The sequence below is a fragment of the Leptidea sinapis genome, chromosome 13, assembly GCF_905404315.1.
Source record: "Leptidea sinapis chromosome 13, ilLepSina1.1, whole genome shotgun sequence".
Classification (NCBI taxonomy): domain Eukaryota; kingdom Metazoa; phylum Arthropoda; class Insecta; order Lepidoptera; family Pieridae; genus Leptidea; species Leptidea sinapis.
Window position 1 is genome coordinate 10,611,719 of NC_066277.1, and position 134,038 is coordinate 10,745,756.

General features: G+C 37.1%; 8 protein-coding genes across 11 annotated transcripts; 3 read left to right on the plus strand and 5 right to left on the minus strand.

The window, feature by feature from the left end:
• Positions 1–9,771: 9,771 nt before the first annotated feature.
• On the minus strand, positions 9,772–18,060 carry LOC126967748 (complex I intermediate-associated protein 30, mitochondrial). Its single transcript, XM_050812409.1, has 5 exons — positions 17,627–18,060; positions 15,683–15,900; positions 12,839–13,024; positions 11,824–11,968; positions 9,772–10,012 (listed from the first exon to the last, which is right to left on the minus strand). The coding sequence occupies exons 1-5, from the start codon at positions 17,922–17,924 to the stop codon at positions 9,933–9,935; spliced, it is 927 nt and encodes a 308-aa protein (XP_050668366.1). The 5' UTR covers positions 17,925–18,060; the 3' UTR covers positions 9,772–9,932.
• A 2,479-nt stretch (positions 18,061–20,539) lies between these two features.
• LOC126967506 (probable glucosamine 6-phosphate N-acetyltransferase) lies at positions 20,540–31,340 on the plus strand. 4 transcript variants are annotated; one of them, XM_050811994.1, is made up of 7 exons: positions 20,540–20,653; positions 20,915–21,008; positions 21,259–21,475; positions 25,292–25,419; positions 26,236–26,297; positions 28,671–28,811; positions 30,086–31,340. In XM_050811994.1, the coding sequence occupies exons 2-7, from the start codon at positions 20,979–20,981 to the stop codon at positions 30,102–30,104; spliced, it is 597 nt and encodes a 198-aa protein (XP_050667951.1). In that variant the 5' UTR covers positions 20,540–20,653; positions 20,915–20,978; the 3' UTR covers positions 30,105–31,340. The 4 variants fall into 4 exon arrangements, with proteins under 4 accessions (XP_050667951.1, XP_050667953.1, XP_050667952.1 ...); XM_050811995.1 differs by having other exon boundaries at positions 20,597–20,839; XM_050811993.1 differs by having other exon boundaries at positions 20,597–21,008.
• A 1,475-nt stretch (positions 31,341–32,815) lies between these two features.
• LOC126967505 (N-terminal kinase-like protein) lies at positions 32,816–57,188 on the minus strand. Its single transcript, XM_050811992.1, has 13 exons — positions 56,570–57,188; positions 55,588–55,817; positions 51,951–52,127; positions 50,777–51,005; positions 49,182–49,325; positions 47,968–48,149; positions 46,930–47,158; positions 46,757–46,844; positions 45,907–46,068; positions 41,455–41,595; positions 39,907–40,007; positions 39,177–39,396; positions 32,816–34,284 (listed from the first exon to the last, which is right to left on the minus strand). Exons 1-13 carry the CDS (start codon positions 56,945–56,947, stop codon positions 34,139–34,141), a joined length of 2,427 nt encoding a protein of 808 aa, XP_050667949.1. The 5' UTR covers positions 56,948–57,188; the 3' UTR covers positions 32,816–34,138.
• A 230-nt stretch (positions 57,189–57,418) lies between these two features.
• Positions 57,419–59,335, plus strand: LOC126967510 (39S ribosomal protein L11, mitochondrial). The gene is made up of 4 exons (XM_050812002.1): positions 57,419–57,861; positions 57,944–58,133; positions 58,213–58,379; positions 59,154–59,335. The coding sequence occupies exons 1-4, from the start codon at positions 57,727–57,729 to the stop codon at positions 59,250–59,252; spliced, it is 591 nt and encodes a 196-aa protein (XP_050667959.1). The 5' UTR covers positions 57,419–57,726; the 3' UTR covers positions 59,253–59,335.
• A 2,015-nt stretch (positions 59,336–61,350) lies between these two features.
• Positions 61,351–80,730, minus strand: LOC126967472 (N-acylneuraminate-9-phosphatase). Its single transcript, XM_050811963.1, has 5 exons — positions 80,444–80,730; positions 76,889–77,063; positions 69,180–69,264; positions 67,707–67,929; positions 61,351–66,083 (listed from the first exon to the last, which is right to left on the minus strand). The coding sequence occupies exons 1-5, from the start codon at positions 80,546–80,548 to the stop codon at positions 65,910–65,912; spliced, it is 762 nt and encodes a 253-aa protein (XP_050667920.1). The 5' UTR covers positions 80,549–80,730; the 3' UTR covers positions 61,351–65,909.
• Positions 77,689–80,253, minus strand: LOC126967469 (neurochondrin homolog). Its single transcript, XM_050811961.1, has one exon. It carries the CDS (start codon positions 80,063–80,065, stop codon positions 77,852–77,854), a length of 2,214 nt encoding a protein of 737 aa, XP_050667918.1. The 5' UTR covers positions 80,066–80,253; the 3' UTR covers positions 77,689–77,851.
• Positions 80,731–112,273: 31,543 nt separating the features above from the next.
• On the plus strand, positions 112,274–115,203 carry LOC126967470 (phytanoyl-CoA dioxygenase, peroxisomal-like). The gene is made up of 4 exons (XM_050811962.1): positions 112,274–112,501; positions 113,248–113,421; positions 113,935–114,105; positions 114,880–115,203. Exons 1-4 carry the CDS (start codon positions 112,304–112,306, stop codon positions 115,129–115,131), a joined length of 795 nt encoding a protein of 264 aa, XP_050667919.1. The 5' UTR covers positions 112,274–112,303; the 3' UTR covers positions 115,132–115,203.
• Positions 115,204–118,933: 3,730 nt separating this feature from the next.
• LOC126967610 (NLR family CARD domain-containing protein 3-like) lies at positions 118,934–120,771 on the minus strand. Its single transcript, XM_050812137.1, has 2 exons — positions 120,726–120,771; positions 118,934–120,619 (listed from the first exon to the last, which is right to left on the minus strand). The coding sequence occupies exon 2, from the start codon at positions 120,133–120,135 to the stop codon at positions 119,041–119,043; it is 1,095 nt and encodes a 364-aa protein (XP_050668094.1). The 5' UTR covers positions 120,136–120,619; positions 120,726–120,771; the 3' UTR covers positions 118,934–119,040.
• Between the last annotated feature and the right edge of the window lie 13,267 nt (positions 120,772–134,038).

The window sequence follows — 134,038 nt, forward strand, 5'->3', positions numbered from 1 at the left end:
AAAAATTTCGTTCACTTGTTTTTTAAATAAAATATCGTCTACATCACGGCAATTTACATAATGATTTTAAAAAATCACGGTTGCCATTGTGCACCTGGCCGCACCTCTTCGCAGCCAGGTGTAAACAGGTATGATTTCGATACATTTATACGTTCATAACGTATATTTATTAATTATATATCAAATTGAAGCAATTTTTTTTCTATTGATTATCATATATAGTTACCTAATTAAATCTGGCCGCAAATAAGGGTTGCTGGCTGTTAAGGATGATAAATATTTAAGGTAGAGTGACAGTTAAAAACCAAAATATTATGATAACAGTTGTATTTTTTTTTACACCCCAACTCACAAAATTTGAAATTAATCACAAAGCATTAGTTAAAGATCGTGGCCAACTGTAACAGCAAAAAGAGCTATTGTTTTAATAGTACGAGATCCGACTGCAGGATTAGTGCGCTCATCGGTTATTTGCTAAAAAACAAATTTTTAAATATATTTATAATTAGTAGAATATATATCTACTAAGTTGCATTATCAACCACATCTAATAATGCAGTAGTCGTGCTCCTATGTTTTCTAGCCAGATTGTAATTGTGGAAGTAGGTCATTTTTTTCTAAGAAACCTCTGAGCTGTTCATAGATTACTTTTTCTAGGACTTTCGACATACATGGCAACATACTAATTGGGCTGAGGTCCTTAAAGGAAGAAGGATTTGTAATTTTTGGCAGCGGAGTTATAAGGGATTTACGCCAAGCAGATGGAAAAGTTGAAGATGCAATGGAGAGATTCATTATAGCTGTAATAATCTTACTTATGTATGGTAGAGATAACTTCAACATGTCTAATGAAATTCCATCACACCCAATGCATTTGAATGTAAACTTCAAAGATGTTTAAGAATATCAGTTTCTAACACAGATGTAATGGAGAATGTGATTTATTTATTTATTTATTAAAGTAATCAACAGCGTACACAACAATTATTTTTACAAAATTAACTTAGGTTTTACATAAAGCCACAAAGGATTACATAAATTTAAATTATAAAAAGACATCATACATTAACAGAATAGACTTAAAAATGTACTATATATACTAACAAATAAAAGATTACAATAGCGCGCGCGTGTCTGTGTGATTGTATGTGCGTGTGTGGTGTGTGTGCGTGTGTGGTGTGTGTGCGTGTGCGTGTGGTGTGTGTGCGTGTGGTGTGTGTGTGTGTTTGTGTGTGTTGCGTTACCTATTATCATTATTTTTTACCATGATGTTTTATTATTTCTGTTTTTAACTTAATTTTTGATAAGTGAAATACGTCAAACTCAGCGTACTGTTTATTATAAATTCGTGACAGACGCGGAATTATGGAATTTTGGGCATAGTTTGTATTAGGTTTGGGAACATGTAAAATTGATATTGATATTTCTCGTCCATGCTCTGTACTACGTTATCCGTAAAAATAGCTAAATTTGTAACGGTAGAACGGTTCTTCTTAAATCCGTGCTGCTCGTAGGGAATAGATCTAGTTATAATGGGGCATATGTATCTATAGACAACTGTTTCGAATAACTTACTCATTGCATTCAGAATCGATATGGGCCGGTAATTCTCTATTTGGGCTCTTGATCCGCTTTTATGTATCGGTATAAGTGCTTCTTTCCACACATCAGGGAAACTACTGAAGACGTTAATGGAGAGATTAAATATTATGGATAGTGGTAAGGCTAAATTGTTAGCACACTTTTAAAAAAAAATCGGTGGGATTCCATCACTGCCTTTCCCTTATTAGTTTTTAAAGCGTTAAGCAATTTACGAACCTCATCTACACTTATAGTAATTTTGCAAATGGTTTCATTATGATTCAAGTTTAGAGAACTTGGTTCATCGTACGAGTTTGCTGGTTTTACAAAGATGCTCTCAAAGTATTGACTGAATCCATTACAAACTGAAGTTTCACCTGTGTAAGTACTATTACCAAGTGTAAGCTTAGTGGGGTATCCTTGTTGGCTGTTTCTAAGGGATTTAGTATAAGAGAAGAGAAGTTTAGGATCTTTACGAATGAAGCATTGCATACGCTCAGTGTAGTTTTTGTAACACCGGCTCTGTACGAGTTTTTGGCGAGCCCTGAGCATAACAAACTCGTCGTAATTACGAGGATTTTTATCTTTTTCCATTGTCTATGCTTTTGAAGCTTCTCTTGCACTATATGAATTAGAGACTTAGAATACCACACAGGGAAATTAGTTTTACGGTTAACTTTAACTGGTATAAATTTATTTATTGTTTCGTTTAGAATGGAATAAAAAAAAAAAAATTGAATCAGCTACTAGTAATTCGTGCCAATTGATTTGTGATAAGTATTCATTAATTTTGATATAGATTATAGAAATTGGGCCTACTGTCGGGTTTCTGACGAATATTACGAATTTGTGAGTTCGAGAGATTAAATTCTAGACATGGATGATATACATCTTCTGTAACGAGGGGAGTAAGGCAGTGGTGAACTTCAAAGTCAATGTTGCTAAATAATAGATCTAAAGTGTTTCGCTTACTGTTCGAGATCGTGTTTTGTTGTTTCAAACCAGAGAGGTTACATATATCTAAAATATTTACAAAAGCATTTTGCAATTCCACTGGGCCACGTTTTTGCAGTGTAGGTCCGGAGTCAGTCCACGTGACATTTGGTAAGTTAAAATCGCCACATAAAATGAAATAGGCATTGGGATGGGTTGCCAAAACTTCTGCGAGTCGAAAATAGATTGATTCGAGTCTTATAGGTAACTGTGAGTCAGGTGAGTCAGTCAACAGGTCATATACTAATCTAATATGGATGTTGCGGTTCCCCGAAATTTTGAGAGTTTCAGCTGGTATAGTTGCCCACAAGGATTCGACGCCACGACAGGCCCACTCGCGTTGATGTTGGACATGTAGCTTCTTAGAAGCACATGGTAGGACTCCGCCTCCCATTTTTTTAGTAGATGTTCCCTCGTTTCGGTCACAACGTAAAATGTCATATCTATTGTCACAGATCTCACTATCATAGATACCGTTAGTCAGCCATGATTCTGTTATTAAAATTATGTCATAATCGTGGTTAAGTATGTTTTGTCTAAATTCATTTGTTTTAGTGCGTAAGCCACGCACATTTTCGTATAGTATTTCTATTGTATTAGCGCCCTTGCGTGTGCAATAAGTACCAAAATATAGAAAAATAATATATGTATAATATGGACAGTAATGTAAGTAAGTTAAGATAAGCTAAATTGTACGGATACTTAAGGTAACATTTGCTTGATGTTCGAAACGAAATAATTTTGATGTTTCTTTTAAAAGTAGAATGGGTGTGGTAACATTATTGTTTAATGTCTGATTTCTGAAGTTGGGTGCGAGTTAAAAAAGAAATATATTTTGTGTAAGACTTAATAAAGTGAGTATGTGTTAATTTATGAATGTAAGTGTTAGTGTATTGAGTGTGATTAAGAAGGTGTTTATTATGTTGTGGAATTTTACATAAACGCGAGTAATCTTGAGCAACAAGAAAATACAAATAACCAAATTAACTGAAAAAAGATAACTCAAAAATAGTTTAACGCACAGAGTCACTTTATCTTGGCTAAATCCTTTTCGAGACGAATGTAAAGGGCCGGCGATTCTTCGTTTTTTCTTAAAAAAATGTGACAGTTCCTAACCCAAACAAACTTGTACGCTTTTTCCTTTGCTAATTTTTTTGTTGTTTTTAATAACTGTTTGTTTTCAGGGGTTAGGTGCTCGTTTACGAAAAAATTTTTCTCAGTTCCACCGATGCAGATGGCCTTTTTGTTTTTCAGGCCAGAGAGTATTTTATCTTTGTATAGACGGTCCGCTAGCTTGGCTACAATGGGTTTAGGTCTACTAGCTATGGCTTTCTGAGGCTGGACGCGATGTGTCGATTAAGTTCTGAGCGATATTGCGTGACAGCATTAGGAGATTATTTGATAGGTACCCACATTTATTTATTAATGCTACCAAATTCGTCGTGAAGTTTTTACACTGATTTTAGTACTTTTTCAAGATACTTTGATTAAAAAACACTGATCACCACACTATTTAAATGGTTAACTTTGAGCACTTAACACTTTTAATGTAATTATAGCAGTAAGTTCGTTGATTTACAATTTAAATACAGGAGCTATCGATATACGTCTACTCTGTTAAATGTCAGATGACAACACTGTGATGTCCCCTCTCTTATGATTTAGGTAATAATCAATTTCAGAAGCAGGCGCTATTTTATTTCCAGGTACATCCAGGAAATGATTGTTAATTTCATCCGCCATACACAGGTGGTCTGGAAGTACATATTCCCCTTAGCATGTATGTTAATATTTTTTTTAATTGTCTTCCATAGAGTGCGCGAGTTGTTCCTATTTGAATTAACGTAGGTACTGAAATAGCATTTTATTCACGTTCAATGGCATCAAAAACAATTCTTTTTAATTCCTTATAGTATATTTTATGTGCATTGTTCTTTGATATTTTAGATCTTAGGTAAGCTTCATCCCTAAGTTTCATCATTTGCTTTATATTGTCATGATTTTTTACTTTAATGATTTTTACTGGAGCAAGTATAATATAGAAAGCAAGATGTTATTAAAATTGGAAACATAGCTGTCTAAGTTTTCAACATGTGAAAAAGACTCCCAGTCAATTTGAGATATAAAGTCACCGAATAGGATTGGATCAATGTCTTTGATAGGTCTATAAATTATGTGTTTAGGAATGAACCTTTCCTTCGCTAAATTAACTTCGCACGAAATAAAAGAGTGATCGCTTAGGTTACTAATGTGTTCCACTGAAACACTCCTTAATGACATATCGGTGCAAACTAAATCCAATAAGGTTTCTCCATGGACTGAAAAGTGTGTCGGCTTGTTTACATGTTGTGACAGATTCGTGATGGCTAAAAGTCCATCAGCTTCTTGTATCCTAAAGATTTTTTGTCTACGATGTTGATATTAAAATCTCGTACTAGGATTATCTTGACAGACCAAGAGAAACTAATAAGTGACTCGTGCAACGCTCCAGTAAAAACATCAGTGTTCTGCCAAGGTGCACGGTAGCCAGTGCCAATTACAAGCTTTTTTCCGCCAATGCTTAAGCTTATCCACATTTTTTCGATATCATTGCAGCTGGGATGTTTTAATACTCTAGTCTTAAGATTATTTTTTATATAGAACCCGACTCCACCTCCGCGGCTGCGGATATGCCGAGAACGTGGAATGTGGGCCAGACGATAATTCGAAAAAATAGGCGCGCGACCCTCTTCTCCGTCTTTAAGCCACGTTTCATTTAGTCCTAATACATCAATATTATGACGATTAACAGCAACATGAAGTTCTTCTTGTCCAGTGCCAAGAGAACATATATTTATGAAACCAACTATAACACATTTTTTTCTAGAAATCATCATTTATGTTATCATTGAGAAAAGGATCCAATTTAATGCAGTAAAGTAATTGTCTGGTAGTACTGTCAACACGCCGCTTAATATAGGATGGTTTCCAATAATAATATTTAATTAATAAAATTAAAAATATACTTAATTGTCTAATAGACAGAAAACAGTTAATATCTACTATGTGATGGGTAATCCTACTAATAAGTAATAATATAGTTACATTAGCGAGACTCGAAGGGGCTATATTACATAGATCCAAAGGTATACTATAGGGTATAGTCGAGGTATTAGTCGAGTATGTTTATTATATATATATATATAATAAACATACTCGACTAATACACAAAAAATAGTTAAAATCTACTAAATGATGAGGTAATAATACAGTAACATTAGCGAGACAAGAAAAGGCTATATTACATAGATCAGTAACAAGTTTTAACTTGTTTACATACAAAAAACCTTATCGATATCGTTTTCACAACGAATGTTTATTACTTTACTACCATTTTCGCGCCTAGCATATATTCGTCCACCCCGGGTCCATATGAAACGCCAGTTTTTATTTCTTCCAAGCTTTTCCCGCGCTAAATAAAAAAGATTTCGGTTCATGTGTGACAGGTGTTCATTTATGTAGAAACGTGACTCCCCTCCCACTCCGGTACCACTGGTGTCCGCACCACGTCGAACCCGAGCAGCATGCAATAGTTCGTCTCGTAGATGTCTGCGAGTGAGACGCACTACGATCGGCCGCGCTCGCCAGTGGTTGACTCAGTCAGGCGTCGCGCTCCTCGACGATAGACGTTCACAATATCGCGTTCGTCTATAGTAATTCCGACCTTCTGAGCGAGTGTAATAGTTACGTGAAACAAGTGTTCTGCACTGCTTTCGTTTACACCGGTGATCTCAACGTCATTTAAAAGATTCTCCTGGTCGCATACATTTATTTGTTGTTGCAAAACCTCAATGCTTTTTCTATTTTGCAAGACTTGCTCGTTAGCCGCCTGTATTGAACACGAAGCGTCTTCCAGCTGTGACACTCGCTCCTCTACGCTATCCAACCGTGTGCTCAAGGTTGATACAAGGGTTGACAGGCGGGACATTTCTAATCTAAAATTAGAAAGTTCGGATCGAAGCATCTTCATTTCGTGCACAAGAGAATGTTCCGGCTTTTGTTCAACGTTCTGATATATTGTGTTCATCATGCGTTTGCGCCGGCTTATCTTTGGCAGGGGAGGATTTTGCGTGTTTGGCTTTGCATGCTTTGCACATCCACTTAGGATTATTACGTGCATCAGGGCTGCTGCATAATTTATTCAAAACGACATTGCACTTGTTACATTTTATGCCATCTATTGACGACACAAACTTTCCGTATAGGAATTGATATGACTAATTAAAAGATACTCACAATTAGGTGTTCTTTGTTTGAGTTAAACCAAAATAGTCAGAGGTATGAATTATGAAATTTGAATCAGCTGTTTAATATGGCTGCGCACAAATCAGCTGTTCGTTAGCGTCAAAGGTAAATCATAAATTATCTAGTTCGATATCACAATTCATTAAGAGAACACTGTACTGTTTGATTTTTATGTTTTATTTTTCTAACTTTACACTTTTACGATGAGAATTTTCCACTACTAATTATTATAAATTTTATAAAAAACCGGACCGCGTGTTGTCACTACAACTGTCAACGGTCGAATTAAAAAAAACATATGGATATTGCTGTCATCTCTGAACTAGCCCACCCCAGTACTCTGTGAATGGCTTGATTACCTGGTATTGCGTAGATACGTCGCTTCATTGTGTGTTTTCTATTGCATTTATCTCAGGGAGTGCTCCGAAAAGTTGTTTCATCTGATTCCTGCCGCCGAATTCTACCTTCGCATGACACGCCTCAAATTAGGAAATCATCCCCACCATCTGGATGTGTGGCGTTCCTCCACAGTGCGGTTTTTATGAAACTTTCTTCGGCGTACTACAAAGCTATGGAATGAGCTTCCTTGTGCAGTGTTTCCGGTACAACATGGGTACCTTCCAAAAAAGCGCTTCCACCTTATCCGACCCAAGCCGTGATTGTTCCGTCGTGATAGGGATAAACTTCCTGAGGACGACGCAGCCATTGATGGCATCCAAAAGCTCGCCACAATTGTATTCTTTACATGTCAGGGTGAAAACCAAACTGGATTCATCCTAAACTAAGACACGAGCCCATTGTATGTGAATGCGTGCGGACTGCATTCGACTGTATACGGACCGAGCACAATTGCGACTCCAACGCGCCCGCAATATCCTGAGAATATAAGCAAACCTCGTGAAGTCTCCTCAGCACTCCAGCAGTTTGAGTGCTGTCACTCGCCTGGTGTTGCGATCGAAGCCGCTCCACCAGTTGGCGCACAGTCATTGTTGGCTCCGATAATAGACTGGTTGGACTGGACGGTAACTGCACCTTTATGCTGTGTACGGCTTGGGTTAAATCTGTATCCACGAGCTGTGTAATAGGTTAGTTAGGGTTAAGGGCTCCTTCATACGTTTTGGTGTTTAACCTTACAATAAAATACAAAACAGTAGTAGGTATTCTAGTTAGTTCTAGTAGTTATATTACAGGTTGTTTAACAAAGAAGTCTAACAATAAAGTATTGCCGATTATATTATACACGGTTATAATGCATATTTTTTATCTGGTTCTCCGCAGGCGAACTAATTTGTAGTAATTTGGTCACTTGTTGTAATGCGCAGGACGCGCCATGTTGTGGTCGTGTAGATATATCCACGCGCTAAGTATTAAGTATTTATTATTCGTTTCAGTACAATCACTTCTATTTATATGTAATTACAAATTATGAGTAATAAACACTCAATCTCAGTGAATATCAATCAGAATGCGTGATATAAGTTCCAGTGAATTAAGTGTATATAATTGGTTATTTGTACTAACTTATTAAATTAGTAATTAGTAACTTTGTGGAACAGTGAGCAGTAGACCTATTCTCGCAACAAAACGAGAATAGGATCGAAGCGACCTTATGTCAAAAAGTTAAATTTCGTAATATTGTGATACTCATTGACGGTTCAGTTACGACTGTGATGAAGTTAGGTTCCGATTTAGGGAATTGCACGATGCGATTCTCTAACAAGATAGAACGTCAATTGTTGAACGTTAGATGCTTATTTTGGAAAAATTTTGACCTTTGGTTGGGTTAACACCTTACATTATCTAATAGAACATAGATAACCCTTTTCATAGTAGGAGAAATATTTTAGTTTTCTTAGAACAATATTGGTAACTTAGAGCGAGCTTGTTGTTCAAATGTCGTTGACGCGCGGCTCCGATCTAGTTTTAGTTCAGTTAACGTTCTAGGGAAATGATAGGAGAGCAAAATCTGGATAGGATCGAAACTTAACTTCAACGATTTTAAAATTACGAGAATAGCACCGCAGCTGTACCTACGTGTCGCGTTGGCACGCCCAATCCAGTCTAATCTGATGATTTGAATCTGTATGGGGTTTGGAACGTGAACTTTCTGTATGCACAGCGCGTGAAATATTACTCGCACTTGGGTCCAGTATATTTTTGGACTAGCTAGCCTTAGCTTTTATACAGACTTATTCAAAAAAACGGGCACCTAGTTAAATAACTTTATGCTCCCAAAGCAAGCCCACAAATGATTCTATACAAGCCAAAAGAATATAGTATTCATGTTACATTCATAAAATAATACAATGTTGATTTGAACAATTATTATTAGCTTGGCCAGGAACATTTACTTTCCATTCTTCTTTATCCTCTATATTTAATTTTTAACCGTATAGTAGGCTTTTTAAATGTGATCCCTAATAATTTTAGTCATCCATTTAGCACAGTGGGCGATAACACCCCCTTGTTAGAGAACTAGAGTGGGGCGTTAAAGGGCCCAGTAAAAAATTTCTAGTCAGTCAACATCAATAAGTCAAAGTCATTTAGATACTTTATAATTAAAATTGTGAATAAGGGTGTTTGTGCACTCATCTGTGATTTTACGGATCCATGAAAAAAATACGATCTGAATGTACGTTTTTGTATGACAGCCTGTTTGAAAAATCACGGATACGAATTTAAATCGTATGAGTGCAGGGCGCCCTAATTAGTTTATAATTCTGCCCTGTATGATAGTATAAAACTAGGAATACTGGTACTAGGAGTGTATAAAAATTGGGGGCGAAGAAAAATAAATGATTTTCAAAAGGGGCGGTAAAAGATAATCTCCGATTTAGCGGGTGGCTGGCAAAATCCATAATTATAATGATCATAAAAATCGCGAGCTTGCTTTTATTCAAATTAAACAATTAGTTTTCCTTGTAAGCTTTTTAATTCAACATTTCACAACAGGTTGTGTCAATAATAATAAATTTCGACTCGCTACAAGACACAAGCCCAACACAAACCTTCTTCATATGTTAGCGTTGGTTCGTCATCATGTACTTCAGCGTGAGTCACTGAACAACTATCAGCTACACTCCGACAATATGTTTTTCAGTTTGATACATTTCGTAAGCAAAATCTTCTTCGTGTGTTGGATCGAACTCTAAGCCTGTCAAGAAGTAACTTACATTATATTTAAGTAATTTTATAACTTTCAAGGTAGGTCAAGTTTATTTTATGTACCTACTAGATTCATATTGCTAAAAGGTACTTTAATTTTGGTCTGTAATTGTTATATACTTCGATCATTTATACGTCTAGATAAGAGCTGACAGCTGTGAAAACGTCAAAAAATAGACTTTAGCACTAAACTTTATTTTGAGCAATTCACTCACACTAACACAAAGTGTCATACAAATCGCGAGTGTAAGACGTAGCTAGTTACGCATACTAAGCTAATATTCCTGGCCTGTTTTCATCGGTTGTCTAACAGAAAGAGACTCTATCTAGACATATGAATTATGTCAGGTTATATATTTCGAGGTAACACACCTCGCTCCTGAGATTGGACTTTGGTGTTGAAAGAGAACATGGTTGAAAGACCGTGTATGTCACGTCCACTTTTTTCCAAATCTATAAGAACTATAACTGTTTAAACTTCGTAAGTAGACGTATTCTGTGAACCGCATTAACATTTTCACACAAAAATAGAAAAAAAAAGAATAAATTTTGAGGGATCCCCATACTTAGAACTGAAACTCAAAAATTCAAACCCATACGTGTGGATTTATGGATAGTTCTTCAAAATGATATTGAAATATTTCAATTTTTTTTTCTAAACTGAATAGTTTGCGCGAGAGACAATTCCAAAGTGCGTCTACTAATGCTGCAAACTTCTAAAATAAGAAAATGATAAAACTAAAAAAATACACGATGTAAATTACCATACAAACTACGACCAAAAATTCATTTTACGATTCAAGTAAGTAGTTTATTTTAATGCGTATAAATGATGAGATTGTACTGTATGATTTTGAGCAAAGATTTTGTGCCTTTTTCATTTAAATAATTGAATATAATTTTCCTTTCTATATAACTTTTATATTATGTTACTTACTGCTACGGAACCCTTCAAGGGCGAGTCCGCTTTTCTTAACTAGATCAAGACAGGATAATTATTTTATTACTGAATACAGTTGGAGGATGTGCCGATTATATAATTAAGTATCTTATAAAGTGAAAGCCTCTCCTCAAACTACTATTCGTGGGAATGAAAAAGCTCAGACCTTAACCTTATTTTTTTACGGTAATTATTCAAGTATCATCCACACCATCTGGATGTGTGTCGTTCCTCCACAGTGCGTTTTTCACGGAACCTTCTTCCACTTACGATCAAGCTGTGAAGGCTTCCTTGTGCGGTGTTTCCAGGACGATACGACATGTGTGCCTTCAAACAAAGAGCGTATAAATTTCTTAAACCGCGGTAACGCGACCTGTGACTCCTGATGCTGCAAGAGAATGTCGGCGGCGGTGATTACTTAACATCAGTGTAGTGTCGGTAAATGCCAATATTGATGTTAGTTGGTAGCTAGACATATGTAGTTGTAGGTAGATCGCCTTACGGCCGTTCTCAGTATTCAGTCTATCTCTTACTTGAGATAAAACTATCATTGACTTTTTGTCCCAATAAACTTTCCGACGGTAACTCACCTTATCTGTACACGCTGTCTGTATATACGTATAGTTTATACGTCGTCCCATTGACCAGCGATAGAAGTTTGTATGGAAATTGCAATTGACGCGTCCCAATATAAGGCGATAAAAATGACTTATCGGGTATATTGGGACAACTTAAGATTATTGACAGCTAATTAGTGACAGTAGGAGGTAGTAATTTATCTCTATCTGTAGATAGTATATTGGGAAGGGCCCTAAAAAATATTTGTACATTTACAAAATACAATATGAAAATTGCCTTACCAACATATTCAATTTCCAAATTAAAATTGCCATTTACTTTATCCCCGCATGAGATACCAAAGTGTGTCACCCTGTCTAACTTTATTCTTGTCTGCTTGTCCTGCAGCCTTCCTTTTGATCCAAGAACAAACTTTGAGAATGGAATCTGGAATACGGACATCACAACATTTTATACCAAACATGTAATCTCAGTGAAATATGCTCACACTTGTAACGCTGCAAATGAATTGAGCCATCACTTATTTTTGTATTATCTTAATAAATATAAATCAAGTGTCCTGAAGTTTGTTTCCAGTGAACTTCTAAGCTAATGAGCGCATTTTAATGGGGATTACTTCATGGAGTGCAGTTTAGTCGAACTTGAGAGATAGGATAGTTTTTATTTCGACTTGGGACCCATAATTATTATTTTCCAATATTTAATTTGTCTTGACATATTTTCTATGAGAGAATTTATTAACGGTTTGACAGTTCTGTTGTGAAACAATTTCATTATATACAGGGCCGTCTAGGGACGCCTTAAAGAAGCGAAGTCCTAAAAACGGTATTCAACAGTATGGTACAAAACTAGGTATTTTAAACAAAATTATTGATTTTTCCGAAACAACCCGATGCTCTCCTTTTTCGAGTTTTTGTGTACTTACCCACTACCGAGTATAGTTATTGCACGATTATTATTTTTACAGTATCTACATATCTAATTACGAGATAAATACAAACAAATCGAAGATAACAAAATATAATCTACTCTTATATTGCTATATGTGTTTCTGTGATATCTATGTTATTCGAGTCCTGTGTAGTCTTAGAGTGACGGGTGTAGTGTGAACATCACATCGGTTCGGTACAAAACTGATATTAATAATATATAATCGTTTTATTATGGCATAAGTTCATCTTTTCATGTGTTTTCTATTCAAAATGTTATTGTAATCCAAACCTAACAGCTGGCTGACTCAATATTTTAAAGCTGACCTGATTTTCTCAAGTTTAATACAAAGTATGATGCACAAACCTTTGCAACTTGCCAGTACGGCCCACCTCTAGTAAACAGTACATAATGATAGATATCATTCCATGTTACATCATAGTAGCCCTCGCAAGAGATATTCAACAAATATGATCTCCCATCTCCCCTCACTTTGATAACCATTGTGTTGTAGATATGCCAATTGTAAGTGGATTCCCTTTTAAATGATTTCTGGAAAATAAGGAATTCTTTAGGTTTTTGTACATATTGTAATTAATTCACACTTCACAGCTCTTTGTTAAGAAGATTAAGCAGCATCTGACTGCAAACAACAGCCACATCGAAGCTGGGTTGTGGCGCTGGGCAGAATTCGAACTGCAAAGTTCTAAAGAGTAAATATAACCATGCATGTCGTCAAAATCGGTGAGCAGCTTTCTAGTTACCCGACTGGAACACGTTAGTTTCTAAGTGTTGTCGAAAGCTGCTCTTGGTTACTTCAACCAGCCGTCCCTGCCGCCGCTGCACATGAGTAATGACAACCTGGCCCATATGGCAAAAGAGAAAACCGATGTTCTATGCAGTCTTATTCCCTCCATCTCGACTCTTAATGACAATGAAAAAATACCGCTGTGTCAGAGCTCTATGCCTGAAGTGCAGTTCAGACAGAAAGCTGGTCGGCGCGCTGTTTTCGTTGGACGTCGAGTAGCCTGGGTGGCATTACTCCCATAGTGCTTACATGTGCCTCTGAGTTGACGCAAGGCGTATAGAAGTCAGCCCTTGTCAGTTCGGATCCGGCAAACTACATGCCTATAGCTATTACCTCTCTGCTCTGCAAAATTATGGAGAGCATAATTAACCACCAGCTCTTTTTATACCTACAGGGTCACCAGTTGATAAACAACAAGCAGTACGAGTATCGCCATGGTTCGTTTGCAGGCGTTGATCGCCTGCCAACGAACGGGAGAAGGCCTGGATATAGAGAAGGCCTATGATTGTGTACGGCACAAGGCCCTTCTCTCAAAACTTCCACCATTTGGGCTTCCCGAGAGTTATGCAAGTGGACCTTTCTCACTGGGTGCAGCATACATGATCGAGTCCTCTCTTGTGAATGTCGCGGAATAGGGTAAATTGTACCTTTTTTTTTTTTTTTTTTTTATGGAATAGGAGGACAAACGAGCGTACGGGTCACCTGGTGTTAAGTGATCAACGCCGCCCACACTCTCCTGCAACACCAGAGGAATCACAAGAGCGTTGCCGGCCTTTAAGGAAGGTGTACGCGCTTTTCTTGAAGGTACCCATGTCGTATCGTCCCGGAAACACCGCACAAGGAAGCTCATTCCACAGCTTCGTGGTACGAGGAAGAAAGCTCCTTGAAAACCGCACTGTGGAGGACCGCCACACATCCAGATGGTGGGGATGATATCGTAACTTGTGGCGTGTCGTGCGAAGGTGAATTTCGGCGGCAGGAATCAGGTTGAACAGCTCTTCGGAACACTCCCCGTGATAAATGCGGTAGAAGACACACAATGAAGCGACGTCTCTACGCAACGCTAAGTGATCCAGCCGTTCACAGAGTACTGGGTCCCCGACAATTCGAGCTGCTCTGCGTTGCACGCGGTCAAATGGATCGAGCTGATACTGGGGTGCGCCAGACCAGAGATGACAGCAATACTCCATGTGAGGCCGGACCTGCGCTTTGTAGAGCGCTAGAATGTGGGCCGGCTTGAAGTATTGCCGTGCTCTATTTATGACGCCCAGTTTCTTTGAAGCCAGTTTGGCTTTGCCCTCCAGATGGCCACGGAATTGGCAATTGCTCGAGATTTCGAGACCCAGTATTCCGATACTAGGCGAGGCTTTAAGGGAAGTGTTCTTTAAGTACCTTGTGAAATTTAACCCCCACAAGACTCAAATTGCGCATTCACTCCAAAAAAAAACCCCATTTATCGTATAATCTCGAGCGATTGCCGATTCCTCGGTCATGTGAAGGGCGGAGCCAATTTGTCATCGAAAAAGCTGGGCGTCATAAATAGAGCACGGCAATAATTCAAGCCGACCCATATTCTAGCGTTTTAGAAAGCGCAGGTCCGGCCACATATGGAATATTGTGTAATATATTTTACCTCGTGCAACACAGAACTGCACGAATTGCCGGGGCCCTAGTTCTGTGAACGGCTAGACCACTTGGTATTGCGTAGAGATGTCGCTTTTTTGTGCGCCTTTTACAGCATTTATCATGAGGAGTGTGCGGAAGAAATGTTTGACCTCCTGTTTCCTGCCACCAAATTCCATCTTCACACAACATCCCACAAATTAGTATATTATCCCCACCATTTGAATGTTTGGTGTTCCTCCACTGGGCAGTTTTCAAGGAACTTTCTTCAGTGTCCATCCAAATTATGGAATGAGCTTCCTTGTTTCCCAGATTTCCAGGGAAAGGTGTTTTCGGATATGACATGGGTAGCTTCCAAAAAAGCTCATACACCTTTAGACATGTGTGTGTTTTGTCAATATCACAACATAGATTAGCATAAATCTATATTACTACAGAAATTGGTCTCATATCACAGTAACCTAACCTCTTAATAAAATTCTTGTATCCAAATAAATACCCAAGGAGGCTCATTCTAAACAACTAGTTTCTATCTCTCAATTAATATGGATTATTGATATTAATAATAGTGTTATAACTATAACTAACTAAGGAAGTTGTGAGATATTCCCAATACAAGTGTCCTAAGACAACTTACTGGGAAGTCTCAACCACTAAAAAATGTATATGTAATCTTTGAAATAAACGAAATTTATTATTATTTATTCTCCCATTCAAATAAGTTTTATGATCTTCCTGCTTATAATTAAACATAACAATATTATAGCATATATACCTACTCTGACCCGTTTTGATCTCATAGAACAGTAACCTGCCCTTTTATTACGGCCATCTTTGGGAACCTTGGTATCCAGATAACCATGAAATAAAGCACGCCCCGAGGGACTCATTTCTAACTTGCAATTACTATAACCTTCATTGTGGTCACTATCACTAGTTGTTACAAACTTGTCTAATACACCCGGTTCATTAAAAAGCCATACAAGATCAGTTTCACCTGAAAATTAAAATTAATTACAGGTTAATTACACTTCTACATTATATCACTTTGCCTTGTATAAACTTATGTAACTTTATGATATACTAGCTGACCCGGCAAATGTTGATTTACCATATTGAGATGGTTGAAGGTTAATTTAAATTGTGAAGAAAAAATATAATTAAATGAAAAATAAAATGTAAATATTTGATTGCCACCTTGCAACTTATTGCGAATCTCTGGATGGAACAGAATAATATAAAAATGGTGATTAAAAAACAGGGGTTCATCTTAAGTTGAAAATTTAAAGTTGTATGTATTTTTTAATGCTAAATCACAATAAAACAAAAATTTACACCCTTATAATTTAGGAATATGAAAAATAGATGCTGGCCGATCCTCAGTCTTACCCAATATGCACACAAAATTTCATAGAAATCGGTTCAGCCGTTTCAGAGGAGTTTGGTAACAAACCAACACAAGAATTTTATATATTAGGTAACTCATAAATATAAAATTTATGAACTCTATTGCTTACTATTCTATTCTTTCTAGTGGCTTCTACATAATTAGTGCAAAATTTTATTCCTTATCTTATAAATAATGTTGTTAATGACAACAGCCAACTGTTTGGTTGCATGAAATGATAAATAGTATATTGAATAAATATTAATAAACCAATTTTCGAGATAATACCATTATAAATAGTAAGTCTGCCACATATGGAGTATTCTTCTGTTTTCTGGCCTGACACACCCTAAAAAGCTCATGGTCTGGCGCACTATAGTATCAGCTCCAATCCATTTATCCGTGTGCAACGCAGAGTAGCTCGAATTGTCGGGGACCCAGTGCTCTGTGAACGGCTGGATCACTTGGCATTGCATAGAGACGTTGCTTCATTGTGTGTCTTCTACCGCATTTATCACGGGGAGTGTTCCGAAGAGCTGTTTAACCTGATTCCTGCCACCGAATTCCACCTTCGCACGACACGCCACAAGTTAGGATATCATCCCCACCATCTGGATGTGTGGCGGTCCTCCACAGTGCGGTTTTTAAGGAGCTTTCTTCCACATACTACAAAGCTGTGGAATGAGCTTCCTTGTGTGGTGTTTCCGGGACGATACAACATGGGTACCTTCAAAAAAGCGCATACACCTTCATTAAAGGCCAGCAACACTCTTGTGATTCCTCTGGTGTTGCAAGATAATGTGGGTGGCGGTGATCACTTAACACCAGGTGACCTGTACACTTGTTTGTCCTCCTATTCCATAAAAAAAAAACAAAATCACCTCAAACTATTTGACCGCATGTAACACAGAGCTAGTTGAATTGTTGGAGATCTATATCCCTCTGTGAATAGATCATATGGTGTTGCATAGAGACTTCAAAGTGTGTCTTCTACTACTTTTACCACAGCCAGTGTTCCAAAGAGATGTTTGACCTAATTCCTGCTGCCTGCCATCTAGATTTCTAGTATTTCTTTACAGTGCCCGTTTCAAAGAGCTTTCTTCCACATACAAGCAAAATATGGAATGAGCTTCCTTGTGAAGTGTTTCCAGGATGATATGGTATGGGTACCTTGCAACACAAGCATGTACACTTTTCTAAGAGGCCAGATATACTTCTGTAATTCCTCTGGTGTTGCAGAATAATGTGGCAGGTGGCAGTGATCACTTAACATGAAGTGACACATATAATTATTCATCAGCTGATAACAACTACATGAATTTTTCAAACTGCTAACCTGGTCTGGCTATGAGAAGCGGATCAACTTCTAAATATTCTTTTATTTCACTACCCAATAGCTTGAATTCAGTTTTAAGTTCTTGAAATCCTTCTTTAATCATCAGAATTTTAGAATGTTTTTCTTTGGAGTTGTAACCTGCTTTTCTATTACTTTCCCAAAAGAGTTCTCGTCGTGGTATAATATTCAGGTTAGGCTGATTCAGTAAACTGATTCGATAGTCTAAATTATTGCATGAAAATGCATAGCGGTAGCAACTTTTAAGTTTTAGATTATTGAATTTTATACATAGCGACATATTTAATACGTATTTCTCACTATCTAATCTTATTACATTAAATGCCTCACATAAATTACTTCATATTTTTCTTCTATTTGAAATAACTTATAGTTAAATTTTATTTTATTTACGTTTTGCAAAAGCAAGGTGGAAGACATATAAATATAATATAACTTTTAATTTATTTAGTGGCACGGGATGTAAGTCCATAGGCCAAATTTAAATTAGTTATTAGAGCATCATTATTCATTTTAGTCTGTGTTTACTTGATAGTTGAATGTTTGTTTTATTTATTTGGAGCATTGGTAAATGGTAACAAGACTATCAGCTCAAACCAGAAAATAATAAAAGAAGATTATAAATAATTTTTCTTTATAACAAGAAAAACCCCGTTAGGTTTAAGGATTGGCAATTTTTTTTTCTGTAGGTTCGAAGTTATACCTCAAGATTGTATGAAATATGCACGAAATATAGGTACTTTAATAGATTGACAGATGACGGCTATAATATTATAAGAAACAGAGATAGCCGAAACCCACTACGTTTTTAGCCAGTGTTCGCTTTCAAACTAAGCCGGATTATACTTCGCCATAAAATTACTTTTTCTAACATAGTTCAAATCACTGCCCGTTTCATGCTGAATTAAATTTAAATTTTTTCTTAGGCAGTCGCGTCTATTAATTCTTACTATTTACATCCTGTTTGGTTGTTACTTACGACTTACCTTACAGGTACAACTACGGTAGATATTAAGCTCAAGACATACTATCAAAACGCGACGCCACTCCACGCCATCCGACGCGTGTCAGTACTAATCAATCCCATAATATATTTAATACATTAAGAAACATATATGCAACACGCCATGTGATCACACGCCCCCACACGCTGTAAAATCCAGTCGAGCTAGATTGGCGTGTTGCAAGGAGTGGGGGAACACACGCTACCCGATGCGTGTTAAGCAGTGCGTTTCTAGCCTTTTCGAAGAAAGCTATTGAAACAAGCTATAAGACCATGTATAAATTATTCATACTGTGTTTCTATTTTATTTCACACAGGTTTTCATTGGACAATAAGTGTAAAAATAGGCATATTTAAAAATAAATTTTGATTTTCAATGTTAATTACTTGTTTTATTTATTTCCTTTTATGTTTTTGTAATGAACATTATATGTTCATTATAAAATAAAACCAAAATCTCCACAAACAACAATCTCCGTGCAAAGTCTTGATAACGACCGCTCGCTGTGCCGCCCGGGAACAAGTGAACACAAAAATGCCATGTCCGTAAAGCTATGACGTTGCCTGCGGGCACGTCCGATGCGGAAAGGCTAGTTAACATCTGACGCCACGCGTCAGTTGTACGAAAATTTTCGTGGTGTATGAACGCTATTTATAAAAATGACTGATGAACAATTAATAAAACTAGTCAAAAGATACCCGGTGCTATATGACATGAGTTCGGTCCAATATCGGGATCATAATATTCGATTACGACGGGTGTCTTCATTTTTATAGGGTTTTGCACGAAAATAGTAAAAATAAAACACTTGGTGCGACTTTTTCTATCCGTCTATCTGTCTGTTCCAGTCGATTAATTCAGTAAGTAAAACGACATGAAAAGAATAGTATTGTATTTAAAAATTACCCAACATCATTGGAATAAAAAAATGAAAATAAAATTGTATAAAAAAGGGGGAATTTCAAGGGTTTTAAATGTCAAAGTCAGTTAACGTAGGGACCAATTTATTTGTATGTTTAATAGTTTTTGTTTTAATTATGGTCATTAGAAGTTTACCTATATTTTAAATTTAAAGGAAAAATAAAACCAACGCTCGCTTTTATATATTTAATAGCATAGTTTATTTGATAATTTTAAAAAACCCCACATTTGGCCGGTTTTTTTTATTTTGTATTACTCATTCAGGAATATCTACCTATTGTGCAACAAGTGCGACAAGTTGTCGATCACCTACGAAAGCGAAGTTGAACGCACGAGCGAAGCGAGTGCGGTCATTCTTTGTGAAAATGAAATTCATTTATTTCATGAATCCAATATCTTCTTCGTCTAATACGTTTTTTTATTCAAGTTTTTCTGTATTGTATCTAAACCTAAAATCTGCAATAAATCGTCCCCGAAATCTTCATCTAGCTCGTCTTGTAATAGTAAATCCATGGCTACGTCGCTACACTCTCGCCTTTCACATGATACTGGCAAAGTATGTAGATATAAATATATATATATATATATATATATATATACACACATTATTTATATATATATATATATATATATAAATAATGTAGATTATAGCGTCGGGTGTGGTGTTGTCTATGTGCGCACGTTAGGTGTCGCCACACCGTGTCGGATCGCGTGTTGATAGTATGTATTCACCTTTACCTAATTTAGAACTCTTGTAGTTTGTGTTTCTTGTGTTTTTCAGCCAAGCTGACACAACTTACACGTGCCAACATAGTGAACAATTCATATTATCAAAGATTGTGAGAAATGGACAAAGATGACATTACACATAGTTTAAAGGTGTCAATATTCTAAGGAGGTGGTAGCAGGTAGCCCGTAGTGACATAGCCGACTAGTATTACTATTATCAACAATAATAGTTGGCTGTGGTACCTAGTGGACGTGGTAGACGTTGCACTTGCACGTTAACGTCAGTTTACGTTGTCACTTAACTTGTCATTAAGTTTTGAACAAGTACCTACAAATTTAAATTTAATACAATAAAGTAAATATTGAATTATTATGCTTTTTAATCATTAATCAACACTCAAGTCTCATTTACTCATGTGCTCACCGGCTCAAGTGTTCTGTTCTGTGCTCAATCCTCAAGAGCTATAGTGTGTTTAGTATTTTGAGAAGACTAGCTAAATATCACAGTATAATAATACTGTTAAAAATTATTTATTTATATGTAATCAATATCACTATCATAACTTTTTATGTTAATAAAAAAAATAAGTATATCTAAAATAGACAATCTTTACAGTAACAAAATGTGCTCCATTTAAAATAAATTAAGATATAGCAGCATTAAGAATCAGTATTTAAGAATGGGTATTGAAAAGCAGAATGGTTTTAAGGTGAGTATATATATCTTGTAAACTTAAATATTTTTAGCACTATACTACATACATGTACATACTTAAAAGTATAATAAGTATACTATACCGAATACCAAATTCCTATACATACATAAATATAAATTGTCTAATGGTACAAATTTAATTATTATGAACTTTTTATGCCCATAATTCTAATAAGCTTTTAATATAAAATTCTTATAGTCTTACACATAATGATTTGTAACATAATTGTTGTTTATAATTTCAGGAGGAAGAATCAGAATTTCTTTTTCCACCGGATATATTAAACAAATTAGATTTCAACAAAAGCCCAGCAGTTTTTCGCCCTAAGATAAGTGCATCAAACCCTGGAGAAGAATGGATGGTTGTAAGACCACTACAAAGAGCAGACTATGACAAAGGATTTTTGCAATTGCTTAGTCAGTTAACTAGCACCGGAAACATAAGTAGGAAGTTATTTGATGGTAAGTGATAAAACTTTGCTACTACCTATGTCAGTATGCTATTTCTGTATTTTTATGATATTGCTTTTACATAATCATTATATTACTTAAAATTTTCTAATCAAGGATAAAATTTGTTTTTGCAAATTCAAACTATTATTTCTATAAGTTTCTGTCTAGTCAGATAATTAGAAAAACATTCATTAAATACTTAATGCAATTTATTTAAAACCTTTAGCAAAATTACTTTTATCATAATTAAAAATTATAAATATTTTATATTTCATCAGTTAATAAGGTCATTAATAAACTCCATTAAAGTATCTGTGTCATTATATTATTGAAACTGGTTTTGCAAGAATGTTGGCCTTTCAAGAACTTGTTATAAATGATGTGACCTTGCCACACCTTCCACAGACTGACATTCACTCAAGTCTTCCTGATAATTGATACTAAAGAAATTGATTGGCTAATACATTAAAATGTTTAGGTGTATGCCTCTTTCATTTATTGTTTTTTCATATATCTGTTGAGATTGTATTGTTTACTCTTGGGGCTTAATAAGTCCAATGAAGGCCAGCATTTGACATCTTTATACAACATGAACAGCTTTTCTTATTGCTTTTATATAATAACTGTCTGTAAATCTATTTAATAATTTTTGAAACATAATAAATTTCTAATAAATTCAATTAATATATCGAACAAAAATATGTGTGGCTGAACTAACTTGTCACGAACTTCTCGAGATTTTGCCATTTAATGTTCCTGACAGGTCTTTGAATTCTCACATTATTGTCGACTTGTTTTCACACTCCTCTACTGTGTCATTTAAGAATAATTTAAAACAACTATTGCTCTCCTTGCTGGTCTTGAAACCTTGAGTCTTTATTCATTATTTAATCCACTACTATGTTGTTGTCTTGATTTATATAATATTGTGTTTTCGCCTAAAAATTCTATTGTTTACTTATCTTAATATTCTGTTGTCATGTCTGAATAATTGTATTATTTTGTGTTCTCAGTGAAACTATTCTAGGATATATCCAATATTGTAATTTATATACTGTATATAACTTCATTTTTTACTATAGTTAAAGATTTTATTTTTTTTAAATGTTACAAATTTATATAAATAAAACAGCAAACCAAAAATCACGAAGATTTGTCCGGATTGCTAACATGAGTTGAGTTCGTAATGATAATTAAAATAAGAACAGAAAAAAACTTAAGTAAGTACATACACAAGGTTTACAAACAAAGCATCATTAGATCAGGTTTGCATTCAACCGGTCATCGCTGATTCATATCTCTATATGAAAACAGGACACCGCTATCTTTCGATCGCGCTATTCCGTCGCACACGCACAGCAATATGTCTATTCGCTCGGCCGGTGGGCGGTGACAAAGAACCCGATGTTTGACCCACTTAGAATGTAAATTTATCTGAATGTAATGGAAATATTTTTACTGAGGCAGTTCTCCATTAAGTTTGTGTACACTAGTTTACTGTCATGACTATTTCTTTTAGTCAGTTGCCAATGAATAAGCCCAAGCTCATTTGATAGTAGGTGATCACCCATTACGTCAGTAAGTGATTATGTGCCACTGATAAAGTTTAATCTGAAAAAATTTATCATAACAATAATGTAATCATTATATACTGAGACTGTATGTTATAATAATCTTTTATGATAATAATTAATATTGTTATCTTTAGTATATCTTGATTTTATAGCATAAATATAACTTGAATCATTTCAAAAGTGACTCAATATAGTCTTCTTTTCTCAAAATAGAATTATGCATGTCCAACATATTAAGTTCATTTTCCAAGTCAATTATTTTGCTTATGATGTGTATAAGTACATGGACTCATCTAAATGTGTATAAATGGTTTCTATAGAGGTTTTTAAATATGTATTGTTACTAGCTGACCCAGCAAATGTTCTATTGTGAAACAAATCAATAAAAAAAATGAAATAAAAATTTTGAGCTATAAAAAATAGACAGCACACAAATTTGTTGCACCATTTTGGAGGAGTTTGGTAACAAACACCACAACATTTTGTATATTAGATGATTTATCACCTATGTAGCTAAATGTTTCTCAACTCAGATTATTAAGAATTATTTTTTCATGTATATTATTACCACACAACTGATATACAAATATTTGATTTTTGTTTGCTGGAACTCTTGTGAAAAGTAGATTTCCTTTATAATAGCTTCATCTGAACCTTTTCATAATGCTTTGTAAGTTGGTATTTAATTTTTTATTTTATAAAATAAGGCAAAATTGCATGTTCGTCATCAGTTTTACATTTAAATCACAATACTCTTCCTGTTGCAAACAATGGAGAACACAAAATGTTCAAAATATTACTATGAAATACAACTAACATCGGAGCTTAGATCGAACGTGCAGTTTTTCCGATGTTATAACGACGAGAATTTTAAGCCCTTTGAATTTCTGAGATTACGAGTGCTCATACTATGACGTTCATCCCGCGACCGCGACACGGCGCGGCGCTCGGTCCGGTGATTACGCGGGTCTCGTTTCATTTTGTTTCGATCATCTTCGTTTTCCTATTACCTATAGTGTGCTTGTATTTAAAAGAAATAATATAGATTGTCTTTTATATCAGACTACACTAAAGTGAAACTGTAGAGTGGAAGATGGATATCTATAAGGTCCCGGACAATCTGCCAAAAGTGGATAGTTTGGTGGCTGCACAATATATTTCTTATTGGTTATTTATTAACGCCTACCGCAAAACGTGGGGTGTTATAAGTTTGACCGCTATGTGTGTGTGTGTCTGTAGTGCTGTAGCTCATAAGCTGGGGAACCGATTTCGATGCGTTTTGTAAATTGATAGTTGATGTTTTAACAGTTGTTCATAGACATGTTTTATCAAAATTGGTTATCCGTTCTAATAGTACATTAAAACGTACGTTTTGCAGGTTCTTACATCGAAATGGTCTTTACAACAGTGCACTTTAGTTTGAGAGTATCAACTCTTTTTACAGATGTTATCAACTTTTTATTTATTTTTGGATATTCAGGCAGATAAAAAAGTGTTTATCAGGTGTTTTAGCTGTTGAATCTAAATACTGAAGCATAATACAGTATTTATTTCTATTTTTAACACAAATAACTTCATTTTTTTTTTCGCAGCAGCGTGCGAACGAGAGCGCGACTGTTGAATGACCGGGGGTGTGACGTCATCGCCTTGTGAGCGCCCGGGGTATAAAACCTTCGGCCGGAAATACGCCTCTGGCATTTTTATTTCGAGATGCGTTTAATACGGTATTCCAAGTAGGTCACAGAGAGCAACCCTTGTCTCTATTAAAATTAGGTCGCCACTTGATTTCGATGGCTTCCAAAAGCTTGTTTTCTTGTCCCGGGGAGTTGAGCGCTTGGTCTGCTACCGTTGAGATCCTGCCACCTATTTTGCGTTCACTTCGGATGTGCTCTGTGATTCTAATCTTTATATTGCGTCCCGTTTCTCCAATGTGGAGGAAGATTTCCATTTTTAGAAGTATCGGTGAAACGCGAATTTTGTGGTAGCCTGGTGCATATGGTGTTTAGAAAACCCACACATCCAATGCGGGCTGGTCACAGCCTGCGATCCTTTGGTGATATCACGGATACGGTCACGCAACATTAATAAGAAAAAATTTAACTAAAAAAAACCTTAAAACTAGTGCTGTACTTGTTTAGGTTCTTAACGAGGTAGGCACTGCCTTATTGCCTATATAGTATGTACACCACACGACCCACCAACCAACACACTACACAACAATATGTAATTATTTGTGGATTGTATATTTCAGAACGCTTTACTCAGATGAAGATGTCGGGAGGTTACTACGTGACAGTCATCGAGGACAAGCGAATTTCCAAATTGATTGGTGCAGCCACTCTGACAGTTGAACAAAAGTTTATACATAATTGCTCATTGGTATGTACCTATGCCATTTTTTTAGTAATAACTAGTTATTAGACTAAGGAACTAGACAATAAGGGACGAGACGAGCAGGACGTTCAGCTGATGGTAATTGATACGCCCTTTCCATTACAATGCAGTGCCACTAAGGATTCTTGAAAGACACAAAATACAGAATCATCTCAATTCTAAAGCATATAAGCGTGACGTGTCCCAACGTTGAGGTACAAACGAAATGTTCTCACACATCTGCTGTTCACAAAACACTCCTTCTGCCCGCGACTTCCTTTCAGTCGCGCTCATTCGGGATTTATTAAAAAATTTGGAACAAATTAGTGTACCTGATGTTTTCTCTGTAGCGGCTCAGTGTGTGCAACATGTCTGTCTAATGTTATATTTCTGTGGGTCAAAGCTGCCGATAATTATACAATATTTGTGCTGCAGAAGAGGGCTATTCGCGCTATTTATAACCTAGGTCCTAAAGAATCATAAAAAGCAAAATTTAAAGAAATTAACATTATTAATGATAAACATCACCCGCCTTATTCGTTGGAGTTGCCGCGCAGCTGATGCTATCTATACGCCATTGGACCGATGTTAGGGCGATGACCTTGGTTTACTGGTAGAATAAATAAGTCAGGGGTTCTCAACATTTTTGAAAAAATTTAATATGAAATGTTCTTTTTATCGTAGCATTTAATCTAAGAGGTTTTGATTTTATTTTATTGATGTCTCCGAAGTCAACTTCATATCCGTGCCAATTATCCTACAGGTTTTAACCTTAGTGTATATAATATATGGTATAGTTTAATGGATTATCTTTATTTTTAGAGAGGCCGCCTTGAAGATGTGGTGGTGAACGACACATACAGAGGGAAGCAGCTCGGAAAGTTGTAAGTATTACCAGGCTTACTATTACATTTATTATTTGTAATACAATAAAATAAAACAACGAAAGGAAATCAACCGAAAATAGTTTAATCCTTGGAAATGTAATAATTAAAGATTGAAAAATTGTTGAGAAAAAAGTTGATAACACCAGTGAAACAAAAACCCGCTCCATACTTAACGTGGAAAATATAGCTTTTGAGAAAAGATTATTATTTTTATTATTCAGATGTTAAACATGGCGTACTTTCATTTTATACCAAAGGAAATCTTTGTTTGACGCGGTCGTGACTTTATTTTTTTTAATTTTTTGATGACAGTAAGGGGCGAGACGAGTAGCACGTTCAGTTGATGGTAATTGATACGCCCGGCCCCAATTGATGGGATTCTTGAAAAACCCAATAATTCTGAGCGGCACTACGATTGCGCTCGTCACCTTGAGACATAAGATTAAGAGTTAAGTCTCATTTGCCCAGTAATTTCACTAATTTTATTTACGAGCTCGATCATTACTTTGACAGTTTACTTTTAAATAATTCAGAAAGTTAGTTTAAAAGTTAAGTAGCAAGGAGTTTCCCACATAAAATAAAACCGGATAGATTTTATAAGAACAATTTAATTGTTAACACATTATTTGGTTGTTTATTGTAATTAAATACCAATTTTAATTTAATTATTTTGACATCAACATTTGTCATAATCAAATATACTCTACGCGTTCGTTATAAAAAAAAGTATATATGCAAAAAGCGTCATTTACTGAAAGTAGCTCTTTTGTGTGATATTCGTGTATGTAGGTTATTGTAACTCGTGACATTAAAAACCCTCGCCTTCGGTTCGGGTATGTATTAACATATGTCATTAGACAGCTCATTTATATAAATTATTAACCTACTTCCCTTATATCACAATGTACTGTTACAATAATTACTTATAGTACTTTCGCTTTAATGTCACTGCTTGTGGCGGCGACATGGGATGGGTCGTCCCCTTCCCTACGGTTGTATGGTACGCCTCACTCAACCACATGGTCGATGGCTGGCTCATGCGTCATGCTCGTGAACGGGCGCAGCTTGTGGTGGCAGGATGATCCTGTTGCCGGAGGTTCGGCTTCAGATTCTTAAAAGTTATTATATATATCTTTTATATAAAATCTCACAGAAAATACTCACCGAATACCTTTATTGGTGGATGATGCAGCTACTCTACTCAATAACTTTTGTTTTGTATTAGCTTACATTTACTTTTTGACTTACTCGCGGAAGGCATTGACTTTCGACGTTTGAATATGTTTGTTGCATCACTTTACATATTATATTGTAATTGAAATGATTTGTAAAACAATGAAAATGTAATATTGAATTAAAAGAGTGGCTCATTAGTTCATCCCTTTACGAAGTAGCGGTAGATTCAATAAGAAAAAAAAATTTTTTTAATATTCATAAGTGTAATTTCCGTGACCTACATGATAAAGTGATTTTGATTTGATTTGTACATATATCAAAAGAATATATAATAGTACAAGTACGGAAGTCTCACTCCGCAAAATCAATTAAAGAAATAGAGACTCTTGCGGTCATACAATAAGGTGTAATTCAAATCGCACGGCGCTACTAAGCCACATTTTTATTTACATAGAAGTTGCCTCTCTTTCTTTTTTGTGACTCTTACTTCTTCTGACGACATTAGAGTTGACTTCTTTACCTAAAACTGGACTTACCTAGTTTAAGATCTTTTTATAAAAATAGCTTAGTTTTTTCTATAAGTAATATAAAATATAATATTTCGTTGTCAAACCTACTTAGTGTATAGGAAATAAATAAGTAGGAACGCGCTACGCACAAAACTAATATTCGTGGCCTGTTTTTATCGGTTGCCTAACAACAAGAGACTCTATCGACGTATTCATTATATACGGATGGGAGCTGGCACGAAAGTGTAAGTGTAAGTGAAAGTATTAGTAGGACACCGGCCTCACTGGCAGGAGCGTGCATTGGTTTTCTAGCAAGGTAGGCACCGTAGATCTAACTAGTCTCGTAGATGCGTTTTAGTCGGACAGCGCTAGTTTTTGAGGTCAAAATATTGAAGTTTTTTATCCTTCGTTAGTTTCCGGACCATTTGGTTAATCTTATACTTTCATTGCACGCATAACCCGAAGAGGTTGACGTTACCTCGCCAGGCAATGGTTTTTACTAGGTATTTAGCGTACGTAAAACTTACTGAACACCCAGTTCAATAGAAGTTTGATTATAGATACGAAACTAAGTGAACTTTAATACTAGTGGTATATATTAATTTAGGTTCGTATTAGGGAAGTATTGCACAATTGCCTATATAGAATGCACGCCCCTGCTCACTGGATGTATGTTTACTTTCAGAATCGTTGTGACAGTGTCACTGTTGGCACAAGAGCTCGGCTGTTACAAGATGTCGCTGGACTGCAAGGATAAACTGATCAAGTTCTACGAAACACTGGGCTATAAGCTGGAGCCGGGCAATTCGAACGCCATGAACATGCGGTAAGACTTACAGAGTATTGTTAAACTTTTGGAAGACATTTATTTTCGTGACAACAAATATTTTACAGTACTACAAGTAGAATCAAGTACTCTTACTTAAACGAGTTTTATTGTATGTCAAAATGTTATTATTTCTTACTCCAACACTTTTTCGATGTAATGTAATCTTCTGTGGGTTTAGGAACCCTAGCTGCTGTTTAGTTCTGACAACATTTCTTCCAACTGTTTTGATGTCTTAGCTCAGATAAGATATCGTCCGCGAACCTAACGTTGCTGAGGTATTTTTCATCTAAAACTATTCCTTCTCCATCCTAGTCTTCATTATGTTTTGTAGAACAACAGCTGCCAAATCACTGACGACAGTGGGTCTCCTTGTTTCACGCCTCTACGGAGCTTAAATTCAGAGCCCATTCTATCTACCTTCCTTGATAATGACGGTGTATATATTTTTGATGTGCTAATACATCCCACATACTTTTTTGCGATATATTTTTTTTTTAGATTTTCGATCGCTTGTCAGTCGGATAAGGAATTTTGTTAAGTATTTCTATATTGATGAAGAGTAAACATTGTAGATTTATTTTTTGTGTTGGGTATTTGCTATCTTGTATCTTGTACTGAGGTGAAATGTCTTATTGATATGAATTATGTAATCCATGGAATGACCAATTAGAGCATGGCATATACCTCGAGCAGAATCGAGTCGCAATCTGTTATCGTCAGAGAGATGCGGCGTTGACTAGTTGCAACACATTACTATTGAAGATTGAAAGGAATTGATCGAATTTAATCATTGTTCTGTTCTAATCCTGTTCCATCTGCCATTTGCAAAAACTAACCTTAAGCAATATTCTCCAATACCAACCACGTCTATCAAAACTTTATAACTCCATCTGTGGTGAGGTAGATATTTTTAAAGTTTAGTTACCTGCGTTTAAACAAAACTATTACGAGATTGTAAGCTCTAAATGACTTATGTTCTTCTTCTTTATTTTTCCTTTTTCTAATTCGCATATATCTTGATTTTATAATTTTTCTTTTATTTTATATAATTGTGTTCTTGGTGTCACGGAAGTAAAGACTGTGCATGTTGTGACACCTTAATTTGTTGTACATTGAACTCATGTTTTGTTAATATTTGATATATTTTAAGTGTATTAGAACGTAACAAGTACTGGCTGTCCTATAAATATATAAATTGTTGAGATTATATTATTACCACGCCTAGATCAGTGACCTTTAAATATTGTTTGAATGTATGTTATTGTTTTCAGTTTTGAAGATTCATCCTGACAATTAGCCGCTGGGACTGCCGACCTGCGCTCCAAACTGTAAATACGACATCTACCGACGAAGCTCAACTCGCAACGATCTGGAACCACTCAACAGAACAGACACTCCATCACTTGTATAATTATATTCTCCATCACTTGTTTTATATACACCCGAGTTCGAATATCTCATGTTTCATATCATCAAACAAATTAGATTTCAATATGAACCTTTTACGCAAATAAATTACTGTTTTGTTTTATCGAATTTTGTTTTAAATTTTAATTACGTTGTTGTGACTTTAGCTCGTTTGTTTGTTTTATATTTACAGATGCAGGGTTAATTTAATTATCCATCAAAAGTTTTACAACTTAGTAAATCATTTTTTGATGGGGTGTTAAATTAATTTTGGTTGTCCCAGCACATAAAAGTGTGCTTAAAATGTTCTTAATGTTCATTTATTCCTTAATATGTAGGTATGTATATTATAATATGTATATTATTGAAGTGAAACTTCTTTGCGCGCTATAATTATAATATTAACGTCATGAAGATGTTGGACGTTTTTGTCCAAGAAGAGGGAGAGAGTGAGAAAGGGCGAAAAGATGAAGAACTTAGCCATGGAGCGAGTGAGAAAGGGAGATCTAGAAAATATACACGGTATTGGTTGATGTATTCGTTTAGTAGTTAAATATTAGAACTTTAGATGGCAATTCCGTCGCATAACGTCTTGAACTACAGTAAACAAAGATCTTTTTTATTAATTCACATTATCATGAGTACCTATGTAAACAGTGAGTTATATTTATAAATATTTTTTTTGTGATAAATTTGTAAATTATCCTATACTAAGCATTTGTTCAGAGTAAATAATATATTTATCTTTTTTTTAATTTACAATTTACAAATAACATGTGGCATAATAGTTTGCCATTCGTCATTTGAGAATTGAATATACTTATTTTTATGAAAATAAAAAATTCATTCATAAATTCTCTTTTAAAAATTTTAATTAAAAAAAATTCTGTATGAAAATAAATTAGATTTAGAGATCAGATTAAGTAATATAAATATAAATGAGATGTAAAAATTCGTTTGTCAAAAAAGTTTCACTTCTGACATGTGTACTTTATACGCATGCAATTTTTTATATGTATGTTATTATATTAGTTACTAACAAGCTTCTGTCTGCTTTGCATCTAACATAAGTTCATGTCTTTGTTAACATTCAGATTATTAAATGTTGCTTTCATCTAATTGTGTTTTTATTATACACGGGACGATGCGTGTCACGATGAGCGTAGTTCAGTGTGCGTGAGTCGTTAGTTACGTTACGACTTAAGCGAAATATTAATCGCTCGCGCTACCTCCAGCTCTCGTCCACACCAGTGACAGTGACGGCGGGTGAACCTGTTGTACCCGGCGGAGCGTCTGAAATGAACATATACTTTAAAAAAAACACGGGCATCTAGGTAAATAATCTGTTTCACAGGCATTTTCAGATTATCTCATAATTTTAAGTAGCTTGTATTTTCATAATACTTTAAATAAAAAAGCAAAAAGTAGTTCTTGTCAATTTCGTCATTACATTTCAATGGATTTAAGGAAAAATGATACGAGTCTAAACAGCTCGTTTTTTATCTGTTCATTAGATAAAAAAGCAGATTAAAAACTTAAGTTTTTTAACAAGTAAAATTTAAATATAGTGTGGTCCCCTTGCACAATATTCACAAGCACTTTATATTTAAATTGTAGGTCTCAACAGGTTTCTGTCGTAATAAAAATTAAAGCATATCCATCATTACCTTGTTCGTGTTGTGCAACAGCAGCTGGATGCGACACTTTCAAGTTTACTCAATTCGTCTCGAACAACTAGCTAAGTAAAATATCCATTAAGAATCCGCTCCAAGCTACACTAAGTATTAAAATGATTTTTACTATGGAAGATGAGGACTAACGAGCGTACGAGTCACCTGGTGTTAAGTGATCACCGCCGCACACATTCTCTAGCATCAGGGGAATCACAGGAGCGTTGCCAACCTTTAAAGAAGGTATACGCGCTTTTTTTTTAAGTACCCATGCATATTAGCTACGGCACCTTTCGCCTGCCGTGAAGCAGTAATGTGTAAACATGACTGTGTTTCGGTCTGAAGAGCGCCTAAGAATGTAATGACGTTTTATAAAAGTTATTTATGTAACTGTTCTGTAATAAGGGGTACTAAAACACGAATGTGGATTTATGTTAATAGTATCAAATGTGTATTTTAATATCTAATTATGAACAGTTGCATACAAGACTTTATCTAAACCCATAATATGAATCCTCTATAAAATATTCTGAAATAGCTTACTGCTAACATTAAAAAAGCCAGTCCTAGTAACCATAATATAATCCAAATGAGTGTTATTATGAAAACGGGTGAAATAATGTTGTACTGAATTTCATTACAACACTCGTTTGGATGATGCAATGGTTATTACTTATTAGGACATTGGGTGTTTTAATGTTTGCAATAAGCTAACTGTTTTAGAATCTTTAATAGAGGAATTAAAACGGGTGTAAATAAAGATAATAGCGGGTGTCTATGGCGTGTGGTATAAAGTAACCAAGTGGATGCTATTTAGGCGTGAATTGCTATTGCACGAGACCTTTACATCTTGCTACCGCATCGCAGTTCCCTCTGAGATCATTGTTCTGTGCTCGGTTCGTCACTTCAATTAAAAAACACACATTTTAAAAATATTTTATTTACACCACGTGTGAATACACGCATCACAAGGTTAGTTACAATTTTATTAAAAAAAATAATACAATTTACCGAGATGCGATTGATTTGATTACAAATGTTTCATTCAAATAACTTGGAATTAGGCTGAGTTCAGATGTCGGCGCGGATACTTTATAGACTCGCGCTGTTGCCATTTGTACTTAGGGACCTATATTATGAAACGATGATAACCTACAAATATTTAATTAATATCTCTTAACATTTATTGGCAGAATTTTAATGACGCAATTTGGAGTATGTTGACTAAGTTTTAATAATAAATGAAGGTAAAAAGATTTAGATTTTTATTCATTCACTCATTCATATCTCCTATTTCAAAATCAGCACATTCCATCAAGAAGTATCAATTGTACAAAGACGGGCGGCTTACTTTAATTTCTATTATCAAATTCTAATTAAAATACCCAATTACATTTATTAGTCTTTATCATTTTAAGTATAAAGTGTACGTTGGGCTCTAAAGACGCGAAGTTTAATACACCTGCCATACAAATTGGGAGTTTAGAATTTCTAACAAATAAAATATGTTGTGTTAAAATTCTGGAGTAACTGGCATCACTGAACATCATGCGACACACGTCCACGTGCCATATGTGACACTCACGTTTTTTCGTATGTTGTATGTATTTCCCGCGTATGCTGATTAGACTTTATATATGTATTATAAAATAATTATATATGAATAAAATTAAATAAATTCGTTTTATATTATTTCGTTTAACAAATAAGGAATATGCATAATATAGATCACGCCTGCTTTTTATTTGATAGAAGACGACGCCAACAACCAATGACGTCACAGTATATCACAACAAACCATAAAGCGAAGAGGATTCCCGGAAAATAAACTGTGTTGCCATTGTTTTACTTCGATAATCTCTGACCAAGCTGCTAAAATATTTGAATTCTTCAGAAATAATATAAACTTTTAAAAATTAACTTATTGGTCAAAATAATGAATCGAAAATATTGATTTACATGATATTAAAGTAATATTTTTTTAATATATATAAGTGTTATTTAAGTCATATGCGTAGTGCGTACACCACGTCAGCATTACAGCCCGCACGCGTTGAATTCTGTTCTAAAGTATTTCATTCAAGACAAGCATGTAAAAAATTCATGAAGCTTCGCTCACGTGGAATGGTTAAACTAATTATCAAACGCCTTCCAGACAAGTCTTCATCGTCACCAGTAATTCAAGACCTGCTCACTGATCTGTTCCTGTATGTTCTCTGTGGCGTCCGTCACAACTGACGGACCACATCAGAACTGTGGCGGCGTCACCTTAGTGCCCAGCTTCATTGGTCCCTGCCCTCGAGCGGTCCTCCTTGCTTCCATCTCTCTTTGTCGTTGCAACTTTCGCTCTTCTCGTTTTCGCCGAATCTCGTCCATTTTCGACGCATTATTTTCTGTAACAGCAGAATCATAACATTTGATTATATACAGTAGAAATACCTCGTAGACAGTGTCGGATTAACCGCATAGCAAGAGTAGCAATTGGTACGAGCCCCGCACGAAAGGGATCCCCGTATATATAAACCCACTCATCTCTAACTGAGCGTAATTTTTTTTATGAATTTTTTTAAGATTTTGGTATATTGAATTTACTTGATATCACAAAAACGTCAAACTTTACAACTTTTCCTACCAAGACAATCGTCAAACACTCGGTAACGGACTATTTCCAATATAGATTAAGGGCTCTTTCCAAGAATTTGCTACGGGCCCCGCGCTTGCTTAATCCGGCACTGCTCGTAGATTAGATAAGTGAAGCTAATATTAACAGTTTGTGTTGCCCTGTGCTTTCCCGCGGGTGTCGTAAGAGGCGACTATGGACTTTTTAGAAGTGGGAAAGGCACGCTGCCGTCTTATGACTTCAGCACAAATGGGCCAGACTTGTCCGAGTTAACTTACTACACTCACACAGAACACCGGCGTGAAGTAGTGGCCTAGTGCCACTATGTTTCGCATAGGTTAATACGAGGGCTACACTAAAAGTATCGGGAATGGAATGTTTCCACTGTTTCTGTCACATTAAAATCTTTTTAATTGAAAACTGCTTGGTTTTAAAAATCAAATACCATTTATTTATTTAAAAAAAAGATTTTCACAAGGTCTTTTTAAAACTTGTTTACTCGTTGAGAAACTAGAATTGATTCGAGAAAATGATTAGAGCGATTATTTATTATGACTTTCGAAGTGGTTTAACACAAAAACAGTGTGTTGACCGGATGATTTCTGCATTTGGTGATGAAACCCCTTCCAAAACCACAACTTATCGCTGGTTTGCTGAATTTCAACGTGGACGTGTCAAGCTCAGTGGTGATCCCCGTCAAGGTCGTCCAAAAACTGCAGTCACCAAAGAAAACGTTGATGCTGTGCGTAAGCTGATTGAGGAAGATCGACATGTGACATACCGCAAAATTCAGGCAACTTTAGAAATTGGCATGAGTCAAATTCTTGCATGAACAATTAGGTGTAAAAAAGTTGTTTTCCCGATGGATACGCTAGTCAGAAATCGCAGACCACCACCTACTACCCTCAGGGCACTAAAGCAGGCCCTGGTAGAAGAATGGGAGAATTCAGTATGCCAAACCGACTCGAAGCTGTAATCAGAGCTCGAGGAGGCAATACCAGTTATTAAAAATTAAATAACATGTAATACATTTTTGTTGAATTTTTTTACACTAAACTAAAAATGTCTATTGTTTTATCTTTTTTAAGTTAAAAATGTTACTAATGTATAATTTTAGTTTCTAAGAATTAAAGCCTATAAAATTTACAACAAAACGTTTTTAATCTTAAATCTCTACCTTGTATAGTTAAGAAAAAAAAAAAAATTTGAAAAGTGTGATACTTACTTTTGCAGGCCAGTGTATTTGCTTGCCCAATAGAGGCAATATATAAGATAATTTGGCAATCATTAGTTGGACAATTTTCCATACATGTCTGTAAACTACAACTAGTATGTTGGCCAAAAGAGGCAGTCAGGCTAACCAAATTTTTGGTTGAGTTATTTATATAGTATGATAATGCAACAGCTATTCTGTTTTTGTGAAATTTGGAAATACGATTGTACTTTTCTATAAAATAGTTACTATTTATATAATTATTGATGTCAATTACATGTAATTTGCTATTATATTGGGTCATCATATGCAGTTATAAATTTAATGCATATTTTGAATAATTTTGTTCATAGGACAAGTTTCTACTATATGGAAAAGTGAACAATACTAATTGCCTAACATTTAATAAACTCAGTTTTTGTACATTTTGTAGTTCTTTTTTGTTCATATTACTTGTCTGTCCTATAAATACAATTACAATGCTGTTAGGAGAAAATTTAAAACTACAAATATTCTTAACAATGCCCTGGTAAGAACAGGCAGGCATACAGTAGTTAGTTATCTGATAATTCAAATTTATTCAAATATATTTTATTCAGTGGATAACACATATGTCTTCCAACTTCGTCACTAAACATTACAACTATTATTTTGTTGAGAATATTTATTAATTGTATTATGCTTTTTGACTTGGTCCTTACATCTAATAGGTTTACATATGGATGATTCATCGTTAGTAATGGGTGACGCATTCACCTGCTGTCTGGATACCGACGAGCTGTCAACAGGCTGCATAGGCTGTGTAGTAGAGGAATTCTTAGTTACATATGTAGTTATTTGTCAAGGATTCCAACCTATCGTAGTTATATTTACTGAGATCGCAAAGTTCAGTCATTTTAAGAATATGTTCTTTGGTCTCCAATAAATTGCTTTCTTGGTCCATCTTATTTAACAGCTTCTGTAAATTATCTCTTTGTTCTTCAATTTCAACAATTCATTTGTCGTATCACCGCTCTGCGATAATACCTCTCTTAAGGCCTGAGCCTCGCATAGTAACGGAATACTGCGTCTCAAAAACTCGAGTTAGTTAGTTAGGCAAAGCTAAATTGGCTTCGAAGAAGTGCGTCATAAATATAGCACGGCAATACTTCAAGCCGGCCCACATTCTAGCGCTCGCATATATGAGGTTTTGTTATCACGGCAAGTGTTTCGAAGAGCTGTTTCATCTGATTCTTGCCGTCGAGTTCACCCTTTGCACGACACGCACGTTCTGTGGCGTTGCTCCATAGTGCATATTTTAAGGAACTTTCCTCCACGAACAACAAAGCTGTGGAATGAGCGTCCTTGTGCGTTATTTCCGGGACCATACGATAATTGTTCATAAAATTTTTACTTTATTAGACAAGCAAACAAAAACAATTACGTTTCAGGATAAAAAAGTAGAGGGAGAGGAGACATTATAACAAATTTATTATAACAAATTTTGTTGTAACAGTGTTAATTATTGTTATTTAAAAATATTTATGTATAATAGAGTTTTGGTTTGAGCTGATGTTCAAGTTGCCAATGCTATGGATACATAACAAAATGTCTTGACACATGGTTACAATAACCACCGCACATTATGTAGCTCAGGATTAGCGACTTATAGAGTAACAGTAAACTATTTGGTGACTTGAATTCTTTAGTAGCTCTACATATGAAGCCAGATAGCTTATTACATTTCTTGGCTATTGCTTCATAGTGATATTTAAAAGATAGTTTCGAGTCAAAAGCAACACCTAGATCCCGTAAAACAAACTTCCGCTCAAGTGAAAGATATAATGGAGCATTTTTTTATACTCAAACTCATACTATTAGCACTACACCAATCGAGTAGAGTATCAACATCCAATTGTAGGTCAATAGTGTCACTAACAGTTTTAATTCATCATGGATCAGATCATTTACATATATAATAAACATCAATGGGCCGAGATGGGATCCCTGAGGGACGCCGGATATGATAGAGACTCGTCGTGAGTAGCATCCCTTTTGAGCTACTAATTGACTACGACTGGATATATAAGATTTTATCCAACGTAAGAGGCAACCATGCAGACCCATAGTCTCCAATTTACAGGCCAATATTCTATGATTTACTTTATCAAAAGCCTTTTGGAAGTCAGTATAGATAGAGTCAACTTGACCATGATCGTTGAAAGCTCTACAAATAAAGTCTGTATACTCCATCAAGTTACTGGCGGTTGATCTTCCTTTTAAGAAACCGTGTTGCTTCTGAGTGATATGCGGGATAAAGTGGTGGTATAGGTGGTCGTAAACTAAGGACTCTAATATTTTGGCAAAACTGGATAAGATGCTTATAGGCCTATAATTGGTACAGTCGCTAGGGTCACCCGATTTGTGTATTGGTATGATGTGTGCTTCTTTCCAAACATGAGGAAAAACACCAGTTTGTAAAGATTTGTTAAAAATCAAGTAAAGAGGGTCTATCAGAGCCTCTGAGCAATGCTTAATAAAGTAGGGAGGAATGCCATCTGGCCCAGCTCCTTTGTTGGGATCCAATGCATTGAGTTTCTTTAAAATGTCCTATTTAGATATGTGCACTGAAAATAGGGGATAATTAATAGTAGGCTGACTTGATAAAGAATCGTTCATGTGCCTATCTGGTTCAAAAACGGATGAAAAATACTCGGAGAAGAGTTCGGCTGCGGCTTCACCATCAGTTGCAATTTTGTCACCAAACTTAATAGCCTCGGGATTGAAGGTCCAAGTCTTTTACTTTTAATATTAGAAAATAATAGTTTGGTTGAATTATTAAGCGACTCTTCCACACTTAAAAGGAATGAGTTATAACAAGTCTTAATCAGAGCCTTGGACCTAGAGCGTAATAATCGAAACTCGTCGAAGTCCCTCGGATTATTGTTTTTTTTTTTTTTATATTTTTATTAAGAATACGATTTTTCTCTTCTATACAGGCTTTCAAAGATTCTGAAAACCAGATAGGATAGTTCAATCGACCAATTCGCTTATATTTTGTGTTTCTTTTCATTGTGTCGTTAAGTATTTCATGAAAACATTTAACACTCAAGTTGACATCACTGTGGCTTAAAATACTCTCTCATGTGTTATTATTAAGTTGTAGTATACAACTTTTTGTGTTACATTTACGAAACTTAGGCATCATAATAGATTTGTTGTGTATATTTTTAATATTGGATTCAATAGACACATCGATCTCAATGGCTGGGTGGTGTCAGTCGGGCACACATAATAACTCTCAGATAAAGTTACGTCTGTCAGATCTGTCATAAAAAGGTCAAGAGTACGATTATTTGAGTTGCGTTTAATTGAATATAATATTATATAACTTACTTTTACTTTATAAAGTTAAGTTTTTTTTATTTTTATTTAAAATGAATAAATAAATTGAGCCGCAGTGTGTAACTCACCGTCCGCGTTCTCCTCGATGGGCTCGAACTCGCCGTCGTCCCAGCCGCCCAGAGAGTCGCCGCTGTTCTGGTGCGCGGCATGAGGGTGCACGGCGTGCGGACCGTGCGGGGGACCGTGCGGGGGAGCAGCCCGCGGCCGCACGACCGTGGCTCGCGCCGCCTCCGTCCAGGCCGCACTGTTCCACGTCTCGGACGGAGACACCAGCTCGGCCACTGCAGTCTATGACACAGACAATAATATCGATAGAAATAGAAAAAGACGTAGAAAACAATCTTTTAAATCGAAATTGTCGGCAGCAGTACACATCTCTTCTTCCACAAGTTAATCGTAACTATTGCAGAAATAAATTTCTCCAATAGTCAAGCGATAGGTATAGTAAGAAAGTAAGGGACGAGACGAGCAGGACGTTGGTAATTGATACGCCTTGCCTATTACAATGCAGTGCCGCTCAGAACTATTGAAAAATTCTAATCAAAACTACAACTGCGCTCGTCACCTTGAGACATAAGATGTAAAGTCTCGTTTGCCCAGTAATTTCACTAGCTACGGCGCCCTTCAGACGGAAACACAGTAATGCTTACACATTACTGCTTCACGGCAGAAATAGGCGCCGTTGTGGTACCCATAATCTAGCCGGCATCCGGTGCAATGGAGCCTCCCATTGGCTCGAGTTCTCCTGTCGTTTTTAATGCCCTTCATCTATAAATATCAACCAGCAAGGTCTCTCACCGGCTGTTCCTGCAGCTCGCCCCACTCCTCGTTGTCCCAGTCATCCTCGCACAACGCCCCCAGAGTACCACCTCCCGACCTGCCGCTGTCTCCCGTCGTTCCTGCACATTTCACATTCAACCAACGAACACACTCATTGCTGTGCAGAAGTTATAAAACACAGGAGTCACTGACGTATTGCCCTAGTGTGCGTTGTAGCAATAGTTAAATGTGTTAACATCTATTGCACAAAACATAATTCCGACGAAGGTATGAAAGGTTGGGTCGTATAGTATAGTGGAAACAAAATGAAGATAGACGAAACATTTATTTTGTGGCATGATCAATATATATCAGCTTTGTTCTTATATATACGACGTGATGTGTGAACATTTAACGAAAACCTAAGTCTAAATTGTTCTCGCCGGGGCGGAAAGTGGGCATCGGAATGCCGTTTTGCGACGTTGAATGTTAAAGGAGGAATGAATGAGAAACTGGATGAAATTTACGAGTTAATGAATGAGAGAAAATTAGATGTGCAGTGTGTGAATGAGACAAAACGTAAAGGGAAAGAGATACTGACGCGCGGCCCGTTCACAGAAATATGGTCGGGAGTTCCAGATGAAGAACATGGCAGTAAAGGCGTCGGTATACTTCTTCCAGAGCGAATGTCAGAATGCATGCGAGAGTATGAGAGCGTAAGTCCCCGCCTTATCTGGGTCCGATTGAAAGTAGGTCTGACACCTCTATTTTTGGTAGGTGTATACGCTCCGGCCTCTTCCCATAGTAAGGCGGTAAGAGAAGAATTTTGGGAACAAACTTGAGAGGTTTTGTTATTGCGTAAGTTAAATGAACGTATTGTCATGCTTGGAGATTTCAATGCAAGGGTTTTAGTGAAGCGTGATGGGTATGAAAATGTGCTTGGGACGTTGTCACTGAAATGGGCGTCCGTCGCCCACGACGCAGGGAACGACCCGTCCACGTCGCCGCCACTGCTAGTGGCGGCGAAGTGGGACGGGTCGTTCCCTTCCCTAAAATATGGTCGAGGGAGGCGATGGCTGGCCCATACGTCATGCTCGTGAACGGGCGCTGCTTGCGGTGGCGATTGATCCTGTAGCCGGAAACTCTGCTTCATTGTTTTAAAATCAAAAATTATATTTTCTTTATAATTGGTAATAAAATGGTCGCTAAATACCTTTATTTATTTATTTACGGTGTGTGTGGATTGGATGTATCTACTGTACCATGGCCTACTATTATTGTTAATACAGTAGTCGGCCATGACTGTACTCAATAACTCTTGTTTTTAAGTATCGATTTACATTTTTTTTGAGTATTTAGTAGTTAGAGTATTATTGCTGCAACACTTTACATACATTGTAACTGTTGTGTAATCATTTCGATGTGTGAGTGAGTAATTGTCACAATGAGTTTCTTGCCACTACTTATTAAAGCTCAACCCTCAAAGGCGGTGGATATAAAAAAAAGTCATTTGCGTGACCTGCATAAATAAAGTGATTTTGATTTGATTTGTCTGACACCATAAAGGTAATTAAACAAGTACAGTACCCGCACTAGAGTCGATCTCGCCCCAGGCCGACATGTCCCAGTGCTCGGGATCGTAGTCCGAGGCTGACTCGCTGTGCTCCAGTGACGTCATCGATGTCACCGACGACGTCGTCGTCGACATGCTGCTCGACGACGGTTGTTCTGGAACAGAGACATTCAATGACAGGCACTTTTTAAAACTTTTTTATTTAATTAACAGTTACTTGGTTGACTTTGAAGAGAGACTTATACGTGTTTGAGAAGATCTGGAACTAGTTGATATAGTTTCATTACCATTATCATCATCAACAGCCGTCAAAGATTTCCACGACGATCGGTCCTGCACTGCCCTCAACCAACTTATTCGGGCGATCTTGACCTGATCGTCGGTCCATCTTGTGTGTGTCGTTCGGGTTTAGACGAAACGATCCTGCCGTCACCGGTCTGCAGCTTCGTCAGTTGGCTCTGTCCAATAGACAAATCTCGTGCGAATACTGTGCAGCCTTTGTTATGCTTTATGGCCGCCTTCACACAATCTGTATTGTGGCGGCGTATATCGCGAGTCAGTGACTTGGAAATCCGTCTATTTAGCTGCCTATACTTGGAAGCTGCCTATGCTTGGACTGAAGGGAGCATTTGGTGTCTTACATCCATCAATTTTAGGGTATTGTCTGGGATTTTTCCGGTTCTTATTGAACGGCTGGCCTTGATGAACTTAGACCCAGCCGTTTGAACAGCTGCCACGAATCTGTTATTATACTGGTCTACGTTTACGCAGTCACCGTGGCATTCGAAGCTGTTTTGCTTTTGGCAGTTTTCGAGGTTTTGGGTCTGGATGGACGCTTTCGGAGCGTAGACTTCGAAAGTCGAGACCGCTCCAGTTTTGGATTGATATTCAATGTGCCTCTTACTATGCGGGGCCGCCGGGGACTGGGGGCCGGGGCCTTGTAGTGTCTGTCATGTTTGAGGGGTTTTTGCCATAATCACCACGCTTGGCAGGCGGGTTGGCGATCGCAGTAGATAGTGTGCTCTAAACAAAGATGCTGCTGCCCATCCTCCGTTGTTTGTATCCCTAAGTCACCTCTTACGACACTCACGGGAGGAGATGGGTGGTGCTATTCTGGTCCGACACCACACACACCAATATATTGACCATTATTTCGATCACCGAGTGAACAAAGACACAATTTGTATTCGGCGCCAACACGAATGTGCCATTACATAAAGAGCTGAACGTTTCTACTAGCAGGAAGTATACAACTACATTAACTAATAAGTGTTATCTAACTTGGCGGTGACAACAATAACAATATATAATATATAATATATAGTGGTACCCAGCGAGCCCGGCTTGGACAGCGCGGAGCGGGCGGGCAGCTGCGCGCGCGCCGTGTCCGAGTGCGAGCGGTAGAACTTGGCGGTGACAACAATAACAATATATAATATATAATATATAGTGGTACCCAGCGAGCCCGGCTTGGACAGCGCGGAGCGGGCGGGCAGCTGCGCGCGCGCCGTGTCCGAGTGCGAGCGGTAGAACTTGGCGGTGACAACAATAACAATATATAATATATAATATATAGTGGTACCCAGCGAGCCCGGCTTGGACAGCGCGGAGCGGGCGGGCAGCTGCGCGCGCGCCGTGTCCGAGTGCGAGCGGTAGAACTTGGCGGTGACAACAATAACAATATATAATATATAATATATAGTGGTACCCAGCGAGCCCGGCTTGGACAGCGCGGAGCGGGCGGGCAGCTGCGCGCGCGCCGTGTCCGAGTGCGAGCGGTAGAACTTGGCGGTGACAACAATAACAATATATAATATATAATATATAGTGGTACCCAGCGAGCCCGGCTTGGACAGCGCGGAGCGGGCGGGCAGCTGCGCGCGCGCCGTGTCCGAGTGCGAGCGGTAGAACTTGGCGGTGACAACAATAACAATATATAATATATAATATATAGTGGTACCCAGCGAGCCCGGCTTGGACAGCGCGGAGCGGGCGGGCAGCTGCGCGCGCGCCGTGTCCGAGTGCGAGCGGTAGAACTTGGCGGTGACAACAATAACAATATATAATATATAATATATAGTGGTACCCAGCGAGCCCGGCTTGGACAGCGCGGAGCGGGCGGGCAGCTGCGCGCGCGCCGTGTCCGAGTGCGAGCGGTAGAACTTGGCGGTGACAACAATAACAATATATAATATATAATATATAGTGGTACCCAGCGAGCCCGGCTTGGACAGCGCGGAGCGGGCGGGCAGCTGCGCGCGCGCCGTGTCCGAGTGCGAGCGGTAGAACTTGGCGGTGACAACAATAACAATATATAATATATAATATATAGTGGTACCCAGCGAGCCCGGCTTGGACAGCGCGGAGCGGGCGGGCAGCTGCGCGCGCGCCGTGTCCGAGTGCGAGCGGTAGAACTTGGCGGTGACAACAATAACAATATATAATATATAATATATAGTGGTACCCAGCGAGCCCGGCTTGGACAGCGCGGAGCGGGCGGGCAGCTGCGCGCGCGCCGTGTCCGAGTGCGAGCGGTAGAACTTGGCGGTGACAACAATAACAATATATAATATATAATATATAGTGGTACCCAGCGAGCCCGGCTTGGACAGCGCGGAGCGGGCGGGCAGCTGCGCGCGCGCCGTGTCCGAGTGCGAGCGGTAGAACTTGGCGGTGACAACAATAACAATATATAATATATAATATATAGTGGTACCCAGCGAGCCCGGCTTGGACAGCGCGGAGCGGGCGGGCAGCTGCGCGCGCGCCGTGTCCGAGTGCGAGCGGTAGAACTTGGCGGTGACAACAATAACAATATATAATATATAGTGGTACCCAGCGAGCCCGGCTTGGACAGCGCGGAGCGGGCGGGCAGCTGCGCGCGCGCCGTGTCCGAGTGCGAGCGGTAGAACTTGGCGGTGACAACAATAACAATATATAATATATAATATATAGTGGTACCCAGCGAGCCCGGCTTGGACAGCGCGGAGCGGGCGGGCAGCTGCGCGCGCGCCGTGTCCGAGTGCGAGCGGTAGAACTTGGCGGTGACAACAATAACAATATATAATATATAATATATAGTGGTACCCAGCGAGCCCGGCTTGGACAGCGCGGAGCGGGCGGGCAGCTGCGCGCGCGCCGTGTCCGAGTGCGAGCGGTAGAACTTGGCGGTGACAACAATAACAATATATAATATATAATATATAGTGGTACCCAGCGAGCCCGGCTTGGACAGCGCGGAGCGGGCGGGCAGCTGCGCGCGCGCCGTGTCCGAGTGCGAGCGGTAGAACTTGGCGGTGACAACAATAACAATATATAATATATAATATATAGTGGTACCCAGCGAGCCCGGCTTGGACAGCGCGGAGCGGGCGGGCAGCTGCGCGCGCGCCGTGTCCGAGTGCGAGCGGTAGAACTTGGCGGTGACAACAATAACAATATATAATATATAATATATAGTGGTACCCAGCGAGCCCGGCTTGGACAGCGCGGAGCGGGCGGGCAGCTGCGCGCGCGCCGTGTCCGAGTGCGAGCGGTAGAACTTGGCGGTGACAACAATAACAATATATAATATATAATATATAGTGGTACCCAGCGAGCCCGGCTTGGACAGCGCGGAGCGGGCGGGCAGCTGCGCGCGCGCCGTGTCCGAGTGCGAGCGGTAGAACTTGGCGGTGACAACAATAACAATATATAATATATAATATATAGTGGTACCCAGCGAGCCCGGCTTGGACAGCGCGGAGCGGGCGGGCAGCTGCGCGCGCGCCGTGTCCGAGTGCGAGCGGTAGAACTTGGCGGTGACAACAATAACAATATATAATATATAGTGGTACCCAGCGAGCCCGGCTTGGACAGCGCGGAGCGGGCGGGCAGCTGCGCGCGCGCCGTGTCCGAGTGCGAGCGGTAGAACTTGGCGGTGACAACAATAACAATATATAATATATAATATATAGTGGTACCCAGCGAGCCCGGCTTGGACAGCGCGGAGCGGGCGGGCAGCTGCGCGCGCGCCGTGTCCGAGTGCGAGCGGTAGAACTTGGCGGTGACAACAATAACAATATATAATATATAATATATAGTGGTACCCAGCGAGCCCGGCTTGGACAGCGCGGAGCGGGCGGGCAGCTGCGCGCGCGCCGTGTCCGAGTGCGAGCGGTAGAACTTGGCGGTGACAACAATAACAATATATAATATATAATATATAGTGGTACCCAGCGAGCCCGGCTTGGACAGCGCGGAGCGGGCGGGCAGCTGCGCGCGCGCCGTGTCCGAGTGCGAGCGGTAGAACTTGGCGGTGACAACAATAACAATATATAATATATAATATATAGTGGTACCCAGCGAGCCCGGCTTGGACAGCGCGGAGCGGGCGGGCAGCTGCGCGCGCGCCGTGTCCGAGTGCGAGCGGTAGAACTTGGCGGTGACAACAATAACAATATATAATATATAATATATAGTGGTACCCAGCGAGCCCGGCTTGGACAGCGCGGAGCGGGCGGGCAGCTGCGCGCGCGCCGTGTCCGAGTGCGAGCGGTAGAACTTGGCGGTGACGGCCGTCACGGCCCAGCCCGCCCACGTGGCGGCCGCGTTGCTCAGCGAGGGCGTGGCCGTGTGCACGTCCGCCTCTGAAACACAAATTACCCAATGATTGATAATTGTAATTTATTTATTTATTTGTTAGTAAGGAGCCCCCGGTCCGATCCTCAGCCACTACGTACCAATGTGTTTTCCGTTTTTGAATACGTAAGTTTGTCTGTCGCTTGGCAGGTCGGCAACACTCCTGTCATTCATCTGGTGTTACATACCACATGGCCATTAACCATTTACCATTAAGTTTAACACTGAACCTCATATGAACATCTCTAGCCATTCACAACCAGTGTTGGTGACCAGGTCTGCATTGAACGTGGAAGGTGCGAGTAGCGTGTGATATTGACGACAGAAGTCATTGAAAATTGCGATAAAAAAATTTTGCCCACGGATTATTGTTAATTGATCTATACTGAAGGCGCCTGAACTTTTTCATTTTTTAATTTTCAATTTTCATATTACAAAGTTTAAATAATATTTATTCATTATAGGTCCGAAGGAGGCGTGGCTTGCGCAAGCACACGTTTTCGGGCGTATTTTCAAACCTCTATCAATAATTATAAATATTGTTCCTACAGTTCCGAGAGATGGGACTTTATTTGGCAAATTTCCTTTTTTGAATATTTTTTCAATTTTGAATAGAGACACAGCTAGTCGGTAATAACTCGAGGTGATGTATCATTTTGAAAAATAATTAATTTTATATTTTGTATGAGCATTTACCCATTCCTTCTTTCAGGCTGGGGTCTTCAGATACTTTCTCTAACTTGCCGAGAAAACCCTTTATAGTCCTGAATGCTGCATCTCGAACCTGAAATAAATATTTGTTTTTTTGAAAATGAAAAATATGATTAGAGAACGCTATCAAAATACGACGAATGTGTGTAAGTAGTGACCTGTTTTTCGGGGTCGACGGTCAGCGGGCACAGAGCGGGCAGGACCCGGCCGGCCACCTCAGCCAGGAGGAAATACTGCTGCGTGGCCGCTAGCGCCAGCACGCCCGCTTGCCGCGCCGGCGGGAACGCGTCCCGCGTGGCACGCACGAAAGCAGATACCAACACCTTCTGCCGGATCTGCGGGTGAAGGTGCGCCGCGATCTTACCCAGGCATACCGTCGTGTTGGTCCTGAAATAATATGCATCGCTTACAACAAGTCCCGCGCAACTCACAGTTATAACAAAGGCGCGAATAGTTATATATTATATATCAATAAATTAAAAAAGGTAAAACTAAGCATAAAAATCAAGCCTCATTCTCAAAAATTTTGGAAAAACTAGTACACACGCGATTGACAAGTTTCCTTGACGTACACAAAATAATATCTGACAGACAATTCGGGTTTCGCACTAAAAATTCAACAGAAAACGCTGCAGACTTAGTAACTAAAATTTTTTCGTCCCAACTAGATAAGCAGCAAGCATGTATCGGTATATTTTTAGACCTCGCCAAGGCTTTTGATACAGTCGGTATTCCAATACTTTTACGAAAACTTGAGCTCTTAGGTAATCGGAGTAATTGCCTGAACTGGTTCAAAAGCTAGTGCTGTGCCCAACTTAGTGTGTTATATATAGTTGATAAGAAAAGCAATCCAAGTACAATAGATTTTGGCATCCCCCAAGGAAGTATATTAGGCCCCACGTTATTCCTTTTGTATATAAATGACATCAAAATTCTAGTTGTGACTTCATTTGTTATGTTTGAAATCGGGAAGTGACTTAAATTTAACTTGCAAGATTTATTTATTGATTACAGACAGACAGACATACACTGGAAGAAGTGAAAAAACAACTTAAATAAAGCATGTAGCAAAAGGTACTTAAATTAAGCATCTTAATTAGGGTCACATTTATTTATTCCAAAAATGTTAATTGATTTTCAGCTGCATAAAACCTCTTTGGTGTTACAAAAAACCTGTCACCAATAAACCATGTTACCTGATGCATCCTTGGTCGTCTTTCGACTGCAGTCTTGCAAAATGCTTCAGCACTTCCACATTTATATTGTTATAATTCAGTTTTGGCGCCAGATGTATAATTGACTTGACTGTTTGTTCCCGGATCACAGGGTTGGTATCTAAGAAGCCCTGTACTACTTTCGGAAATATTTGGTCGTTCACCTGGAAAAAGCAAGATTTACGGACATCAGGTCTACTGGTCGAATGATCTTTTAAAAACATAAACATTTTGTGATTGTAGCCAAAGATTTCTATGTATACTACTAGATAAGAAATTTGGAATAACAATTGTGTTGCAATTTTGGATTACGTAGGGGGCAGGGTAGCAGGTATGGTGAATATGCCTTGCATACGCAAAAGTAATATTAATGACAATGTTTTATTGGGCACTTTAAAAAAAATCGGTGTTAGTCTGTTGAAAACAACGTTCACGGCGTACAAAACAGTGCACTTGTCTTCTCGCTTGCTCTCAGTGGACTAAACGAGTTGCGGCGTCGTAACCGAAACTCAGTGAGCAATTATTTACGACTCTGTGATCTAGTAATATACATAGAAGTCTTTGATAATAGGGCTAATGTTTGTGACAGAACTGATTGGCCGCACTTGGTATATGACATCAGTGTGCGTGTTGTCACGTGTTATATAAATACGACACGTCTCATATAATTCGCTCTCATCATTAAGGAATAATACAAAACAAAATATTATACGATATCATCTTGACTAAAACAGCTACAATTATAATAATAGGAGTGTTCGATATTGGATAAAAATAGTGTGTGTGTACTTATGTATGCACGCAAGAAGTTATACTTCTTTGGCCTAACAAAGCTAAAATCGTTAAAATTGTTTATTCCTCGTGCTATTCTACGTTTGTAGAAAGAACAATATTGAAAAAATCTTGCAACGATGGCTTTGACAGTTAATTATTAAATAACGAATACAGCTGTACGGGCTTGAACCCTTTGCCTATCCTAATAATGGACGAAGAAACAAAAAAAAATAACGAATGTCGCAAACGTCAGAAAATTTAAGGAACTAACTTCACCCTGTTACTTTTGTGTTACAGTGATGCGCGAAAATATTAAAATTTCAAACTAATAGCTGTTTCCTAACGCATCTAAAGAAGTATAACTTCAAAAAGAAAGTAAAGATTTCGCTTGACCACACCACAACACAATAATTATAACTCACAGTAGCGCTCTGAAGATGTAAGATGAATTGATCCAGCTGCTGCAGCAGTCGGGACCGCGTCGTCCTATCGTTGGACCCGAACAGCTTCACCACACACGGTACTATCTGTTTCTGGTACTCCTCTTCATCTAGCAATTTACCTAACTGTAAAATAAAGCAATAATTACATTTATAATAAAACCAATCTCATCATCATGAGCCGGAAGACGTCCACTGCTGAACAAAGGCCTCCCCCAAAGATTGCCACGACGATCGGTCCTGCGCTGCCCTCATCCAACGTATTCCGGCGATCTTGACCAGATCGGTCGGTCTATCTTGTGGGGGGCCTATCAACTCTGCGTCTATCGGTACGTGTTCGCCATTCGAGGACTTTACTGCCCCAACGGCCATCTGTCCGTAGAACTATGTGCCCTGCCCACTGCCACTTCAGTTTCGCAATCATTTGGACTATGTCAGTAACTTTGTTTCTTCTACGGATCTCCTCTTTTCTGATTCGATCTAGCAGGGAAACTCCGAGCAAAGGCCTCTCCATTGCCCTCTGAGTAACCATGAGCTTTCTCTTAATTTCTCATTTCTTATGAAAACCTAGTCATGGCCAATTGCGCTCAATTGTGTTAATATGGAGTGTTAACCTCTACTCTGCCCATGCCCTCATTAAAGCTCGCATATCGTGACAGTTCTGTCGTCGTTGTGTCATGTTAAACAGAATGAGTCACTATTACCTAGGACAGGAGTCATCCTGTCTCGTACGTCACTACGAGGAACTTTTGTGTGAAAGTGTGAAAAACGTTGCCAACAAGTAGGCTTGTCTAACATATAGACTATACTGACAGACTATATAGGTTGATCGAGACAGTCATTTTATTGAATGAAAATTTCAACGGGTTCCAGATCTCAAGATTCGGGTATAAGACATGGCCTCCAAGATACTGTTATACAACACCCCTTGATAATTTTTTGTTGGGTTATGTGAAATCATTGGTATATTCCAACAAGCCAAGAACTAGTGGGAGGCGCCTTTGCACGTGATGCCGCCTAGTTTATGTGTATCACAACGGCGCCTATTTCTGCCGTGAACCAGTAATGTGTAAGCATTATTGTGTTTCGTTCTGAAGAGCGCCGTAGCTACTGAAATTACTGGGCAAATGAGACTTAACATCTTGTCTCAAGGTGACGAGTGTGAAGAATTTTTGTGTTTTTCAAGAATCCTGAGCGGCACTGCATTTTAATGAGCAGAAAATTACCATCAACTGAACGTCCTGCTCGTCTCGTCCCTTATTTTGATAAAAAAAAAACCGTCGAAGACCTAAAGAATAACATAGCACACATTATCAGTGATATAAAGGTGCCGATATGTCAAAAAGTGATGGGAAATTGGGTCTCTCGTATTCATAAAAGCCTTTAAAGAAAAAGTATTCAATGTGACTTTATTTCATTTCAAATATACCCAGTCCTTACTGGAAAACCGCAAATAATAGTGATGTCCCATATGAGGAGATTCAATTAACGGCTGTGGTCCTTATAGAAGTCTGGCCACCACAACAACTTAATAAGCTGATCGCAGTTATTCAAGAGAAAGGAAAGATGAAATATACCTTAAACAAAGGAGCTAGCACAGCAGAACCAGCATCTCCGTAGTGAAAAGCAGTCATCAACTGTGGTAGTATTTTATTAATACACACGGCCTCCGGGAAGCTGTCCAGGTGACTGCTAAGAGTTGAGAAGAATTTTCCTTTCTCCGATTTCTCTTTGATTTGCATTTCTTCCAAGAATAACATTGTGTCTATTAAATCATTCTTGAAAAATCCTCCGAGTTTACGACACCTGTCAAATTATACATTTATAATACCTAATTATGGAGAGTAGAGGTAAGCAGTATCATCTCATATGGGAGAAAAGTTGAAAAAGTGCCCAGCTGTATGTTGTAAATAACGGTTCAAAAAAAAATCACAAAGTTCAAACAGTTCAAAACATTTGTTAGATTAACATAGTTAATTATTAAAAATTTCAACAAGTCGTACAAAACAATGTAGTACATATAACCTTAAAGAGTTATTATAGGGAAATGTGCACCTAACAGATTCTTATGAATTCATCATCATGGCTGGGATGAAAGGGCGTGAGGGATATGATCACATCGTTAGGGGCCTCAACCTGACACCTGAGTTACAAGTTTCACAACGGATTAATAATTTCATGTGACAACTACCACCACCAGTCTATAGTGGGAAGCTAATTTGCACAGGATGCCGGCTAGATTATGGGTACCACGAAGGCGCCTATTTCTGCCGTGAAGCAGTAATGTGTAAACATTACTGTGTTTTGGTCAGAAAGGCGCCGTAGCTAGTGAAATTACTGGGCAAATGAGACTTACTTAACATCTTATGTCTCAAGGTCAGAAGCGCAGTTGTAGTGCCATTCAGAATTTTTGGGGTTTTCAAGAATCCTGTGCGGCACTGCATTGTAATGGGCAGGGCGTATCATTACCATCAGCTGAACGTCCTACTCGTCTTGTCCCTTATTCCATAAAAAAAACTATTAGTTATGACTTTCTTGTATTTCATTAGGTATATGGAGGGTAGAGGTAAGGAGAATCATCTGTGTATATGAAAAAGTGTCCGTCAAAATGCATTAAATTAGGGTGGCGCCACAGTAGCATCAGGGTAAATGTTAAAAGAAGCGCCATATATAATATCTTATAAGTTCATAAGAATCTCTCATGTTGTATATGAAAGAAAAGGTTTTGAAATGACATAAAAATATACAAACCGGGTAATAATATCTGCAGGGTTTGGCCTAGATGCCGGGTTAGCACTAACTAGCTCACAATATAATGTACAAAGCTGCTTAGGTATGGCATCAATTGTTTTGAGGGCTGGCTGGTTCTTTAGTGGACCGTTATATGTCTCCCAAATTAAACAACCTAAACCCCACATGTCTGAAGAGCTGCACAAAAATATAATAATTAATCAAATTGAAATGGTTTAACTTTTTTTATATATCAGGCAGACTATGTATTTCGGCCATAATTTGTTAATCATAATGAGGCATTTATTTCTCAAAATTGATTCCTTTAGAATTCTTTTTGATGTCATTTCTAATATACGACTACTGCTTCGGAAAAAAATGGTGCTCTGAGAGAGAAGAAGCGGCGCAAGAACCTCTCCCAGCATTCCTCTTTTTTTGCACTCTTTTTAATAAAAATATACAATATTGTACTGTCATTGCTGATACTCAAAATCTAGACCCAGGCTGTCCGATCACTTAGATATTCAGCTGTGGAGTGATAGGATTTACGACAGAGCTATTTTTTAATAAAACATTTAAATTTATTTATAGGTAATGCCTGAACAGTGGCTGGGACTTTATTACAAAAGTGTATACATTTACCCTTAAAGCCATTATGTATCTTATGAAGCCTACTAGAACTAGTTACAAGCAATCCCTTATTTCTAGTGTTATAATAATGAAAATCACTATTAAGAGCAAAAAGGTGACGATTTTTGTGAACATATATTAAATTTTCATAAATGTACTGACAATGAACAGTCATAATATCTATTTCTTTAAATTTTTCTTTGAGAGACTGTCTATAACCAAGCTGATATATAGCACGAACAGCTCTCTTTTGCAGAGCAAACACTATATCAATGTCAGCAGCATGACCCCATAGTAATATACCGTACGTCATGATGCTGTGAAAATAACTGAAGTACACTAATCTAGCGGTCGCAACATTCGTGTACTCTAATCTTTCTAACTGCATATGCCGCAGAGCAGAGTCTATCTGCTAGATGGGCAATATGTGGACCCCACTGAAGCTTTTTATCTAATGTGATACCCAAGAAGACCGTAGTGTCCACAAGTTCCAATCTCTGGTCATTTCTAAGTACGTTGGTTTGTACCTCCGCTGTGTTTGGTGTAATGAACCATAAACACTTTATTTTTTTACTGTTTAAGTGTAGATTATTCGTCTCAAACCAACGCACTATCTATGAGAGTGCATTGTTTACCTCGTTATCAATATCCGCACGTCGCTTCACTTTAAAAATAAGTGAAGTATCATCAGCAAACAATACAATCTCATGGCTATCATCTACCACAAACGGTAGATCGTTAATATATATAAGAAACAAGAAAGGACCGAGAATAGAACCCTGTGGAACACCTATTCCCACAGGTTTACCCGAAGACCGTTTGCCATTTACATCGACTATCTGAACTCTTTCGCTTAAATATGATTTTAACAGATGTAGGGCTCTATTTTTCACTCCATAATGTTTTAGTTTTAGGAGTAAAGTTTCATGGTGGACGCAGTCAAATGCTTTCGACAAATCACAAAAAATGCCCAATGCATCCTGTGACTCTTCCCAGGCGTCAAAGATGTGCTCAATGAGTCTAGTATCCGCATTAATTGTTGATAAGCCCCTAGTGAAACCAAACTGATTTTTGTTCATTAATTTACAAAAATGCATTTGTAGCTGTTGAAGCAAAAGTTTTTCAAAAATTTTACTAAAAACAGGCAGCACTGAAATAGGTCTGAAATTAGCAGGGTTAAAAGAACTGCCCGATTTAAACAAAGGTATAACTTTGCTGTATTTCATGAGGTCAGGGAACACACCCTCATCTATGCATTCATTAAATATTATTGCTAATTCAGGTGCTATAATGTCAAGTATGTATTTTACAATATTATTCGAATGACCCCATAGGTTTTTTGTATTTTTTAGGTTAATTAATTTGAAGATTTTTATTATATCGCTATCTGTAACATACTTAAATTTCAAATCAGTGGAAGATACTGGTACGTGTAATTTAAGCATATCATATGCTGGTTTTGGCGAAGAGTTAAGGTCTTTGGTCGTGACAATCGGGATTTCGGAGAAGTATTTAACAGACACATCAAAGTCAAATAATATTTATTAAAATTGGCTGAATCTCAAAATAGGATTTAAGATCACTTATTCAATGCCAAATATTACCACCCGTTCGAAATAGTGTGCCTCAAACCTGAGAAAAATGAACACGAGAAACACAGTTGGCTTTTGTTTTTCATAAAAATATGGCAACAATGTAATATCATACAATAAACATTCATAACCTTTAGCATACAAATTTAATTTATTAACAATTCTTTTAAATTTCGTAACACATTTGTTTTGTACATTTTCTGGGATCATGTTGGATAAGCATGTACATCACCCTTAAAAGACTTACTACCTCGACTTAACAGAGTAGTAGGCATAACAAGTTTTGTGTTTGTTCCTCGTGACACCACCACTTTGAAAGAACTGAAGCACACCTCTGCTTGCTGCAGTATGCTCTCGACACTGATATAAATATTGCCCATCTCCAAAATATGGGCTTGTATGTCCGACTCATTAACATCTTTGCTTGTTCTCGACACATAAATTGTTCTCTGAGTCGGCAACCTAGATTTTAATTCGTCGCATCGACAACTTTTTACGTAGAAATACCAAGATGATGGCCCTTCATCGGAAAGTAACAATGCTTTCGTTATCTCAGAGATTGAGGGTAATTCAATACATTCGATGAGTGAATCATGCGACTTTGATTTACTCTGACATATAGTCGTCTTGTGACGGTTGAGTTTCGCTTGACACTGTAGTCCGAAATTGTTTATAATGGGGTCACAATACGATGGCGTGAACTCGGACTCCGTATTGGTGTATGGACCAAGTGGAAGTGTTTGTGGAGATCTCGGTTTAGGTTAACCTGTCCATACACTGCAGGCAGGGATTGTTATACTAAAAGTGTTCCATAATTCTTCCATGTCAGTGTCATATTTTATTTGGTGTCACATCAATATAGTCAAATGACACCGGTTTAAGATCTTTCGCACAAATTATGGCTGCACTGCTGGTTCAATTTCTTTAAGGACCCTTTTGACATCCTTGATGTTTTTCCTCTTTTTAACATCAGTTTTTTATTTGAATGTTCTTGAGCCCGTTTCCACATTTGTTGAAAAGCATGTTTTTTCCCATTTCTATCTTAATTTCACTAAAATTTTATGCACTAATTTGTACAATACTTCATTCATCTAACACATCAATTTTATTTTGTACAAAAGAAAAAACCTTAGTTATTAATACACAAGCTATAGTGTCTTAGCTTGTACCATAGGCAAACACAGTAGGGTGCCACATTGATACAACCAAGAGAACCGAAAGCCCTTGGCTTAATGAATATTCTGTGAACACAACTGCTCATAGTTACTCAACTCATCTCACACTTAAAAAACTTCTAATGACCAGTAATAATAAGATATGTGGAAATATATGCTGACCTGCAACTTGTTCCTCAAGAGGCACTTAGCCTTAACTTAGATAGTATACATGTAAAATAATAAGTTAATAAACCATTTCCTCCATAATAAATTACTTACCACTTAGTTACTGCCTTTAATTTAGATGGATCTTTTTTTTCTGGGGGGTCATAAATCTCCAGAGCTGGCAATATTTTAATTGGAATCGGACTAGAACCTTCCTGAGCATGGCTTGTTATAAACTCAAAACCCCCCAGTTTCCATTCCCCAGCTGTGGTTACAAAAACAGAGTATAAACAAACATTATTGTGTTTCATATTGCCATCATTGTTGAAGAATGACAATGCCCTCTGCAATAATAAAACAATAATTAATTTTTTCACTTCTCATGCTCTGAAATTGCTTATTTGTGCACAATATAGGCTGCAATCGATTTTTGTGCACAAGTGCACAAATGGATCTACTCATAAATGTATCTATATTAAGGCAAAGAAAATGAGCCATACAGCCAAACACAATAAAAGTTCAGATAGAATTTCTTATTTTTTAATATTTACTTTAATTTATTTGCCTCATGTGTTTTTTTAACACATAAAAGATATTAAAATTAAAATATGGTAGGTTATTTAATTAATTAAAAAAATATACATATTACCAAATTAATTCAATAGTGGGCTGTATAGGTCTGGAGCCCAAGCCTAATATCAATGTAAGATTTAAAAAAAAGGTGTCAGAAAAACGGTCTTGTTTTTTTGTGTGTTTATTAATTTCTTCAAATTTGCTAAAATTGTTAAAAATGTCCATGTTAAATGTCTGTTTTATTTCCTTGCAATCGAAATGAACCCAAACACACACCAAAATCCCCATGATCTGAGGCATACTGCATACAATCAGTTTCCCGGAACTGAAAGATTGAGTACATTTTTTTTGTCAAAGTATTTATTGTAATTGCAAACCATACCAAACCCAACAGAGTGACTTCACAATATGAGCTCCACACTTGACTCACTGTACTAATAATTATTAATAAAACTTGTTGTTTAGTTATCAACATGTTTAAATTAACTTATTTATGTTTAAATTAAGTTATAATTTCACTTACAGTTATTTGAAATAATCCCCATGCCAAAAATAAGTCTCTCTGCTGCCCATCTATCTTCATATCCATCAAATGAGTAGCTAGAGGGTCAACATACTCTGTCGCAACATACAAAAATTTTTCAGTTTCACAGCTTTCTAAATAATGTAAAAGGCTTGGATGCCTTATAGTTTTTAATTTCTTTAACGAAGCCTTAGCTATATCGAATAAAGTCTCTGAATGCTTTTGCACATCAAATAAAAATATAGACACCTCATCTTGCGTTCCTCTCTTCTTTCCTTTGTGTAATGTCCAAACACTTTTGTCTTCAATGCCAGAGACCGGATCACCTACTTCAAAAGGAAAATCCTTAGTGGGATCTCGTGAAAAAAATGACCACATTCTGTATGATGAATTACGTGGAGTTACAGAAGGCAATAAACATTGTAATGATCTAATTTGTCGAATGGTTTTACACTGAGAATAAGGAATAAATTGGATGCAATTGATGCAGTATGTACAATGACGTTAAAGTAAATAATAATACAAATTCTTAACACTATTGAATTAATACATCATATTATTATTGTTTAACTTATTAAAATTCACCACCACGAATGACGAAAGTACTTCTGTTTACCAGATTTATCTACACAATAAGTCAATAATTGACATTTGACAATTTATGTCATACTAGTGCTAAGGCACGATAGGTACCTACCAATCAGTAGGATTTGAAGAATAGTACCTACACTTGTTGACACTGACAGTTCTATACTATAGTAATTACTATGAAAGGCAGCCATATTTCGTTTCCAAAATACACGATACTTTTATCGTTACACCATATCCATCGACGATTTAATAATATCATTTTAGCCAACTATTATAGGTTTCATTCAGTCATTCACTGTTCAATACCACATAATATAATACTTGTACTTACTTGTTTCAGTACGGTGTACCTACCTATAATAGTAATCGAGTCCGTAGCCGACTATTATTGTTAACAATAATAGTAGGCTATGCCATAACTCTACACAAAAAAAAACAACTGTCAAATATGAATTACTATCCTTAAAATCGAGGTTAAGTTTCGTTAATGTATAAACACATAATAATAAGTTTAATTTATGATCAAATATTCCTTTGTTAAAGTCTAAGAAATCTATTATCCTAAAATGTCTAAATCTGTTTCTCGGTTAAAATCAATGAAAAAAGTAGCGGATAAAATTGATCATTCGTCAAAACTCCGCACTAATGTTCCTGCTGGAATGGCTGCGGCTGGACCTCCACTCGGTCCAATGCTTGGGCAAGTAAGAATGACGTACGTTTATTGGTATCACTTTACTTAATACCAGACTATCACCACATTACCAAAACATTCCTGTGTTGCAGCGTAATATAAACATACCAGCATTCTGTAAGGATTTCAATGAGCGTACTGCAAATATAAAACCTGGTATACCTGTCCCAGTCAGAGTAAAAGTGAATCCAGATCGATCTTATCAACTGGTCATCCATCAACCACCAGCATCCTATTTTATAAAACAAGCAGCTGGAACGAATCGTGGAGCTATGGAACCTGGTATGTGCAATAATATTTTTTTTTAATTTGTATATTGTATTTTAGTGAACAATTTTCTTTACTATCTAACCTGTTTTAGTGAAAGAGATATGTGGTAAAATAACACTCAAACACTTATATGAAATAGCTAAAATAAAATCACAAGATCCACCATTAGAATGGAGATCAATGAAAGAAATTTGTACTATGCTTATTGCAACAGCAAGAACATGTGGTGTAGAAGTTGTGAAGACTTTAGATGCTAAAGTAAGTTGTAATATTTAAATATCTATTATGTAAACTTTTATTTATAAGACACACTATTTATCACAGCATTATGTGGTTACAATATTCTTAACTAGGGCCCTGTTACATCTCCATTTCATTATTTATTTTTATTCAAAACAGCATTGTAGATCATATGTGTCTGTTACATTCAAAAACTTCCACATTTAGACACTCCATTCCCAAGGAATGGTATCATTTAGAAAGACATTTATTTTACAATTAACCTCTTCCACATAAACAATTTTTCCAACCATTATTTAGTTGAACTCACTAAAATGGGATTGCTTGTGGCGGCATCATGTGCGGGGCTGTCTCCTTTCCTCAAATATGTGCAAGGGGAACATTGGCTGGTCCATGTGTCAACTTGTGAATGGGTGCTGCTGCACCACATGCTTGTGGTGTGAGGTCTACCTGTTATATATAGTATAAAATCATTGTATTTGTGGGATTAAGTAATTTAAAAGAAATATTTATAGTGACAATTCAAAAGCACTTAATTAAGCCTAATAAAATAAAGTTTATTTGACTTTATCTTTGACTTTGAATATCCTTGTAACATGTTGGAGTATTCTACTCTTGACATGCTGATAAGTGGCAATTTTCCAATATAAAGTTTTCTCTTAGTTTAGACACTTAATAAAAAAAATTATATGAAATAGTTTTTATTCCTCTTTTGATGTTAAACCTCAAGCTACCGTATGTTGCGAGAGGCGTTGTATGATGAGAATTGTAATGTTTTTTTTTTACAAACAGGAGTATGGAGAATTTTTAGAAGAAAGGAAATCAATAGTAGAAGAACAAAAGAAGTTATTACAAGAAAAACGAGAAGCAAAGATGTTAAGAACAGCATAAATAATTATTAAAATTCAACATAGAACATTAATTAATATTTATGAGGTAACTAGTGTAAAATAAAATTAGTATTAGAGTAATAATTGTTTTTTTATTTCCTAAGAGCTTTTCTAAACTGCAAAATACCGCTTTAAGCAATTTGCGACATACTCTATAACAACCTCATTATCCCAAACAATGCCATGTGCGTGTTAAGCCACCTCAATTTTTTTATTAACACAACACTTGTGTAAACAAAGCACCACACTGTTGGTCGATAAACCACAGCTGCTGTGTTTCAGCACCCAATGTGTTATCAAGAATTTATGAGAAACAAAAATGCATTTTAAAAGCAAAATTTATTAATCCTACAGGTTTTTGTCTTTTCTTTGAATACTTATGTGAAGAATAACTATAATTTATAAGTATGTTAGTAATAGTAATTAGGACAAAAATAAAATAAATTAATAAAATAAAAAACATTTATGAAAAAAATGCAGCCCATCGAGTTTGTTGCGCCCATTCGTCTCAGGTCTGAGGCATACTTTTTCGAGTGGGTGGTAGTTTTTGTCTTTCAACAAGTATTTCATATCCAATTTTGAATTAAATATTTGAATTTGAACTCACCTTAACTGTTCATGTTGGTCTCTCTGCCTAGCTCAATTTGGCATCCCCTCCATTCCGCGCCATTTCATTGCATTGCAGATCTGCTCTCGTATTTCTGCGTGTCATGAATATCACCTCATCATCATCGGCCGGAAGACGTCAACTGCTGGACAAAGGTCTCCCCCAACGATTTCCACGACGATCGATCCTGCGCTGCCCACATCCAACGTATTCCGGCGATCTTGACCAGATCATCGGTCCATCTTGTGGGGGTCCTACCAACACTGCGTCTTCCGGTACGTGGTCGCCATTCGAGGAATTTACTGCCCCAACGGCCATCTGTCCGTCGAACTATGTGCCCTGCCCAATTTCACTTCAGTTTCGCAATTAATAGGGCTATGTCGATGGCTTTGGTTCTCCTACGGATCTCCTCATTTCTCAGTCGATCTCGCAGGGAAATTCCGAGCATAGCCCTCCCTATGGCCATGAGCTTTCTCATCAGGGCCATAGTTAGCGACTACGTCTGCGTACCGTAAGTCATCACTGACAAAACACACTGGTTGAAAACCTTCGTCTTCAAACACTGGTATTTGGGACGATAATATTTTAGGGAGCTTCCCGAACGTTGCCCATCCGAGTGACCTCTTTTGCGAAGTTGGACCTGCCTAATTGGATTGTTTGTCCGAGGTAGAAGTAGGTACGACATGGACATTTGACATGATAATCTTGTCCATGTTCATTTTGAGACCTACTCCGCCCAGGTCTCGATCAAATCAGGCTTTCTCATAGTCCACGAACGCCAAGCATAGTGGCTGGTTAAAATCCTCTGTCTTCTGTATAACCTGCCGCAGCGTATGTATGTGGTCTATGGTACTTTAGCAGAATAGGCTTTAGCCTATTCGGAATCCCGCTTGTTCTGGATTTCGAAGGCTGGAAGTCGTCAAGCCTGCGCACGAGACGATTGGTGAAAACGCTAGAAAACAGCTTATATACATGGCTCTGAAGTGATATGAGCCTATAGTTCTTCAAAAGCATTTTATCGCCGTATATCACCTACGTACACGAATTTAGTTACACGGTGTCGCCAAACATCGACCGATACTTAGAAATTTCTACTTTCTTACTTTAAGTATGCTTACAACCAGCTGTACTGGTAACTGAGTGCGTCAAGATGTTTAGGCAAGTTTTTGTGACAACCTAGCAGTTTTAAAGTGGGTATAACGGAGTTGACAAAGTATGTTTTTATTACACATGTGATATGGTATATGGCCTGTTGTTTCGTAATATATCAATATTATGGAATTTTGTTCTTGGCAAGAACTTATTATAGATCCCGACAGGCAGAGCGGGTGAGCTCTACACGACATATTATATATTTTTTCTTCTTTTGAGTAGGTAAAGGAATATGTACAGATTTGGATGAAGAAATATATTGTAATCTGAAAGGTCTGGACTGATATTCATGGAAGGTTTATTAGCATACATACACTACAGGTTGAACAATGAAACTTCAAATGAAAAATATTTTGTATTCGACATCAAAATAATGATTGTTTAACATTGTAACACTTTTATTTACATGCATTTTTCTAAGTTTTCCAGATATGAATTTTTCTTTTGTTTAAGTTAACAAAATGTTAGATAACTTAAAATATATTTTTTTCTTTTTTTGGAATAGGTACATATAGTATACCATACACTAGCAACTTATCTGCTACCTAAAGCTGTTGTAAACAACTAAACAGTAACTAACAGTCATCAGCGTGTAAATACAAATATAATACTATGCAATATTAATTTATTGCAAAATAAAACAGTGAAGGTGAATAATATTGTTCGTATACAAACCAACTATTTCCTTTTTTGCCAACATAGAGTAGGTATCACACCCGTAGAATTTTGTAAAATCCTATAAATTAAAGTGGCAACACACAAATACGAAAACCAAAAAAACTGTCAGAGCCATTTAATAAAAAAAAAACATTCGGTATAACATTTTTGAAATTAAATACAGATCCATAAAATAAAACATATCACATATTTCAGTGATCCCGTCAAGTAATATTTTATATTAGGCCGGATCTACATATTAGAAGGAGGAGTAGTGAGGCGATTGGAAGAGAATTACTTTTTCTTGCTTTAGTTCGCTGTTGTTCTTGGTATGTGGTTGCGGCATTAGAGGAAGCAGCAAATGGTATGCTTTATAGGAATTTCATTTACATTCTAACCTGCGATCGGAATAGGGTAGAGGATTGACATTTTTCTACCAGGCGTAAGCGAAGAATTTCTAAATAACTATAAAAAAATATCAAAACCGCCAGGTGATTGATACAGTTACAGACTTGGGCGGTCACGTGTCTGCAATAAAATTCAATGTTTGCTACCTGGGCACACCCACCCGCTCACTGCCATACAAAAGTAGCAGACATTCCTACTTACTACATTGATATCACATTTACAGTCTATACAGATCTAGAATATCTATTAACTTTAAGAATATTAACAGAGTAAACATATTTAAGTAGTTGGTATTGTCTAGAATTACCTTTCTATAGGGACTAGTGAAGGATTAATTCGTTGAAGTTGAAGTTAATGTTTATTCGAAATCATCATCTCGGAGATCGCGTGACATGGGCGTCAACACACAATCAAAACCTTCGGAGGCATACAACTGTAGTATTAATTTTTATTATAAAAAAAAAGAAACTTATATAGGGGACCCAAACACATAGTTCAATCAAACCAAACACATTCATGGCACCGCGAGCAGCAAGTGTTTTGACATTGAGTTGTGGTGTAGGTAACTACTACCTACCTACTCTATTTCAAACACGAAGTATCATGTATAACACATGCGAATCACTTCTAATATTCCCAAATATTTTACAATAACATGACAAAAAATATAACCTTTTTTATTAATTGTTGTCCAAATATTTAACAGCGAGAACCGCTAACTACGCCCATCCGAAAACTTTACCTGAAGAAACCGACATCTGTCAGATGTCACTTCATACTGGGAATAGAGTAAGGAGTTTAGTTTTATTACTTACGAGCATTGGTAACAAGACCATCAGAAACAAAATACAAAAAAAGAATAATATTTAAACAATTACACAAAAAAGATCCCCGTTAGGTTTATGGGCAAAAAAAATCTTGATATAGATTAGATCTCCATTTTATGACTTTCAAGTAAATAAGACGGATACTGATAAGACAGAGTAACGACTATTATTTTTTAAATGGGTCTAGGGGTAATCAGAGACCTACATTAATATCTATTTATCCTCGAAGAAGAAGCACCTTCATTTTGGCTGACTAAAACATTGAAGCACCTTACTTTAAAATAAAACTCAAATTCTGTACAAACAACAAAACATTAAAAAACAAAGAAAGCCTCTTTTTACATAATTATCTTTTGTACTGCGACTTTGTACTTTGAATGCTGCATTTATAAGTTGATTAAGTAGTATCTATTTACTGACTGTATCTAATTTTATGACCTAACGCATAATTCGTTATTTTTTTAAAGACAATATTTTATAATAGTCTTTTTGATTAACGCGAGTATTACACATTTATTTAAATAAAATACTTTTTAAAGGATTCAGTGGCGTGTACTTGTATTTTCAAATTAGGTTTTTGCGTCCAGCTACAGGTCAAACCTGTCTATGGCAAATATCACCTCTGAGGCAATAAATGGCTCTGAACTTTGAAACAACTTGAAAACTTCTATTACTACTATTGCCTACCTCAATCCCCTGAAACATAAGTCTAGTAAAAAACGTAAGCCTGCAAGGTCATCAACATTAAATAATAAAAAATGTAACTTTAAAAAAAATGTTACAAACAGCTAAAATTACACGCGTTTTAATCATTTAAAGAGTATTTTATAATTTGTATTTTCTCTCTCCTGAACTCTCGCGATTAAAATGTACAAGTTTTATGATCAGATGAGTAGTTCACGCGTATCAAACATTTAAGGTTATACAATATTATAGATTGGATACATAAGTAGAACAATCACTAGGAATAGACAACAGGAACTGTCAGGGTAACTGCTGATTTTTTGATAAAATTCAGTTTTAACAAAAGTGTTATAGACCGTTTGGGCTAGCATGCGCAGTGCGCACCACGTCAACTTATCTCGACCCATTCTGTCTTCTTGCATACTTTTTTTTATAATATATAATTATACCGTTACAAATTTAGATTAATATAACAGCAAACCAAAAATCACGAAGATTTGTCCGGATTCCTATCACGAGTTGAGTTCGTAATGATAAATAAAATTAAGAATAGAAAGCTAGCGAAAAACTTACTTTTATTGGAAGCCTCTGTCCATATTTTTTTAAGTGTCATGTGGGGTAATTATGCGCAGCGGGTACGTGTTCGGGTACCCTTTAATGAATGGAGAGGGGGAAGTTTGTTGGTGGATAGCTTATGCAAGAAAAACCCAAGTAGTATCATTAGTTTGCTGCAAAAAAATAATATTAATTGGTGGATTAAATTAATTTTTTCGTCATGGCAAAATTGTCACACTGTTGGATAGTAATTAAAGTAAATGCATATAATTCTTTTATCAGTTAATAATGTATCCGAGCTTTTTATTTAGCATAACATTCGAAGTTATAGCTTCAATAAAGTTATGTAAGTATTTTTAAAATCAGTTAGCTTGTTAGGGCTTTAAAAATCCACTTAATTCTCTTAGCTATTTAGTTATTATTTAGCGCAAATTTACCCCGCACGAGTGCGCACACTTGCCCTTATTACGTGGAAAGTGTGCTCATTTAGAATAATTCGGATTAATCCATTTTTATTAGGAAGTGTTAAGGTTTCTAAAACCTTTATAGATTTAATTATTACCTAACTAAATACTCTATCAGAAACATAGTTTTATTTTCCTGTCATGCTTATCGTTTAAATCTTGACACTAGTTTTAATGCTCAAGTGCGCAAACTTGCCCCAAATTGTCTCTAACTAATCTTTTTCGATTGCTGCCAATAAAATGTTAAATTACAGCACCTGCCTACTTAACGTCCACTTTGATGAGAGAGCGCATGATGAATTCATTTTAATGATTAATAGAATGCTGAGAAATTTCATTTTGTGTTTAATGTTCGATAATCTAGTGAAAAGGCAATATTTTTTTGACAAAGACAATCTTAACAGTCGTAATGTGCATGTTAGGGTAAACGAGAAATTAGACGACGCAACGTAAAGAAGTTTCTCTCTCCCGTCGCGAGATATCTCGAGTTGCGCATGCTAGCCCAGCTTGGGAAGCGAGCGTTTCCCGCGGCTTGTAACTTTTTGAGTATATGAAAACATTTCCTATTAATCGTGATATATATCTACTATATCTCTTTAAAATACCAACAAAAAAATGGATAATAGCTTAAACGTACATTATCTAGCACACCCTAAAATTAAAATAGAAATCAAACTGATTTTAAAAGTGAAAACAGTGTTACAGCATCACAACCCATTTAAGTCATTAAAATAATGTAATACTTAACCTAATCTCGAGTTTCAAAATATGCAGTAAATTAGAGTTTATCTACACCCATGCTTTAAATCCTCCATTAAAGATTCTATAACAGTCAGCTTATTGCCAACATTAAAACATCCAATATCCTAATAACCATTACATCATCCAAACGAGTGTTGTAATAAAATTCAGTACAACATTACATCATCCGTTTTCATCACAACACTCGTTTGGATAATGTAATGGTTACTAGGACTGGCCCTTTTAATGTTAGCAGCGAGCTAACTGTTTCAGAATCTTTTATAGAGGATTCATATTATGGATGTAGATAAAGTCTTGTATGCAACTGTTGATAATTAGGTATTAAAACACTAATGTCATTCTATTATCACCCACATTCGTGTTTTAATACCACTTATTACACAAGAGTTGCATAAATAACTATTACGTCATAGCGTGAGCCAACACGGGTGAAGTATACTTTACAAGTCATAAGAGAATTTAGCAGGGCGCGTCATTATAGAAAAATAGACAGAACTTTTTTTTACACTTTCAACTACAAAGTACTGATCTAAGCATCAACTTCATAAAACCGTTGCTCGTGCTTTTTGAATTTGACGCTTGAGTTTTGGTGAATTTGGCAACACTTCAGGCAACTCTGTGACCTTGTGTATAGTGACGTCCGGCAGACTTGATTGTGACTCTTCTTTATGCAGTGGAATCCATACAGTACCACCCAACTCTGCTTCTATGCCACCCTGAAATATATACAGATACCATATTATTATTTACTCTACTGTGGCATAACCCGGACTAACTCGCAATAAGGAGATATTTTATTTTTAGTTATTACACTTTTTTGACACCACACTACAAAATATAATTTATAGTGATCTCTTCCAGGCAACCATTTGTAATGCAATAAAAGAGAAAGACAGTACATTAAAAGAGTAAGAAAAGTGTCAAAAATATACACACACATAATATATACTATACTAAAATATAAAGAAGTGAAATAATACGTTAGTAAAAAGTAGAAACAATAATTGATATTTCTGAATTGTTAAATTAAATCAAATAGAGGACAGATAATGTTTTTTTAGAGATACTGTGTGTATGGTAGGATTGAAATGGTATGGCATATGAGAAGGCATATGATATATAAGAAGGGGCAAACGCGCAATAGGCTCACGGGATGGGGAGGAGTGAGGCAACCGCCCATGGACATCCGCAACATCAGGTGTCAAGAGATGCGTTGCCGGCCTTAGGTGGGAGTATGCTTTTTTCTTAAGGGTCCCTAAGTCGTATCTGTTCGGAAAACCGCAGCCGGTAATTGATTCCACAAAGTTGCTGTGCGAGGCAAGAAATTTCTTGCAAAACGCGCGGTTGTGGAATGCCAGACGTCAACGTGATGCGAGTGGTACTTTGCAGGTTATGTCTGGTGGTGGGATTCGGCCGCTGGAATCAACCCGAACAGCTCCTCTGAGCACTCCCCGTGACAAATGCGGTAGAAGATGTAGAGAGAACCCACATCTCTACGCAATGCCAAAGAATCAAGCTGATTTGATCGTCGATGATTCGAGCCGCTCTTCGTTGTATGCGGTCAAATGGAAGAAGCTGGCTGCCAACAGCTAATGAGAAAAAAGCAAGAATTTGAGAGGAAGTTGCCGGAATCGACCAATACTAAGGATATCAGCCACTCAGCAAAAATTATGAGTTCCTCTGGAAGGTGTTAATGCATCCGGCACGTAGCTCTTGACCTTGCACCATATTTCCACTTGTTCCGTTCTCTTCATAGTTTTCTAGGCAGCGTCAAGTTAATATTCGGAGAAAAGTGGCAAAACGACTAGTCGTTTTTTTTTATTTCTATAGAAAATAGCATATAAGTCGTTGTGACGGTTATTGCTCGAACCCGAAGCCCGTGAATGCTGGAGTTTCCCAAGGCTGTGTTGTATCTCCTAAACTGTTTCTTTTGCATGTCAATGATAATTGTTTTGGAGGCCTCCATCATGTATATGGAAATCAGGCGTACTGGATACCTTTAAAAAAGCTAAAGGCCGGCAAGGCTCAAATGTTTCCTCTGGTGTTGCAGGTCAATGTGTGTTGACAATGGACATGTCTGCGCGCACTTAACATGCAGTCGTCACTTGTCGTGTGGTGTGAACGTCACACACCGTATATATATTAAGCTCATGTCACCCCTGTTATTGGCAGACGATGCTGTTTATCATCAGAAAGGCCGTTTACTCCCATAAGAGTATCTATACTAATAGTAAAAAAAAGCTAGTACTTATTAATCATTTTGTTTTGTTGATTATTCAAAAGAGTGATTCTAGTTTTAAGAAAGCAGCATAAACCAAAAATATCTAAAATAACAATACCTGAATATCAGTTTCAAGTTTGTCTCCAACCATTATGCAAGTCCTGGCCTCGACATTGAGCAGCTTGCAGGCTTCCAGAAAGATGTTCTGGTCGGGCTTCTCCCACGGCAGATCACCGGACACCAGCACGCAATCGAAGTATTTGCGAAGGCCGAGTCTCTCGATCTTCTGCCACTGGGCCCTCGACGGCCCGTTTGTGATCAGACCGAGAAGATAATCCTCCCTGTGCCATTCACCGACCACTCTTTCGTTATTACGCGGTACACGACGCTGAAACTCAGCACACAGTACACCGAAGAACACACGCCCGCACACACTCGTACCTCTCAGACCGCCATGGTCTTTGAGATAAAGCCGTGCAACAATTGTGTACACAGACCGCCTTTCACACATAATTTATTTGCGTTCACTTTGTATAAATTATATGTAAAAGTTAATCATTGTGATATGTTGACTTACGCCTTCTTTATATTAATTTATTACATCACAATATGATACCTCGTAATATATTAAGTACTTTATACGATAATTATTGCACGGTGTGGTCAACATTTCACTCCTTAAAATAATAAATAACAGTGAAGATATTTTAAAACGTAAGTAACGTAGTATTCAAATGAAATTAATAAAAGTTATATATGAAATGTTTATAAACATTAATCTATGACAGAAATATCTCCAAAGTTAAGTAATACTTTTGAGGTTATGTTTCATTACCTTCTGGGAGTCCTCACAATTTTTACAAATAAATTGAAACCTAAGTGTTGGGCACGCGGCGCCCAGAGTTATGTCACTCCTTGAGCAACAACCGAACTGTTGAAAAACAAGTTATTAATTAGCAATATGCGCCCAAAGCCAACCCAACGTTTGCAGAGGTAACTAAATTATAAACATTGCCACGTAGGCAATAAACATTAAAGTTCACGGATATTGATACAACACATTATGTACCTCTACAAAATTGGTGTTGACTTCAAATGACATTTCACATATAAAAGTAACTATTTCTTTTTCTCACACAGCATTATGTGGTACAGAATGTAGATGTGGTGCTAATAATTTTAGTGCCAATAATGAACAACTATGTAACCACACTGATGGAAGTATTAAGCCAATGAAATCATTCTCCACATAACACCATGCAATATTATTCCAAAGTAACATTAAGATTGATAAAACATGTTAAAACTTGGCACTTATGAAATGATTTTTGCGCGAGAAGCTCATTTCCATATTATTAAAGGCCTAATTGAGATTATACATGTAATTTTGGAATAATTTATTATTTACTACACTCATCAATTCCCTTGAAAAAATGTTTGACCTGTAAACATTTGCAAAGAAATTGTTACCATTGACATTGAAAGACATCATGAAGAAATATTTTAACGATTAACTTAACAAGTTGATTCTCTTATATTCGTGAATATTTCTGCATAATATAAACAACAAACATTCATACAGTATACATACCTCAATGTTTCTAATAGATGTATAACATCTGATGTCAAAGCTAAACATTTAAATCTTAGATTCAACCACTCGGCCGACACATTATCTGAAAGGCAAAGTTTTATGTTATTATAAATGTAGGTGAGGCGGACGCTCTTGTCGGACCTCAAAGAGTATATTAATATATAGGGAAAAGACGAGCCCTCTCTACGCATTACGAGCTGTCTATTTGAAAACTAGCGCCATCTGGAGATTGGCTCCGAAAATAACTATATATAAGCTCCAAATTATAAAATTCATTTTTAATGTTGTGACGCAATTAAATAACTAACTCTACATTTTAATGTAGGTATTGCAATTTTTTACCATGTTGAAGTTGCGTGTAGAGTTAGTTATTTAATTTTGTCACAACATAGAACATAAAGGATAGATTTAGTGTAGTAAATATGCAAATGGAACACGAGAGCAACATACATGCGCAAACGCTAGAAGTAGCCGCCATTTTATGACCGTGGGCAGTGACACAAATAAAGAAAAGTTGAAAGGTTTCAAAGCGAGTGACACCTGACAAAGCTTTCATTTTCGGGCCAACTAACAGAGGCACTACAGTCTTCTGAAAACGTCACTTTAAGGCGTCTGCCCCACCCCCGTCGGGCATGCTGATGTCTAGTTGAGGTATTTGGTTTAGTAGGGAGGCTGGATAAAGGAAAGTCGCTTGTAGACAAACCAATGTCGGTTTTTTTTATTATAGGCTGAGAATGAAATGCCAACTTTGCTCAAAAGATTTTATAGTAAGCGTTTAACAATGCTCCTAGCTCTTCAGGAATACGTGAGTGCTTATTGTTATATATGATATATTTATGTATCTGTTAATAACTTATTCCTAAAGCTGATTATTATTACGTTTTACTTCAATAGAGCGTAAAGATTACACGCACTTTTTTTCTAAATAATAAAGGTATAAATGACGACACTTTCCAAATACCAATAAATTTTTGGTTTCCTGGAATTCTTCTGATACAAATTAATAAGATCACACGATAAATTTTATTATTTTGTTTATTATATTATTTTTCGTTGTTATGAATTAGTATTACGACTCTTTGAGTATAACATATTAGATAATTTCACAATGTGGGTCATAACGTTCGTGGTCTAGCGGTATCGACGATAGAATCGTGAAGCGATATACCGTCGTCCATCTTGGGTTCGAATCCTGGCTTCATTTTCGTTTTTTTTGTTTCTTTCTCGATTACTGATTCATAACGAATGTCACGGTCGGTCATTGACATTAGCGATCAGCTGTGCAATGAAGTAGCACGTACCTTTGTAAGCGTCAATGTGACCTATATTATATTATGTCGTCATGGAGATCATCCCACAAGAATCTAATAGTTTTAATATGGTAATACAATAGTTTGTGCCATCAAAAATATTTATTAAAACACAAGGAAAGGGGTAAGTTGCACAGAATTTATATCTAATTGGGATAGAAGTTAGGCATTGGTATTTGTATCTGAAAATAATATTACTATTTTGTATTGTTATAGCCTATGGAAATGCCCTTTTAATGAATACATAAGTACCCTGAGAGGTTGAGCAGCCGAGAGTTTGGGTTTTGGTAGAATTCCCTCTAACGTTTAATAAAATTCTCCTGGCGTCCAAAGTAGTCTTAGTTAGTACTTAGCTTTAGTTTAGTTTAAATATAATTAGGTGTAATTAGGCTACAGTTGGTTTAGTAAAAGAAATATAAGTTCTTATATACCAAAGGTGTGTCATTTACATAACAAAACCCGTAACAACGTTAGCAAACAACGACGGTTATTAAATTTATTTGCCAGCGGCGACATTGGTAATTTACTGGCCAATTGAAGTAAGTAATCAACAGCCTAACAAAAATAAATAAAAACCACTTGAGAAATAAGTAGATTTTCAGATTTTTTTTTCGAAAAAGGTTTTTCTGCATATTTTTTCGAAATAAATGACGCAGTACCAGCCCAGTTGTCAGACACCACTGCAGAACACTTATAATATATCTATCGCATCACAAGCCTAACAATCTCAATCAAGCTCTCGTTGTTATGATATGAACCGTATTACACTTTCCGTTCCGGGAAACACTGATCGCGTGGTATGCCTTAGAACAGCGTGATTCTGGCGCTCGCGCAGCGTTCTGTCAATACGTATTATTTTACGTGTATTAATAGATTGCTTTTAATTCGAATGGTTTAGTGAATGTGAAAGCTATTGAAACAAGCTATAGGACCATGCAAAATAAACCATCTTATAAACAAAATAAGGGTCAGAACTTGGTGATGTAATAGTGTGCCGTACGGCACTTTCGGTTTTGGTGTATGTGAAAAATCTAGCGCCCTGAGGTACTGTCGATTTCGGAAGGTTACCCCCCTTACATCCCCTATTTGATCATGATAATCTTTCCTAACACTTCCTTCCATTCACTTATGCTTTTATTTTAAAGAATTACTTCTTTAAGCAATGGAATGAAGTTATAAGTACTAGAACGTTTGGAGAGAAAAGGAAGAACGTTGGTGAGACCTTAGATAATTCACACGTCTAAACAGTATCTTGTTGTTAGACAACTGATTAAAACACGCCAGGAATATTAGTTTAGTGTGCGTGACAAGCTACGTCTTAGCAACTTACTTGCTAACTCAAGTTGTGCGTGCACTGCGTAGGAATCGGTGCGTACGGAGCGGAAGGATTTGTTGATTTGTATTGATTTCTATGGTACTGCGTGAACTGGATCGGCATTTCTGCGCCTGAGACCTATATTTGTGCCGATGACGTCATCCTCAAGGAACGACGCATCATTTTAAATTAGTATCCTGTTCCTATTATGCGGTTGTAGAATATAATGAAGTTCAAAAAACATTTTTCGAGTCATATGAATGTACCCAAAAAATCGATTTTCATCTTCTAATAAATCTGAATATATTGTATGAAATTCTCCGAAAATTAATCTTTTTGAGTTTATATTATGAACCCATATCTTTCGTTTCCTCTTGTTTCTCTCTTCCTCTACTGATAAAATACAGCAAATTACAACAATATCCTCGTCACTATCCTGCATAATGCAAATGCATGTTAACAGGTTATGACGGCTGCTAAATAACTAAATTTCCAATGATGAATCCGAATCCGAAATATGTTTAAAGAACTTTATTCTCATTAAGAACAGAACATATTCACTTACATGAGAAAACAATATAAACATTAGGTATCTTATTCGTAGTACTGCGAGTCTATACAAAACAAAGTGGGTAGAAATGAAAAAACCGCGTAAACATTATGATCAACACATGCATTAAGAGCTACTAGATACGGCATGGCACGTCGGGGTAAGTATAGTTTGATATTTTTTTTTTTTGAATGACACTAATTATGTGTATGTATTTTATGTTAATTAAAGCATTTAAAGTAGATATGTATAGTAAATATATATGTATATTTCGGTAAGTTTTGAATTTATTTTTATAGTTGCGTATGTTATTAGTATTAAATTATAATGTTATTAGTATTATAGTATTGTACAAATATTAATTAATAATATATGTAGGTTTACATCTAATATAGTGGAATATAGGATTATTATTTATTATTTTGATAAGTGTTCAATATGTAATGTTTCAGGAGTTTTTTATAGGTTTGTAAAGATTGTGTATTTTTTATGTTACTGGGGAGCTTATTATATAATTGTAGGCCTTCGTACATAATATTTTTCTTACCGTAATTAGTTCTTGGTGCTCGACATATTAAATTATTTGCATTTCTTAAAATAATTTTTTGAACTTGTACTTTTTTAGTGAAACTTATTTGTGTATGTACATTTTTCGTTAAAATTTTTCTTACTAATAAACAAGTATTATAAATATATGTTTGAGTAACCATAGTTCTACCCAGAGTTCTACCATATAATCAATGTGGGGCTAAACAAGTGTGTTATAGATAAGGTAACGCACTTTTTGTGGAAGACATCGTCTTATACTCCGTAATAGTCCAGTGAGAGAGGCAAGCTTGTTTCTGGCTTTGTCAATATGTGATGTCCTAGATATTTTTCCTTATCACTCCTTTTTATTTCTACATTATTTATCTTAAGAGGTTGATAGTTAGGGATTTTTTTATTTTTGGATTTAAATATAATGTAGTTTGTTTTTAAGGTATCTATAGTAAGTAAATTATATTGAAACCATTTATTGAGTAAAATCAAATCATTTTGTGCATCTGTAATAATTGTGTGTATTGAGCTGCCATAGTAAAATAAACATGTATCGTCAGCGTATAAAGTTATGTTTCCTGTTAAACCTATTTCATTTATGCTATTAATATAGATCAGAAATAGCATTGGACCTAATATTGATCCTTGAGGAACGCCAAAATTAACAGGTTTCGGCTTACTCTTATATTCTCCGATTTTCACTTTCTGACTACGGTTTGACAAATAGGATCTAAACATGCTATGTGCATAGCCCGTTATTCCTAGATTTGCTAGTTTTTCCAAGAGTATTTCATGACTTACAGTGTCGAACGCCTTTTTTAGGTCTATAAATATCCCTAGAGCCATTTTGTTTTGGTCTATATTTACTTTAAGTTTTGTTAAAAGGTCTATTGTAGCTGATTGTGTGATATAATATTGTTAGAGTTTAGGTATATTTCTAAGCGATTATATATAATTTTTTCAAAAATTTTTGAGATAATAGGGAGAACAGATATCGGGCGGTAGATGCCTGGATCACTTTTACTGCCTGACTTAAAAATGGGAGTAACTTTGGCAAGTTTTAAACTGTCGGGGAAAATGCCTCGTTTGAGACATTTATTTATACAGTTTGTGAGATCGGAGATGATTAATGTCTTGATGCATTTGATAACTTTAGTGTTTATGCCATCAATGCCAGCAGCCGTATTACTATTAAGATTGTCTACTATGTTGCTGACTTCATTGGTAGATGTGAGTGATAATTGAGAAAGTTGTGTCGACACTGTCTTAGTACCAATAAACACATTAGACTTATGGTATGTAGGAGATATTGCATTAGCCAGAGTCTCACCAATAGTAGAAAAGAAATAATTAAAATATTCACAAATTTCGACTGGATCACAAATAGAATCTTCTTCGGTTTCTAGCTTAGCTGGAGCAGTAATATCCTTCGGTTTTTTGCAGCATAGGGTATTTATTAGGGACCACATTTTGGAAGGCTTATTTTGACAATTTCTAAAAGATTTACAATAATATTTAGTTTTACAGTCTTGTATGATTTTCGCCACATTTTTTTTATCTGTCATAAACTCTTGACCTATTTTAGTATCATGAGGATTCTTTCTATATTTTTGCCATAGTGCATTTCTTCTATCTATACCCTCTATGATATTTTTATTTACCCAATCTTGTTTAACTGTGTTGCATATCTTTTTTTTGTTTATTCTACTCTGATTTATGCTTTTTATTATGTTCTCTTCTAAAATACAATATTCTGATTGTTTACTATCCTTGGTGCAGCTTTCAATGTTTTTATAGAGTATTTGATAGTCAATCGCTTGATATGTATGTGTCTTCAAGGGTTCTGGTTTATAGTTGTGAATTTCAAAATAAATTTGTTTATGGTCTGACATACTAGATTCTATTATGGCCAAGTGGAATTTATTCTGTTTTAAATTTGAGGAAACGTGATCTAAAATAGTTTTAGTTTTATCAGTTTCACGGGTACAATAGTCTTGGTGAATTTTATTTATTATTTCAAAGCCACTTTCTTTTACTGTAAGTTTGTAATTCTGAACAGTTTTGTCGGTGCTTAGTAGGTCATAATTAAAATCTCCAAGTATTAAAGCCCTTTTCCTTTTTTCCAGCTGCGTTGAGTAAAAGTCTAAGAAATCTGTGTGGTTAGTACGTCCGGGTTTATATATTGCACCTACATCTAAGCAAAATTTGCTTATATGAATCCAAAGGTAATGATTTGCATCAACAGAGTGTTTTTCAATAAAATTATGTTTGAGACTGTTATGGGCAAAAATTGAGACACCACCCCACCACCCCTGACCTCTTGTCTGTAGTTGTAGTAATGAGTATAACCTGGAAGCTGAATTGTATTTGCCTCATCCTCTGAGTTGATCCATGTTTCTGTTATAACTATTAAATGGATGATGGTATTTTCGAAAGACTGAACAATGCATCTTAATTCGTCTAATTTTCCTCGCTTAGTAATACTGCGAACATTTGCGTACAGGCATTTTAAAGACTTCTTGGTAGTTGTAATATCGGAACACTTCTTGCCAATTTGAAAAGAGGTTGTGTCCCAGTTTTCCTTTTTTGAATCATTTATCAGTTTTTTGGCGGAGCAGAAATTATTTTCGGCACACCCCTAACGTATTTTATGACAAGATTTGTTTCGCCACTTTTTGTTCGACGCTCTAGCTCTTCTCTGAGATATTTCATAAATGATTGCTCTACCCTGATCAAACACCCCAGGTGTTTGATCAGGGTAGAGCTTATTCACTTCATTCATCACACTTGATTTGTTTCGAAGTATATGCAGAGCTGTTTCTGAAGACTCAAAACAAACTTTGATTAAACGGTGTTTTTCTGGGTTATATTTTCCTAAGCGTAATACTTTTTCAGGTCGAGGACAATCTGTGTACATAGTTTTTAGGATACTCCAGGACGCATTCTTATCATAGTCCTGTCTCTCTTTCGGGTCTGTAGATGTTGATTCGAATCCGATCGAAATCCGAATGCAGTGGACGCACCCCATCGGCATTTCGTAAATGACGATGCCTCGTACGCTGCGTACGCACTGATTCCGACGCAGTGCACGCACAGCTTTACTCGCAATTTGTATGACACTTTGTGTTAGTGTGCGTGAATTGCTCTAAATAGAGGATAGTTCCAAATTTTATTTTTTTCGACGATTTCACAGCTATCATAGACTATCTAGACGTATAAATGATCTACGGGTGACTGGTGAGTCGTCTAGCAACGTCAACACACAGTGACACAACACAAAATGGCGTCTGCAAATTACGGTTGCACGTGCGGATCATTAAACTGCTTTATAAGCTGAAATTCTGGGAACATCGCCAGATGACGGCGACGTCGACCCGCCGCGCCGCTAAAATGAGTTCCTTGTAACAAAGAAACTATCCACCGTCTACTTTAATAAACAGAAGGAGCTAGTTTATCGTAGCATGATATTAATTATTGTAAGCCACAGTGTTCGCTAAAATATTGTAGAAATATTTAGAATCAGATTTGCTCGCCGCCAAACATGTAGTTCGCCATGAAGCTGCCATATGCATCTATTTGGACAGGTCATACAGATACCGCCTTCTTTTTTAATGCTTTTTTTTGCTGATGGTAATTGATACGCCCTGCCCATTACGATGCAGTGCCGCTCAGGATTTTTGAAAAACCCAAAAATCCTGAGAGTCACTACAATTGCACTAGTCCCTTTGAGACATAAGATGTTAAGTCTCATTTACCCAGTAATTTCACTAGCTACGGCGCCGTTCTGACTGAAACACAAAAAATACAACTGCTTCACGGCAGAAATAGACTCATAATCAAGCCGGAATTCTGTGCAAAGGAGCCTCCCACTGATCTTCGTCCCTCAGAGATTGTATTATCCATTAGTGCACAAGTATTTACAGCAATGTTGGGGCCAATCAAGTTTGGCGATAGCTTCCAGTTAAATAAAACAATAAACATAATATCAACTTACTAGCAATGTGCCTATAATTCTTAGGTAAACAGTTGCGCCACAAATTGGCAGGCCATTCATTAATCCCATATGATTCATTATCCGGACAATCCCGGAAAACACGCAGGAACTTTGTGGCACTCTCATTGGCAACATCATCAGAAATCCCATACTCATTCATTAAGATCTGCACCATCTGTAGAAATCAAATTTAATTGAAGCTGTTTTTAAATTCCCACATTAATTTAAATTCAAATTTGGTGTACTATGATATAATATCACAAGCTGACCCGACAGATGTTGTTCTGTACATATGAAATAAAATACTGTTTTTTATAAATTTGTCAATAATATTTTGTAAATTATGCTCCCTGTGACAATATTTCATTATAACAATTATGGATCGCAAATCGAAATAAAAACTATTCTGTCGCACGAGTTGGACAAAACTGCACTCCATGAAGCAATTCCTATTAAAAACTGTTCATTAGAGTAGGAGTTGACTGTAAGCAAACATCAGGATACTGGATATATATATATATATATACATATATTATGGTAGGTATTTCAAGTGACCCTATTTGCAGAATGCATGCAATATTATATTAATATGCCGGGAAACTGATACTACTCCCTTAATTGTTAGAGTACATAATCCAATGTTACTATAAAAACTACAAATAGAAAGGGTTCAATGTACTATTTGGTTCATTCACCTGTCTTGGCACAGAGATTTAGTTGTAAGTTGATCCCAGTAGAGGTTATGTTATATATTTAACACATTGTTATGTTTTTTTATCAATGGGTAATAAACAAACAGAAAGCATTTATACTCTTTATTGGATAAATATTATAAAAACGAAAATGTGCTAGCTAAATTTAACAAATCAAATCATATTTACAAAAGTACAACAGTCATGTTATATGTCCACATATGTAATTATTTTTAAGTACAAAAAATTAAAAAAATAAGTGTCAGAAAATTTAGTCTCCAAAGAGCTTCTTTCCTAAGTCCATCATTCTGTGGTTTCTACACATTTTCAATGCACCACCTTTCTTAAGGACTGCAATGGAGTTCTCATTTGAGTCAACCAATTTGCATAAGAAGTCTTCAAATGCTGATTTGACATTAGGAGGCAATGTACCAACTTTCACTTTAACTAGCATCTCTGCAATGCCTCCAGCCCAACCACTCTCAATAGCAAACTCAGATATCCAAGGAATACTTGTCAGAACACCACTTAGTGTTTGCATTCCTAAAAACCAGAGATCTGCAATTTCATTCCAATCTTGTTTATATGTCATGGACACCACAAGTGCGCTTGGATCATTAGACTCATCTACAATGTAGGCATCCCACAAGAATCTAATAGTTGACTGAATATAGCGACATATAGAAAAATCATTTTTCTTGACTTTACTAGCCTGTTGCTTCAGTAGTAGCAATCCCAAAACTGCTAGATGTCCATGTAGTACAAGATTCTCAGCTGTATTTTTCAATTCAGGTAAGTTATTGAAAATGAATTTCAATAAGGTGTTGAATAAGAGGCTATTTTCTACAACTTTTGGAGCCAACACTGTCAAGTTCATAAAAATATTACAAAGGCTGACCATAGCTGCTCTTGAATCTTTCATGTCTTCAACAACTTTGGGGTCAAGCTCTGGCTCTGGTTGAGTCTTGACTTTACCTCTTTCCGATTTAGGCACAGGTGGCTTTTTATAATGTACAATAGACCAATGAAAATTCATTGCCTCATACAATATATCCTCTTCTTTTAAATTGAGGACAATATCTCGTGCTTTGTCTTCAACAACAAGATGACAAAGTGCTGGTAGCATAAGTCGTAATAAATCTATTTGACCCATTAAAGATGTTTCGCTACCCAAAGATTCTCCATCAGACTTATTTTTTTCTGACAATTTTCGTGCTCTATAAGCATGAAAAGAATCATTGGCAAGAGAAAACATGAAAGGGAGGAGATTATATATTTGATCTCTCATTGCAGTGGTTTCTTGGGCAAGCCAAGATACTAGAACTCTTACCATGGCACATACAAATACTTTTTCTATATCAGGAAGTTTATCTCGGTTTTTGTCATTAGACACTTTAGTTAATAGAGATACAACAGCATTAAATGCACCCTTCAGACTAGTGTAAACAGACTGTTTTTCTTTTTGTTCCAAATCAAGTTGGTCAGTTGCCATATAATTGATTGAAGACTCTAGAACAATGAAACATGCAGTGACTAGGTCTGCATTAGCAAATGCTTGTTTAAAACTTCTATCTTCCAGCTGCATTCTTATCTCAATGGCACAGAGCTGTAGGAGTAATAGGAAAAATTTCTTAGGATTTTCTTCATCATTGAATGTCCATTCAACTCCAAGCAGGTCAATTATATTTGCAGCCAACTTTAAAGCTGGATCTCTTTGATTTTTCCCAATTTTACTGGTTAATATATCATTCAGAGCCTTGTAAATACTCTGGGGCCAAGTTTCATCAGAAGATCCTGGTAAGACTGTTATTTTATTACAACTGTACAATAGAGCACTTAGGATTGAGGCGAGTTCAAATTTTCTTTCAGACTGATCAGTTGCAAAGTCCAGTGCAATCTTATTAACCAAGGCATGGAATGGTTTCGGGTCATTTCCCCAAGCATCAGGTCCATATCTACTAACAAGTTTCACAAGGATATTCAGAGCTTCATCAGTTTGAAAACTTTGGTGTGAATATATCTCAGACATTTTCTTAATGGCACCCACTTCAATCAGAGCCTTTTGTCCTGCTTCTTGTTCAGCAATACATTGAAGACATGTGTAGGCTTCACTTATAATGATCAGATTATCATCATAGTCATCATTATCTGATGTTTGTACTATTTCTAGAAATACTGGTACATTTGCAAGCATTTCTGGATGTGTTGCAAGTTCTGGCTCATTACAGAAGCATGTGAGGACAGACAGAGCCACTGATTTATACACTGATGTAGGGCAGTCATCTTGATTATTGGTTCCTGTTAATAATTTCTTGAGAAACTTAAAACCGATTGCTTCAAACAGAGCCTTCTTTGCTGCGGTATTGCAGTCTTTTCCTTTGACTAATTTGGTGACCATAAAAAGGGCCGCAAATTTTTCCGTATCACTTTTAGCCGCTTTGAGAATGGCAATGCACTTTTTAATAGGCTCTGATATATCTCCCATGTTTGATGCTACACTTTAGCGTCGACAAAATATAATACCACTCGCCACTGTGAGGATCAATCCGCTGATTCGGGCGCACACTGTTCGCATCACATTTATAATTAGATCGTATTCACTTCCAAAATAACTACTAAATCTGAGCGTTGAGCTCACTCCTTCTCCAACTTGAAGAAACTATTTATATCACACTGGAAGGGAACACACGCGTGCCACAAAAGAAACGATCATCATATCAACTACGAAGTACTAGTAGGTACGGAATCGCGACGCATTGACAGCGCGCGCAGCTTGCTCAATGCTCTTGTAAATTGGAATGATATAACCGTGACCGTGGCAATGTCAAAAAATATTTGTTTCCAATGTAATTTATTTTCATACCTTATTGCAAGCTTTTGAGTCTCCTTTTCTTGTTTGTATTAATGTATTGTCTAAATCGAAAAATATTGCTGAAACGTCATTTTTTCCTTCAAAAACACCATCCATATTTTTGCACAAATATAAGTTGAGAACCACAAAATCAAAAATGGTCGACTGTATTTTGAAATGTCTAATGATGAATTGCGTTTTAACTTTTAGCTTTGCGAAAATGCGAATTGAACTCTGAAGACTGAAGATAAAATTTGAAGTTGAGGCACCAATTGGCCCGAACCAATCACAATTCAGTATCCATAATATCTCACGAGTCACGACTTACAGTCATTGTCAATAAAATTGACGTATGTCAAAAATATGTGTATACCGTAGACTGAGTAAACAATAGACAACTGGTTGCCGTGCCGCATGTGAGATAGAATGATAGGTGGGTAGTATTGCCGTATCAAAGCTTCACCCTGATTTTTAACAATTCCGCATTGTCTAAAAGTCCAATAATCTGTAATTTAGTAGTAGGTCTGCTAGATTTTATACGTTACATTAATTTGGTTGGGATCACAGGATTATTGAATAATGAGATGAGCCTGATGCGAATATTTTCATATATACGCATTAAGATTTTATGAAACAACTAAATAACATTCAACCTAAGTGGCATTGTATTAACCGTAACATACTAATACTTACTACTTATATATTAACATATAGCACATACTTAATACATAGCGGTTAACTCAATATATTTCGGACGTGATTTCATGCCTTTGCTAGTACGTGAACATGGCGTTGCAACAACGATTTTTGGAGTTTACTCCTTAAGAATCAAATTCAAATTCAAATATTTTTATTCAAAATAGGATGTGACATCACTTATTGAAAGTTAAAAAACTACCACCCATTCCAAAATGAATGCCTCAGACCTGAGAAGAATGGGCGCAACAAAGTCAGCGGGCTTTTTTTTTCATCGAATAAATATGTTTACAAAGTAATATTGTACAATTAAACTTATTATTTAATAGCCTGAGGGCGGTTACTCCATCCCCAATCTGTGGTATCATTAAGAAAGTCATTTATGTTATAGTTACCTTTACCACACAAACATTTTTTAACAATTCTTTTGAATACCGTAATACTTTTGTTTTGAACATTTTCTGGGATCTTGTTCTACAAGCATATATATCGCCCCACAAAAGACTTACTAACTCGACTTAGCCGAGTAGTAGGCATCATAAGTTTATGTCTGTTCCTGGTGTTAACATTATGGTTATGATAGTTTCTGGCAAATTCACTTATGTGTCTATGAACATACATTACATTATCAAGAATATATTGAGAAGCAACAGTCAAGATGTTAATTTCTTTGAATTTAGCTCTCAATGATTCTTTAGGACCTAGGTTATAAATAACGCAAATAGCCCTCTTCTGCAGCACAATAATACTGTATTAATATCGGCAGCGTTGCCCCATAGCAATATACCAGAGGACATAATACCTACTCAAACGTCCGGGCAACTAGAGCGGCTTTTTTCTTTAGACAGTCAAACGTCCAGGCAACCAGAGTGGCCCAGTCGACTTGCGTATTTATTTTGTGTTATAATCTGTAGTATGAGTGAATTAGCTTGTCAAATACGATTTTTAAGACTCTATGGTAAGTAATTGTAATAGGCTTATCTTTAAATATCAAGTATCCGAGCAAAAATTAAAAGAAATAATTAATTGAAAATCGGTTTGCGGGGGGTATTGTCATTTGTTTATTTTTGTAGTGTCAAGTGTTTTGTTATTGTTTTGTTTATCATGTAAGTGTAATATTTTAATTACGTATTATATTTGTTTTATATATGAAATTAATCCTCATAATATCTAGTTTCCGATTTTATCTACAAATTACATATAAAATTCTTCTTACGACATTAAATCGACAAGTTATAACAGTATGATCGATACTACTTTATCGATTTGGTTTAAATATCAAATTTTTATTGTAATCCAATTAATTAACAGTATATCATTTCTTGTAATAGGGACTAAATATCATAAATATAATGTTTATAATATTCAACAATCTGGATGTATTGAGACAACCAAGTATTTCACGTTTTACTTGTGCATTCCGCAGATAAATTGTAGGTATATACTAAGAATGGGTGCTTTATTTTAGTTTAATGCAACAATCCCGTAAGTCGAAGTAATGACATATTAATATCAAAAAATAGGTTATATAGTCTATTTCAATAATAATCAAGTTGTATTAATGTGTGCGCTAATATTTTACATAAAAACTTAATATAATGAAAATGTTATCACATTTCTACCTATAATCTCGAGCTTTAACCTTTTATTTATATATAACTTGGGTTCAAAAACATAATTTATGATTTTACACGTTGATTTTCTATACTTTTAACTACGTGAATGTATTTTTTATATAGCCATAGGTGGAGTCGTTATGTAATTATATCGCTTTTAATAATGATGAATCTCGCGCTCGCCGTCGGATAATCTTAATCGCGTCATCGGACGTTTCGCTACCTGCCAGCTGTCATTAATCGGACGTTGCAATAGATACTATGGAAATAAATAAAGTATACCAGTCGTGCCGTATCTATGTCAGTTAATTATCTAATCTTTTTAACCGCGTATGCTGCAGAACTAAGTCTGTTCGCCAATCCTTGAATATGGTGCCCCATTGTAATTTGGAATCTAGAGTTATGCTAAGAAATATAGCAGATTCCATCGGTTCTATCACCTCTCCGTTTAACAAAACATTTGCATTTACATTTTTGACATTTGGTACGGTAAATTTAGTGTATTTAGTTTTCCTGCTATTTAACAATTGGTTATTAGCGCTAAACCAGTACACGATGTCAGATAGAATATCGTTCACTTCGTCATACATAGCTTGGTTTCTTTTAACTTTGAAAATCAGTGAAGTGTCGTCCGCAAACAATACTTACCCTATGTTTTTTCTCTGTAAGATTAGGAAGATCATTTATAATTTTTATAGATAAGGAAGAGGAACGGTCCAAGAATAGACCCTTGTGGTACCCCCATACTGAGAGGAGTCTCAGGAGATCTCCTACCATTCACGTCAACCCTCTGAATTCTATTGTTTAGATACGAAGTCAGAAGATCGAGCGCAGTTCCTTTTATGCCATAGTGGTATAGCTTCCTGACCAGCGTTAAATGTTGAACACAATCAAAAGCCTTAGATAAATCACAAAAGATGCAAAGTGCATTCTGCGATTACTCCCAGGCATCAAAAATATTCTTGATTAGCTCAACACCTGCATCCGTTGTTGAACGTCCCCTAGTAAAGCCACATTGTTTCAAATGAAGTAACTTATGAGAGTTAAAGTAAGTAAGGATTTGGCTTAAAATTATTTTTTCTTCTGATATACTTCTTTATGATATACTTCTATCTTTTCTTTATGATATACTTCTTCGACTTACATAATTTTAATAAAACCTCCTCCAATACATTTTCAAATAATTCATAAACTGCATCTGGGGGTCTGTATATACTAACAACAATGGCGCGATCAAGCTCTGCACACGCTATTTCAATGGTACGTTCAACAGAGAGGCCTACAATATCTTCACGTTCTTTGAATTAAAATAATTTACTTACAAGTATAAGAGAACCGCCACGTGTAGCCTTTTCTCTGCAAAACGCACTTGCCACCTGATGACCACTGAAATTAAAGATGAGCTGAACATAAAATATGTATATCTTTATGATTAACAGAGCACTGGCTCAGAAAAAAAATCCTTGCATGTTTTGGTGCATCATGTTTGCAATTTACAATTATTACTTATTCTTGTACATGTTAAATTACTTGTTCTTACATTGCTAGAGGAGTCTCCTATTGTCTTATTGTTTAATTTTTTTGGAAAATATTCCAAATCTTTACTTAAATTAGTACACTGCTCAATAGAAGCAGTGGTTATTAAATTAATACTCTGCTCAATAGAAGCAGTGCTTATCAACTTACAACTAACCTGCTCAAAAGAAGCTGTTCACGACAGATCGCTTGATCGTTGTGATTAGTTCTGTAAGTTCAACATAAGTGGCGGTATGTAAAATTAGTTAGTTGTAAAAACGCACTATTAATAATTTTCGCAAAATGTCTAGTATGTAAAATAATTATTTTAATAATTTTGATAGTACAAGGCTGGTTTCATTAGCTAAACCACTCAGTACTTATACCGCGAATCGGGAGTGGTAGTAAAGTGTACCCCTAAAGGGTCACTTTTCGTTTATTGGTCCAATTCGTGCCGGATCAGACGGTATATCGTACTAGCTAGGGGCAGTGGATCGCTGTCGAAAGCAGGGGGGTGCAACTTCTCTACATTGGCACATGAAAAAAATTTGCATTGAAAGTGCTGCCACCTATTCTACTAGGTACGCTGCAACTTCACCACGATAGCAATAATTTAACAATTTAACATACATGATAGATGGATAGATGGAGCTCGTGATAGCAAAAAACTCACTTAACTTACTTATTAAAGACTTGACTATGGTGTTGTAATCATTGAATGTCTCTCCTTACTTAAAGGTGCTGAACTTAATAAATGAATAATAATATCCACTCACACAAAACAAACATCAATATGCATCCAATACGGTCTACAAGAATAGTAAAAACTATAAACATAATTAGCGCCATCTAGCGACGGTACGCTAAGAGCGTATAAATAACGCAGCGCCGTCTCTTGGCCTGAGTACACTGATTTTACAAAATAAAAACATGAGTTGCACATCTATCTCTAGTATATCTATGGTCGAAAGTACGCGCGCAGTGAATAGTGCAAGTGTGCAGTATATCCATTGGGCGTAGGAAAGTAGACCAGTCAAGGGCGGAGGAGCAGTCAAGCAATTTTGAACTTTATTTATATGAACACTTACTTTGAAACTATAGACTTGTGCCTTTCAAAATTATTTGGTTTTTAATAATGAAGATATAACAAATAAGATTATATTTGGACTTATTAAATTTCTGTAGATAAAAGTTCAACATAGAATTTAAAGTGATTAACTTGTGTGCATGTTAGATTTAGAACTTTTTATGCACAATTTATTTTAGTACTACTTTATTTAGAAACACTTGCAGAATTTTAAAGTTTAATAGGACCAAAGACTTTGTATTTTAGTGACTTTGATCATAAAATATTGAACTTAATTTTATAAAGTTAAGATTTTGTAACTGAATTAAAGGTTGAGTGTGATTTTTAAAGAGTATAGTTATACCTAATTTAGAGTAGTTATACAATATACTCTACTACTATTGGTCATAAATTTAAAGTTTTTATATTAAATATATTTATTCGTATTAGTTATTTAGTTTTAAAATGGAGGGTTTCGTAAATATATTAAAAAATTTGCAAATGTCATTAACAAAGGGTTAGTTAATTTCAAAAAAAGTCCAAAGGATAACCAGAGAGTATATTGAAACAAAACAAGAATTGCTTGAAAAAGATTGGGAAAGGTTTTCGGAGACTAGTTCTAAGTTATATGAAAGTTTCGAATTTGATTGTAGAAAAAAAGGTACGTGAAATATACGATACTACAGAGCATATTTATGTCACTTATAAAAGTTTATTGAAGTCTACGTTTTGTAAATTTAATGTAGTAAAAGAATCTAAAGTTAAGTTACCAAAAATTTGTATTTCCACCTATTCCGGAAAGTATTCCGAATGGACAACGTTTTCTGATCTTTTTAAGTCTTTGGTGCATAAAAATGACACCTTGGACAATGTTCAAAAATTGCACTATTTAAAAGTCACTTGACTGGTGAAGTAGAGCAATTGATAAGACATATTTTATTTATTTTATTTTATTTTATTTGGAAAACTTACAGTGTTACAATAACTTAATTACTAAATAATAGTGTGAACATTTTACACCATTTAATAGTTTTCGCATTTTGTTTCTAATAACACATAGTGTAATATAGGTACATCTTTTTTATTTATTTTTTCTTATACAAGTATTATATATAATATGTTAATAATTACATAGGTATTACATTTATTATGTTCAGAGAGAATTTAAACACTACGTTCAATTATGTTTATAGTAACAGTTAGGGAAACACATTAAACCAGTTTTTAGTAATTTTTGATCTGATAGAATTTGTGGATGAATTAAACAGGTCAAAATCAGGAAAGCCTTTAAGATTATTTATGCAGTGAGATGCTCTTGAGAAGAATGAGTTTTGTTTGTAATTTGACGCACAGTGGGGTATATGTAAATATTTAGGATGTCTTGCAGAGATTCTGGGAATATTTAAATTTATATTCGAGAGAAGATGGGAAGCGTCAATGTGACATTGTGCTATTTTTGTTAAGAATAGAATATCAGCTATTTTGCGTCTCTCGTGGAGTGGTAATATATGATATCTCCTGCATCTTGAATCATAATCATTGTCGTATGTCTTGCACTTATATTCAAGGTATTTAACAAATCTGCGTTGGATTGATTCTAATCTGTTAATATATATATCATACTGAGGGTTCCAAATTTGTGTACAATACTCGAGTATGCTACGAACATATGTACAATACAACGTTTTTATAACCTTGATACTTGAGAATTGGGAACAGGATCTCTTGATAAATCCTATACACTGGTTGGCCCTATTAGCGATGTTTTCAATGTGTTTATCATATGAAAGCTTAGAGTCGTGAATTACGTCTAAATCACGTATCTCATTTACAATTTTGAGTGGATGACCATTAAGTGAATATTGAAATTTAATAAAATTAGGCTTACGGGTAAATGTTATAGCGCGTAACATTTCGGAACGTTCAGGTCTAGTTTGTTGATGCTACAGTATTTTTCAAACCTGTGCATGTCTTGTTGTAATAAAAGACAGTCATCTACGTCACGAATTTGTTTAAATATTTTCATATCATCTGCGTATAGTAGGAATTTGGAATGTTGAAAACAAGCAGCGATATCGTTAATGAAGATATTAAACAACAATGGAGCCAACAAGGATCCTTGAGGGACCCCAGAGGGCACGAAGTTCCATTCTGATGAGTATCCGTTGAGAACCACAGCCTGTGATCTGTTCTCAATGTACGAGGTAAACCACCTATATAAATTACCATGAATTCCTGCCGAAAGAATTTTCTGGAGTAGTATTTTATGGTCAATTCGATCGAATGCCTTGCGAAAATCTGTGAATATAGAGTCTACTTGACCCCCAGAATCCATGTTAAATGTTGTGTAATTTAGGAATGATAGTAGATTAGACGTAGTTGAGCGATTTCTAATAAATCCATGCTGTTCGGGGATAAATAAGGTTGATACACTAATATAGACTTGGGTGTAGACTAATTTTTCAAAAACTTTAGCGAAAATGCATAACTTTGAAATTGGCCTGTAATTTTTAATGTCATTTCTGCTGCCATTTTTGTGTATGGGGGTGATAAATGCAGACTTCCAGATTTTCGGAACAACTCCTTCCCGTAATGAACGTTTGAATAATATAGTAAGAGGTTCCGTTAGTACATCTGCGCATTTTTGTATAAATAATGGGGGAATTCGATCAGGTCCTGCTCCCTTAGTAAGGTCTACAGATTTGAGTTGTTTATTAAGCTCATCTGGTATTATTTCTATTTCACTTATTGAGAAACTAGAGTCTGGCTGAGTCCTGTTCTGATCGCTTTGGTTAGTAGTGGGTGAAAGAAACGTCGATTGAAAATAATCTGAGAAGAGACGACAAACTTCTTCTCCTGTGTCTGCCGATTGATATTCATAAAAGAGACGGGAGGGAGGAATGTTAGAATTGTTTTTTATAGATTTTGTGAATGACCAGAATAATTTGGGATTTTTTGTTATTGATTCCTCGCATCTTTCTATATAGGTTTTATAGCATTGGTCCTCTAGAACCTTCGCTCTTTTGCGCAGTATAGAAAATGTATTGTAATCAGATGTATTGCCGTAAGTATTGTATTTCTGAAGAAATTTGAATTTTTCTTTGAGGACCTTTTTTAGTAGTGCGGTGTACCATGGTGGAAAGTTATTGGGCGAGTAAAATTTGTGAGGAATATATTTGTTTATAGTATCATATAGATTTTTGTAGAATACTTCTATTGCTTCTTCTATGGAATTGATTAGTAGATAGTCGTCCCAAGCCATTTTACCTAATATTAATTTGATATTATCGTAATCACCTTGTTCATACATGTATTTCTGTCTTTTGTTTGTCTTTAGGTGATTACGATTTTCTAAATTTAAGATTATTCTTAAAGATTTATGGTGGGAGTCCTCTGGTATTAAGGGGTCATCACATATACCAATTACTGAAACAAATTATGATCAGTGTTGGGAACAATTAGTTACAGTTAACAGGAGATACATATATAGATAAAAGGTATTTGTGTAATTGTATTCTACAGAGATTGTTTGGTATAAAACGAATGATTGTCGAATCTTTAAAAGAACTTTTAGACACAACATGTGATTGTTTAAATGCACTGAAAAATTTGAATATTGATATTAGTTCATGGGACGTTATTATCATACATATAATTACATTTAAGTTAGATTCTGAAACACGGAAGCAATGGGAGTTGAATATAACAAATAATAATTCTCAGAGTGAATTGCCATCTTTTGAACAATTTAAAGGTTTTATTGAGAACCGATTTCGTGCGTTAGAGTGTGTAGAACCAAAAAGGTCATTAGGGCATCAGGCCAATATTATAGCAGCCCACAAGCCACGAGCGTTGATAGCATCGAGTCCAAACGTAAGTTGCGAGTTTTGCACAGAAGCACATAAGCTCTGTTTTTGTAAAAGATTTGCTAAACAAACTTACGAAAAAAGGCGTGAAATAAAATATGCTTTAATTGTCTGGGCAGCAATCATATAGTGTATGAATGCAAGAAGCCTACTACACGTAGACTTTGTCAAACGCGGCATCATTCTTTACTACATCCTTCAGGAGAGGCTGTTCGTAAAGATTCTAACACTATGAAGAAACATGATAAGGATTAGTACTAATTCGCCTATTAGTACTGATCCCATAGTTTCATGCTTTTCTACAGGTAAGGTTTCGAAACCAAGACAGGTTTTATTAGGCACAGCGCTAATAAAAGCTGAGTCAAGTATGGGCTACTACCTAACTGTTCGCGCTTTACTTGACCAAGGGTCACAGGCCTGTTTTATAACCGAGGCCGCAGTTCAACTTTTAACACTGAAAAAGGTCCCAATTACGGGCTCTGTTGTTCTCAAGTCCGACACATCGTACTGTGGCTCGCACCAACTCACCTATACCGAGGTCTCTCTCTGCTCTCAACGCTCTTCTCGAAGCCAACCCTGCTTGTGATTTATTTGCGGATGGATGGCAGACGATTTTAACAGAGTGCTTGCGTTTTTGTGAGAGGAATGGATGAACGGTATTTGGATGTTAATTAATTGTTAGTTATTTACAGTAAACTTTGTATTTATTAACTATTATTTGTGTAATATGTCTAGTTTGTAATTAATTCTTACTTTAATATTGTAATTGGCTTACGCCGTTTTATTAAAGTATAAATAAATAAATAAATAAATAAATAAATAAATAAATGATTAAACACATGGTACATTTAACGATTAAATCACGGTTAAATTCAGAATATATCCTAAGATTGAATGCTTATGTATTAAGGACGCGTTTACGAATCCGACAAAAATAAGATAATTTTCGGTAGAGTTTGTGATGAAATGAAACTAATTCTAACAAAACTAAAAATTGCCATAAATAGATTACTTCTTTATCTCCAATTAGCGGGAAATTTTTGCTTTGAAATTTTGATATTTTATGTCGTAAAAACGATTATCCGTTACCTTTTCACACAAAATTTACGAAATGGGGCTTCATTCAGGATCAGTTTTCTGCTACTACTTACATAATTTTGTCTCTTAAAAATTACGTAAGGAATGCGGATATAATATTTTCAAAAATACGGGAAATCAATTGATGAATATGTTATAAATAATCTCAGAAAAAAATATAAATGAATCGTCTAAAATTCATATATTTTTCTGAAAAGCATGAGCCTTAAAGTGTGGTATTAAGGGTTATTTTATTTTGTCACTCCGTACGCATTGTACAGAAAGATCTATCGAAACAACGTCAGTCCACGCTCGGCCGCCGTCGTGGGTAGACACTGTGTCAGTTGTAAGCAGCAGTTCGTACTCGAAAAGATCGCTGTACGAACATGAATATTTTGTATAAGCTATACAATACTGTCTTTGATACTTTACATATTTTGTAAGCAGTCAGATTTTCTAAAAATTATGTTTCTTATTTTTTTGTAGAATTAGTGATTTTAAAGTTCATCCCTAAATATAAGGTCTATATTAAATCGGGTTAAAATCGAAATCCAAGATGGCGCCTATGAAATTTACCAACTTCTCTTCATGGGTGTCATTTTCATGGTTTTCGGGGTCAACAATAACGAATATCGGTTCAAAATCCAAATCCAAGATGGCACCTATGAAATTTACCAACTTCTCTTCATGGGTGTCATTTTCATGGTTTTCGGGGTCAACAATAACGAATATTGGGTCAAAATCGAAATCCAAGATGGCGCCTATGAAATTTACCAACTTCTCTTCATGGGTGTCATTTTCATGGTTTTCGGGGTCAACAATAACGAATATCGGGTCAAAATCGAAATCCAAGATGGCGCCTATGAAATTTACCAACTTCTCTTCATGGGTGTCATTTTCATGGTTTTCGGGGTCAAGAATAACGAATATCGGGTCAAAATCGAAATCCAAGATGGCGCCTATAAAATTTACTAACTTCTCTGCATGGGTGTCGTTTTCATGGTTTTCGGGGTCAACAATAACGAATATCGGGTCAAAATCCAAATCCATGATGGCGCATATCTACAAAATTTTCTTCATTGGTGTCATTTACATCGTCAAAATTAGAATTCATTCATGAACTTAAATTTTATTTTAAAATGCCTGTCTAACAATATCCCACATGCTAAATTAATTCTTCATTCCCGAAATATATAAATATTTACGTTTCGACTTTTCACCCACAATATTTACAAAACACATTCCGTTACCAATCTAATTAAAAAATCTCATAATTTTATTTTGAAAGACCTATCTAATGATACCCTACATGCAAAAAAAATTTTCATCCTCTTTTTAACCACAAGAAGCTCTACCCTTCTTTTCAATTATTACCACCATATTATGTCAAGAAGAGTTATTTCAATAAATATTGTAATCATAAGGTATAAGCTATTACATAAATGTAACGTATATCTACCTTAATCCCGCATTATTTTCAAAAGACCAAAGAAAATGTCATGTATGAAACCTGAATCTAACTTTCAAAGATCTATCCAACGATACCCCACAAGGTTAGTCTCCAGTATTTTTTTCAACTCCACTTGTAGGGGAGGTGTCCTTAGGGAGGAAGCTACGTCCAAAGCACCAGACAACAAAAGAAATGGCGTGCGTACAAAGTACACATGTCAGAATTGAAACTTATTTGTGAAAACCAATTTTTAAATCTCGTTTATTTAATTATCCTAATCTGTTCTCTAAACCAATTTATTTTTCTCAATATTAGAAATTATTAGATGTTTTACTAACTATTATTACAACACAATTCAAAGCTAGTAGGGAAGATTTTCTACTTACTCGCGGCCGCGCGCTAAACCTACATGATACAATGCTAGTAGCGAATTTGTTTTACTTCATAGCGGCATATTACTCAATCAGACTCAATCTCCCTCCCCTCTTCTTGGATAAAAACGTCCTTCATTTTCGTGACACTTTATTCCGTTTCATCCGTAAAAATTTTACTCTCATGCGGGCAAAGAAGTTTCACTTCAAAAATGATCCCAAATTCGTTCTCGAATACGATATCCATATTGTTGGAATCATAATTTTGCGCGGCGGCCATCTTGTATTTCAAAAGTGATCCCAAAATCGTTATCTGCACCCTCGATAACCTCGGATACGATACCCATATTGCTAAAATCATAATTTTTCGCGGCGGCCATCTTAGATTTCTAAAATGATCCCAAAATCGTTCTCTGCACCCTCGATAACCTTGGATACGATACCCATATTGCTGAAATCATAATTTTTCATGGCGGCCATCTTGGATTTAAAATAAACTGCGTTTACTGCACACGACGTTATGCGACGGAACTGTCATCTAAAGTTTCAATATTTAACTGCTAAACGAATACACCAACCAATTATCAAAAATACATATGTATTAAAAAAAACAAAATTCAAACTTGCTAAAGTATCAAATTCATTTGATTCCCGCTATTAGCTTTAAGTAAGTGTATTGAAAAATCCATCGGGAACTCTTATCGCCCAGAACACTACCTTTGGTTGGGAACCATCAGGGGTTGTCGATTCTGAAATTGACAGATCAAACAATATTAGAGCAATTCATTTACATATTCAAGATGAAGACGACGATATGTTGAAAAGGTTTTGGGAAATAGAAGAGCAACATAGTACAAAGAAGTTACTCTCACCAGAAGAAATGAAATGTGAAGAGTTTTATACTAAAACCACAACGAGGGATGCTTGTGGCAGATATATAGCAAAGTTACCGTTTCATGACGAAGATCCTCCTTGCACAGCTGGAAATTCACGTGCAATAGCTGAAAAAAGATTTAAAGTATTAGAGAGAAGATTAGAAAAGAACAAGGATTTGAAAGAAAAATATACCGAAGTTATAAATGAATACTTGCAGTTAGGACATATGAGAAAGGTTAAAGACAATAATAACAAAAGGAATGAAGCAGTATTTTTACCTCATCACGCTGTCATAAGAGACGATAAAAGTACGACCAAGGTGCGTGTGGTGTTCAACGCATCTGAGAAAAATAGCAATGGAGTTTCTTTGAATACTCTAATGATTGGACCCACGTAGCAAGCAGATCTTAGACACACTGTTTTAAGATGGAGATTACATCCTATTGGATTAGTGGCAGATATTATTAAGATGTACCGTCAAGTCCCTTATTAGAAAGGGTAAGGTAAATTGAAAGAAATGAAAATATAGAACAAACCCTACTTGATACGCACATAACAAACGAAAAAGAAGATTTAACCATTAAGCAAGATAGTACAATAAAAATCTTAGGACTTACCTGAAATCGCAACGAAGACAGCTTCCAATACTCGGTGAATCTCTCGATATCTTCGTCTGTACCTGTAACTAAAAGAACAATCATTTCTCAGATAGCTCGTTTGTTCGACCCATTAGGCTGGTTAGCGCCTAGTGTGGTTGTTGCTTAGGTTTTTCTACAAAAGTTGTGGCTTGCAGGAGTAGGTTGGGATGACAGCCTCAATATAGAATTAGTAAAGGAATGGAATACTTACTGTGAACAGTTGTCACTACTAACCCGGGTGCAGATTCCTCGATGGCTTGGTACAAGATTGCAAGATAAGCTGGAGTTAAACAAATTAGCATCCCACGCTTAGAATTATGCGGTGCGCTACTTGTATCGAAGCTTATTTCAGAAGCAGCAACCGTATTAAATATTTCTAAACATAAATATTAGAGCTTGGACCGATTCCACAGTGGTGTTAGCTTGGATAAACAGTAATCCAAGTAAATGGAAAACGTTTGTAGCCAATCGCACATCAGAGATTTTGTCTTTAACAGAACCGTGTCAATGTTTTCATATTTCGACAAAAGACAACCCAGCAGATTGTGCTTCAAGAGGTATATTACCAAATGTGCTAATGGATAGTCAGATATGGTTTTCAGGGCCATCGTTTCTCAAGGAGAAATCATAGTATACAAAAGGGTTTAAGAAGTGAACACACCCTGGCCCATACGGCAAAAGAGTAAGCCGATCTCCTTTGCACTCTTTTTGCCTCCAACTCGACTCTTTACGACAACGGAAAAACACCGCCGACCATCCCGCGGTGTCAGAGCTCCATACCTGAAGTACAGTTCCGACAAAAAACTGTTAGGCGAGCTCTGTTTTCATTGGATGTCAGGAAGTCGAGCGGGCCGGATGGCATTTCTCCAATCGTGCTTAGAACGTGTGCCCCTGAATTGACGCCGGTGCTAACGCGTTTATGGAATTCAGCCCTTGTCCATCCGATCCCAAAAAAAGGAGACAGTTCGGATCCGGCAAACAACAGGCCTATTGCTATATCTCCCTATTCTCCAAAATCATAGAGAGCATAATTAACCGCCAGCTCTTGGTATACCTTGAGGGTCACCAGTTGATCAACGACCGGCAGTACGGCTTTCGCCATGGTCGGTCGACTGGCGATCTTCTGGTATACCTAACACATAGATGGGCGGCGGCTATTGAAAGCAAGGGGGAAGGCCTGGCAGTTGGTCTGGATATAGCGAAGGCCTTTGATCGTGTATGGCACAAGGCGCTCCTCGCAAAACTTCCATCATTTGGGCTTCTCGAGAGCTTATGCAAGTGGACCTCCAGCTTCCTCACTGGGCGCAGCATACAGGTCGTTGTCGACGGTTATTGCTCGAATCCCAAGCCCGTGAACGCTGGAGTGCCCCAAGGCTGTGTGCTATCTCCCACGCTGTTTCTTCTGCATATCAATGATATGTTGGACACCGCCAACATGCATTGCTATGCAGACGACAGCACTGGTGATGCCGTATACACGGGCCATGCAGGTCTCTCTCGGGAAAACGTCGACCAGTGCCGGGAGAAACTTGTGTCTTCTATCGAGTCCTCTCTCGAGAAGGTCGCGGAATGGGTTAAGTTGAACCTTGTCCAATTTAACCCCCAGAAGACTCAAATTTGCGCGTTTACCACTAAAAAAACCCCATTTGCCGTATCACCGCTCTTCGAGAACACTTCCCTTAAAGCCTCGCCTAGTATCGGAATACTGGGTCTCGAAATCTCGAGCAATTGCCAATTCCGTGGCCATCTGGAGGGCAAAGCCAAACTGGCTACAAAAAAACTGGGCGTCATAAATAGAGCACGGCAATACTTCAAGCCAGCCCACATTCTAGCGCTCTACAAAGCGCAGGTCCGGCCTTACATGGAGTATTGCTGTCATCTCTGGTCTGGCGCACCCCAGTATCAGCTCGATCCATTTGACCGCGTGCAAGGCAGAGCAGCTCGAATAGTCGGGGACCCAGTACTCTGTGAACGGCTGGATCACTTGGCGTTGCGTAGAGACGTCGCTTCATTGTGTGTCTTCTACCGCATTTATCATGGGGAGTGTTCCGAAGAGCTGTTCAACCTGATTCCTGCCGCCGAATTTCACCTTCGCACGACATGCCACAAGTTACTGTATTGTGTGGCGGTCCTCCACAGTGCGGTTTTCAAGGAGCTTTCTTCCTCGTAGCACGAAGCTGTGGAATGAGCTTCCTTGTGCGGTGTTTCCGGGACGATACGACATGGGTACCTTCAAGAAAAGCGCGTACACCTTCCTTAAAGGCCGGCAACGCTCTTGTGATTCCTCTGGTGTTGCAGGAGAGTGTGGGCGGCGGTGATCACTTAACACCAGGTGACCCGTACGCTCGTTTGTCCTCCTATTCCATAAAAAAAGGCGTTTGCTGTTGCTGTAGTACCTGAATCAGAGACTACAATTTTTGAGCGATTTTCTTCTTTACAAAGATTAATAAGGGTTATTGCATACTGTCGACGATTTTTAAAGGGTTATCGTCAGAGAGCAAATAACAAACAATATTTACAAGGGTTTGAATTGGAAGAATCATTAGAATGTTGCATTAAGAAAACACAAATGGATATATTTACAAAAGAATATTTACAATTACAGATCAAGGGTTATATAGAAATGAATAATAGTAAATTAAAATCACTCTATCCTTACCTTGATCCTAGGGGCATAATAAGAAGTCGAGGTAGACTTGAAATGTCACATCTAGAAGATCAAACGAAACATCCAATTGTGTTACCCAAATCTAGTCATTCAGCACGTAAGGAAATGCGTTAAATGTGTGAAACAAAGAGCCAGCACCCTTTCTCCATTAATGGGTTCCCCCCCAACAGTTCGCTGCATACCATTTTTGCACAGTGGTATGGATTATGCTGGTCCGATAAATATAAGGATGACCTAGGGCCGAGGCCACCATTCGTACAAAGGCTACATATGTTTATTCATTTGTATGGCAACTCTTGCAATTCACTTAGAAGTTGTAAGTGACATGAGCATGCAAGCGTTTCTAGCTGCCTTCAAGCGTTTCAATTCAAGGCGAGGTCACTGTGCCAAGCTTTGGAGTGACAATGGTACGACCTTTGTAGGAGATTCGCGAGAGCTTCAGTCAGTTATTTCGTCAATGGGTGAACAGTTAGAAGCAAATGGTACCGAGTGGCATTTCATTCCTCCGCACAGCCCTAATTTTGGAGGACTTTTGGAAGCCGGAGTGAAATCCACGAATTTGGATCTGAAGCGAGTAATTGGAGAATCTTCACTCACATATTGGAGGTTAGAGGAAACGATTGGCGAGGCCGCAGATGATGTATCAGTTCTTCATCGTCTGTGCCGCCAAATCACAAATCTAGCGCCCCTAGCTCGCCCGCTGCGTCATCCCGACGGAGCCTTGAGATACGCAGCGGCAGAGCGTGCCGACATCTTCGCCGAACACCTTGAACGCCAGTTCCAGCCGAATCCAACTGACGACGTATCGCACGTGACAGCACTTGAGAGAGAGATCGCCGAATATCTAGAACGGCCGGTAGAGGCACAAGAAGATGCGGTGTTCTTCTCCCCAACTAAAGTGAGAAGTTGCATCCTTCGGACGAGGCCCAAAAAAGCCCCGGGCGCGGATGGTATCACAAACGCCGACCTGCGTCATCTGCCGCGTCAAACCGTCGCGGCGATGACGCGACTCTTCAATGGCATACTGCGCTCGGGGTACTTTCCAAATATCTGGAAGGAAGGCCTCGTCATTATGATCCCGAAGCCGGGGAAAGACACCGCACTAGCACATAGCTACCGGCTCATCACTCTTCTGGCGACCCAGTCTAAGATATTCGAATCTCTCCTGCTGTCACTCCTAAGACCCTATATAGAGCTTAAGGAAGAACAGTTTGGATTCCGCGCTGAACACAGCACCACGCTCCAGCTGTCCAGGGTACTGCACACCCTCACCGCTTCTCTCAACAAAAGAGAGAAAGCTGTGGCAGTATTCCTGGACATGGAGAAGGCGTTCGACCGTGTTTGGCATACTGGACTCGTGCACAAGTTAGCTGCAACCTCGACACCTCCCCGCCTGGTGAGGATATTCGCCAACTTCCTTGAAAACCGTCGGTTTCGAGTTAGGGTAGACGATGCCATTTCAGCTACCAAGATTATCTCTGCTGGCGTACCGCAGGGGAGCTGTCTGTCTCCCCTGCTGTACGCAAAATACACAAATGACATCCCGCTCGAACCGTCGGCGACTCTGGCGCTGTATGCAGATGACGCGGCGTATATTACATCGTCACTCAACCTAACGCACGCCGCCGTGAAGATGCAGCGTCAGCTGGACACCCTGCCAGAATGGCTCAAGAAGTGGCGGCTATCGGTGAACGTTGGCAAAACCCAGGCGCTCGCGACTGGGAGTGTGCACACTGGCCAGCACAGGTTGCAGCTAAACGGACAGGACATTTCGTGGTCCCCGACGGTAAAGTACTTCGGGGTCACCATCGACCGCCGGCTCAACATGAACGAGCACGTCACGAAGACCATCGCGTCGACAAACGTCGCGATGGCCTTACTTCGTCCAGTGCTCTCCTCAAGCCTCCCTCTGAGGGTGAAGGTCTTGGTGTACAAGACCCACCTACGCAGCCGACTCACGTACGCCGCGCCTGCATGGTACGCGCTCGTGAATCTAACTAACCGGAAAAGGTTGCAAACCGTGCAGAACAAGATCCTCCGCCGCATCACGGGCGCACTATGGTACGTGAGGAACCAAACAATCCAAAGGGACCTAAGAGTCGAGGGCTTGGACGACTTCACTCGTCGTCTCGCCGTCAACATGTTCGCGCGTGCCTCCCCCAACATATATACCATAAATTAAAGAAAACGACCGCAGAGAGCAACGACTCTCACCCCCAATGATCCGCCCGTTTCAACGGGCGGCGAGTGATCCTTGCTGCAGGGGACGAAAAGTCTTGATCAGCATTCCCCCACCGCGCCCATGTGGGCGCGGCGAGAGAAGACCACGAAGTTCAATTAGTAATAAAATTTTTGATAGTACAAGGCTGGTTTAATTAGCTAAACCCCTCAATACTTATACCGCGAATCGGGACTGGTAGTAAAGTGTACCCCTAAAGGGTCACTTTTCGTTCAGAAGCAGGAGACGAGATTGCCAAATAGTTGGCTGTGTTATAAAATAAATAATATGATAGCGATTTTGCTATCAGTCTTTTATAGTAATTAGATAGGTGTGTAGCTGTACCTACAACCAATAGTATCAATTAATACAAATGTCTAATATCTAACTTGTTACGTAATACCTTCGTAGCATTATAGATCGTAGAAATATAAATCGCGAATAATAACTGTAATAAGCGTATGCTGAAAGATTCGTTCTGAAAAGAACATTTTATTTTATATAACGTAATATTAGCTCTGATAAGAACCATTTCATAATGCTGTACATCAACTCAAAGAATCATACAGATCACCAGTAGTCAACTCATCGAAGTACAATCATCGTCACGTTCTCTCGACGACCGCAGATATACTCACGTGATAAGTCATATGCTCCGCATTACACAACCGCACAGCAAGGCCGAGCGTACTCGACTGACGCGTCGGGGGGTCGATCACTATTCATGCAATGTTAATCAATGAGCGACAGAGTAGGTGCCAAATGCTCATTGACATCGAATGATCGAGGTTCGACGCCAGTTTACACAAGCCCGCGCTCGCTGGCCGGTTTACTGCGATAGCATTAGTTTTAGAGCGAGATTGAACACATAATATTATTCTCAATTCTTATTGAGTGAAACGTTTTACTATTGGTCAAAATGTAAGCTATAGTATTGGTGTGTATTTTCTGAACTTGTAAATATTTTTTAAGTACCTAACAATAATTGTAATTGGTTAACTACTTTTAAGGATTTTGTATATATATCATGTAACTTTCTAATAAATCATCTTCCACATATTCCTCACAGTCAAGCAGTTGTCTTATTTAATCGCCAAACGCTCAGTGTATAAAGGTGTAACCTCTCAGATGTCAATATATTAATTTTTTATAATTAATTATATTATTTATGTGTATTATCTGTACTTTACTAGATAATTTATTATCATTACATGTCCAATAATTAGAATGAGAAAATATTGTTAACATATTGTTCAAATTATATCTTATTTTGTTTTCCTGTGGCAAATCAGGCATGTATGGAAATGTGAATAATATAAGATTTTCTATTTTTGATGTATTTAAATCAATATACAGTTTTTGTATTTTTTTTTATTTAAATTACCTCTTCTCCCAATCATTACAATAATAGAAGTATTGCAGTGAGTATCATAGATAATTCATTTAATAATTTGATAATAAGTTGCCCCTGGCATGCAAATATTTGTTACTGACTGCCCGTTACTTATTTTATGAAAAATCAACCCCATATTTCTTCCCAGATCATTGCTGTAGATCTTTATATCTTTCCTATGGGAAGAAAATATTTGTGGATGTTGATTTTCAATACCTGGAGAAGTTGAGAAGGTGCCCGGTATGAGAAAAATATGGAGAGTAAAATCTACTCATCACATGGGATAGTAACGTTTTTCTCATTTAAATAAAAACAGACTTTGTCTGCTTACAAATAAGGCAACAATTAGCGTTGTATTTTCCCGTAGGCCACCTAGCGTTAACTTTGAAAATTATTTTATTTTGCAATAAGAAGTGTGGATGTATTTCCAAATCGAACACTGAATGTATCGAGTAATACGACATCATAACGGTTTTCGATAGATGGCGCTGATCAGAGACTTTAATAATTAGGTACCTGACTATAAGAAAAATCACTATTAACCATGAAGTAATTTTTTTTATATCTACTAATATCTATATTTTTTTTAATTAATACGCTTTTGTTAGCTTCTGCTGTATGTCTGTTTGTAACCGACTCCATTGGACTTGATTTTGTTAAGTACCTGTTCAAACACAATCGTTCTTGAGGAGTAAGCTCCAGTCGTGCGTCGGAGCTGACACACACCCTTTTTTTGAAGTGAAACTGTTTTAAGTCCAAGATAGCCGCTGCGCAAAATTATGATTTTTAACATTGTGGATATCGTAACCGAGGTTCTCAAGGGTACAGAGAACGAATTTGGGATCCTTTTTGAAATCCAAGATGTCTGCCGCGCAAAATTTTTATTTCAACAATATTGATATTAAATCCGAGGTTCTCGAGGGTGCAGAGAACGAATTTGGCATCATTTTTGAAATCCAAGATGGCCGCCGCGCAAAATTGTGATTTCAACATTATGGATATCGTATCCGAGGTTCTCGAGGGTGCAGAGAACGAATTTGAGATCATTTTTGAAATCCAAGGTGGCCGCCGTGCAAAATTGTGATTTCAACATTATGGATATCGTATCCGAGGTTCTCGAGGGTGCAGATAACGAATTTGAGATCATTTTTGAAATCTAAGATGGCCGCCGCGCTAAATTATGATTTCAACGTAAACGCGTAAACGTAGAACATCCTCTCCACTAGCTTAGTATAGTGCAGGCATAGCGAGCGGATGCCAGTAAGTAATTACTAATATTGACAAAAAACATTTGTTTTAGAGAACAGATTAGGATAATTAATATAAACGAGATTTAAAAATTAGTTTTCCAAAGAAGTTTCACTTCTGACATGTGTACTTTGTACACAAACATTTTTTTTATATAATCTGAACAATTTTTTGCCTACGGTTTTTATCGACGCAATAATTAAGAATATTGTAAAATATGTTCAACGTTCCCGGGGGAGCCTTTAACCCCTATGGGAACGCGTCCCCAAGGTGGCGTATAGGGGAGTGCTCGCCTGAGTAGGAGTGAAATAAAATAGCTTCCGCGGACCAAAAGGCCGCAGAAGGACACTGCGATATAAAACCCCTGCTGCGGGCTTCTTCGACATCTTCGGAGCAGAGGCCGCAGCAGTGCTGTCAGTCTGGGCTGGGGCTCACAGAAGAGATGGCGGCGGAAGAACCCTTCGGGGTCAACCCCACACCCCACAGCGAGTGAGTCTTGGCGTCAGGTAGCAACCGGCCGTAAAAACAAAGCCAATCAAATACCTCCATATCATGAAAAGTACATATAAGAAAAGGGCAAACAATGCTAGGGAGTCCCCCTCAAGCGACGATAAGAGTGATGGAAATGTAACAAATGGTAGGTGGTACCCCCAAAGCGACGCAAATGTCACCAGAGCACCCGGGATATCCCCGACGATGCGCATAGCAAGCTGGAACGTGGGCTCGATGACAGGACGCAGCTTAGAACTCAGCAAAGTATTAAATCGAAGACGCATCAACATTTGTTGCATCCAGGAGACGAAGTGGAAGGGGTCCAAATCGCGTAATCGGGTTTAACTACAAGCTGATATATCATGGAACAAGGGCGCAGAATGGGGTCGGCATTATAGTAGACAAACACTTTCAAGAACGCGAAGTTGAAGTAAATAGAGTAAGCGAAAGTACAGAAAAGCGACGATCAACCGTGCATGAACATCATAAGTGCATACGCCCCCCAGTCCGGAACCCCAAGTTCTGAAAAGGAATCTTTCTGGGACGAAATTAGCGATCTGCTGTTGTGTATACCAAACTGTGAGTCTAAGTTCATCGGTGGCGATTTGAACGGTCACGTTGGTGAGAAAACTACCACTTAGCAGAGGCAACTTATAATAATACATGGCAACTACGGATATGGTAAGATTAACCCAGAGGGAGAGAGCATCCTTCAAATGGCACTGGCACACGATCTTGCAATTATTAATACTTTCTTCACAAAACCTGTAGAACATCTAGTAACCTATAAAAGCGGTGGGGCATGCACTCAGATAGACTACATTTTAACTGATAGAAAACAACTAAAGACATGCAAAGACTGCAAAGTCATTCCCAGGGAACCTCTCACCTCACAGCATAGAATACTAGTGGGAGAGTTCAAAATTCCAAAAACATACAAAGTAAAGAAGCAGAACATTGTAAGAACACGGTGGCATAAGTTGGAGGGTGAGGAAGGTCTCAGATTATGTGAAGATATCGCACAACACCTCCAAGAGCAGCAGGATGATACAGCTGATGCATTGTGGACAGATTTTCAATTATACTGCAATGAGAAAGCAAAAGAATATTTGGGAGTATCTAAAGGTGCCATCAATAATAACAAGGACACTAGCTGGTGGAATGAAGAAGTGAGGGCAAAACTGGAAACTAAGAAATCACTTTTTAAGCTATGGCAACAGACGAAAGACGATGCTGACCACCAGGCTTATAAAATTGCTAAGAAAATTGCAAAACGAGCCGTCGCACAAGCCAAGGCAACCACCAGGGATGATTTCTATCTAAACTTGAAACTGCCTCAAACGATACAGAAATCTTTAAGTTGGCAAAACGCAAACACCAAAGTAGTAGGGATACTGTCACAAATAAATTTATCAAAAATGAACAAGGAAAACAACTGACATCAAACGAAGACATACAGACCGCTGGAAAGAATACTACACAGAACTACTAAATGAAGTATTTCCCCAGTGAGGCACCACAAGATATCCCTCCTACAGAAGGCCCTATCCAGTGTATAAGCCCTGAAGAGATAACTCTGGCAATAAAGCGAATGGCAAATAATAAAGCCACTGGCCCTGATGATATCCCTGCTGAATTCTGGAAGCAAATAGGAGATACCGGAGTAATGTTTCTGACAAAACTTTTCAACAAGTTCCTGGGTGATGGAATTCCCGACGAATGGCGAAAGAGCTTTCTCATCCCTTTCTATAAAAATAAACCAATGCGGATTCGTCGCCGGTAGATCCGCACTCAGTCCTCTGTTATTTAATATTGTAATGAACCATCTCGCCTCAAATTTGCAGCGAGCGCCACCATGGGGCATCTTATACGCTGACGATGTCGTCATCATCAGTGAAGATGTGAACAACCTGCAGCAGACTTTAGAAAAGTGGAGAGAAGCTCTGGAAACATCAGGTCTGCGAATAAGCAGAGAGAAGACCAAGTACATGCATCGTAACTTTAGTGGCATCAACAGCAAGAACACCATCTATCTGCAGAACACCCAGCTAAAAGAAGTGGACCATTTTAAGTACCTAGGGTCAGTCATCAGTAAAGATGGGTCAATAGACACAGATATCACCCATCCTCCGTATCATATTGTAACTAAACCTCGAGGACGAAGAAGACCCCGAATCACATGGATGTCTATAGTAAATAAGAACCTGAAAGAAGCCCACATAAACAAAGAGACGACCCAGGACCGAGACACATGATACGGAGGGCCGACCCCAAATAAAATGGGAAAAGGCCAGAACAAGAAGTAAAATATGTTCAACAAAGTGTCAAATAAGCAGCGTGTTTGCACAATTCAAACTGACGTTTTGTCGTTATTTTAATGCTTATACATTTACAAATTTAACCATGTATTTAATGGATTTTCTAAATCACAATTTTTTTATTATAATTTTATTTAAGAGTCTTCCGGAAATACGTATTTCCTCGAATATTCAACACATCATTTTTCGTTCAATCAGCACCAAGCAGCACTGGCGCAGAGCCACCATAGTGCCCCCTATGATAATGATGAACGATATGCAAATAAGGCATTGTTGGCAAAGTTAGGTACCTACGTATTTGTAAGTGTCAGTAAATAAGCCTACAGCCCTTTCATTACTGTCCTTTAAATGGTACGAGTTTAGTGTTAATATTTCTGATTTAATCTTTTGGTTCGAATTTTTGTGGCATGGTGAATACGGATTTCAAAAAAGCGAGCCAAAATGGCTTTGATCAACTAGATTCGGTTATTAGATTCGGCTAGATTACCAATTAGTGGCTGCCTGTGATCCTCAGTGAATAAATATTGGCAACTTTTAAGTAAAAACAATGTTAATTTTTTTAACCGACTTCAAAAAAGGAAGAGGTTCTCAATTCGTCGGTATTTTTTTATGTTTGTTACCTCAAAACTTTCGACTGGGTGAACCGATTTTGATAATTATATTTTTATTTGAAAGCTGGTGCTTCCCGAATGGTCTCATTGGTAATTTGGTCCAGATTTGACAGTGGAATCCATGAGAAAACCATAAAAGTCTTAAATTTTGCTATACATACGTATAGCAAAGTGGAACCGATTTCGATGATTCTTTTTTATTGGAAAGGATATACTTCAAAGATAGTTTGGTGAGAGTTTGGTTAGGTTCTGATTACGGAATCCATGACAAAGTAACGGAATACTGTCGGTAATCAAATTGCAAAGTACTTACGTTCATTGCTGTTATCCAAGATAGGTTTGTTACTACATACATAGTTATAGGCGAGATGTGCTTGAGTCGTTAGGAGGCGAGAAGCGAGAGCGGGTTGCGGCGGAAGGACACCGATTCCAAAAATTACAATAATCGTAACTAGAATAAGATTAATTAATTAGATTGTATAAAAATACGCAATTATTTTTATACCTTTTTGGTGCACATTATATCTATTGTTTTGGAATAGTGTTTTTGAAGGCGGTTGTTTTTTTTGTTAAATATTTTTTCTATTTTATGATCTTTAGTGAATTTGAAGTACACTAACTAACAATTAAAAATGTTTTTTTTTTTAATATTTAATTATTATTAACCTAAGTACGTTGGAAGAGGGCAGCGATCATCGTGGAAATCTTTTGGGGAGGCCTTTATCCAACAGTGGACGCCTTCTGGCTGATGATGATATTATTAACCTTATATTTTTACAAACAAAATATCATAAAAACTAAAACTTAGTGACACCTCTTTTTTATATATAAGCGGGGGAAACGCGCGAGGCTCGCGGGTTGAGAAGTGGAGTGGCAACCGTCCATGGACATCCCTAAGTCCGGCCGTCCCTAAGTCGTATCAGTTCGCGAAAAACAACAGCTGGTAATTGATTCCACTAAGTGGCTGTGCGAGGTAAGAAATTTCTTGCAAAACGCGCGTTTGTGGAATGCCATACTTCAACGTGCTTTTTTTTGGAATTTTGCATTTTGACGTAATGTCCGGCGGTGGAATTCGGCTGCTGGAATCAGCCCGAACAGGTAAATGCGGTGGAAGATGTAGAGAGAACCGATATCTCTACGCAACACCAAAGAATCAAAGAAATCGGAGATGACTTGATTATCAATGATTCGCTCTGAAGAAGCTGGTACTGGGGAGCGCCCGCCGGGAGGTGAGAACGGAGTACCGTTATGGAGTACCATGTGAGGTCGAATTTGCGCCTTATTTATATTGTTGCAGGTGGTGGCTTATAGTGAAGAACTGTATTACCTACTGAGTACACCGAGCTTTTCAAAGGAATTTAGCCTTCTCTTCCAAGTGACCACGGTACTGAACGTCGCTCGATATATCGACGCCAAGCTTGCCGAATATAAGTTAGGTTTCTCATCTGACTCACTTTTGTTGGGCTGTTCTCATTTTCAAACACCCATTCACAAGATTGCTGATTTTTTCGGGTTAAAACAATTAATACACGTGTCGTCTCCCGTGACAATGTCATAAACAGCATGTCCGTGGTCGTACGTCATTAGCATCTGTGAGCACCATACCACGCGCTTCTGCTCCGCTGTCAGTTCATGAGGGATCCAACGACATCAAAGTTTCCCAACTTTCAAATGTTCATGTAAAATTTTCTGAATTTGGCTTATACCAATCACCTATAGACCACGAATTCTCTCATAGGTAATCCGCGGGTTTTCTTCAATTAGCCGCTTAACAGTAGCCACATTATTTTCGTTGACGGCAATTGAAGGCGCCCTTCAAGTAACTCGTCATGTAAAGAACCTACCTATCTCTCTCATATTCAGCAAACCATCGCCTCACGGTGCTCAAGCAAGGGTGCTCCCAAAAGCATTTTGAAGAGGAACGGCACAGTCTTGCGGAGAGAGAGAACTTTTAAAACCATAAAAAATCATCGCTCTAAAATCTTGTCGATTTACGGCCTATTTCATTAACCTATCTATCCTTTGTTTTAACTCACTAGAGGTAGACAAATCTATACTTTTAAGCTTACTTAAATTTCAATAACCTAATGACAGATAACATTGGACTATAAATATATTGGACATAACTATTGATAGATAAGATCTGGTCATTAAACGGTGCTACGGTTGCGTACGTAGAACTTTATGTATGATAAAAACAATTCACAAATTATTTCCGAAAGTGAAATATGTACATCGGCCAATGATTTACAGAAAACTAACACAAAATAGCAACTCACTGAACAATTTAATTTTAGATTAAGTATTGGTCTCCCAACTAGATAGTGCACTACCTAAGAACACTAGCTTTTAATTACGGTCACGGTAAAATTATTTTCAAAGTACATAACACATAGCAAAGCGAACAGCTGTGTTGGCTAACGACTAATGCTGAATGTCTGAGGGCCAAAGCAGAGAAGGTGACTGTTACTGACCTCCGTAGCATCATCAGTGCTAATGTATGGCACTCTTATCTGGTCAAATATACTTATGAATCAGGAATCTCGCCGTAAAGCTGCATCTGTGTACAGTCTAAGTGCATTGCGGGTAGCAAGTGCGTTCTGAACTGTCTCCGAGGACGCAGTGTGTATCATTGCTGGCATGTTAGCTCTAGAAGTTCGAAACATAGATTTAAGAGAGAAAACAAAAATAGCAAATGTAATAAAGGCTTATATAATTATTATTATTACCACTAAAAGTACTAGCGGGAGAACGGAGGTCTCTTTACTACCTCGGAAGAGATAGCTCATCATCTGACCCCAACCGAATGGAGGAGTAAGGAAAGAAAAACGAGCCTGGGTCATTTGCAGGCTCACTGGAACCCCTCAAGTAAAGGGAGGTGGACTCACCGGCTCATATCAGACAAAGAAGTATGGTTGAACCGTAAACATGGACAGGCGGGTACTACCTTACACAAATGATTTCTGGACACGGTTGCTTTCGATAATACCTGTGCCGGTTTAAGCATGACGATTCTCCGATGAAGCATAACCAGGATTCCGCCAGATAATATTACAACTATATTGCTGGAATCACAAGAAGCCTGGGATGCTACAAACAGCTATCCAAGTGAAGTTCTGAAGGAGCTACGTAGAGAGAAAGAGCTGCATTAGGGCAAGCAGTGCAAGTGGAAGTAGCTGCTAACAGCTATGTCCATCCCCATGAAGAAATGCTTGACGGCAATCCCGCGGGAAACAACAAGGAAGCAGAAGAGACTGGCGGATTTTAAGTCGGTATAGGTCACCAGACCGAGCCGACGTACGGGGTCCCTGGCATCCTGACCCCATCAAACGTGGGAGTCCAACGGTGGGAGGCTCCTTTGCACAGGATGCCGGCTAGATTATGGGTACCCCAACGGCTCCTATTTCTACCGTGAAGCAGTAATGTGTAAGCATTACTGTGTTTCGGTCTGAAGGGCGCCGTAGCTAGTGAAATTACTGGACAAATGTAACTTAACATCTTTATGTCTCTAGAAGGCGAGCGCAATTGTAGTGCCGCTCAGAATTTTTGGGTTTTTCAAGAATCCTGAGCGGCACTACATTGTAATGGGCAGGGCATATCAATTACCATCAGTTGAACGACCTGCTCGTATCGTCCCTTATTTTCATAAAAAAAACTTCATACAATTTTTCCCCTCAGAAAAATAACGCACACTTTTAATTTTAATCTATACTAATATTATAAAGATGCAGTGTTTGTTTGTTTGTTTGAACGCGCTAATCTCTGGTACTACTGGTCCGATTTGAATGATTCTGTTGTCAGTGTTGGGTAGTCCATTTATCGAGGAAGGCTATTTTTTTTTTCAAAATTAGGGATCCTTAATAAAATTGCTATTTTGTAACACAAGGTGTAAAATCGAAAACCTATTTTTGCAAAAACTATTGACAATAGAACAAAATGATGTACAGGCTATAATATAGGCAATATTTTATTACTTATAAAACTATCGCGTGAATTATACTTTATATGGCAAAACAACGTTTGCCGGGTCAGCTAGTTTATTATAATTATGTTTAATTTGTCGTAGACATTTGTCGAGGGATCACTGACCCCGAAGATACAGTTTTAGCTAGTTTTGGTATCAGAGGTCCACCCATTTTGATATCACTGCAAAACCGTTTTTGAATTTTATTACACTTACCAATAAAACCATGTAAATAATTAACTAGTATTAATTTAACATTGTAATTTTTTTAATTTAAGTTCTGTAAAATCATTATATTTATAACCTGGGTCCTACAGAATCATTGAGAGCAATGTTAAAGATAAGTATAAAAATTTAAAGTGTGGCTTCTCAATATATTCTTGATAATGTTATGTATGTACATAGACACATTAGTGACTTTGTTAGAAACTGTCATAACAGACATAAACTTATAATGCCTACGACTCGGCTAAGTCGAGTTAGTCAGGCTTTTGTAGGGTCATATATATGCTCATCAACATCCCAGAAAATGTTCAAAATGTATTACGAAATTCAAAAGAATTGTTAAAAAACGTTTGTGTGGTAAAGGTTAGCTTAACATAAATGTCTTTCGAAGCGATCGCCCTCAGGCTTTCAAATAATAAGTTTTATTGTACTATATTACATAGTAACTATTTATTTTTTCCATTAAATAAATCAACATAATGTAGTAAAATGGCAAAGTTCACATTCAGATCCTTACGTTCTAAACTGTGGAGTAAGACAGGGTGGCTTAACTTTTCCTTTGTTGTTTAATCTGTATGTTAATGACTTGATTGATGAACTGAGTGAGACTCATGTTGGATGTCACATAGGAGGATTTAATGTTAATAACCTGAGCTATGCAGATGACATGGTTCTCCTCAGTCCCTCAATCACAGGACTCATGAGTGATGGTGGGAATCTGTCAAAAAATGCAAGTGAACATGGTTTACTTTATAATGGAAAAAAAAATATATGTTTTAGTGTTTCGGTAGGGGCGAGGTCCTGCCTGCGTCCCTCCAATATATCTTAATGGAATAGAGTTAGTAAATGTAAATCAATTTAAATATTTAGGCCATTTTGTTTCCAGCACTCTGAATGATGATGTTGATATATATATAGAGAGAGAGAGAGAGAGAAGAAATTTATCAGTAAGGGCGACCATGATAAGAAGATTTCAGATGTGCAGTAGGAATGTCAAAAAGCTACTGTTCACCACCTACTGTCAGTCCTTTTATACAAGTAACTTGTGGGTTAAGCATACACGTAAAACTATGAACATTTTTTGATTGCAATATAATAATGCTTTTAGGATGTTCTTGGGATTACCACGTTTTTGTAGAGCATCTCATATGTTTGCCTTATACAGAGTAGATGATTTTTATGCTATTCTGAGGAAAAACTAGTTGTTTATCTAAACTATTAATTCATAATATATAATAATATTAGTTGTCTCTATTTAAAATTAATTGTCAAATTAGGACAATTCGTGAAATTAAAAGTTACATTTTTGTTCGGGATGTTTATGCTCTTTGATTTATTATGACAAATTTGGCTGTTCTGGATATCTGTAAAAGTGGGAGACTCTGGTATTTCATCAAACGATGGATTCCATGGCGGATACTCCGTCAATAAATTTAATTCCGTCACAGATAAATCAGTATCCCGCCAATTTATGTCGACTTTTTAAATTTTAAAAATGGAACACATCGCGTAATTGATGCGGCTTATTCAGCTTAAAAAAGTTTGCGCTAAGTTCACACTGGCTGTTTAGAAAGTCACATGGCATATCTTTTAATTAGTTTTTTTTACATAAAACTTTTCATAGCTGACAGCAGTTCTATTTTTAAAGTTCATTCCGGCCCTTAGGTGGGATTAGTAATTTGTATGAGTTTTTCCCTCTCTATGGAGGGAAGCAGCATTTTCCACCTAATAATCAGATCAAAACAACATTACTTTCCGAGTATGAGAAATGAACAAAAATCTTTTATTTTCCTCATATACGAAATGAAAAGTAGAGTGTTTAACACGGGTAAAAGAATCTACGCTCGGGCGTCCAAATACCTCGGGAAATGATTCTTTCGACCCTCAGTTAACAAACTACTATTTCAATTAGGGATAGAATAAGTAGAAAGTCTTAAATAATGTACATAATTTTATTATTAGAAAATGGAATATTATTCTTAAATCTAATAATAACAATATATGGGCAATGCTGCCTGAAATAAGTAAATCTATTATTATTATATTTATGAAAAAAAGAAGACCGCTGAATATCTTCTTCTCAGGTCTGCTCTACTTTTTCAAATGTAATTTAGTAGAAAATTTATTGAAGCAGGAGTTATTTTGCGGATATCCATATTTATTCAAATGTTGTGAGCCTTCTTGAGCGTAAATTCCGCTAAGATTTGTCGTCAATCAATTCACGTGTTACGCGTCTACACGAGGCATCCTGAGGAGATGTTGACTCGCCAAATTCTGGCACGAGTCTCGTGCCATTGAGTCTTAGCGGAATCTACACTCAAGAAGGTTCACAACATTTGAAATGCGCTATAGTATTTTGTATATAACATTTTGAGACTTTGGTTCTCAGCGTGCGATGTGTGTGTACTGTTGATGTATCATTATGATTAATTAATAATAAATACATCAATATAGATTGTGTAGTGTAATAATGAATTTAAAAGAACTGCAACACGTGCTTGCAAGGTATTCAATTTGATTCAAATTCAAATATTTTTATTCAAAATAGGATTTAAAATCACTTATTGAACGTCAAAAACTACCACCCATTCAAAAGAGACTGGGCGCAAGAAACTCAGCGGGCTTTTTTTTAATGTTAAATATGGATAACAATGTGATATCGTTCAATAAACATTAATAATTAAATAGCCTGAGGGTGTTCGCTTTATTCCCAGTCCGTGGTGTCATTTAGAAAATCGTTTTTGCTATAGTAACCTTTCCCACACAAACGTATTTTAACAATTCTTTTAAATTTCGTAACACATTTGTTTTGTACATTTTCTGGGATCATATTGTAGAAGCATATACATCGCCCAACAAAAGACTTACTAACTCGACCCAACCGAGTAGTAGGCATAACAAGTTTATGTTTGTTCCTCGTGTTAAACTTATGAATGTCACAGTTAACAACCCCTGTCACATATATAATTATATCAACAACAATCTTTAGCAAGTCTTTGATTTAAATAGCAGAAACTGCGCCAATACTCAACAATCTATATCTATAGAGTGTATAGAGCATTATTTTCGTCCCAAAAATAATACGAGTTTATCTCAAGTTGCGCCAAAAAATATTTTCTTTATAATTTATTTATTAATTTTTGTTATTTCATTGGTAATAAATATAACCCTCGCGAGTCCAAATCTCACGTAGGTACCTGCGCCTTCTATAACCGGTGTCCCTGACAGTCAAGCAACGTTTTAGTTTTGTTTCCTGTTTACAAAGATACATCGTAAAGCATAGTGGCCACCTAGAAGCATCCACGCTTTAATTCCTAAATTTGTTTTTTTATTATTTTACATATAATTTAGATAATGTTATTATTTTAAAGACATCATTTAGCCGACAATGACCATGGTCACGTAGACCATAACACATGGGGCACACATAGCGAATCACGTCACTATTTTTGATATTTACGACTTTATCTTACAGGTCGCGACATCAGATAACGTTAATATTAGCAAATTGTATAAAAACCCTCGATACGGGAACTCCAAGTCAGTTTACGTTCCACCATCAAAATGGTCAGACTTACAAAGGAACAAGTGCAGTTCTACAAGGAGAATGGATACATTCACTTGAAGAAACTAATCAAAGGAAAAGAGCTGGAGCGGATGTCTGAAGAATACGACAAGCTGTTCAGTTTGAAGCAGAACAATAAGATTGATGCGGCGTGGGTCGGCACCGACGAGGACAGAACCGGCGGAAACAATCTAACTGTAAGTTCTGTTGGTTTCATTACTCCACTATATTTGATTCTGGACACGATACCTCGCGAACAGCTCCTCTCACTTAGAAGGCCGCTCCCGTGAGCGTTCAGATGTTCCAGGAGAGTGAGGGTAGCGGTGGTCCCCTTATCAGTGATCAGGTGACCGTACCTAGTCTTGTTGGTACTCCTCTCCCATTAAAATATTTTCATTAAAGTATATTATTATGCGGAGCTGAAGTGGCAGATGACAGGGCACATAGTTCGACAGACAGATGGCCGGTGGGGCAGAAAAGTCCTTGTACCAGAAGACGCAGTGTTGGTAGGGCCCTCACAAGATGGACTGACGATCTGGTCAAGATCGCCGGAATACGTTGGATGAGGGCAGCGCAGGACTGATCATCGTGGATATCTTAGGAGGACTTTGTCCAGCAGTGGATATCCTCCGGCTGGTGATAATGATAATATTATTCAAGTATTTAATATTTTTATGTATATACGTATAATATTCAAGTGTTTCCTTAAAAGAAATTTTGTATTTTTAATTCGTGTAGGTACTCCCAGTTGTTCTCGATCTTTGGAGTACAAGAAAAATGCGATGGATCCGAAATTATACCCCATTACCCCATGACTTACTTTTTTTATTCCCAGTCAAAATATATATGGTAATAATATGTTCAATCTTATTTTAGATATATTTTATTTCGCACGAAAAAAAGTCAATTTGAATGCATTACTTAAAATAGTATTTATTCACAGGTAAAAGCCATCCACAATCTACAGATGCACAATGAGGTGTTCGGTAAATACTTGTACAACGAAGATCTATTGGACGCCTTTGAAGATGTGATGGGCACGAAGAACATCGTCTTACATCATACGAAGGCTAACAACAAACCGCCAGAGAAGGGAGCTCACTACCCCATGCACCAAGTAATAATTGACAAATTATATAATATATAAAAAAATTTAAAGTAACAAATATATATGTATATATATATTTTGTAGATACTGTATTTTTTTTATATGTCAATAAGGGACGAGACGAGCAGGACGCTCAGCTGATGGTAACTGATATGCCTTGCCCCAAAGATGCTAAGTCCCATTGCTCACTAGCTACAGCGCCCTTCAGAGAGAAACAATAATGCTTAGTCATTACTGCTCCACGGCAGAAATAGCCGCCATTGTGGTACCCATAATCTAGCCGGCATCCGGTGCAAAGGATTCGGTCCACTTGTAGATTATAAGGTATTGTCTGTAGTATTTATTGGTGGTACGAACCGCTTTTCATAATTTAATAACTTTTAAGTGCCAATTGCATTAAAACTCTAACACTCTGCAAACCCTGAATCGTTTTTTTTTTATTTCAAGAGGCCCAGCCAAAGTTAAACACTTCATTACCATAATAAAGTTCTCGTTAAATTGATTTTTCATATTTTTTACTAGGATTACCATTATTTCCCATACGAGAAAGATTCCGTAGTGGCTGCCGCACTCTTCCTGGACGCTGCGACACCTCACAATGGCACCCTGTTTGTATATCCAGGTTCCCACAAGCTAGGACCCCTCGAAGACTTTGGTCCCAAAGAAGGGAGCAACTTCCACTATGTTGATCAGGTCAGTAAGAATCGTGTTATTGGTAGGAGAAAAAAAAAGGTTCCTAAGAACCTTTTTTTAAGTAGATTTAATTATTTGAGACACAACTATGGGTCATTTTTCCAACAAGATATTAAACTTTTCATGGAGCTCAAGGAACATTGATGTTAGTTAGTACCTGACCTAGGCTTTATTGAAAGAGTCAGCATTGCAATAAAATCCAACAGGGCACCCGAGACCTTCATCATTTGCCATTCGTTTCATTTCCACCCGAAGACTCACGTTGCCAAAGAAATGTTCTGGAAGGAAGAACCTCAATTGACTGCGCATCATTCATAACGTTTTTATCCAAAATTAAACTTAATAATCACTCATTAAAGATCAGTAACGACTGGCCCAACGACGGGCACAGCTGGTCGTAATTTAATTACTGACTCTGTGGCACGATCACCGATGATGACGTCTTACATTCAGTACAACAACAAACGCAAACTTTAAATTCGCAACAAAATATAAGACAACAGTTTTGTGTTACGACGTATTGTGAATACTACCCAATTTATGTAATTGATAATATAATATGTCACTCACTTTAATAAATTGATATTAGGTATTTTCAAAAGGGATTCTCCAAAGAGAATTTAAACACTAGGATTCTCTATAACACAAGTAGCTTTAAGAATAGGAGCTCCGTTCTACTACGAGTAATGTTATTAACGATTCAAACATGTTTTTGTTGCACAAATAGTATAATTATTATATGTCTTTGATTTCGATCATTTGGTCTGATTACAGAACAAGTTCTCGATCGAGGGAGCCACTCCTCTGAACGTGGAGCCAGGAGACGTGGTCATCTTCTCCTACTTCACCGTCCACGGCAGCACACCTAATCTCTCCTCCAAAACTAGGCGTATGTTGCTGGTACAAGTCCATGATGCTCATGACAAGCCCCTCACCGGAGTACCGACGTGGCCGGGAGCCGGCTGGGTGCTGCGAGGGTCCAACCTCAACCGTGATGCTTCCATAGCTAAGAGATACGAGGCCTAGTGTTAGTTATGTTCTTCTAGTGTAATTATATTGTTCTTAAATTATTGCTTTAATAAATATATTCACTCTGCACATATGTTTTTCTTTACTTACAAAACTCGGGCACGCTGCAATGTGGTTGTGGCAAAACTGATCAACTACTTATAGGTAGGTAGGTACCTATTATATATATTATAAATTTTGAACCCCTTGCCCTCAGACTTACGACCGTTTTCTTTATTGACAACATGTAACCTCTGGAAACGTTTTGATGATCTATGTTTGACGTTATGGGATCAATGGGATGGCGTTTTGGTATTATAGCTTGTTATATATATGAATGTGAATTGTGATGTGACCAATGTGTGAATTAATTAAATATACTCTATGATTTTAAGGGAAGTTGAAAGTTTTTTACCTTCTTTTTTAACTAAATTCAAGATATACTTAAGCAAAAGAAATTCTTAGAAACCAGATTCACGGGGAAATTATTTTTCATGGAAATCTAATTGAGTTACATAAAAATAAAACGTGAGGATTTTGATGTACTGTAAAGCGTCATTATCCGAACGTCGCTCGAGCGGACGACCGCTTTTCCGAACTAACAACAAACAGTGCTGAATTTCAAAGCTTTGCCACGAAAATCTCTTGTTTATAATAAAGCAAGAATCGTATCACTGCCTTCGCATATGCTACTGACTCGTTAATATTTCTGCGATGCCTGTACGTATCTACGTACGTGTATGGCTGACACAATATACACATAAGAAGTTAATTTATCCGAAAATAACGGTTTTCCGAACACCCATGTCCCCCAATTAGTTCGGATAATCGACGCTCTACGTACCTATAATATGATATTTTTTGCATCACTAACAACGGTGAATACATTATACAACACTCACCTTCGATTCGCAGACGATATCGAGACCATGGAAGACTTAAGCCATATGCACCATGGCCTCAATACAGGATCCCAAGGAGTAAGTCTCATAATGAACATGGACGAGACAAGACGAAGATCATGTCTAATGTCCATGTCACACCTACTCCCGTAACAGTTAGGAACTGTACTCTCGAAATTGTTGACGAGTACGTCTTCCTTGGACAAACAATCCAGGTGGGTCCAATTTCGCTAAAGAGTTAACTCATAAATCCAACACGGATTGGCATCGTTTGGGAAGCTCCGTAAAATCTCTTCGTCCCGAATACCACAGCGTCTGAAGACGAAGGTTTTCAATAAATGTGTGTTGCCAGTGGTGATATAGTATACCTCGCACCTTCGTGGTGGCTTCAATCCTTCAAGTTTTAATTACGTTTGATAAAGTGTCAAATGGCAATCGAGTCAATTGATCGAGTCAATTGATCGAGACAGTGTTATCAACAGTTAATATTGTGATACTATAATAATTATAAATCATAGTGCTAAGAAGTAGTTGTGGATATACTTATGTGCATTTAATTATTATACTTATATTGTTTGGGATCGTACCTTCTCAATTCTACTACAAAGGAAGGGTTTTCAGTTCAAATAGTGTAGTTGGACTCGGGGCTAGATGATTTCTAGGTACGTCTAGATAGAGTCTCTTGCTGTTAGACAACCGATAAAAACAGGCCAGGAATATTAGTTATTAGTTTAGTATGCGTGACAAGCTACGTCTTACATCTGCGATTTGTATGACACTTTGTGTTAAAGTGCTCTAAATAGAGGCTAAACTCAAAAAGAAATTCTATTAAATAAATAAAATTCTAAATAAAGAGCAATTCTAATAAATACAATTTTTACGACGTTTTCACAGCTGTCATAGTCTATCTAGAAGTATAAATGATCTAAGGACTCGGGGGTCAAAATGAATTAGCTGGTGTAGGAGTCACATAATGTGGCCGGACCTTCGCCTTAGGCCGGAACCAGATACAACAAACATCAGCGAAACAAATCTGAGAAACGAAAGAGAAACAGTGTGTGAGAGAGAAACAGAAAGGAGAGTTTTTTTTAAATGAAAATAAGGGACGAGCCGAGCAGGACGTTCAGCTGATGGTAATTGATACGCCCTGCCCATTACAATGCAGTGCCGGTCCGGATACTTGAAAAACCCCGAAAATTCTGAGTGCCACTACAACTGCGCTCGTCACCTTGAGACATAAGATGTTAAGACTCATTTGCCGTAATTTAATAAGTAATTTCACTAGCAACGGCGCCCTTCAGACCGAAACACAGTAATGCTTACACATTTCTACTTCACAGCAGAAATAGGCGCCGTTGTGGTACCTATAATCTAGCCGGCATCCTGTGCAAAGGAGCCTCCCACTGGTAAGAGTGGGGCATTGAGTTTAATCTCACTGTCTGCAGGATCCTTGCTAAGACTACGTATACTATTATATATTCCTTGCTAAAACTCCAATAATGTGACCAAAGGTGTAAAAAATACCTAAAATATTCCTAACATCGCGTGCACTGCAAAAAGTATTGATGATAGCATAACAAAATGTACTACAACTTTGCAGAACACATCATTATTAACAAAAACGTCTATTATGTCGTATGCATAATATGTCGCTCCTACGTGCTCATCCCTGTGTGTACGCGGCGAAGTTGTCTTAAAAAACATTGACTTTGGCATTGAACGGAATCCTCTCCACGCACTGCTATCCTGCTTTCCTGCTGTCTACTGCATTGCTATCTGCTGTCCTGCTACCTGCTGCCTTGCTGTCTGCTGTCCTGCAACCTGCTCCATTGTCTCATAAAGTGACTACTCTTCCTCGCACCGTATCTCATAGCATGGTGGCTGGAAGGTTCGAGAGCTCACTTATTATGTATGTAATGGTATCTTTATGTAGCAACTATGTTTATTATTTTAGTAAGTTTCCTATAGATAATAAGTAAAATAACAATTTTATTATGGCATGACCTCATGGTTGCGATGATTGTAAATATTTGATAACAGTTTTATATAATAATCTATACGAAATAATGACAACTTGTTAATATATTTTTAATAAAGGTCATAATAATGTTTGCAAACATAACTATTGCTTGATATATATATAGACGGGCTTTCCCAACCAAGTCTTATAATGTGTTTATTATGTCTCTATGATGAATAAATATTTCTTTTAATTTCATGCAAACCTTTTTTTTTCTTTTGTGAGAGATCTTTACCCTTCATAAAGGCTCCCAAGCAAATTTTTATATAGGGCTCCACCAATTTGTATAATTTATTCATTAAATAAATGGAGTAAGTGCTCGTTGAAAGACATGGTCATATTTTTAATAAGCTGCCGATAAATAATCTGCCTGGAAGTGAGCATTGACAGATTTATTTTATCTTTCTAGAATTAGTATTATGTTTTTCATATAATGTTTGACTTTTTTAGGATAACATTACAGTAAATATTGTCACGAGATTGGGTCAGGCAGTGGAATGTAATACACATGCGTTCACTTGCGGAAGCCTAAATGATGGAAGTTTTGAGAGACTAACTGCCACACCTTCTCCCTTGTTTTCGGTTTTCACCGCCCATCTATGTGTTGGGTATATCAGAAGATCGCCTGCCGACCGACCATGGCGAAAGCCGTACTACCGGTTGTTGATCATTTGGTGACCCTCTAGGTCGGACCTTAGTATACCGAGATTGCGGTTAATTATGGTCACCATAATTTTGGAGAGCAGGGAGGTTATAGCTATAGGCGTGTAGTTTGCAGGATCCGAACTGTCTCCTTTCTTAAATAAATAATATATTAGATTTGTATAATTTGCACTTGAATTGAAATATCCACGAAGTTAGAAACACAATTAGGCTACAAAGTAGTAATTGCACTGGCATTACATTTAAACATTTATTATTAAAAATAATAAGTTATATAAGAATAAAAATAATATCCGAAATTCTATACTTCATATTAAAAAATTGTTAGAAAAAGACGCCAAATTATTTTTGTCGTCGCGCGGACTTTCCAGCAGATTCTATGGTTGCCGGGCTCGGTGGCAGTTGTCTCTCCGGCCATAAACGTTTCAAATAATCAACCATGTCATTTAACTTTACAGTAGTACTTTTCTCAGTAACAACACCTTTAAAAGAATTTATCATAGTCTCGATAAATTCTTTGTCTACTGGTATAACTCTAAGACTCTTTGCAAATTTCTTACTATCCATACTATCACCGTTTTCTTTGTAGAGCTGGAGTATCAGCAGGGCAATGTCGACATGATGTTTCTTCATCGTTTTACACAAAGCGTCCATTCTTTTGAATAGTATTAGTTTGAAGTCACTTATTGTGGGTAAGAATTTAGATTTGACGTCTCCAAAAGTGATAACAGCTTTTTTACGAAAGCTCAAGGAAAGAATTTCATTGCGTAAATTTAAGAATTCTGGCTTCACTGGAACGTTGTCAAGCAGAAGGTTTCGTAATTTTAGTTCGGGACTTTTCAAAAATTCAAGCAAGGCGTACGCATCATCTGGTGTCAAGGGGTTGAAGGACAGATCCAAGGTGACCAGTCTTTTAGCTTTCGGTAATCCATTCAGCATAGGTTTTATAGCATCAGTTGAAAATCGGTTATTACTTAAATTAACATGACATAGATTTTCATTTTTGAATAGCACTTTTATTGCAATCCCAACTGCTCTTCCTTTCAATGCTGTCCACGATAAATTTATATCTTTGAAGGACTTATTTTCAGACAATCTCTGACAAAGGTTATAAATGACATTAGGAGAAATAATTGTATTGCGCGATAAATCCAAATGAGTTAATTTATTACGAGTTTCGAGAGCTATATTAAGTGCTGTAACGGCTGCGGGACCTAAATTGTTGGAACTTAAGTTTATATTTGTTATATTAGCCCCTAAAAATATTGACTTTGCTAAATATTCAACTCCTTCATCACCTAAGGCATTTCTTGAAAGGTTAAGAGTCCGGAGAGTTTTATTTAAATGCAGCTTGGCATAGATTCGTTTCGCTCCTAAAGGTCCAATACAACAACCACATAAATTTATTTCCAGCAGAGTTATATTTTCTGCCAACATACAACCTAAGTGGTAACAGCCATCTTCGTTTATCCAATTGTCGGTCAAGTCCAACACAGTGACATGAGTATTATGTTCTAGTGATAACGCAATGGGACGAAAACCATGAGTGTGTATCCCATAATACCTTAAATCAATTTTACCAGTGAGTAATTGGCGGTGGAAGCTTTGTATAGGACATAGATTGATTTCATCACACAGCGCAATGTACAGATTTTGTCCGTCGTCAGGATATAAAACTTCAGGTTCTGGCTTGAAGAGTGCATCTTCAACTCCTGGATCGAGAACTGCAGGATATGTATAATATGGGTGACGAAATACAGAACTTGCTGAGAGAGCAACATATTTTGGGCAAATTTCACCGCTGTCTGGAGTATAAAGCCCTAGTTCATAGTTAAGTCGCTTGACATTTTCATCAGGGAGTTCGAACAACAGTGAAGACCATTCACTCTGTTGTGGCTCTACAGAAGCAGCCTCCTCACATCTATAAAATATTAATTCAGCTTGAACATTTTTAGTTTCATTTTCGATTGAACTACCAGACGACATTGTTGTCAATAGAAAATAAATATATTTAATAATAAACTCACATAATACAAAATCTAAATTTTTGCAAAACTCAAAAAATATAAAGAGTATTGAAACAGAATGTCAAGTGATAAGGGCAAAGAGAATTGATGTGATCTTAGAACAGGTTTAATATAATTTATTAATAAAATAACGTTCTGAAAAAGTAAATAGGTCCGAGTTAACTGTTGTTCTAGTACAAGTAATAGTTATTATCTTGCACGCAGAGAAAGTTCAGTAGTCCAGAGTGAATTACATTAATTTATACGTAATGTGTTTAAAATGTTTATGAAACTCAAAAAGGTGATAATGTAATAGTAAGTCTTTAGTCATCAGGGGCGTGCTTTTGTTTTCTAGAAAGGTAGGCAGAATATAGATACAAGTACCTTATAATATTCTAGATAAAAATTTTGCTTTTGCTATCACCAAAACTGAAGCATTGACATTAAATTGTAAAAGACTTCATAATAAAAAAAAATCGTAAAACTGCTTTCCTGTTGTATCACAATAGCCTAGTTAGCCTACGCGTAGTATTTTGATAAAACGTTTTTTTATTATTCAAATTCACTACGATACACATTATCGACCCTCCAGCGCTCACCAACATTGAGGCGTCCGCCATCCGAGCCAGTATGGCGAATCACCAGCCGATCACTGTGATATCAGCTTACTTACCACCTAGTAAATTAATTCTAGAATCAGATATCAATTCTTTACTCAGCCACGGGGCTGCTTTTATTGTAGGTGGCGATCTTAACGCCAAACACGCCAGCTAGAACAGCAGATTCCCTAACAGAAACGGCAGACTGCTAGACTCACTAAACTTCTCGGTAATGGCTCCCTCCGAGCCAACTCGATACCCACATAACGTAGGACACAGACCCGACATACTTGATGTTGCTTCATTTAAAAATGTAACACTTGATGTAAATTCAATAGAAGTAGTTCACGATCTAGACTCAGACCACCGGCCGGTCATTGTAAACCTAGCCCGCCCGTTAACTACCAGCCACCCACTAACACAGTGATCGACTGGCAACGGTTGGAGAAGGAACTCGAGACCACAACGTCCGAGCACCTGGATTCAATACCTGACGTCATTGACTCGGTTGACGTAGCCCAGAGTGCCATCTCCTGTCCGTGTGACATCCCACATCCACAACAAGATGGAGGCCTGCACCAAGCAGGTGCCTACAATGCAACCGCATCGGCTAATACTGCCACCAGAAGTCAGAGAGCTGCTCACTGAGAAGCGCAGAGCCACTAGAGCATATGATAGGTATCCAAGACTCGAGAATAGGCGTCACCTCCGCTATCTACAGTGAGTGGTAAAGGAACGGATTGCGGAACTCCGCGGCGATCGTTGGGACCGCTTGCTCAGCGACCTGAAACCGACGCACGTGACGTTCTGGAAGCTGTCTCGCGTGTTCAAACAGGAACCGCCTACAGTAATGCCTCCTTTGGACAGACCGGGACTGCTGCCGGCCCTTGATGACGAGGACAAGGCGGAGTACCTTGCTGACAGTCTCGAGAGTCAGTGCACCCCGAACGCAGTTACCGACCCAGCCCATGTTAATGAAGTAAACTGTGAAGTTGAACGTCGCATCTCTCTTAGCCCATCAGGCGAGCCAATACAACACACCTCTAATATAGAAGTGAAAGGAATTATTAGAGAGCTTCACTCCAAAAAGGCCCCGGGGCCCGACTCTATAAATAACAGGGTTCTTAAAATACTGCCTCCCACACTAATTAAAATATTAGTAACCGTTTTTAATATACTGCTATTACATTGCGCGTTCCCCGAACAATGGAAGGAGTCCATTATTATCGGTATTCCTAAGCCTGGTAAACGTAAAACTTGTCCCAGTAGTTAGGGACCCATTAGTTTAATTAACTCTTTAGGTAAACTATACGAACGTCTGATTCTCGCGCGCCTAAAATATTATATCGCGGAGCAGAACATGATACCCGACCATCAGTTTGGTTTCAGGACTGCACACTCGTGTCCCCAACAAGCCCACCGACTCACTGAGTATATTCTCAAACGAATCCAATACCGTACAGTTACAGCGGCCGTATTTCTCGATGTCGCGAAAGCTTTCGACAAGGTATGGCATAACGGCTAAATCTTTAAGCTATATGAACTGGGTATGCCAGACAGGCTCGTGCGCATCATACGAGCCTACCTTACTGATCGAAGCTTCCGCTATCGAGTAGAAGGCACGTTATCCACGCCCCGACCCATCAGGTCGGGAGTGCCTCAGGGCTCAGTTCTGTCCCCGACCCTCTTCTCACTCTTCACGAGTGACCTCCCGAAGCCTCAGAAAGTACAAATTGTACAATATGCGGACGACACGGCTCTTTATTATGGCGCCACTCGGGGGTGCCTCGCGGCTCATATAAGAGTGCTTCAGGCCGCCGTTAATGAACTAGGAGACTGGTTCAGAAAATGGCGGATTGAAGTCAATCCCTCAAAGAGTGCAGCGGTACTCTTTGGTAATACTAATAAAATAAAATCTTTGGCCCCTATACCTATTGTTAAATTATATGGGACCCCTATTCCGTGGGCCCAACATTATAAATATTTAGGTGTTACGTTCAACAGTAACACGAACTTCGCAAAACATATCAGCACGGTTTGCAATAGAGCCCGGTTTGTCCTTAGCTGCCTGTATCCACTTGTGTGCAAGCGAAGCAAACTCCCGCTCAGACACAAGGTGACATTGTGCAAGACCATCGTACGTCCCATTATGTCGTACGCAAGCATCGTGTTTGCCCACGCGCCGCCGAGCCACTTGCGCCGTGGTTCGTTCATAACGTAGATCTCCATCGCGATCTTGAGCTGCCGACCACCGCTCAACATTTCAAGGAGATATCGCGACGCTACTTTGATAAGGTGGCCGAGCACCCTAATATCTTGGTGAGGGAGGCATGTGCTTACACTCCTCTAGACCACAGTCTGAACAAACAGAGGCGACCTCGACACGTACTAGTCGACCCGGACGACTATATTACGATTGCGAACGCGACACCAACACCATCACCGACACCGACACCAAACCAACCACACCGCCCTCGAAGACGTAGGCGCGGTCGTGTACATCAAACCGCTACCACTCGTCACTTTGACGATTTCCAGCGGCCACAACCTAATATAATACGATTCACACACTTTGATATAAGCCCGACGAGATAGTCCTTGTCCTGTAATCGTTTAACTCCACTCACACTCACATCACAAATCACACACCTACAATAACAGTACACACAAATAATCACACACTTACATACACTCACACATACTTACATATATATATCACCAAACTCGCCGGCGAGTGCGAAGTCTCTTCAAACCTAGAGTCCACTTACAGATTTATTTATTTATTTATTCGTGTATAGGAAACAAGCAGTATTATGATACTTAAATATTAACAAATCTTAAAACTTACACTTTCACCAGTGATGTTTCCAACAATTTATACGACACTTTTAGTTAAAAGGTAAGCAACGGTAAGATAAAAACCACAAAACAAAAGAAAAGTAATACAAATTAACAACTAATTACAAGCTATATAAGTTACACAATACTATACACGCCTATTATACAATACTATAATGAATTAGTTACAAATGAGATAAGTATTCAGAAAAAAAAATGTAAGAATGGGGTTAAAAAAAACCAGTAATTATTTAAATTATCACAAACCAATGATCTGAAAACATTTAACTTTTCATGAAATATGTCAATATGACTGTAGGCTCTATTATAACAGCTATATGCCGGAATTATAAACCTGTTCTTTCCATGTACTGTTCTCGCATAGGCAACATCTAATACATCTTTACATCGGGATGTAGGCCTTCTGCAGTGTAATCCTATTTGACTTAATAGATATGGAGAATCAGCTATATTATGTAATAATTTATATAAAAATATTATGTCTCTATGGGTTCGACGGTCTTTCAAAGATCTTAAAACGTTGGAGTGAAAATTAAACGTGGGATCTAAATGTTGTCGGAATTCTAAATGCTTAATGAATTTATTTTGAATATGTTCCAAGTAGTTTATATGAATATTATAGCAGGGGGTCCAAACAACTGACGCATACTCAAGTGGTGACCTGACCAAAAGCGTTGTATAAAATTAAATATGTATGCAATTTTTTAAACTCACTTCCCTGCCTTAAAATGAAACCAAGCATTTAATATGATTTATTAATTATACGATCATAGTGGGTTCTAAATGTGAGTTCACTATCCAGGATTACCCCCAAATCTCTAACCTCTTGAACTCTTTTTAATTTCGTGTCATATATCTGATAATTATACAGTATTGGATTAGATTTTCTTGAAAAACTTATGACACAACATTTTTCAATATTTATAGTGAGACCATTTTTAAGCAGTAATTACCAAGCTTATTCAAGTCAGTCTGGAGGAGGATGCTATCATCTGAATTCTTAATTTTTGTAAATATTTTATTATCATCAGCGTATAGAAGAGATCTTGTATTCCGAAATAAATTGTCTATATCGTTGATGAAAATATTAAATAATAAAGGGCCAAGATGAGATCCTTGGGGAACGCCAGAAGGAATGGGGACAAAGTTGGAAGTATAGCCTTTAATCGTTACTTAGCATTTTAGTTAGTAGTATTTGAAGGACTTCCCTTTTAAGTTCGCAGAACCTGTGTTAGGGAAGACCGCTCTTTCCAACGGATAAGAATGCTTACACATTTAACAAAAACATAAATTATACTTAAATAAACCAATCTTAGGCATAAAATAAATAAACTAAAAATTGTTTCAATATTGAAGGTACATTAATATTTGCGTGGCTCACACTAAACTTATAAATAATATACCTACACAAAAACACTTGTCATCGTCTCAAGAATGTGCGACCACTGTAACTATGAACTAAGGTAATTTGTAGTTTTACGAATATTTATTTAATAGTAAAATGTTTAAAGTGCGATATTTAGATAACAAGCAAATTACAGCAAGCGAAATTTAATTATTTATTCATATAATATACTATACTATAATTACAACCAAATTAATATAATATAGTTTTTTTTTTAGAACACACATTTACACTATTTTACTCATATTATAATTAATTAAGCAAGTTTTCAGTTTCTAAATAATTAAGAGTTTTCAGCCATTTAGTAACGCTAGTTTTACATTCCCTATATGTCTTTGTGTATATATTTAAGATTTTATTTGCGGTATTGTATAATTTAGTAGCCTGTGCATTAAATTGTTTAGACGCAAATTTAGTTTTAGTAAATTTACATTTAACTACTGTATTTTTTTTACGTTTATTTAAAATCAAAGGATCTATAGATTTACGTTTGTGTATTTTTGCATTGCAATATATATAATTTTCTTACGGATAAAAGGTCCGCATCTTCATATAATTTTGTGGTATCATACAGACGATTTTTGCTTAGCATATATTTAATTATTGTTCTCTGTGCTCGTTCTATGTTTAAAAATTGAGTTTTAAAAGTACCCCCCCAGATTCTTATACAATATAGAAGGATAGATTGTATCAGAGATGTATATATATACTTAATAAGTTTGATATCACAGACGTTACGTAGGCGTTTGAATATCCAGATCAATTTTCTAGCTCTGTTGGCAACTACATTTAACTGAGGATACCATGATAAATTTTTGTCTATAATTACTCCGAGGTATTTAGTGGTGTTTACTCTTTCAAGTTTAGTGCACAGACAGTTTTCTATATAAGCCATGTCACATGTATGAGCAGATAAGGTAAAATTTTTATTAGGTTGAGTAGAATCTTTTATTGAAAATGTAATATAATTTGTTTTCGTTAAATTTAAAGTAAGAATGTTAATTTTAAGCCAGTTTTGTACTAAGAGTAGTCCTTTCTCTGACAGAGAAAAGACCTCCTCCCAACTGTCTCCATGAAATAGCAGGGCAGTGTGCATAAGAGAAAACTTGTCCATTTTGTATTTTTAAATTTGTTAGGTCGTTAATATACATTAAAAATAGCGTAGGTCCGAGAACACTACCCTGAGGAATTCCGTATGATGTAGAATATTTAACAGAACTAAAAATTTATTTATAAATTTTTACACGTTGTGCTCGATTATGAAGGTAATCAGTCAGTAAATTTAAAAAGTTACCTCTTATACCAATTTTTTCAATTTTACGCAAAAGTATAGGAATAGAAACGGTGTCAAAGGCCTTTTTTAGGTCAAGAAAAATACATAGAGTTTTTTTATTTCCATCCACATATTTTGTTACCTCTTGAGTAAGATCTTGAATAGCATCCTCAGTGCTGACTCCCTCACGAAAGCCATACTGGGATTTAGATAACAAACCATACGTATTTAAGTACTTGATTATTCTAGTATTTATAATCTTTTCTAATATTTTAGAGATAACTGTTTAGACGGAAATAGGTCGATAGTTATTAACATCCTCTTTAGACCCACCCTTATGTACAGGATGTATAATGGAGCATTTGAGTTCTTGTGGAAAAATACCTTGAGTGAGTGATAGTGAACAAAGTCGTGTGATTATAGGAGTAAGTTCTTTTTTCGCCACTTTAATAAACTTGGCTGGGATATTGTCATAGCCCGAGGCAGTCTCTGATTTTAAATTTGATATAATTGTTGCTACTTCTGATGGCTCGGGTTTCTAGTATTCCAATTGTATTTGCTTGTGATGGAAGTCGATGAAAATATTGCTGTACAATATGAGGAGGTGTTGAGATTCCAATAGCTAAAGATTTTCCAACGTTAACGAAATAATTGTTTAGAAAGCAAGCTGATTCAGTGGGTGTAGGTTTTAACTGTGTAAGTTCTATATTTTGTTGTTTTTGTTTATTTAAATTAGCTATAGTTTTGATACTATTCCAAAGTGACTTATTGTTAGATTTAGATTTATTAAGTATTTCGCTTTCGTATTTATGTCTTAGTTGCTTCACTAAATTATTGCAAAAGTTTCGATATCGTCGGTAAGATATTCTGAGTATTTCATTAGATTCATCACTTCTTAGCTGTTGCTGTAATTTATTTCTGGTTCTAATGCATTTTAAAATGCCTGGTGTTATCCAGGGTTTTATTATTTTTTGTTACTTGAAATTCTTACCAATTTAGTATTTTTGTTAAGTGCATATTGTATGTATTTGTGTAATTCTTGTGTTAATGTATTAGGGTCTTTTATTTTTAATATATCTGGATTATATTTTTCTTGCAGGGTCTTAAGTGCTTCTTCATAATTGATAACAGATTTCGTTTTAGGTGTGGTAGAATCTTTTTTTTTTTCGATATAGATAAATAACAGTCATTTTATGGTCCGTAATTGTAGTGTTTAGAACTCCTATAAAAGTATTAAATTGGGAAGGCTCAAGGTTAATTATTATATGGTCTAAACAACTATTTTTTCAGGTATCAAATTTATGACCAGGTAGTAACCTATGTGAAGCCAATGTATCTAAATATGAATTAGCGTATTTCTCACTGTGCCCTTCAATAATATTTATGTTTATATCTCCTGTAATTATGACATTAGATTTTAGATGGGATGAATCTAGATAGGTGTTTAATGAAGTTATAAAATTTTCAGGTTTCTTTTCTACTGGCGGCCGGTATATACAAATTAGTGTCACTCTAGATACAGGGCTTCGAAATACAATCTCAAGGCAGGAAGCTCTATCCAAAGCAACTTCTTTGACACTATGTTCTAATGTTTTTTTTACAAATACCACAACACCATCATTTTGATTTACTTTTCTATCAGTGTTATAAGTAAAATAGTAGGGTTTCTGTGGAACTGGTTTTTCGGGATCTATTCTGCATTCAGTTAAAACTATTACGTCAGTATTACTTTTTAGCATACTTATATTGATATCTAAGTCATCTAAGTTCGATGTGTTATAAACGCTTCTTATATTTTGGGTTATGACGGAGAGGAAGAAATCTTCCCTATTAGTGTTTTTATTAAAATACTCAATAGAACATTGTTGAGCTGTGATGTTATTTGTCAGGCTATCTAAATCTTCCAACAGAGTTATTGTATGATTATCCATTAAAGGTGTTTTTGTTACAATAGGTGTAAATCTTAAATTGTATATTATGCATGATACTATTATTTCGGTAGTGATTTATACTTTGGTTTATTTTAATTACTGGCTTAATTAAGTATAGTATTTTATTAATTTTAGTATGTCTGGTAGTCTTATATAAAGTATTAGACTTTTGTATACTGTAAAGTACAAGATGAATAAATATAATTAAAATATAATAAATATAACAGTAGTGATAGAAATACATTAAAAGATTATAAGTATAGTTACGAAAATCCAGAAATAGTCATTCATTCCACAGTGGCTGTAATTGAGCTTCGGCCTTTATCCAAATAGTTTTTGAGTTGTCTTCTCTTTTCAAGTAGACACGACCAAACGATGTCCAACAATACTTATATCCTTTAGATTTTTACAGGTCCCTTGCTACTGATTGGGTTCTATGTGTAAAGTAACTTTCTAGCCATCTTAGAAGGTTGCCATGGATACCGATGCCAGCTAATTTCTTAATTAATATAAAATGAGATATTTTATCAAAAGCTTTTGAGTAATCAGTATAAATGGCATCAACCTGTCCTTCGTCCATATCCCTAATTACTATATCCACTAATTCACAAAGATTGGTCTCAGTGGATCTTTTGTTAAGAAAACTGTGTTGGTTTATTGATAAAATATTTCTTACAGCTCGGTATATAAGTTAAATAGTATCATAGACTATTTTCTCAAATAATTTAGGAATAGTAGAAAGTTTTGATATAGGTCTATAGTTTTTTATATCGTGTCTATCACCGCTTTTAAGAATTGGAGTAACGTAACACATTTTCCAGTAATCTGGCATAAGGCCTTGTTTTAAAGATAAATTGAAAAGTATGGATAAGGGTGGCGCCAAATTCATATAGCAGTTACGCAAAAATATAGGATGAATACCATCTGGACTGGTTCCTTTAGATACGTTTATATTTTTTAAATAGTTTTTTACTAAAGGGGTGGTACACTTTACAGAGAAAATGTCAACTAAATGAGAACTTTCAGTATCTTAGTCTAGGTACAGAGTGTTATTATGTGATTCAAAGACAGATAAAAAGTAATCATTGAAGAGCTCAGCAATATGAGCGCCTTCTGTAGCTGTTTGATTGTCCAGATAAACTGTCTCAGGAAACTGGGTGCTATTGATTTTGTTTTTTATAAAAGACCAGAAGAATTTTGAATTTGTGCCTATGTTATTCTCTGCTCTATCCAAAAATTGACTGTAACATGAAATTTGTGTTTCTTTCTGAATGTTCCGAAGCTCTGAAAAAGTTGGTAATCAGATTCTCGACCATAAATTTACCATTTTCTATGAGCCTTTAATTTATTTTTTATTATTTTAATAAGTCGTTTAGAGTACCAGGATGGGTATCTATGTGATTGCTTAACTTGTTTCAGGGAAACGTATTGATCTATTATAGTGTTGATAATGTTATAAAAATTATCAATTGATACTGCGACATTGTCAGAGTTTAATTCAGTGTACCAGTCAATTTTAGAAAGAGCATTATTAATCGCGTCATAGTCTGCATGTTGAAAACGGCGCACTAGCCGCGGTGCGGGAGGGAGACAAGATGTTTCCTGATCCAATGCGCTACGTATTACTAATGCCGGGTGATGCTGTGCATCCTCGCTTATCAGTAGTTCAGAACAACGTGAAACAGAGCAAAGAAAATTTGTTATTACTAAGTCTAGAAGTCTACTATTATTATTTAGGATGCCGTTAAATTGATATAATCCAGCGAAACAAAGAAAAGAGTTTAAGTTATATTCTAGATTTCCACTAGACGGATTTACTATTGACAATGCATCACTGAATACATGATTTGGAGTCTTATCCCACCTAGCATTACTTATGTTGAAGTCGCCCAAAATTAAATATCTATCATTTGAATTATTCATGATTATATTGGACAGAAATTCGAAAAGACCTTGTTGTCCGTCGAGCTGTTCAGGGCTATGTGGAAAGTATGCACAATATATCTTCAAGCATTTCAACACGGGTGCTTTAGACAGGACAATATTGACGAAAACAACCTCTGCGTGCGGCAAAGACGGAGGCGTAGCGGAGATGTCGCGCTCGTCGACGTGCAACGTGCGGCGCACGGCCACCACGACCCGCTCCCTCGCGGTCCGCGCGATATACTAAGTATCTTGAATCGAAAATTTCGTAATCAAAAATTCCTGGCAGAAGCCATGTTTCTGTCAAACAAATAACGTCATAATCATTTGAAAGTACATTATTTAAAAAGGCATGTGTTTTGGTTCGTAAACCACGAACATTTTGATAATAAACCTTAATACCCATAATTAAAATAAATAGTAGATACTTTATTTCTTATTAAGAGAACTGTTTCAGATTTATTATTACGAATACAGAACACTAAAATTTTTGGACTATAGGTGACTAATAATAATTTCAAATGAATTAAGTATTTTTTAAGATCGTAACCAGAGCACATTTTCAAAAAATTGTTTGTTAAGTACTGCAATGATGTAATAGAGAGTAATTTATCTATTAGAAGGAAGCAAATTATAGAAGCTAATACTTGTAATTTAATTTGGTTCAATGATTTATAAATTTTGCCTATCGCTTTAACTATGTAAAAGCTGTTATAATATAGCATTTTTACAGACATACTACAAGACTGTAAAGATATTAATATAATTAAGTAATAACAAATAATGCTAATTAATAAGTAAAAGTAATTAAACAAGAAAACAAATAAATATTATTTAACACAAAGTAAATATAAATATTTACAAACTGTCTATTATCACTTACTTGATTTTCTTTAAATCATCTTCGGTATTTATATAGATAATTGGTGAGTCAGCCTTTCGTCTAACTATTATTGTACAATTACGCACCCAGCACATAGTGTAATTATTCTCTTTGGCCAGTTGTTTCGCACGACGGAGTAGGTATTTATTTTTGCTGGTAAGATGGTCGTTCGCATATACCTTGTTGTAACAAGTAAAGCCTAGATCGGAAGCAGTCAAGTCCTTATTCTTTCTTAGAGCGTATAGAAACTCGTCCTTTTTGTATCTAGCTTGAAGTTTGATTACGATCGGTTTGGGTTTCTTGTGTTCGTTGGTGGTTTTAACAGATACACGGGTGACGAAGTCAGAGGTCCAATGACGGGTTCATGTTATATCCGCAACACTTAGCTAACTTGTTCACTAAGTCAAGTAGGTTTTCATCCTTTTTTTCGGGAATCCCTACTATTTCAATATTTGAACGTCGCACCCATTGATCTTTACGATCGTTTTCTTTAATTAATTAACACAACTCTTTTTTGAGTTCCAAACACTCTGACTTCAAACTATTATTGTCGGTTTGAAGTGATTCAATTTTAGTATTATGAGCGTTAACAGACAATTTTATCTCCTCAAATTTTTCATTGAACCACGTCATTGACTCTTGAAGGCTTGCGATTTGCTGGTGAAAGTCTTTTAACACCTCATTAAATAATTCTTTTATTGTTTTTTTAATCATAGTTTCTAGGGTTTCTGTAATTTTGACCTGCATCTTTTCCAGATTATCCACAGTAACGTATTTACTACTCTGAGGGGTTTCAACGTGTCTCTTGCGTTGAGTAACATTATTATCACTTTCCTTGGAGTTATTAGCTGGAGCCATAGATGTGAAAGCCGAGGATGGCAGTGCGTTAATATAGGTTCAAGTAATATGTAACGCGCAGTGCATACAAAAAGTTCACGTTCCAAGCCCAATACGATTCAAATTCAAAGTAATAATAAAACAAGCACACGCAAAACGGCTTAATATTTGTGTTATTAGTTTTACTTAAGTGTCTTATGTAGCAACTAGACAGGTATATAGATAGGATCTCGTACCTCGATCGCTCAGTTTGGAAGTACCTACAATTCGCTGTTCGACGAATTCACAGTTTTGTTAACTAAGTTTTCACAAAATATATCCAAAATTGACATTAAACTCACTGGAACTATATAAACTCCACTGTTATTGTCACTGAGATTGAGTTTTAGTTATATTTAATTACAATTTGTAACAGATAACTTGAAATATTATTGATACGAACAATAAATAAAACTTAGTGCGTGGTTATACACGTCCACCGTCTAACAAGTTGTAGACAATATTATGATAGATGAGTAGATATATTAGATCGTTAGTGATCTTCTCTCCATCCAGCCTAGTGAGCAGGCGGTCCGAGGTTCGAGTCTCCTTCCGAGACGCCCCGTGCCTATGAGCTACATTTTCGGCCTCCGGGGGCCTTGGAGGCCTCGCTGTAAAAGCCTATCAGCACAGAGGAGGTTTTTAGTCGGTAGGGGGTGTTTACACCCGAGCCCGATAATTACGTTTTGTTTTATGGAAAAGGAGGACAAACGAGCGTACGTGCCTTTAAGGAAGGTGGAAGCGCTTTTTTTTAAGGTACCCATGTCGTATCGTCCCGGAAACACCGCACAAGAAAGCTCATTCCACAGCTTTGTAGTACGTGGAAGAAAGCTCCTTGAAAACCGCATTTGAGCATCCCCACCATCTAGATGTGTGGCGCTACAAATAAGGATATCTCCAAATTTGTGGCGTATCGTGCGAAGGTGGAATTCAGCAGCAGGAATCACACGAAACAGCTCTTAAAACACACAATGAAGCGACGTCTACGCAACGCCTAGTGATCCAACCGTTTACAGAGCACTGGGTCCCCGCCAATTCGAGCTCTGCATTGCATGCGGTCAAATGGATGGAGCTGATACTGAGGTGCGTCAGACCAGAGATCACAACAATACTTCATATGTGGCCGGACCTGCGCTTTGTAGAGCGCGAGAATGTGGTTGGTAATACCTATTTTGTTATTCATATCATAGGAAGGTAAATAAAACAAGATGTCAAAAACAATTGAATTTATTGAAAATATTACTAGCTCCTATCTGAGTCAGTACTTCAAATCCCCGGGCGAGCAACATGACAGACACGAACTAATAAATACAACAAGGTAATCATACAATTGTTTGACCAACAATACACTAAGAATAATTGCCAATTTACAATTATTGTCGATTTATTATTATTATAAAGCTATACATATATTACTAAATATAATAAATAGTGGAATAAGATCGTTTCATTTTAAATACCATAGATAATAATGAAGAGCTAACATTTATAACAAGAGCTTACTTCTCATATTACCGCAAAGACATCGATAACCACTGGGAATTTATTCAAAGATCCGACCCACTTTTAAAACAATTAAATTTAC

What these genes read in the sequence shown, in the direction of transcription:
- LOC126967748 (XM_050812409.1), bottom strand. Translation starts at nt 17,924, where the DNA reads ATGTCGCTATGTATAAAATTCAATAATCTAAAACTTAAAAGTTGCTAC. An exon ending in TGAGATCAAAACGGGTCAGA is followed by an intron (nt 13,025 to 15,682) that starts GTAGGTATATAT and finishes CTTATTTTCCAG; the next exon opens with AAATCATTTAAAAGGGAATC. An exon ending in CGTACTGGCAAGTTGCAAAG is followed by an intron (nt 11,969 to 12,838) that starts GTTTGTGCATCA and finishes TCCGTATTCCAG; the next exon opens with ATTCCATTCTCAAAGTTTGT.
- LOC126967506 (XM_050811994.1), top strand. Translation starts at nt 20,979, where the DNA reads ATGGGTATTGAAAAGCAGAATGGTTTTAAG. An exon ending in AAGTAGGAAGTTATTTGATG is followed by an intron (nt 21,476 to 25,291) that starts GTAAGTGATAAA and finishes TGTATATTTCAG; the next exon opens with AACGCTTTACTCAGATGAAG. An exon ending in TTATACATAATTGCTCATTG is followed by an intron (nt 25,420 to 26,235) that starts GTATGTACCTAT and finishes CTTTATTTTTAG; the next exon opens with AGAGGCCGCCTTGAAGATGT.
- LOC126967505 (XM_050811992.1), bottom strand. Translation starts at nt 56,947, where the DNA reads ATGTGGTCATTTTTTTCACGAGATCCCACTAAGGATTTTCCTTTTGAA. An exon ending in CCTGCAGATATTATTACCCG is followed by an intron (nt 51,006 to 51,950) that starts GTTTGTATATTT and finishes ATAATTTGACAG; the next exon opens with GTGTCGTAAACTCGGAGGAT. An exon ending in TACATCTTCAGAGCGCTACT is followed by an intron (nt 48,150 to 49,181) that starts GTGAGTTATAAT and finishes TGCTTTTTCCAG; the next exon opens with GTGAACGACCAAATATTTCC.
- LOC126967510 (XM_050812002.1), top strand. Translation starts at nt 57,727, where the DNA reads ATGTCTAAATCTGTTTCTCGGTTAAAATCAATGAAAAAAGTAGCGGAT. An exon ending in TCGGTCCAATGCTTGGGCAA is followed by an intron (nt 57,862 to 57,943) that starts GTAAGAATGACG and finishes CCTGTGTTGCAG; the next exon opens with CGTAATATAAACATACCAGC. An exon ending in TCGTGGAGCTATGGAACCTG is followed by an intron (nt 58,134 to 58,212) that starts GTATGTGCAATA and finishes AACCTGTTTTAG; the next exon opens with TGAAAGAGATATGTGGTAAA.
- LOC126967469 (XM_050811961.1), bottom strand. Translation starts at nt 80,065, where the DNA reads ATGGGAGATATATCAGAGCCTATTAAAAAGTGCATTGCCATTCTCAAA.
- LOC126967472 (XM_050811963.1), bottom strand. Translation starts at nt 80,548, where the DNA reads ATGGATGGTGTTTTTGAAGGAAAAAATGACGTTTCAGCAATATTTTTC. An exon ending in ACTCAAAAGCTTGCAATAAG is followed by an intron (nt 77,064 to 80,443) that starts GTATGAAAATAA and finishes TGATTTCTACAG; the next exon opens with ATGGTGCAGATCTTAATGAA. An exon ending in AACTTGAAACTGATATTCAG is followed by an intron (nt 66,084 to 67,706) that starts GTATTGTTATTT and finishes TATATATTTCAG; the next exon opens with GGTGGCATAGAAGCAGAGTT.
- LOC126967470 (XM_050811962.1), top strand. Translation starts at nt 112,304, where the DNA reads ATGGTCAGACTTACAAAGGAACAAGTGCAGTTCTACAAGGAGAATGGA. An exon ending in CTCACTACCCCATGCACCAA is followed by an intron (nt 113,422 to 113,934) that starts GTAATAATTGAC and finishes ATTTTTTACTAG; the next exon opens with GATTACCATTATTTCCCATA. An exon ending in ACTTCCACTATGTTGATCAG is followed by an intron (nt 114,106 to 114,879) that starts GTCAGTAAGAAT and finishes GTCTGATTACAG; the next exon opens with AACAAGTTCTCGATCGAGGG.
- LOC126967610 (XM_050812137.1), bottom strand. Translation starts at nt 120,135, where the DNA reads ATGTTGGCAGAAAATATAACTCTGCTGGAAATAAATTTATGTGGTTGT.